Raw genomic sequence first — 142390 nt, 5'->3', positions numbered from 1 at the left:
TCTTATGTTACCACTACACTACTACACCATCTGCTAATCTTTGGTTTCCTGTATTTACCAGAATGGCAAATGCACTCACATCTGCTCTCTTATACTACCTTCCAGTATACTCCTGTCTAATGTCCAACAGTGTGATATCTACCCACATATGTCACCTACTCCTACATAATGTAGTAGTATGATCTGCTGTAGTACTGTAGTAGTATGATCTGCTGTAGTACTGTAGTAGTATGATCTGCTGTTGTACTGTAGTAGTATGATCTGCTGTAGTACTGTAGTAGTATGATCTGCTGTAGTACTGTAGTAGTATGATCTGCTGTAGTACTGTAGTAGTATGATCTGCTGTAGTACTGTAGTAGTATGATCTGCTGTAGTACTGTAGTAGTATGATCTGCTGTAGTACTGTAGTAGTATGATCTGCTGTAGTACTGTAGTAGTATGATCTGCTGTAGTACTGTAGTAGTATGATCTGCTGTAGTACTGTAGTAGTATGATCTGCTGTTGTACTGTAGTAGTATGATCTGCTGTAATAATGTAGTAGTGTGATCTGCTGTAGTACTGTAGTAGTATGATCTGCTGTAGTACTGTAGTAGTATGATCTGCTGTTGTACTGTAGTAGTATGATCTGCTGTAGTACTGTAGTAGTATGATCTGCTGTAGTACTGTAGTAGTATGATCTGCTGTTGTACTGTAGTAGTATGATCTGCTGTTGTACTGTAGTAGTATGATCTGCTGTTGTACTGTAGTAGTATGATCTGCTGTAGTACTGTAGTAGTATGATCTGCTGTAGTACTGTAGTAGTGTGATCTGCTGTAGTACTGTAGTAGTATGATCTGCTGTAGTACTGTAGTAGTATGATCTGCTGTAGTACTGTAGTAGTATGATCTGCTGTTGTACTGTAGTAGTATGATCTGCTGTAGTACTGTAGTAGTATGATCTGAATCAGGTGTTTCACAGCAGAGCGGGGACAATGATCTGCTGTAGTACTGTAGTAGTATGATCTGCTGTAGTACTGTAGTATATACAGTTATGGCCCTGATTCCAACCGGACTTGAATGTTATTCCCTTTTTATGCAATTTTCTCTTCATGCATATTCTGACCTTGAACGTAAACATGAGAACAGCATACTCTTTACACCGCTATTCCTTCAGGGTAGAGATCAAATAAATGAAGGTGTGGTGAAGGAGAATATTATGGACTACAGGAAAAGGAGGACTGAGCACGCCCCCATTCTCATCGACAGGGCTGTAGTGGAGCAGGTTGAGGTCCTTCTGCTAACTTGCTAGCCCCGGTCTGACCCATATGATCACATGGTTACGCATGCCTCTCTCTAATATCAATATGCCTTGTCAATTACTGTTCTGGTTAGTGATAACAGTCTTATTTCACTGTAGAGCCTCTAGCCCGGCTCAATATGCCTTAACCAACCATGTTGTTCCACCTCCTACATATGCGATGACATCACCTGGTTTAAACGTCTGTAGAGACTATATCTCTCTCATCATTACTCAATACCTAGGTTTACCTCCAATGTACTCAATTCCTACCTTACCTTTATCTGTACACTATGCCTTGAATCTATGCTGTCGTGCCCAGAAACCTGCTCCTTTTACTCTCTGTTCTGAACATGCTAGACGGCCAGTTCGTATAGCCTTTAGCCGTACCCTTATCCTACTTCTCCTCTGTTCCTCTGGTGATGTAGCGGTTAATCCAGGTCCTGCAGTGCCTAGCTCCACTCCCACTCCCCAGGTGCTCTCATTTGTTGACTTCTGTAACCGTAAAAGCCTTGGTTTCATGCATGTTAACATTAGAAGCAAAGGCAACCCGAAGTTTGTTTTATTCACTGCTTTAGCACACTCTGCCAACCCGGATGTCTTAGCCGTGTCTGAATCCTGGCTTAGGAAGTCCACCAAAAACCCTGAAATCTCCATCGTCAACTATAACATTTTCCGACAAGATAGAACTGCCAAAGGGGGCGGTGTTGCAATCTACTGCAGAGATAGCCTGCAGAGTTCTGTCTTACTATCCAGGTCTGTACACAAACAATTCGAGCTTCTACTTCTTCCAGAAACAAGTCTATCACCATTGCCGCTTGCTATAGACCACCTTCTGCCCCCAGCTGTGCCCTCGACACCATATATGAATTGATTGCCCCCCATCTATCTTCTGAGCTCATGCTACTGGGTGACCTAAACTGGGACATGCTTAACACCCCGGCCATCCTACAATCTAAGCTTGATGCCCTCAATCTCACACAAATTATCAATGAACCTACCAGGTACAACCCCAAATCCGTAAACACGGGCACCCTCATAGATATCATCCTAACTAACTCGCCCTCCGAATACACCTCTGCTGTTTTCAATCAAGATCTCAGCGATCACTGCCTCATTTCCTGCATCCGTAATGGGTCTGCGGTCAAACGACCATCCCTCATAGGTGTCAAACGCTCCTTAAAACACTTCAGCGAGCAGGCCTTTCTAATCGACCTGGCCCGGATATCCTGGAATGACAATGACCTCATCCCATCAATAGAGGATGCCTGGTTATTCTTTAAAAGTGCCTTCCTCACCATCTTAAATAAGCATGCTCCATTCAAAAAATGTAGAACTAGGAATAGATATAGCCCTTGGTTCACTCCAGACGTGACTGCCCTTGACCAGCACAAAAACATCCTGTGGCGTTCTGCATTAGCATCGAATAGCCCCCGTGATATGCACCTTTTCAGGGAAGTTAAGAACAAATATACACAGGCAGTTAAGAAAGCTAAGGCTAGCTTTTTCAAACAGAAATTTGCATTCTGTAGTACAAACTCAAAAAAGTTCTGGGACTGTCACAATCGTCGTATTGTGAAAGAGAGGAAGACCAACGCGCAGCGTGATAGCAATACATCTTCTTTATTTGAAGACGAAGACGAAACGAAATGAACACTATACAAACTAAACAAAACAACAAACCGACAAACGTGAAGCTATACAAACAAATAGTGCTGACACTAAACACTACACATAGACAATAACCCACAACCCACAATACAAAACAGACTACCTAAATATGGTTCCCAATCAGAGACAACACAAAACACCTGCCTCTGATTGAGAACCATGTCAGGCCAAACTAGAAAACCCCACATAGAAACAGACAACATAGAACTGCCCACCCCAACTCACGCTCACCATACTAACTAAAGACAAAACAAAGGAAAATAAAGGTCAGAACGTGACAGGGACACTGTAAAGTCCATAGAGAATAAGAGCACCTCCTCCCAGCTGCCCACTGCACTGAGGTTAGGAAACACTGTCACCACCGATAAATCCACTTAATTGAGAATTTCAATAAACATTTCTCTACGGCTGGCCATGCTTTCCACCTGGCTACCCCTACCCCGGCCAACTGCCCGACACCCTCCACAGCAACCCGCCAAAGCCCCCACCATTTCTCTTTCACCCAAATCCAGATAGCTGATGTTCTGAAAGAGCTGCAAAATCTGGACCCCTACAAATCAGCCCGGCTAGACAATCTGAACCCTCTCTTTCTAAAATTATCCACCGAAATTGTTGCAACCCCTATTACTAGCCTGTTCAACCTCTCTTTCGTATCGTCTGAGATTCCCAAAGATTGGAAAGCTGCCGCGGTCATCCCCCTCTTCAAAGGGGGTGACACTCTAGACCCAAACTGCTACAGACCTATATCTATCCTACCCTGCCTTACTAAGGTCTTTGAAAGCCAAGTTAACAAACAGATCACCGACCATTTCGAATCCCACCGTACCTCCCCCGCTATGCAATCTGGTTTCAGAGCTGGTCATGGGTGCACCTCAGCCACGCTCAAGGTCCTAAACGATATCATAACCGCCATTGATAAGAGACATTACTGTGCAGCCGTATTCATCGACCTGGCCAAGGCTTTCGACTCTGTTGTCGTGTCTTTGGCTATGCCAGATTAATTGCTATGACATGCTATTCTATAAAATAATTTCTCCGTAATTAATATTACCTGATTGAACTAATCATGTAAATGTAATTAACTAGAGAGGGACACCACGAAATAATTTTTATAGAGCTGTTATCTTCCGAATAAACTCTTAAAGATGTAGTAATATTTTACATCCATAGCAGTCACATTAATCGTCATTTTATTCAGTCTCATCTGAAAGTTGTAAATCCTTGGTTATCTGCAAGAATCCTGGCTAACAAGTTGAATCAGCAATACAAAATTGGGTTTAATTATTTATTTACTAAATACCTAGCTAATCACACATACACAATTAAATCATAACTTGATCACAAATTGCCGTCATAAAGGAAAACGTCCCTAGCGGGCGGAATAGATATGACAGCTTGTTACACAAAGAAAAGGGGCGGGATTTTAGTGAAAGAGCGGGAGACTGGAACATAGGCGAGCTGTGCTATCGTAAATACAGTATCTTATGCATTCTAAATTACCGCCCATTTGAAAAAGGAAAATGCAATAAATATTTACTCTGAGCTGCGCTTCAGTAGGTTGGTGGTAGATGGAAGACCGTATCGCCAACCCGAGTCCTCTGTCCTTTGAAGAATGTCTCTGGTGGTCACTGGATATGTGGTAACGTCGTTGTGGAGTAGACGGGATACTCTGACTGTCCTTCCTAACCTGCGTTTGTAGCAGCTGTTGCTAACTCAACGGCTAGGAGGTATCACTTCTGTAGTGAATACGAGTTCAAAGTTCATACCATTTACAACCAAAGTCCATGCTGATGTTGGCTTAGTTCTGTAGTTATTATCTGAACCATTCTGACATCGGATCGTCATCCTAATGTACCCGGAACAGGAAGTTATATTTTTGTCAATGGCTTATATAGTGGAGGGAGAGGCGTGTGTCTGAAAAGTTTATAACCCATGTCTCTTCACAGGGGCGGGCCCCTGGTTGAGCAGAAGCCCAAACTTATGAAAACCCAAATCTCTCATTTGGAAGCTAAAATTACATTTAATCTCTTCACAAATAATGCTGCTGTTCCCTGGGGCTGTGGGGGGGGGGGGGTCTGGTGGGGTGGCCATCCGGCTGTCTGTGGATACTGCTACTGTCCCCTGGGGCTGTGGGGGGTCTGGTGGGGTGGCCACCCGGTTGTCTGTGAATACTGCTACTGTCCCCTGAGGCTGTGGGGGGTCTGGTGGGGTGGCCATCCGGCTGTCTGTGGATACTTCTACTGTCCCCTGAGGCTGTGGGGGGTCTGGTGGGGTGGCCATCCGGCTGTCTGTGGACACTGCTACTGTCCCCTGGGGCTGTGGGGGGTCTGGTGGGGTGGCCATCCGGCTGTCTGTGGATACTGCTACTGTCCCCTGGGGCTGTGGGGGGTCTGGTGGGGTGGCCATCCGGCTGTCTGTGGATACTGCTACTGTCCCCTGGGGCTGTGGGGGGTCTGGTGGGGTGGCCATCCGGCTGTCTGTGGATACTGCTACTGTCCCCTGGTGCTGTGGGGGGTCTGGTAGGGTCGCCATCCGGCTGTCTGTGGATACTGCTACTGTCCCCTGGGGCTGTGGGGGGTCTGGTGGGGTGGCCATCCGGCTGTCTGTGGGGCAACCTCTCCTGTTGAAACAGAAACATAACACTGCTCAGGATAGTTATATTTAAGCCCCTGTTCAAATGAATGGACTGCCTTATGAAGTCTTCCTTAGTAAGTGACATTTTGACATAGTAATAGTATGGTAATAAATAAAATCATCAAATTCAATAGAGAATAGTTCAGTTCAGTAGAGAATAGTTCAGTAGAGAATAGTTCAGTAGATAATAGTTCAGTAGATAATAGTTCAGTTCAGTAGAGAATAGTTCAGTAGAGAATAGTTCAGTAGATAATAGTTCAGTAGAGAATAGTTCAGCAGAGAATAGTTCAGCAGAGAATAGTTTTAAAGTTCAACCAGCCTGATTCAAATGATCAACTCATCATCAAGCTTCAAGTGGTATTCATGTATTCATTTGTGATGCCATCCTTGATATGATCCTGTTATTGTCACATGCTATACATTTACATGTGTGTACACATGCATCTATCAATCCAATGTTATCATGATTTGTTATCAGGGATATTATACTTTAGTAATCCACAATGACCTGGTGATGTAAAAGTCTAATAATTACAATGTCTTCCATATTCCTACAGATACCTTGTAACTGGAGATTCCTTTAAAACGATTGCCTACAGTTACCGTGTAAGGTTGGGTGACCAGGGTCATCTGGGACTGCCTCCTGGAGGAATTCAGGTGTGTGAAGGCTACCTGTGTCCTGCGTAACTTCATGACGATGGGGACCAGGAGGGGATCTGCAGCTTGCCGCCGCCGTGTGCCAGAGGAAGAGTCTGCTGCTCTGCAGGATGTTTCAAGGATGGGGTCCAACAACGCAGCAAGAGAGGAAATCCGTGTTCGGGAGATCTTCACCTCCTACTTCTTCAAAGAGGGTACTGTTCCCTGGCAACACCATAGACTACACTATGCACAACCAAAGGCTCTTTGGATAACTGCAGTTATTCAATTCAGTTTCTCTCCCTTTCATATCTACTTATCAGGTGAGGGTGCTGTTTAGGTAAGGGTTTGATGTCTGTACAAAAACAAAACAGGCTATTTTAAGTCACCCATATTGAAAAAGTTTAGAACAATTAGACACCCTAAACCCACACCTACACACTCATGTATCAATCTGATTGATGGGTGTTGTGCAGTAAGCAGGTTCAGGTGTATAACTGTTGCTCCTTCCACCTTCAAAGAATAGGCAAGAGGGCCAACCATGGAGAATAGTAAGACACTTCATTATTTATATAACTACGCTATATTGTTTGTCCCTGTGTGTCCATGTTTTTCAGCATAAAGTACTCTGCAGCCACTTAGTGTGGTGGACACCAGGTGAGGCCACACAGATTTCTGTTGAACTCTCTTTAACTGCCTTATTTTCTCAATAACAGTCTCTCTCCTTCACTTCATCCGCCTCTCCTCGTCTCCCTAAATCCTCTAGGTTATATCAGCTGTGTCAGTGAACCCCTCCCGCATCTGAACTAGCTACATGGAGGGCACAGCATGATCAGAGGTGAGAGGTCACTTGGTCATGTCAACAGGAAGTATTATTAAAGATATGATTTACATTGAAATACAGACAGATATGTAGTAATCCCAGAGTTAATGATCCAAGGTCAGTTTTGCATTTCACCTCCTGATGATTATGATGACTGAGCGTGTTAGAATAATAAAAACAAGGCTTAATCATGCTCTCTCTCTATCCATCTGTCTCTCGTCTGCAGGTATGTTTTGATGTGAGAGAGGATGCCAGTTCCGTCATTGCCACCTCATTCGCTCTTAATAAGATAACCTTCGGGCCGACTAGACACTATTATGTAATTGTGATGAACTGAGAGAATATTTGGGTAGCACTGTGATTCATTAATCATATGCTGTCTGCCTCTGTTCTTACCTATTTCCCTTTCTGTATTTAACACCTCTCCTGCCACCTTTCTTCCTGTTTTTATAATGAACAGATGTGCATTGAAGTACAGATTGAACTTATTTATAATATTACAATTATTTACAATAAGGCATATATTGTGTATTTATAACACTTGGATAATGAACTTTCAATAAAGCGTTTTACATTCTCTACTGGTTGAAATTAAGTCTCTCATTTGTTGAAATACTCCACCTATCCTGTGTTTATCAGATCAATGCAGATGAAGGCCATTAGCTGTTGAGATTAACTGGTTTTAGAGTATTTACATGATGCATAGGAAGTGCAGTGTACTGTTTAAATTACAAATCAGCCTTTTACTAGTTAAATCCTGTTTCTAGTCTATTAGTTACAATGTGTAACCATTGATGTCCCAGGACCAAGATTGGTAAACACTGTTGAAGTGTAGAATTGTAATACATACATACAGACACAGCATCATTCAAAGACTGGAATTTGATACTCCTGGTATTGGATATGACTGAAGAATAACCTCAAAGACATTCATACCTGAACTGTACCTTTATTTGCCAAGGAAGAGATCACATGATCAGTGAATATATTAAAATGTACAGGCCACAATGCATGGTAATAACTACATGTATATATGACTTGCATCCTTGGCACAAAGTTATATTATATTCTACTCAATCCATAGGCTTCATTAATGTCATTCAGACTGTTTTGAAGTTGATACAACTGGCTATGATAGCTGAGGTTCTGAACTAATATGTATACCAAACATTTGGGTCCATACACAGATCGGCTAGATAGCTAGCTACACATCCATAGGCATACAGGTATTTGTATCCTCCACTGCACAATAAGCAAGACCAAAGATAGTTACTTTATTTCAATAGTTACATTATTTCATCTATGCAGTGCATGGCAAATATCAGCAAGACAAGCTTACAAAATGGTACATTCAATTAGCAGTAAATGCTTTAGCTAGCTAGATTCTTTACATTCACTGTTTCCCAAGATGACAGCCTGGTTATCTGGTTGTTTCAGGAGTCCCTAAAACATTAAACAACACGAATTACAATTTCATACTCATGTCACAACACCCATAAAGCTAGCCAGCTAGCTTGTAAAATAGCGATTTTTGTAAATTAACTTTATGATTTAAATACATTAACCAACAAATTCCTGTCAACTGTTTTGCGTGATTCGTTATGACGTTATCACTTACATTTGCTTCCATCCTAGCATTTTTTTGAAGAGAGGAAAGAGAGGAATTAGGCAAGGTTGTCCTATCTCTCCGTATCTGTTTTTATTAATCATCCAACTTCTTACAAATTCTTTAAATAATAGTCCTGTACAAGGTATTTCCTAGTAAAGAAATTAATATAAGCCAGCTGGCTGTTGATACTACACTTTTTCTGAAAGATGCTGGTCAGATTCCCATATCGATCAATGTGATACAATCCTTTTCCAAAGCGTCTGGTCTATATCTTAACATTAATAAATGTGAACTCATGGCTGTCAAAGATTGTGTGACACCTTCATATTATGGTATTCCAGTAAAAGAAGAACGTACATATTTAAGCATAACCATTACTAAGGATCAGAAGTCTAGAGGCTTACTAAATGTTAACCCTCTTATTAAAAACCCCAGAAGAAGCCAATTCAATGGCTACAGAGGGACTTATCTTTAAAAGGTAGAGTCCTAATAACCAAGGCCGAAGGTATCTCTAGACTAACATATGGTGCTCTATCTATATATCTTGACGGTAAAATAAGCAAGGAGATAGAGCAGATGCTTTTCAACTTTCTGTGGAGAAACCGTACCCATTACATTAAGAAAACTGTTGTCATGAACACTTATGAGAATGGTGGGCTGAATTTTCTGGACTTTACTACCTCAGATAATACTTTTAAGATCAATTGGATAAAACAATTCCTAAGAAGACCCACTTCTATGTGGAATTTTATTCCTTTATTCTTCTCTACTTTCGGTGGCCTTAACTTCATGTTGGTTTGCAATTATAATATTGACAAAGTTCCAGTGAAACTTTCTGCTTTTCATCGGCAGGTTCTCGTCATGGTCCTTAATTTATAAACATAATTTCTCCACACAGATATTATATATGGAATAATTGGGGCATATTGTATAAAAATACTTCTTTGTTTTTAGAATATTGGTTCCAAAATAATATCCTATTGGTGAGCCAACTGGTAAATGCAGAGGGTCTTTTACTCAGTTATAAGGAATTCTTATCACTTTACAAGGTCCCTGTAACACCTAATGATTTTGCAATTGTCTTAGATGCCATTCCCTCAGGTGTTGCTTTATTATTCAGGAACTTGTCAAGACCCTCTGAGTCTACCTTCCATTAACCCTGTTGACTCATCAGTAGGAATGATTTGTTTCTCTTTTGGTCCATTCAACAACAATAGAGCTGTAGGAGCCTTGTTTCAGCAGGACGTTGCTCATCAAACTTGGGACCAACACTTTACATGTTGCGTATATATTTTCCTGTATATTTTGGATGAGGTTTAACGCTGAGAAATCGCAGAATGGTGAATTTACTAAATGACTGAAGAGTTTGACTGTGTGATATTAGGTTTCTTCTTGTGTAAATATTTTCCGTCTGGATTTTAATGAATTGTGCCTTTAATTATGACGTTGGCCTGTGGGTAAGGTTTATGGCCCCCCCCCCCATAAATACCTTTCTCCCTTCCCTCTCTCTTGACTCTAACAAAGGCTATTCAAGAGTCCCTCTGTAAACATAGAGAGTCTGGGAACTTCAAACAAGTGGAGGGAAAGGAACCATATTTCAGTAATAGAACCAGTTGAAAATATGCGTTGATACTTAATGAATATGATGTCAGTTCGGTTGTCATCTGAGACATTATGACTGATGACAGGACGACAAACTGTATTTGGGATAATCTACACATTATAGTTATCAGATTCACATGGAATTGTTGTGCAATTTAAATGTTTGAATATGAAACTATTTGTGAAAAGATTAAATGTAATTTTAGCTTCTAAATGAGAGAATTGGGTTTTCATAAGGTTAGAGCTCTGCTCAATCAGTGGCCCGCCCCTGTGAAGAGACATGGGTTATAAACTATGAAACACACCCTTCTCTCCCTCCACTATATAAGCCCTTGACGAAAATGTAACCTTATGTTCCGAGGACGACGATCCATACGTTGAAAAGGACTAACATGTCAACTACAGAACTAAGCCAACCTGAAAAGCATGAGTTTTGATTGTGAATGGTATGAACTTTGAACTCTTATTCACTAAAGAAGTGAGACATCCTAGCCGTTGAGTTAGCAGCGGCAGCTGTAAACGTGCGCTAGGAAAGGATGGACGACGTATCCAGTGTAACACACAACGATACTACGACGTATCCAATTTACCACCAGAGACATTCTTCCGAGGACAGGAAGATCTCTGTTGGCCAACACGGCCAGCATCTACAACCAACCTACCGAAGCGCAGCTCAGAGTAAAAATGTATTGCATTTTCCTTTTCCAAATGGGCGGTAATTTAGAATGCATAAGATACTGTATAGTAAATAAATAAATAAATAAACCCAATTTTGTATTGCTGATTCAACTTGTTAGCCAGGGTTCGTGAAGATAACCAAGAATTTACAAATTTCAGATGAGACTGAAATAAGGTGACGATTAATATTGACTGCTATTTTTGTGGGTAGTTGTCTGTGTTAGTGGCCTGTATAGCCCTAGTCAGCTTCACGTTCGGTTTTGGTATTTCTTGTTCTGTTGGCGACATTTATAACATTGAAAGAAATGTACGCTCACTACGCTGCACCTTGGTCCTGTCATTTCCACCCTGACGACGATCGTGACATTGTGTAATGTGATATTGTACCCCCTAGACCCGCCCCCAGTGACTCGGCCCACACGATGCATGATGGAAGCTGCCACCAGCCCGAGACAGACGCTGATCTCTGATCAGTTTGGCATTTTTCCCACCAAGGGTTAATGTTTGGCGTTGTTGAGAGTGAACTGATCCTAGAAAGGCAAACACTAAAGTTAAAGGAACATGTATGGCTCTAGTATCTACAGAACATTAGCGACATCTGCTGGACAATGGGCTTTCCTGCAACTAATGTCATGTGCATTGTTTGTGCATTATTTTCATACAGGAAGCTCTATCTGATCACTCCAAAATACTTCACTTCCCTCTTCTGTAAATAATATAACTCTGTATAGCCCTGACAGTACTCAACATGGGTGACCAACTATTCATTTTTAGTTGTCCAGTTAGGATCAACCTGGTCATAGGCATTTAGCCTAGTGGTTAGACTAGAGTGTTGGGCTGGTAACAGAAAAGGCATAGGCATATGTAACAGTACTCCTTTCATCGCCCCTACCTGGGCTCGAACCAGGGACCCTCTGCACACATCAACAGCCACCCTCGAAGCATCGTTACCCATCACTCCACAAAAGCCGCGGCCCTTGCAGAGCAAGGGGAACAACTACTTCAAGGTCTCAGAGCGAGTGACATCACCGATTGAAACGCTATTAGCGCGCACCCCACTAAAAAACTAGCCAGCCATTTCACATCGGTTACACATATAGCCTAGCGGTTAGACTAGAGTGTTGGGCTAGTAAACAGAAAAGTCACTCGTTTGAATCCCCGAGCCGACAAGGTGAAAAAAATCAGCCGATGTGCCCATGAGCAAAGCACTTAACCCAAACTGCTCCAAGATGGCCGTTGATAATGGCAGGCCCTGGCTGTGATCTCAAAATCAAATCTAACTTTATTGGTCACGTACACAGATTTGCAGATGAAATGCTTGTTTCTAACCCCAACAGCGTAGTAACAATACACACATAATCGAAAAAGTAAAAAGAAAGAAAATTGTCAGAGTCCGGAATATGAATATAGAGATATATATACACAGTTGAAGTCGGAAGTTTACATACACCTTAGCCAAATAGATTTTTTTATTTTTTGTTACAATTCCTGACACGTCCGGTGAACCCTGACCTGTACACCGGACGTGCTACCTGGCCCAGACCTGCTGTTTTCAACTCTCTAGAGACAGCAGGAGCGGTAGAGATACTCTGAATGATCGGCTATGAAAAGCCAACTGACATTTACTCCTGAGGTGCTGACCTGTTGCATCCTCGACAACCACTGATTATTATTATTTGACCATGCTGGTCATTTATGAACATCTTGGCCATGTTCTGTTATAATCTCCGGCACAGCCAGAAGAGGACTGGCCACCCCTCATAGCCTGGTTCCTCTCTAGGTTTCTTCCTAGGTTTTGGCCTTTCTAGCGAGTTTTTAGTTTTTCCTAGCCACCGTGCTTCTACACCTGCATTGCTTGTTGTTTGGGGTTTTAGGCTGGGTTTCTGTACAGCATTTTGAGATAGCAGTTGATCTAAGGGCTTTATGAAAAAATAACATTTAATCCTAGTAAAAGTTCCCTGTCTTAGGTCAGTTAGGATCACAACTTTATTTTAAGAATGTGAAATGTCAGAATAATAAGAGAATGATTTATTTCAGCTTTTATTTCTTTCATCACATTCCCAGTGGGTCAGAAGTTTACATACACTTGTAGCGGTATTTATTAGAGAGGGGTAAAGGAAGATTTTGTTCGGGTGCCAGGCAGGTATTACCCATGCCGAAAGGAAAAGAGTAGAATAGAGAGAGTACCACTACCAGACCCACACACATCAGCAGAAGAGACTGCCTAGAGTGTAGCCTGTTTACCAGATAGCCAGTGGAGAGAAGAGAGAATACACACCCTATAAAACCCACATCACAGCACAGGGGTAACCCCAACAAGAAAACCTCATACAATAATAATGGCAGAGCAATTGAACAGCAACTTCATTCAAGAAAGAACCCAGTCATCAACAGAGGATTGGCAATAATCTGTATTATCTTCCAGTGGAGGAGTGCAGAGGGTATGAATGTGGGGGGTGTTCATAGACACAACGGCCTTAAAAATGTCCACAATCTTCTCGGCCACATGCCCTTAGTACACCCCACCTCAATACAGTTCAAATAACAATACACAACTTTAACGCAACCTCCCTTTTAACTAAAATGTCCACCCAAATACTTCTGGCAGGGCAATAATAGTCCAGCTCCAATGAACTTCAATGGGAAGTGCATTAGGAAAATAGAGAGTCTGTTGCAGGGTAAAGCACTGGAACGATGGAGGGAAGAGAAAAAGAGAAAGGAAACCAGAGAGATCTTTGCTGTGGTCTTCAGGCGTGCCGGTGTCTGACTGTCCGATGGTTTGTTGGTTTGTAGGTTAAAGCTTCGCAACACTGTTGCTACTAATCCATGGATCCATAACCGTCGCGGTCCCAAACGAAAACAACCACGACATAGAGCGATCACACCGATGATTGAGTTAAATACTTTATAACTACACACGCTGAAAACAAACAAAACTTCTGCAGCATCGCCCACACAATCAAACTGTCGCGCCACCCAAGAGCCCCTCCCCAAAGAGCTGTCTTTATTTCCTCCTTCCTTACTGCTCATGCACACTTAAAGTGGCAGCGCACGGTGAAGGCTCCGTGCAGGATTTCGCCACACATTCAATTAGTATTTGGTAGCATTGCCTTTAAATTGTTCAACTTGGGTCGAACGTTTCGGGTAGCCTTCCACAAGCTTCCCACAATAAGTTGGGTGACTTTTGGCCCATTCCTCCGAGCAGAGCTGGTGTAACTGAGTCAGGTTTGTAGGCCTCCTTGCTCGCACACACTTCTTCAGTTCTGCCCACAAATTTTCTATAGGATTGAGGTCAGGGCTTTGTGATGGCCACTCCAATACCTTGACTTTGTTGTCCTTAAGCCATTTTGCCACAACTTTGGAAGTATGCTTGGGGTCATTGTCCATTTGCAACCAAGCTTTAACTTCCTGACTGATGTCTTGAGATGTTGCTTCAATATATACACATAGTTTTCCTGCCTCATGATGCCATCTATTTTGTGAAGTGCACTAGTCCCTCCTGCAGCAAAGCACCCCCACAACATGATGTGTCCCAACCCGTGATTCACGGTTGGGATGGTGTTCTTCGGCTTGCAAGCATCCCCCTTTTCCCTCCAAACATAACCATGGTCATTATGGCCAAACAGTAAAAATTTTGTTTCATCAGACCAGATGACATTTCTCTAAAAAGTATGATCTTTGTCCCCATGTGCGTTGCAAACCGTAGTCTGGCTTTTTTATGGCTGTTTTGGAGCAGTGGTTTCTTCCTTGCTGAGCGGCCTTTCAGGTTGTGTCGATATAGGACTTGTTTTTACTGTGGATATAGATACTTTTGTACCTGTTTCCTCCAGCATCTTCACAAGGTCCTTTGCTGCAGTTCTGGGATTGATTTGCACTTTTTGCACCAAAGTACGTTCATCTCTAGGAGACAGAATGCGTCTCCTTCCTAAGCGGTATGACTGCTGCGTGGTCCCATGGTGTTTATACTTGCATACTATTGTTTGTACAGATGAACGTGGTACCTTCAGGCGTTTGGAAATTGCTCCCAAGGATGAACCAGACTTGTGGAGGTCTACAATTATTTTTCTGAGGTCTTGGCTGATTTCTTTTGATTTTCCCATGATGTCAAGCAAAGAGGCACTGAGTTTGAAGGTAGGCCTTGAAATACATCCACAGGTACACCTCCAATTGACTCAAATGATGTCAATTAGCCTATCAGAAGCTTCTAAAGCCATGAAATACTTTTTTGAATTTTCCAAGCTGTTTAAAGGCACAGTCAACTTAGTGTATGTAAACTTCTGACCCACTGGAATTGTGATACAGTGAATTATAAGTGAAATAATCTGTCTGTAAACAATTGTTGGAAAAATGACGTGTCATGCACAAAGTAGATGTCCTAACCGACTTACCAAAACTATAGTTTGTTAACAAGAAATTTGTGGAGTTGTTGAAAAACAAGTTTTATTGACTCCAACTTAAGTGTATGTAAACTTCCGACTTCAACTATATATATATATATATATATATATAGTGCATATGGAAAAGTATTCAGACCCCTTGACGTTTCCCACATTTTATTACATTACAGACTTTTTCTAAAGACGAAAAGAATTACATAACAGAGTACAATTACATAACAATAACGAGGTTACCGAGTCAGTGTGCAGGGGGTACAGGTTAGTCAAGGTAATTTATACATGTAGGTACAGGTAAAGTGACTATGCATAGATGATAGATGATAAACAGCGAGTAGCAGAAGTGTAAAAACAAAGGGGGGGGGGGGGGGGGGGGTCAATGTAAATGGTCCTGGTGTTCATTTGATTAATTGTTCAGCAGTCTTATGGCTTGGTGGTAGAAGCTGTTAAGGAGCCTTTTGGACCTAGACTTGGTGCTCCTGTACAGCTTGCTGTGTGGTAGCAGATAGAACAGTCTATGACTTCGGTGACTGGAGTCTTTGACAATTTTTGGGGCCTTCCTTTGACACCACCTGGTATAGAGGTCCTGGATGGCAGGAAGCTTGGCCCCAGTGATGTACTGGGCCATACGCACTATCCTCTGTAGTGCTTTGCGGTCGGAGGGAGAGCAGTTACCATACCAGCCAGTGATGCAACCAGTCAGGATGCTCTCGGTGGTGCAGCTATAGAACCTTTTGAGGATCTGGGGATCCACGCCAAATCTTTTCAGTCTCCTAAGGGGAAATAGGTTTTGTTGTGCCCTCTTCACGACTGTCTTGGTGTGCTTGAACCATGTTAGTTTGTTGGTGATGTGGACACCAAGGAAGTTGAAGCTCTCAACCTGCTCCACTATGGCCCCGTCGATGAGAATAGGGGCGTGCTCGGTCCTCCTTTTCCTGTAGTCCACAACCATCTCCTTTGTCTTGATCACGTTGAGGGAGAGGTTGTTGTCCTGGCACCACAAGACCAGGTCTCTGACCTCCTCCCTATAGGCTGTCTCGTCGTTGTTGGTGATCAGTCCTACCACTGTTGTGTCATCGGCAAACTTGACGATGGTGTTGGAATTGTGCCTGGCCATGCAGTCATGAGTGAACAGGGAGTACAGGAGGGGACTGAGCACACACCCCTGATGTGCCCCCTGTGTTGAAGATCAGTGTGGCAGATGTGTTGTTCCCTACCCTTACCACCTGGGGGTGGCCCGTCAGGATGTCCAGGATCCTTAGCTTAGTGATGAGCTTTGAGGGCACTATGGTGTTGAAAGCAGAGCTGTAGTCAATGAATAGCATTCTCACGTAGGTGTTCCTTTTGTCCAGGTGGGAAAGGGCAGTGTGGAGTGTGATTGAGATTGCGTCATCTGTGGATCTGTTGGGGCGGTATGCAGATTGGAGTGGGTCTAGTGTTTCTGGGATAATGGTGTTAATGTGAGCCATTACAAGCCTTTCAAAGCACTTCATGGCTATGAATGTGAGTGCTACGGGTCTGTAGTCATTTAGGCAGGTTGCCTTAGTGTTCTTGGGCAAAGGGATTATGGTGGTCTGCTTGAAACATGTTGGTATTACAGACTCAATCAGGGACATGTTGAAAATGTCAGTGACCACATCTGCCAGTTGGTCAGCATATGCCCGGTGGACGTGACTATGACTAACAGTGACTATGTTCAGGGCAGGGTACTGGGCCGAGGCCAGCTGTTTCTCAGTCTCTCGGGCCCAGCTTTGATGCACTATGTTCAGGGCAGGGTACTGGTCCGAGGCCAGCTGTTTCTCAGTCTCTCGGTCCCTGCTTTGATGCACTATGTTCAGGGCAGGGTACTGGGTCGACGCTCGAGTGGCTGAGGTCCTTGATGACCTTCTTACCCCGTGGCTCGAGTGGCTGAGGTCCTTGGTGATCTTCTTGCCCCGTGGCTCGAGTGGCTGAGGTCCTTGGTGATCTTCTTGCCCCGTGGCTCGAGTGGCTGACGTCCTTGATGATCTTCTTGCCCCGTGGCTCGAGTGGCTGAGGTCCTTGGTGATCTTCTTGCCCCGTGGCTCGAGTGGCTGACGTCTTTGATGATCTTCTTGCCCCCGATGATGCATTGGGTTGACTGGAAACACCCTCTGGAGAGCCCTGAGGTTGCTCTCAATGGTGCATCTGCTATACGTCCGTGAGGGTCTTAGTGGCCTCCAAGGGTGTCTTATGGGAGAGTTGGGGGGGGGGGGAAACAAATTTCCAATTCACACATGATTATAATACACACGGGTAATAGGACAAATATAAGCATCCATCTAATTGTTATTGGGGAAAAAACTAAAGGCTGATCTGGGAGAACCATGAGGAACACTAGTAGAGAGATATAGGTGCCAGTGGATAGGGTTCAGCCACCACAGGTCTGTCCGGCAAGAACAAGTCCAAGATATCTTCAGACAGGTTTATTAATGATAAAGGTTCACCACAGCACACTCCTCTGTAATGATGGCTCCCAGTGAGAGTGAGAGAGAAGGAAATAATCACCATTACATGTGGGAGAGAACCAGGCACTCAAACTATTCATTATGACAGGTGTTAATGCAACAGGGCTGTAATAACTGAGGACAGCAGGACGGCTCTGATTGGGCACTGGGAATACGATGGATGATTTCCACTGAGCTGGTACAGTGTTCTCCCTCAGTGAGCGACAGCTCACAGAACACACCGACAGGATTTTTCAGAACATTGTTGTTGATGTTATCTGGGCCAATGACTTTGTTGACTGATATTAGTTTTAATAGCCTGTCAACATCTGCTTCCTCTATAACCAAATCAGCTTCACCTTGTGATAAAGATTACTTCCGGCGCCGACCGAGATGGCCGCCTCGCTTCGCGTTCCTAGGAAACTATGCAGTATTTTGTTGTTTTATGTGTTAATCCTTACATTGGTACCCCAGGTAATCTTAGGTTTCGTTACATACAGTCAGGAGGAACTACTGAATATAAGAGCAACGTCAACTCACCATCGTTACAACCAGGAATATGACTCTCCCGAAGCGGATCTGGTGTTTTGCCTTCCACCCAATACAATGGATCTGATCCCAGCCAGTGACCCTAAACAACGACGCCGAAAAAGGGGCAAACAAGGCGATCTCCTGGACAGGCTTCCGAGACGGGCACATCGCGCTCCACTCCCTAGCATACTACTCGCCAATGTCCAGTCTCTTGACAATAAGGTTGATGAAATCCGAGCACGGGTAACATTCCAGAGAGACATCAGGGATTGTAACGTTCTTTGCTTCACGGAAACATGGCTCACTCGAGAGACGCTAACGGAGTCGGTGCAGCCAGCTGGTTTCTTCACGCATCGCGCCGACAGAAACAAACATCTTTCTGGTAAGAAGAGGGGCGGAGGTGTATGCCTTATGATCAACGAGACGTGGTGTGATCATAACAACATACAGGAACTCAAGTCATTCTGTTCACCAGATTTAGAATTCCTCACAATCAAATGTCGACCGCATTATCTACCAAGGGAATTCTCTTCGATTATAATCACAGCCGTATATATTCCCCCCCAAGCAGACACATCGATGGCCCTGAACAAACTTTATCTGACTCTTTGTAAACTGGAAACCACACACCCTGAGGCTGCATTCATCGTAGCTGGGGATTTTAACAAGGCTAATCTGAAAACAAAACTCCCTAAATTCTATCAGCATATCGATTGTGCTACCAGGGCTGGTAAAACCTTGGATCATTGTTATACTAACTTCCGCGACGCATATAAGGTCCTCCCCCGCCCTCCTTTCGGGAAAAGCTGACCACGACTCCATTTTGTTGCTTCCAGCCTACAAACCGAAACTAAAACAGCAAGCTCCCGCGCTCAGGTCTGTTCAACGCTGGTCCGACCAATCTGATTCCACGCTTCAAGACTGCTTCGATCACGTGGATTGGGATATGTTCCGCATTGCGTCCAACAACAACATTGACGAATATGCTGATTCGGTGAGCGAGTTCATTAGAAAGTGCATTGACGATGTCGTACCCACAGCAACGATTAAAACATTCCCAAACCAGAAACCGTGGATTGATGGCAGCATTCGCGTGAAACTGAAAGCGCGAACCACTGCTTTTAACCAGGGCAAGGTGACCGGAAACATGACCGAATACAAACAGTGTAGCTATTCCCTCCGCAAGGCAATCAAACAAGCTAAGTATAGAGACAAAGTAGAGTCGCAATTCAACAGCTCAGACACAAGAGGTATGTGGCAGGGTCTACAGTCAATCACGGATTACAAAAAGAAAACCAGCCCCGTCGCGGACCAGGATGTCTTGCTCCCAGACAGACGAAATAACTTTTTTGCTCGCTTTGAGGACAATACAGTGCCACTGACACGGCCCGCTACCAAAACCTGCGGGCTCTCCTTCACTGCAGCCGAGGTGAGTAAAACATTTAAACGTGTTAACCCTCGCAAGGCTGCAGGCCCAGACGGCATTCCCAGCCGCGTCCTCAGAGCATGCGCAGACCAGCTGGCTGGTGTGTTTAAGGACATATTCAATCAATTCTTATCCCAGTCTGCTGTTCCCACATGCTTCAAGAGGGCCACCATTGTTCCTGTTCCCAAGGAAGCTAAGGTAACTGAGCTAAACGACTACCGCCCCGTAGCACTCACTTCCGTCATCATGAAGTGCTTTGAGAGACTAGTCAAGGACCATATCACCTCCACCCTACCTGACACCCTAGACCCACTCCAATTTGCTTACCGACCCAATAGGTCCACAGACGACGCAATCGCAACCACATTGCACACTGCCCTAACCCATCTGGACAAGAGGAATACCTATGTGAGAATGCTGTTCATCGACTACAGCTCAGCATTTAACACCATAGTACCCTCCAAACTCGTCATCAAGCTCGAGACCCTGGGTCTCGACCCCGCCCTGTGCAACTGGGTCCTGGACTTCCTGACGGGCCGCCCCCAGGTGGTGAGGGTAGGTAACAACATCTCCACCCCGCTGATCCTCAACACTGGGGCCCCACAAGGGTGCGTTCTGAGCCCTCTCCTGTACTCCCTGTTCACCCACGACTGCGTGGCCATGCACGCCTCCAACTCAATCATCAAGTTTGCGGACGACACTACAGTGCTAGGCTTGATTACCAACAACGACGAGACGGCCTACAGGGAGGAGGTGAGGGCCCTCGGAGTGTGGTGTCAGGAAAATAACCTCACACTCAACGTCAACAAAACAAAGGAGATGATTGTGGACTTCAGGAAACAGCAGAGGGAGCACCCCCCTATCCACATCGACGGGACAGTAGTGGAGAAGGTGGAAAGTTTTAAGTTCCTCGGTGTACACATCACGGACAAACTGAATTGGTCCACCCACACAGACAGCGTTGTGAAGAAGGCGCAGCAGCGCCTCTTCAACCTCAGGAGGCTGAAGAAATTCGGCTTGTCACCAAAAGCACTCACAAACTTCTACAGATGCACAATCGAGAGCATCCTGTCGGGCTGTATCACCGCCTGGTACGGCAACTGCTCCGCCCACAACCGTAAGGCTCTCCAGAGGGTAGTGAGGTCTGCACAACGCATCACCGGGGGCAAACTACCTGCCCTCCAGGACACCTACACCACCCGATGTCACAGGAAGGCCATAAAGATCATCAAGGACAACAACCACCCGAGCCACTGCCTGTTCACCCCGCTATCATCCAGAAGGCGAGGTCAGTACAGGTGCATCAAAGCAGGGACCGAGAGACTGAAAAAGAGCTTCTATCTCAAGGCCATCAGACTGTTAAACAGCCACCACTAACATTTAGTGGCTGCTGCCAACATACTGACTCAACTCCAGCCACTTTAATAATGGGAATTGATGGAAATTATGTAAAAATTTATCACTAGCCACTTTAAACAATGCCACTTAATATAATGTTTACATACCCTACATTACTCATCTCATATGTATATGTATATACTGTACTGTATATCATCCACTGCATCTTGCCATCTTTATGTAATACATGTATCACTAGCCACTTTAAACTATGCCACTTTATGTTTACATACCCTACATTACTCATCTCATATGTATAGACTGTACACTATACCATCTACTGCATCTTGCCTATGCCGTTCTGTACCATCACTCATTCATATATCTTTATGTACATATTCTTTATCCCTTTACACTTGTGTGTATAAGGTAGTAGTTGTGGAATTGTTAGGTTAGATTACTTGTTGGTTATTACTGCATTGTCGGAACTAGAAGCACAAGCATTTCGCTACACTCGCATTAACATCTGCTAACCATGTGTATGTGACAAATAAAACTTGATTTGATTTGATTTGAAGATAACAGTTCACACAAATCCTTACTAAAGTCCAGACTCTCATTTTTATATATTTGTTATTTCCCTCTATCTGGTTTAATGTTTATAAACATTGTTGGTATGTTTTACCCCTTTTTCTCCCCAATTTCGTGATATCCAATTGGTAGTTACAGTCCCATCGCTGCAACTCCTGTACAAACTCGGGAGAGGCAATGGTCGAGAGCTATGCGTCCTCCGAAAACACGACCCCGCCAAGCCGCACTGCTTCTTGACACACGGCTCGCTTAACCCGGAAGCCAGCCGCACCAAACACCGTACAGCTGGCAACCGAAGTCAGCGTGCATGCGCCCGATCCGCCACAAGGAGTCGCTAGAGAGCGATGGGACAAGGACATCCCAACCGGCCAAACCCTCCCATAACCCGGACGACGCTGGGCCATTTGGCGCTGCTTCATGGATCTCCCAGTTGCGGCCGGCTGCGACACAGCCTGTGACTGAACCCGGGTCTGTAGTGACGCCTCTAGCTCTGCAATGCAGTGCCTTAGACTCATCCAGAACGCCGCAGCCCGTCTGGTGTTCAACTTTCCCAAGTTCTCTCACGTCACCCCGCTCCTCCGCTCTCTCCACTGGTTCCAGTTGAAGCTCGCATCCGCTACAAGACCATGGTGCTTGCCTACGGAGCTGTGAGGGGAACGGCACCTCCGTACCTTCAGGCTCTGATCAGGCCCTACACCCAAACAAGGGCACTGCGTTCATCCACCTCTGGCCTGCTCGCCTCCCTACCTCTGAGGAAGTACAGTTCCCGCTCAGCCCAGTCAAAACTGTTCGCTGCTCTGGCACCCCAATGGTGGAACAAACTCCCTCACGACGCCAGGTCAGCGGAGTCAATCACCACCTTCCGGAGACACCTGAAACCCCACCTCTTTAAGGAATACCTAGGATAGGATAAAGTAATCCTTCTAACCCCCCCCCCTTAAAAGAGTTAGATGCACTATTGTAAAGTGGTTGTTCCACTGGATATCATAAGGTGAATGCACCAATTTGTAAGTCGCTCTGGATAAGAGCGTCTGCTAAATGACTTAAATGTAAATGTTAGACCACTGCACTACTCTGGAGGCCAGAATCTCAAATCTGCAATAAAAATAGTTCAGACTCTGCAAACTCAATGCATTTTATTTTGAATGGACATTGAGCTCAGTGTGGTTGGTTGCTAATCCAGAGTAGGTTTTTAGGCTTTCCAAGCATCCCTCATAATAGTGTGTCCTGGTTTTATAACATACTTTTAGTAGGACTACCTGAGGGGACAGGCCAGGCTCTGAGTGGGGAATACGTAGGCCTACCTGAGGGGACAGGATAGGCTCTGAGTGGGGAATATGTAGGCCTACCTGAGGGGACAGGCTCTGAGTGGGGAATACGTAGGCCTACCTGAGGGGACAGGACAGGCTCTGAGTGGGGAATACGTAGGTCCTACCTGAGGGGACAGGCCAGGCTCTGAGTGGGGAATACGTAGGACTACCTGAGGGGACAGGCCAGGCTCTGAGTGGGGAATACGTAGGCCTACCTGAGGGGACAGGCCAGGCTCTGAGTGGGGAATACGTAGGCCTACCTGAGGGGACAGGACAGGCTCTGAGTGGGGAATATGTTTGGCAGCGCAATAGACTAAAGTTAAGAGTCTAGCACAATAGAGTTTAGAAAGCAAGACAGAACAGAATGCAACTATGGAAGGCTCAGATTATCAGAGAAAATATTGGCATTTCCATGTGGCATTTCCATTGTAGAATGTGAATGAATCAAAAATAAAAACCAGAGCAAAGAGGTGGAACACAAAAACACTAAATTCTAAACCTATGGGAATGCTCAAAACGATTTGGCCAATCAGAAAGACATAATTCCCTGACTCAACAACCAATAGGATAGCAGATAGGATTTGGGCTAGATGCGCCATTTTAGTGCGTCTCAAGCCATCCGGTAAAATGGCGCCTTTGCTTTGTCTCCACTGAAAGGGTTGCTTCAATATTCTAAAAATTTTCTAAAATACAAATTACTGAGAATTATCAGTTTTGCATCTCCGGGACGACGTGCCAAGAACTACACGTGTCTCAGTCATTCGAGAAATGACAAAAGAGTACAGTAGGTATTAACTTTTCCTCAAAGCAGTGCCTAACGTTAGCAACTTTGCATTGATGCTCTGGGCTAGGCTAGTTAGATAGCTATGTACCGGTGTTACGCATCGCAGCCGGCACAGTTTCCCATGGTACCAACGTAGCTAGCTACAGTATGAAAAAGGCTACTGCTGTTATAATGGAGGATTTATAACCTAGCTAACTAACTCAACCACTATTACTAAGTGAGTCTTTTTTAAATGGTAAACGTTGTAGCACAAATCATTTCAGCGTGTGCGGTCGAATTCCACCTGTGTTTTGCCCGGGAATGTGTAAGCTAACTGCAGCTACCTAGCATGCTAACTAATGTGAGATCTGACATTTATTCTGGCGAGGGGGATAAACTGAACCATGCATTTCGTTGCACGCCTCTGAATGCACTGGACCATGCATGAAACGGTATTGCAGGGTTGCCCGGAAATCTGATGTCTGAAATATTGACATACTGCAGTGATGTTGGATTTTTGTATATACAGTTTGATCACACTGTTTTATATTGTGTTATTGACTTGTACGTTTGTTTATTCCATGTGTAACTCTGTTGTTGTATGTGTCGCACTGCTTAGTTTTATCTTGGCCAGGTCGCAGTTGTAAATGAGAATTTGTTCTCAACTAGCCTACCTGGTTAAATAAAGGTGAAATAAAACATGTTTGTTGACGTTGACTAACCTGTACCCCGCACATTGACTCGATACCGGTACACCATGTATATCGCCGCGTTCTTGTTATTTCATTGTTTAACTTTTTGGGGTGGTTTATTTAGTAAATCTTTTCTTAAGTCTTATTTAATTAAAACGGCATTGTTGGTTAAGGGTTCGTCAGTAAGCATTTCGCGGTAAGGGTCTAAACCAGGGGTGTCAAACTCATTTCGCATCGTGGGCCACATACGGCCTAGGGAGATGTCAAGTGGGCCGGACCATTAAAATTATACCATACTCTGCTATAAATAACCAAAATATCATGTCTTTCCTTTGTTTTGGTGTAAAGAAGCACAAGAACATTAGGAAAATATTGAAATTTAATGAACTATCCTTTTACAAAACATTTCATGTAACACCTCATATTTCCTTAGACAAATGTGCAATTTACTTTTATCATTCACAAATATGCATTGCAACTGATCCCACTGATTGTACAAAGGCACAAAACTTTAATTGGTACTGAAAAATATAGTAATGCACTTTAAGATTAAATGAGACTTTTAAAGAAAGGAATTTTTAAACCACTTACACATACGCATATAAAATCTAAATGTAATCCCTGCGTACACCTTACAAACTAAGGAGAGTGATTTTAAATGTGTAATGAAGAAAGTGTTCGCCTGTCCTGTAAATCTGTAAACTTCATACATGAAACATACATACACATACAATACATACTGAAAATTTATGGAGTTGTATGAACAGTAGAATTCCATCACACAACTTTTGTTTTGAAGCTGCTGACTAACATTAAAGTGCACATTTTTTAAATCACCACAGTAAGGATTCATCTTCACAGAGCTGTATTCTTTCAATGCAAACAGTATCTAAGGCAGCATTTTAAAGGTGTTAGTCTAGTCTGGACTTGTATTTTTCTTTGAAAATTCTACACTCCTTATCTACTTTTCTCCGTTTGGATAACGACATTTTGGCTAATGAGGGTGTAGCGGAGAGGTAGAGACCAAGGTATTAACAACGTCGTAACAAGCAGCAGATGGCGCATTGATACCGTCTGCTGTTTTCAGTCTGTCTCAGTGATGCGGCTTGTCTTCTACTCTGATGGAAAGAGTGCGCCCCTTAGCGGATAATCCATGAATTGCAGCGAATTAAAAATATTAATTCCATGTCTTTTATGCATTTTTTCCACTTTCAAATTATCCTGCGGGCCTGATCGAACCTCCTTGGGGGCCGGTTCCGGCCCGCGGGCCGTATGTTTGACACCCCTGGTCTAAACCGTTGTAATTCGGCGCATGTGACAAATAAAAGGTGGTTTTGATAGCTGTCAGGCTGACTTAGTGCACAGACAACCCGTTAGTTAGTTCGCCTTTGATGGGATGAGGCCCTGTTTTTGTATTACGTTTTTCTTCCAGCTCGCCTGATTTCTGTGTACTCTGTGCATGTCAGAAAACATCCATTGTAGCAGACACGGTCCATGTTAGTTAGTTTATTCGCGCCAGACAGGAAACCGATGCATTCTGGAGATGCTCAACATAATCACATCGCGCCTATGATGACGCAGAGTGTCAATAAACATTGCTAGATAATGGCTGGAGTTAAACCTTTAGGTAGCTCACACACGGGGCTTTTTTCTTTACGACGAGCTGTTGTAACTGCATTTTTAGCTCAAATAGTTACCTGACATTAGTTGGCTTTAGTAATAATACGAATAGTTTAAAAAATCACGTAGGCTACTGTTCATCAGTCACTTTATTGTTATGTTTTGGGATCCTGAGTGGTGCAGCGGTCTAACATGCGCTTCCGCCCGAGACACCGTCCGCATGTTGATGTTGTCCGCCCGAGACACCGTCCGCATGTTGATGTTGTCCATCCACACCAGAGGAGATCAGGACATGCAGGTTGAAATATCAAAACTTACTCTGAACCAAATATATTCATTTGGGGACAGGTCGAAAAGCATTAAACATTTATGGAAATGTAGCTAGCTAGCTTGCTGTTGCTAAGCTAATTTGTCCAGGGATATAAACATCGGGTTGTTATTTGACCTGAAATGCACAAGGTCCTCTACTCTGACAATGAATCCTCACATAAAAGGGTAAACCAAGTTAATTTCTAGTCATCTCTCCTCCATCAGGCTTCTTCTTTGAACTTTATATGGTGGTTGGCAACCAACTTTAAGGTGCTTTACCACTACCAGCTGGACTGGAGTGTGGACCTCAGTTCATCTTTCAATGCTCCCAAAAACCAATGAGGTGATGGGAGAGGCGGGATTTGCAGCACGTCATGCTTCACAAATAGAACCAAGTTCTATTTTAGCGCCCAACTACGCAGACACTTAATGACGCGCACGAGTAGTGTGGGTGCAATGATTGAATAACATGTAAATATATTCTGCACTACTCGCGTCGCATGGTCAGCATATAAGGCACTGCATCGCAGCGCTAGAGGCGTCACTACAGACCCATGTTCGATCCCGGGCTGTGATCAGGAGTCCCATAGGGCGGCGCACAATTAGCACAGCGTCGTCCGGGTTAGACCGTCATTGAAAATAAGAATTTGTTCTTAACTGACTTGTCTAGTTAAAGGTACAATATATATATATATATATATCTCTCAATTACCTGATACCCCTGCACATGGACTCGGAACTGGTCCCCTGTGTATATAGTCAGGTTACTCGTTGACTCAGTACTGGTACTCTGTGTATATAGTCAGGTTACTCATTGACTCAGTACTGGTACTCTGTGTATATAGTCAGGTTACTCATTGACTCAGTACTGGTACTATGTGTATATAGTCAGGTTACTCATTGAATCATTACTGGTACTATGTGACTCAGTACTGGTACTCTGTGTATATAGTCAGGTTACTCATTGACTCAGTACTGGTACTCTGTGTATATAGTCAGGTTACTCATGGACTCAGTACTGGTACTCTGTGTATATAGTCAGGTTACTCATTGACTCAGTACTGGTACTCTGTGTATATAGTCAGGTTACTCATTGACTCAGTACTGGTACTCTGTGTATATAGTCAGGTTACTCATTGACTCAGTACTGGTACTATGTGTATATAGTCAGGTTACTCATTGACTCAGTACTGGTACTATGTGTATATAGTCAGGTTACTCATTGAATCATTACTGGTACTATGTGACTCAGTACTGGTACTCTGTGTATATAGTCAGGTTACTCATTGACTCAGTACTGGTACTCTGTGTATATAGTCAGGTTACTCATTGACTCAGTACTGGTACTCTGTGTATATAGTCAGGTTACTCATGGACTCAGTACTGGTACTCTGTATATATCCAGGTTACTCATTGACTCAGTCCTCTGTGTATATAGTCAGGTTACTCATTGACTCAGTACTGGTACTCTGTGTATATAGTCAGGTTACTCATTGTGTATTTATTCTAACTTTTATTATTAATTGTTTTACTTTTCTATTATTTCTCTATTTTCTTTCTCTCTGTATTGTTGGGAAGGACCGTCAGTCAGCATTTCACTGTTAGTCTACACCTGTTGTTCTAGTGACAAATAACATTTGATTTGAACTATCTAGTTACTGGCTATGGTTGCTAATTTTGCATGTTCATAAAAACAATGGCGGAAGGCCGATTTTTATTTATATGTTGTTTTTTACAGTGGGCCTAGCTAATCTGGCTTATTTAGGTCCAATTTTAATAGAGCCATAGTTCCACTCAAACTCCCATTGGTGCTGCTGGGCTGCCCCATTGGTGCTGCTGGGCTGCCCCATTGGTGCTGCTGGGCTGCCCCATTGGTGCTGCTGGGCTGCCCCATTGGTGCTGCTGGGCTGCCCCATTGGTGCTGCTGGGCTGCCCCATTGGTGCTGCTGGGCTGCTTATTGAGTACAGTACTGAATACAGTTACAGTAGTTATAGTTTAGATTCTAGCCTTGCTGTTAGTGAACTTAGTTTCTAACAGCCAACATTATATCTAGTGTTGCATCTGAATTCGCACCCTATTCCCTAAATAGTGCACTACATTTGGCCAGGGCCCATAGGGAACAGGGTGCCATTTGGGACAAAGCCCTAGATCTTGATGAACCTTTCTAGGACACCCGTTCCGCTAGCGGAACCCCCCCCCCCCCCACAACATTCCGCTGAAAAGGCAGCGCGGGAAATTAAAAAAAATATATTTTTAAATATGTATCTTTCACACATTAACAAGTCCAATACAGCAAATGAAAGATAAACATCGTGTCCGATTAAAAAAAAAAAAAAAAAAAAAAAAAAAAAATGCTTTACAGCGAAAACACAACATATGATTACGTTAGATCACCACCAAGTTCAAAAAACACAGCCATTTTCCCAGCCAAAGATAGGAGTCACAAAAACAGAAATAGAGATAAAATTAATCACTAACCTTTGATCTTCATCAGATGACACTCATAGGACATCATGTTACACAATACATGTATTTTTTTGTTCGATAATGTGCATATTTATATAAAAAAATCTTAGTTTACATTGGCGCCATGTTCAGAAATTCCTCCAAAATATCCGGAGAAATTGCAGAGAGCCACATCTAATAACAGAAATACTCATCATACACTTTGATGAAAGATACATGTTTTACATAGAATTAAAGATACACTTGTTCTTAATGCAACCGCTGTGTCAGATTAAAAAAAAACTTTACGGAAAAAGCACCATGCAATAATCTGAGACGGCGCTCAAATATAAAGAACATTTCTCCATCATGTTGGAGTCAACAGAAATACAAAATTACATCATAAATATTCACTTTGATTATCTTCATCAGAATGCATTCCCAGGAATCCTAGTTCGACAATAAATTGTTGTTTTGTTCGATAATGTCAATTATTTGTCCAAATAGCTACTTTTGCTAGCGCGTTTAGTACACATCCAAAGGCTCGTACAAGGCATAACGTCAGAAAACTTCAAAAAGTTATATCACAGGTCGAATAAACTGGTTAAACTAAGTAGATAATCAATCTTCAGGATGTTATCATATATATCCAATAACGTTCCAACCGGAGCATTCCTTCGTGTCTGTAAAAGTTATGGAACGCAAGGCGATATCATGAGGAATGCGCGTGACCAGGAACTGGCAATCTGCCAGACCACTGACTGAAACACCTACCATCCGGTCCCACATCATAGTATAAACTTCATTCAACGTTCTACCGACTGTTGACATCCAGTGGAAGGTGAAGGAAGTGCAAACAAATCCATATCTTCCTGGGATTTGAGTAGGCGATGAGTAGAAAAACACCACCTCAGAATTCTCACTTCCTGTTTGGAAGTTCGCCTGCCATATGAGTTCTGTTATACTCACAGACATAATTCAAACAGTTTTAGAAACTTCAGAGTGTTTTCTATCCAATAGTAATAATAATATGCATATATTAGCATCTGGGACAGAGTAGGTGGCAGTTCAATTTGGGCACGCTATTCATCCAAAGTGAAAATGCTGCCCCCTATCCCTAAAAAGTTAAGATCAGGCTGTTTTGCTTCTGAGTTAACTTTTACTTACAAAAAGGAAAGAGCCTATAACTTGATGGTAATTTAGTCCACTCTAAACCCCCCCCCCCCCGTCCCGTCCTTTTTAATTGTATAATTTCCGACCTAATAGTGGGATTTGTTGTTGTTGGCAGGTAAAATGAGTAAGGCCTCAGCTGAATCTACAGACCAAATGATGGAGGAGGAAGTAGATCAACTTCCGATTACAGACCAGATGATGGAGGAGGAGGAAGTAGATCAACATCCGATTACAGACCAGATGATGGAGGAGGAGGAAGTAGGTCAACATCAGATTGTCTGTCTATTTACCTGCTCACTTTTTCAAATGTATCCACCTGAGAACAAACCATTAATGTCTTACCAGAGCTGGTTAAAAGTAGTGCACTAGATAGGGTGCCATTTGGTACACAGCCGGCCTGTAGCTTCTGTAGCAGATAACAGGACGATCACTCAGGGTCTATTCTGAGGTTTTTCATTAGACTCATGTTGACTGTTGTTAACTCCTCAGCCTGGGAGCTCAGCAGAGTCTGAGAGACCCTCCTCTTCTCACACCAAGAGGAAGCCTGCTGTCGCAGCCAAGCACACGGGAGGGAATAAGTCTGACGCCTCGGACGAGAGTGGACAGGAAGATGGAGCCTCTGACAACCCCTCAGATGGTAAGGTCTACCACGACCTGGGGCCAGCATGTGTTTTAATGCCTCTTCATATCATTGTGGAGCCAGAAGGTGCATTTACACGCTTTGTGGATAATATTTTTGCTGGTCTATTCTGAGTTGATGTTCAAGGTGGATAATGTTTTTGCTGGTCTATTCTGAGTTCATATTCAAGGTTTAAGTGGTGGTGAAAAAAGTAGTGCACTATATAGGGTGCCATAGGGCCCTGGTCAAAAGTAGTGCACTATATTAGGGAATAGGGTGCCATTTGGGATGCACGATAAGTGCTTGTCCTCTACTTCAGGCAAGTTGGTGGTACAGCCTCCCGCTGGGACTGACAACAAGGAGAGCAGAGGAGCCATGAAGCTCCGGGTGGACCTCTCAAGGAGAAAGACAGGTTCGTCTCTCTCACACACAGGCTCTAAAATCTGGCTTACCTACTTTGTACTTAAATTGAATTTTTAAAAGCGTACTCAATTTATACATTTCACATACTATAAAACTTGTTTAGCATACCCAAAATACCTACTATTTGGAACGCAATTACAAGTACTCAGATATGGCCCACACAGACACACCACACAGACACAAGCCCAGGGTGGGGACCCCCTCCAGGGGGGGCCCCTCAGTCAAAAACACAGGTTGGTCTCCTCACTGTGTATATCTTTCTACTACTAACCAGTGGATGATAAACACCTGCAAACTGTTTGACCTGGTCAAAAGTAGTGCACTATATAGGGAATAGGGTGCCATAGTCAGATAAACACATGCAAACGGTTTCATCTGTCTGTTTGAATGCTCCCATCGTTTTCTTAAACAGGTTTTTGAAAAGGAATGGGTCTTCCTACAGCCTAATATCCAGAACTGTTGTCAGTTTAATGAAATCAATCAGTTTGGGATTTCATATTGGATGTAAACGAAACATGTTTGTCTCCCGGTCTTCCTCTGTGTTTATCCAGATACCACTTTGCAGGAGAGAATAGACTGCACCGCCTGTGGACAGCAGGTCAACCACTTCCAGCGCCACTCAGTGTTTGAGCACCCCATGCTCCATGTGCTCCTCTGCAAGGTAGATACACCTGCAACACCCTCTCTGTCTGTCTTTCATCTGTCTCCTATCGGGCTAGATATCTTTCCATCTATCTGTCTGTCTCTCTATCAAAATTCTGTCTATCCGTCTGTGTCTGTCTTTCTCACATATCCTTTCCTCTCTTTTAGTCTGTGATTGTGGGATGATTGTCTCTGTCTGCCTGTCTTTCTCTCTGTCTGCCTGCCTGTCTTTCTCTCTGTCTGCCTGTCTTTCTCTCTGTCTGAGCACCACCATGCTCCTTTAGGGTTGGGCCATATATACACTGCTCAAAAAAATAAAGGGAACACTTAAACAACACAATGTAACTCCAAGTCAATCACACTTCTGTGAAATCAAACTGTCCACTTAGGAAGCAACACTGATTGACAATAAATTTCACATGCTGTTGTGCAAATGGAATAGACAACAGGTGGAAATTATAGGCAATTAGCAAGACACCCCCAATAAAGGAGTGGTTCTGCAGGTGGTGACCACAGACCACTTCTCAGTTCCTATGCTTCCTGGCTGATGTTTTGGTCACTTTTGAATGCTGGCGGTGCTCTCACTCTAGTGGTAGCATGAGACGGAGTCTACAACCCACACAAGTGGCTCAGGTAGTGCAGCTCATCCAGGATGGCACATCAATGCGAGCTGTGGCAAGAAGGTTTGCTGTGTCTGTCAGCGTAGTGTCCAGAGCATGGAGGCGCTACCAGGAAACAGGCCAGTACATCAGGAGACGTGGAGGAGGCCGTAGGAGGGCAACAACCCAGCAGCAGGACCGCTACCTCCGCCTTTGAGCAAGGAGGAGTAGGAGGAGCACTGCCAGAGCCCTGCAAAATGACCTCCAGCAGGCCACAAATGTGCATGTGTCTGCTCAAACGGTCAGAAACAGACTCCATGAAGGTGGTATGAGGGCCCGACGTCCACAGGTGGGGGTTGTGCTCACAGCCCAACACCGTGCAGGACGTTTGGCATTTGCCAGAGAACACCAAGAGTGGCAAATTTGCCACTGGCGCCCTGTGCTCTTCACAGATGAAAGCAGGTTCACACTGAGCACATGTGACAGACGTGACAGAGTCTGGAGACGCCGTGGAGAACGTTCTGCTGCCTGCAACATCCTCCAGCATGACCGGTTTGGCGGTGGGTCAGTCATGGTGTGGGGTGGCATTTCTTTGGGGGGCTGCACAGCCCTCCATGTGCTCGCCAGAGGTAGCCTGACTGCCATTAGGTACCGAGATGAGATCCTCAGACCCCTTGTGAGACCATATGCTGGTGCGGTTGGCCCTGGGTTCCTCCTAATGCAAGACAATGCTAGACCTCATGTGGCTGGAGTGTCAGCAGTTCCTGCAAGAGGAAGGCATTGATGCTATGGACTGGCCCGCCCGTTCCCCAGACCTGAATCCAATTGAGCACATCTGGGACATCATGTCTCGCTCCATCCACCAACAGACTGTCCAGGAGTTGGCGGATGCTTTAGTCCAGGTCTGGGAGGAGATCCCTCAGGAGACCATCTGCCACCTCATCAAGAGCATGCCCAGGCGTTGTAGGGAGGTCATACAGGCACGTGGAGGCCACACACACTACTGAGCCTCATTTTGACTTGTTTTAAGGACATTACATCAAAGTTGGATCAGCCTGTAGTGTGGTTTTCCACTTTAATTTTGAGTGTGACTCCAAATCCAGACCAAATCTAGACCTAAATTTGATTTCCATTGATCATTTTTGTGTGATTTTGTTGTCAGCACATTCAACTATGTAAGAAAAAGTATTTAATAAGAATATTTCATTCATTCAGATCTAGGATGTGTTATTTTAGTGTTCCCTTTATTTTTTTGAGCAGTGTATATATACAGTGGGGAGAAGTATTTGATACACTGCCGATTTTGCAGGTTTTCCTACTTACAAAGCATGTTGAGGTCTGTAATTTTTATCATAGGTACACTTCAACTGTGAGAGACGGAATCTAAAACAAAAATCCAGAAAATCGCATTGTATGATTTTTAAGTAATTCATTTGCATTTTATTGCATGACATAGGTCTATAAACGGAAATATCACATTTACATAAGTATTCAGACCCTTTACTCAGTATATTGTTGAAGCGATTGCAGCCTTGAGTCTTCTTGGGTATGACGCTACAAGCAGCAACACTGTCCATAGAGGTAGACCTGTAGTAGTTTAGGTCCCTGTAGTAGTTTAGATCCACCTGCAACACTGTCCATAGCTGTAGACCTGTAGTAGCTAAAAATGCCAACATCGGTATCTGACCGATGTCTAGTTTAACGCCGATGTGCTAAACCGATGTCAAAGCTGACGTGCGTACCTATATAACGTAGGTACATGACGTAATGACGCCACGTAAAATGTTGCGCTTCACGTGAAACACAGGATTTCTGAACTAGCCCACAATGTATGACGTGTGGATCAAGTCAACATTTCGAGCAGTCATTTGAAAGAGTAACAACTTAAAGGTCGAAATCCATAACGCCAAGATAATGGAATTCATTGCCCTTGACAATCAACCGTTCTCTGTCGTGGATGATGTTGGCTTTCGCCGACTGGTCGAGCACCGTTACACACTAGTGCGCTATTTTTTCAGATGTTGCCCTACCGGAGTTACACATTAATAGCGTCACTACTATTAGCTTCACGACATACATACTATGGAACGCCGTTTGGGTCTTTGCGTGTCAAAAAAGATACAGTAGCACTGTTAAAGCTGTACAACAAAAGTCTGCAAACAAGTAAACACCGGCCACGAACGGTGTGTTTTCAATCCCACATTGGCAATAAAGCATCATTTGTTCGACCGCAACTTCTGGGGTAGCTAGCTTTAGCTTGGTACCTAGCTAGCGCCAATACAACCAGCCTGAAAACAATGACCAGTAGAATCTCCAGTCATTTTCATTATTCTTAGCAATGATTTAGGAATCCTTGTAAGTATTGTTGTTCGCCTATTGAAATTGAACTTCAGTTTGTGAAAATATATCGCTAGCCAGCTACTTAACCCTGTTGCCCAAAGCTAACGTTATAAGCAGCTAGCTACTTAACCCTGCTGCCCAAAGCTAACGTTATAAGCAGCCAGCTACTTAACCCTGCTGCCCAAAGCTAACGTTATAAGCAGCCAGCTACTTAACCCTGCTGCCCAAAGCTAACGTTATAAGCAGCCAGCTACTTAACCCTGTTGCCCAAAGCTAACGTTATAAGCAGCCAGCTACTTAACCCTGTTGCCCAAAGCTAACGTTATAAGCAGCCAGCTAGCTTCATCTGGCTAGTGAGGCTCGACCGGACCGGGTTATGTGTTGTGAAGCTAGACACAATAAGGATTAGGCACAATAGTGGAATCTGTGGTTTGCCTTCAAAATAAAAGTATGTAATTGACAGTGATGCAAATGAATACAAATTGTAGAATTATGCCTTTTATTTTGAAGGCTAACTGCAAATTCCACTTGTGGCTACTCCTTATTGTGGCTAGCTTTACATAGATGGGTCCACCATTAATCCAAATAAATTTGGGTTATTTTAGATGACGCCTAGATTGTCGTGTTACTATGTTTTTGGGGGAGAACATTGTTTGCATCCATGAGTTAGCTAGCTTTTAATAACCAGCACTGTAGGTGCGCGAGACAACTTTACCAGCATCATAGCATTACGTATCGATGAATCGTTGTGAGACATGAGTGATAATCAATGTGTAGTAACTACGTAAATTTTTTTTAATGAACGTGTTAAATTATTATGTGACGGAGTCATATTCAGATCCTGATTGGTCAACAAGCTTATTTAACACGTCAAATAGTGTATGTTTTTTGACACGCAAAGACCCAAACGCCGTTCCATAGAAATCCTGGTTGAGAATGGAACGACTGAACAAATGAACAACGAAACAGCAAGTAAGTGAAAGAAACAGGTTTTGATTGTTTTACTGGTAATGGGGACATGCGTAAATGCCAACAAAATAACTTTTTGGTGTGTGTGTAACCTTTATTTAACTAGGCAAGTCAGTTAAGCACAAATTATTATTTACAAAGACGGCCTACCCCGGCCAACCCCGGACGACGCTGGGCCAATTGTGCACCGCTCTATGGACTCCAATCACGACCGGATGTGATACAGCCTGGATTCAAACCAGGGACTGTAGTGACGCCTCTTGCAGTGCCTTAGACCGCTGCGTCCAAACTATTTAACTGTACTAGAATGCTAAAAAGGCAACATTTTTAAATATCGGTTATCGGTATCGTTTTATTTAGGCAAGGACAATATCGGTATCAGCCAAAAATGTAACATCTGTGCATCACTATGTTCCTCCCTGGTTGTCTTCTCTTCCTCTAGTCGTGCTATAAGTATTACACCAGCGATGACATCAATAAAGACGAGGACGGCATGGACGAACAGTGCAGGTAGGTCACCTCAAACGGTCTCCGTTGTTCTAGCTGCCATAAGGTCTCTGTTCTACTGCTTGAGTGTCGCCACCTCTTGTACAATATTGGCTCTCGATTACGAGTACCTACATTCGAAGAGTCCCGGCACCTATTTTAGTCCACACCAAGGGCTACGTCCCACCTGGCACCCTATCCCCTATATAGTGCACTACTTTAGACCAGATGGCACCCTATCCCCTATATAGTGCACTACTTTAGACCAGATGGCGCCCTATCCCCTATATAGTGCACTACTTGTCATTTTTTAGAAGGATTCATTACTTCCCAACAACAGCTGCAAATCCCAATTTAAGATACGTCACGTTTTGAAGTTGACTTTCCTCGCTATCTTAACTCCGCCCCAAGGTGGTGTGCTGAAGGTGGCAACCTGATCTGCTGTGACTACTGCCACAACGCCTTCTGTAAGAAGTGCATCCTGCGTAACCTGGGGCGCAAGGAGCTGTCCATGATCACCGACGACGACAGTAAATGGTCCTGCTATATCTGCAGCCCTCAGCCCCTCTCAGACATCGCCTCCAACTGCTCCAACATCATGACCAAGCTGGAGAGCTTCTGGCGCACGGGACGCAAGAAAGAGAGGGAGGTGAAAGGGCACAGTAAGGGTAAAGGTCACCACCACCATGGTAAAGCTGTGGTGAACGGTAAGGAGCATTCAGACGGGTCAGGGACCCTCACCTTCTCCTATAAGACCCTGAAAGTCCCCAAGGAGCTGGTGAAGAGGACCAAGAAGCTGATTGAGACGACCACAGGGCTCAACAACACCTTCATCCATTTCATCCAGCAGGCTGAGGAGGAGCAGGGAGCAGGAGGCGGCGGCAGCGGGACCAGACACCTCAAGGCCTTCAGGTATCCTAACACATGTTAATATTATGACTGCTACAAAGTAAGTGAGGCAGCCCAATTCTCTTCTTCTGGCTAATCTGTCCATTCATCCATCTATCTATCTCTCTCTAGGTCTGTTTTGGCTGACCTGAAGAAGGCCCATGCTGCCCTAGAGGAGGACTTGGAGTCACAGTTCATTTCCCAGGACCAGGGGCTGCAGAACGGGGATGCTGTCTCCAACACCGACGGCCACGACCAGATTGACAACATGGTTGAGGATGGACAGGAGGCAGGAGAGGATAAAATGGCCGACACTGAGGATGGGGAGGAGCTAGAGGAGGATGGGGGCTTGTCAGAGGACGCAGAGATGGAGGGGAGCCCTGCGCCTCAGGACCACTCCGACACAGAGACAGACAGCCAGGCCAAAGACCAGACAGCAGTGAAAGTGGAGGAGGAGGAGGAAGAAGAAGAAGAAGAGGAGGAGGAGGAGGAGGATGGAGAGGAGGGTGACCGGGATAAAGACATTGTGTCCGTCGGGCCGTCCGTCCCTGACGAGCTCTTCCAAATGGTAGAGAGTCTGGCGGACTCCGCAGGGTTAACGCCCGGCAACGACGCCATGGAACCCACAGCTGCTAGCCAATCCGAGAGTCCCGCCGCCGGCTCAAACAGGAAGTCACTTGAAACCCATAAGGAGAAGGCCATGCCCAAGGTGAAGAACCTGATCGTGAAGCTGACGCCCGTTCCCGTGGTTACCACACGCACCTCCAGGTCTAAGAGCAAGGATAAGGATGGAGGGAAGGAGAGGAGTAAGGATGGAGGGAAGGAGAGGAGTAAGGATGGAGGGAAGGAGAGGAGTAAGGATGGAGGGAAGGAGAGGAGTAAGGATGGAGGGAAGGAGAAGGAGAGGAGTAAGGATGGAGGGAAGGAGAAGGAGAGGAGTAAGGATGGAGGGAAGGAGAGGAGTAAGGATGGAGGGAAGGAGAGGAGTAAGGATGGAGGGAAGGAGAGGAGTAAGGATGGAGGGAAGGAGAAGGAGAGGAGTAAGGATGGAGGGAAGGAGAGGAGTAAGGATGGAGGGAAGGAGAAGGAGAGGATTAAGGATGGAGGGAAGGAGAAGGAGAGGATTAAGGATGGAGGGAAGGAGAAGGAGAGGAGTAAGGATGGAGGGAAGGAGAAGGAGAGGAGTAAGGATGGAGGGAAGGAGAAGGAGAGGAGTAAGAATGGAGAGAAGGAGAGGAGTACGGATGGAGGGAAGGAGAGGAGTACGGATGGAGTTAAAGTGAAGAGTAAGGATGGAGGGAAGGAGGAGAGGAGTAAGGATGGAGGGAAGGAGAGGAGTAAGGATGGAGGGAAGGAGAGGAGTAAGGAGAGGAGTAAGGATGGAGGGAAGGAGAAGGAGAGGAGTAAGGATGGAGGGAAGGAGAAGGAGAGGAGTAAGGATGACGGGAAGGAGAAGGAGAGGGGTAAGGATGGAGAGAAGGAGAGGAGTAAGGATGGAGGGAAGGAGAGTGAGGTGGAAGAAGGTGGGGGCTCTGAGGAGGACAGCCGTCGCTCCAGCCGCACAAAGACCACACCCCTCAGGAAGTCACCGGACGGGAAGAACAAGATGGCCGAATCCTCTCAGGAGAACAGCGACTCAGAGGGCAAGAGTCCCAGCAGGCTGAAGAGTAGAACCAAAGGCAGCTCGGAGAAGGAACGTGAGGAGGAGGAGGAGCAGAGCAATGCCTCCTCCAAGGTGACCGCTGACCCTTCTAAACAAGAAGTGGACTCTGACTCTGACGAGGTTCCGGACATCCTGCTCCAGACTGCAGCGGCGGAACACAGCTCGGACGAGGATGCGCAGCAGGACGCCGATGGTAACGAGGGTAACAGGAGCTTCAAAAGATGCCAGTTCAAACTCAGCAAGAAAGACGGAGAGGAGGAGGAGAATGACAAGGTGAAGACTGAGAAGAAGCTGGCGGCCAAACGCAAACTGAAAGTCGACGATTCAGACAACTCGGAGTCCGACTCAGACGAAGACGCAAAGAAGAAGAAGAAGAAGTCCTCCACGGCTTCTGCCAAAAAGACATCCAAGAAGAAGAACTCGGACGGCTCCTCGAACTCCGACTCTGACCTGGAGAAGGAGATGAAGGGACTCAGCAAATTGGGGCCGGGGAAACGGAGGAGCAGCCGTGTGAAGAAAGAAAGAGAGGAGAAGGAGAACAAGGGCGGGGATCGGAGGCGGTCGTACGAACTGAAACGCAAAGCCAGAGGTAGAGGAGCCAAGCAACAAGATTCATCGTCTGATGACGTGGAGGAGGAGGGAGGAGGGTCTGGAGAGGAGAGTGGAGACCAGCAGAAGATTAAACCCATCGTGGAGGAGACGGTGGTAGCAGGGAGGGGAACCTTCCACCAGTCCTCAGGTCAGTAGAGCTGTTGTTTCTGAAAGCTGTATATTGGACTCTCCGTTTCTACAAAGCAGATGGTACACTGTGTTGTCAATACAACTTGACCTAAACTCCACTGAGTTAACCCCTGACCTCTGCAGTGTTTTCCACAAGTACATAGAGTAGCCATCCAAATGGAAAAAGTAGCCAGCCAGGCGCCCCCGGGGTCTGAGGCTGGGCCCCCGGGGTCTGAGGCTGGGCCCCCGGGGTCTGAGGCTGGGCCCCCGGGGTCTGAGGCTGGGCCCCCGGGGTCTGAGGCTGGGCCCCCGGGGTGGGTCTGAGGCTGGGCCCCCGGGGTGGGTCTGAGGCTGGACACCCAGGGTTGGCATTTTTGGCCAAAGGAACTCTAGAATGTACCAGATTCCATCCGAAATAGACAGTGAAATTATTTTACACTTTTTCTAGTTTACCTCCCAGATTGGAAGAATTAGTTGTGGTTTTGTGTAGAACAGGGCTCTCCAACCTTGATTCCTGGAGAGATACCCTCCTGTAGGTCGTAACTCGAACCTCAGCTGTAACCGAACATGATTCAGTTTATCAACCAGCTAATTATTAGTCAGGTGCGCTAGATTAGGGTTGGAGTGAAAACCTACAGGCTTGTAGCTCTCCAGGAACAGAGATAGAGAGCTCTGGTAAAGAAAGACTTTACAATTTAAATGACATTGTATGAATTCAGTGTATTGTTGTTTTGAATATGATCTGGGCCTATATGATCAGGATTATTTTCTAAATAAGACAACATTTAAACCTGTCTTCTCTTGAGTTTAGGTGTCTTTAAAGTTTTACTACAAGATATGAGCTAGCCCAATGATGTTTGTTCTTTAAATTATGTATTATATTAAAAATGAATTAAGTAGCCCACTTCATAAAAATTTAATTAAGGTTGCATTGAACAAATTACAAGGTTTTCAGTATTATCATTTTGATTTTACATATCCTAATTAATGTGAAATTATCATTAGTTAGGACCCTATAAAATTAGTTTTTTATTTTGTCTGATTCCATTTTCTTTCCCAAATTCCGTTTTCTCTTAGTTTTTCCAGGTTTCTGTTTTTTTTATATCGAAATCACACTTTTTAAAATACTTAAACAACTAATTGGATGTTCTAAGTCCACAACATTGCTTAAACTTCATCAGGAGACCGCTTTGATATCTGGGAAAAACCTGATCAATTAAAATGTTTGGGTGTAGTTGGCCTTCAATTCAATGGTGGGCCTGGCAAGAGGCTGTTTATGGTGGGCCTGGCAAGAGGCTGTTTATGGTGGGCCTGGCAAGAGGCTGTGTATGGTGAATCTGGCAAGAGGCTGTGTATGGTGAATCTGGCAAGAGGCTGTGTATGGTGAATCTGGCAAGAGGCTGTGTATGGTGAATCTGGCAAGAGGCTGTGTATGGTGAATCTGGCAAGAGGCTGTGTATGGTGAATCTGGCAAGAGGCTGTGTATGGTGAATCTGGCAAGAGGCTGTGTATGGTGAATCTGGCAAGAGGCTGTGTATGGTGAATCTGGCAAGAGGCTGTGTATGGTGAATCTGGCAAGAGGCTGTGTATGGTGAATCTGGCAAGAGGCTGTGTATGGTGAATCTGGCAAGAGGCTGTGTATGGTGAATCTGGCAAGAGGCTGTGTATGGTGAATCTGGCAAGAGGCTGTGTATGGTGTGCCTGGCAAGAGGCTGTGTATGGTGTGCCTGGCAAGAGGCTGTTTATGGCGTGCCTGGCAAGAGGCTGTTTATGGCGCGCCTGGCAAGAGGCTGTTTATGGCGCGCCTGGCAAGAGGCTGTTTATGGCGCGCCTGGCAGGAGGCTGTTTATGGCGCGCCTGGCAGGAGGCTGTTTATGGCGCGCCTGGCAAGAGGCTGTTTATGGCGCGCCTGGCAAGAGGCTGTTTATGGCGCGCCTGGCAAGAGGCTGTTTATGGCGCGCCTGGCAAGAGGCTGTTTGGCGGCGCGCCTGGCACCATAAACTCACTTTAGCATCACCGTCTGGCCAGCCCTGACATCCTAGGAAAGGAAACCTAGGAAATCCTTTGGTGTACTTGTCCCATTGCAATACCATGGACATATAACTTGTTGCATGATTTATAAACAGCAAAGGTGTATAGGAGATCAACTTTATTCAGTTCTACACCTTTTATAAAATAGTCAACACTTGCTTTTCAATTGTCAAAGCACAGTAAATAGCCTGCCGTGACTCCGCGTGGCTTGCTATGTGAAATAGGCCAAAGAAAATAAATGTGCCAGAAAACAATTAGGCCAAGTGGATTTTCACTCGTCATTACCATTTACATTACATTCTAATTCACCAGCATGCTCTGTAAGGAAATTAAACTGCAACCACAGTGTGCAGAAATTGTACCGGGGGGCGGGACAGATGGCAGAATGCGTTACCCTGTCATCTCTCGCTTTGTGACGGACAGGACTATCCTATCAATAGATGGCTAGTAGATGCATATTATTCATTATAGCAGGAGACGGTCTGACAGACTGGCAAACTAAGACTTTTAAATGAAAAGTATCCTAGTTTATCTGAAGTGTAAAATGTAGCTGATTAACTGACGTCCGTCTCTTATGGGAAAACACTGTCTCTAACCCCTGACCCTTCTCTGTGTGTCTGAAGGAGATGAAGGTAACCATGACGCTTCTCAGATGGCTGATGAGGAGGACGATGATGATCCAGAGAACAGGTATTAAAAAGTATTTTTCAAGACAAACCAAATATGTCCTGAACTGCATGCTTCTCTACCAGCTGACGAACATCCTTCAATCTTTTTTCTTATTTCCTTTCCTTTTCTTATTTCCTTTACTTACGGGATGGCTGCTGTTTTACAGGCTCCTAACCAATTGTGTTATTTTGTGTTTTTTCACATTGTAACTTATTTTGTACATAATGTTGCTGCTACTTTCTCTTATGATCGAAAAGAGCTTCTGGATATCAGAACAGCGATTACAGTCCTCGACTGGACAAAGACTTTTTAATGAGTCCGACGCAAAGGATGTACTGCTTCTCCGAGAACAGGTCCAAATCCTCGTAATTCGTGTTAAGAAAAGATGGAGGTACAGGGGGTGGAGATCTGGGTGCCTTGTGAGAATTTGTCTGCGAGTGGGTAATCCGCCTCTACCATCCGTTCTATTGGCCAACGTGTAATCACTGGAGAGTAAAGACCGCACTCAACCAGCTGTATAAGGCCATCAACCAGAGGAAAACAAACTCTAGACCACCTTTACTCCACATACAAAGCTCTCCCCCGCCCTCCATTTGGCAAATCTGACCATAATTCTATCCTCCTGATTCCTACTTACAAGCAAAAACTAAAGCAGGAAGTACCAGTGACTCAATACCGAAGTTGTCAGATGACGCGGATGCTACACTACAGGACTGTTTTGCCAGCACAGACTGGAATATGTTCCGGGATTCCTCCAATGGCATTGAGGAGTACACCAACTCAGTCATCGGCTTCATCAATAAGTGCATCGACGACGTCGTCCCCACAGTGACCGTACGTACATATCCCAACCAGAAGCCATGGATTACAGGCAACATCCGCACTGAGCTAAAGGCTGGAGCTGCCGCTTTCAAGGACACCTATAAGAAATCCCACTATGCCCTCAGACGAACCATCAAACAAGGACTAAGATTGAATCCAACTATACCTGCTCTGATGCTCGTCGGATGTTGCAGGGCTTGCAAACAATTACAACTACAATGGGGATCCCAGCCGCGATCTGCCCAGTGACGCAAGCCTACCAGATGGGCTTAATGCCTTTTTTGCTCGCTTCGAGGCAAGCAACACTGAAGCATGCATTAGAGCACCAGCTGTTCCGGATGACTGTGATCACGCTCTCCGTAGCCGATGTGAGCAAGACCTTTAAATGGGTCAACATTCACAAGGCCGCTGGGCCAGACGGATTTCCACAACGTGTACTCCGAGCACGCGCTGACCAACTGGCAAGTGTGTTCACTGACATTTTCAACTTTTCCCTGAAAAACTTTTCGCTGTAATATTTCCCCCCCCCCTGTTTTTTTTTTGAATATTATAACTTTTTCTTGAATTGCATTGTTTGTTAAGGGCTTGTAAGTAAGCATTTCACTAAGGTCTACTACACCTGTTGTGTTCGGAGAATGTGACAAATAACATTGATTTAAATGTCTTCCTCCTTAATAGAATTGCCAAGAAGATGCTGCTGGCCCAGATCAAGGCTAACTACTCTTCAGGAGCGGAGGAGAGCTCTGACGAGGACGGAGACGGAGAAGAGAAGGAACAGAAGAAGGGGAAGGAAGGAGAGGAGCAGGAGGAGGGTGAGCTACATTCACTTCTAAATTTTATACTCGTTGATACAGTGATTCTGCAGTGCCTCTTTCCACCACTAATGGTTTATGTCACTAGATGTAGAAACCATAAATAACTGCTTGTTCCACTCAACAGACGAAGACGATGATGATGATGATGATGAAGGGGGCTCTGGCTCTGACGTGGACGTGAAGAAGAGTGTGGGGCGTCGCCACCGGCTGCTCCGCCACAAACTGACGCTGCACGAAGTGGAGTCGGGAGAGAAGGAGAAACCAGCCAGCAAGGGGAAGAAGGAGACCAAGAGGAACAGACGGAAAGGTACAAGGGCTGTCTGGCTGTTTGGCACGGTCTGGCTGGCTGGCCTGGTCTCTCTAGCTGGCCTGGTCTGTCTAGGCCGGTGTATTAACACCTATGGAACAGAATGAAAGTCCTACTCTGCAAACTGATGACTGTTTTCAATCAACTCTACCTCCTGCCTCTCTCTATCCCCCTCTTTCTCCCTCTCCTCTCTCTCATTCTTTCTCTCACTCCCCTTAACCTCTCCCTGTCTTCTCCCCTCTTCTCTCTTCCTCCCTCCCCCTCTCCAGTGGGTAGTGATGACTCAGCAGACTCAGACTTTAAGGAGGCAGCTAGCAGCAGTGAGTCAGGAGTTAGTGAGGAGATCAGTGAGAAGGAATCGTCGTCAGAGGAGGAGTCGGAGTCTGAGAAGGAAGGCAGTAGCCACAGGAGGACCACGCGCTCCTCCAAGAAGAAGAAGAAGAAGAAGGAGGAGAGGAGCTACGCCCAGAAGAAGAAACGGCGCCGCATCAAGGTCCAGGATTCTTCATCTGACGACAAGGTATAGGGAAGGAGAGGACTTTCTCCTTACTCCTAAACAATTCTATATTTGTGAATTTGGTCTGGAATTCATTGATTGGTCACAATGTGTGATTAGATTGGGGGTTGAAGTTGAAAGGTCAGAGGTTAACCCTCATTCTCTCCTCCAGAGCGGGTCAGGAGAGGACGGCTCGGGGAAGGAGGATGGAGACACTCCTAAAGGACAGAGGAAGAAGATCAGAAAAATCCTCAAGGACGACAAGCTGAGGACGGAAACGAGGGATGCCCTGAAGGAGGAGGAGGAGAGGAGGAGACGCATCTCGGAGAGGGAGCAGCTCAGGGAGAAACTCAGAGAGGTAAAAAGTCAACTGTGTGTGAGCTGTTGTCATGGCATCCGCTAATGGGATGGAAATGAAGGTAGAATCAGTCTATCAATGAGTCAACTACTCCTTCTGCCCGATGGTACGCTAAGGAGCCAGATGGATGTGTGGTGCATTGTGGTTCAGATAAGAGCATGGTAGCAGCCATGTTTCCACAGTGAGTTTTAAATGTACTGAATGCGCTCTTTGAATAGAGTGGAAGATGCTGAGGATTTCCTTAGTAGGAAGGTTTGAATGCTTGTGGACTAGAAGATCAGCTGCCCTGTTCTCCTAGGAACATAACCTGTCCCAACCAGCAGAACAGTCTCCCAGCTGCCCTATACTCCTAGGAACATAACCTGTCCCAACCAGCAGAACAGTCTCCCAGCTGCCCTATACTCCTAGGAACATAACCTGTCCCAACCAGCAGTACAGTCTCCCAACTGCCCTATACTCCTAGGAACATAACCTGTCCCAACCAGCAGAACAGTCTCCCAGCTGCCCTATACTCCTAGGAACATAACCTGTCCCAACCAGCAGTACAGTCTCCCAGCTGCCCTGTTCTCCTAGGAACATAACCTGTCCCAACCGCCCTATACTCCTAGGAACATAACCTGTCCCAACCGCCCTGTACTAGGAACATAACCTGTCCCAACCAGCAGAACAGTCTCCCGGCTGCCCTATACTCCTAGGAACATAACCTGTCCCAACCTTCAGAACAGTCTCCCGGCTGCCCTATACTCCTAGGAACATAACCTGTCCCAACCGCCCTATACTCCTAGGAACATAACCTGTCCCAACCGCCCTATACTCCTAGGAACATAACCTGTCCCAACCGCCCTATACTCCTAGGAACATAACCTGTCCCAACCAGCAGAACAGTCTCCCGGCTGCCCTATACTCCTAGGAACATAACCTGTCCCAACCAGCAGAACAGTCTCCCAGCTGCCCTATACTCCTAGGAACATAACCTGTCCCAACCGCCCTATACTCCTAGGAACATAACCTGTCCCAACCAGCAGAACAGTCTCCCGGCTGCCCTATACTCCTAGGAACATAACCTGTCCCAACCAGCAGAACAGTCTCCCGGCTGCCCTGTTCTCCTAGGAACATAACCTGTCCCAACCGCCCTATACTCCTAGGAACATAACCTGTCCCAACCAGCAGAACAGTCTCCCGGCTGCCCTATACTCCTAGGAACATAACCTGTCCCAACCAGCAGAACAGTCTCCCAGCTGCCCTATACTCCTAGGAACATAACCTGTCCCAACCAGCAGAACAGTCTCCCAGCTGCCCTATACTCCTAGGAACATAACCTGTCCCAACCAGCAGAACAGTCTCCCGGCTGCCCTGTACTCCTAGGAACATAACCTGTCCCAACCAGCAGTACAGTCTCCCAGCTGCCCTATACTCCTAGGAACATAACCTGTCCCAACCAGCAGAACAGTCTCCCAGCTGCCCTATACTCCTAGGAACATAACCTGTCCCAACCAGCAGAACAGTCTCCCAGCTGCCCTATACTCCTAGGAACATAACCTGTCCCAACCAGCAGTACAGTCTCCCAACTGCCCTATACTCCTAGGAACATAACCTGTCCCAACCAGCAGAACAGTCTCCCAGCTGCCCTATACTCCTAGGAACACAACCTGTCCCAACCAGCAGTACAGTCTCCCAGCTGCCCTATACTCCTAGGAACATAACCTGTCCCAACCAGCAGAACAGTCTCCCAGCTGTCCTATACTCCTAGGAACATAACCTGTCCCAACCAGCAGTACAGTCTCCCAGCTGCCCTATACTCCTAGGACCACAACCTGTCCCAACCAGCAGAATAAAGTATGTATTTGTATGTACAGACTGTAATGCTTTTAGACTAGACTCTATATGTCCCTCCCGACCAGGTACTCGTGGTGGAGGAGGCGTCCGCCGTGGCTTGTCCAATCACAACCAAGCTGGTGCTGGATGTAGACGAGGAGACCAAGGAGCCCATGGTGCAGGTCCACCGCAATCTGGTCACTAAACTCAAACCACACCAGGTCGACGGTGAGAGACATATGTTGGTGTTATAGTAGAGCCCACGGTGTAGTAGCAGTAGTAGTAGCAGTAGCAGTAGTAGCAGTAGTAGTAGTAGTAGTAGTAGTAGTAGTAGTAACAGTAGTAGCAGTAGTAGTAGTAGTAGTAGGACTAGTAACAGTAGTAGTAACAGTAGTAACAGTAGTAGTAGCAGTAGCAGTAGTAGCAGTAGTAGTAGTAGCAGTAGTAGTAGTAGCAGTAGTAGTAGTAGCAGTAGTAGTAGTAGCAGTAGTAGTAGTAGTAGTAGTAACAGTAGTAGTAGTAGTAACAGTAGTAGTAGTAGGAGTAGTAGGAGTAGGAGTAGTAGGAGTAGGAGTAGTAGTAGTAGTAACAGTAGTAGTAGTAACCCCTAAGTGAGAGACATATGTTGTTAGCAACAGTAGTAGTAGTAACAGTAGTAGTAGTAACAGTAGTAGTAGTAACAGTAGTAGTAGTAACAGTAGCAGTAGTAGTAGCAGTAGTAGCAGTAGCAGTAGTAGTAGTAGCAGTAGTAGTAGTAGTAGTAGCAGTAGCATCAGTAGTAGTAGCAGTAGCATCAGTAGCAGTAGCATCATTAGTAGTAGCAGTAGCATCAGTAGTAGTAACAGTAGCATCAGTAGTAGTAACAGTAGCATCAGTAGTAGTAACAGTAGCATCAGTAGTAGTAACAGTAGCATCAGTAGTAGTAACAGTAGCATCAGTAGTAGTAACAGTAGCATCAGTAGTAGCATCAGTAGTAGTAACAGTAGTAGTAACAGTAGTAGTAACAGTAGTAGTAGTAACAGTAGTAGTAGTAGTAATAGTAGCAGCAACAGTAGTAGGAGTAGCAGCAGTATTAACAGTAGTAGCAGCAGCAGTAGTAACAGTAGTAGTAGCAGTAGTAGTAGTAGCAGCAGTAGTAGTAGTACCAGCAGTTGTAGCCATTGTAGTAACATCAGTAGTAGTTGTAGTAGTAGTAACAGTACTACTAGTAGTAGTAACAGTAGTAGTAGTAGTAGTAGTAACAGTACTACTAGTAGTAGTAACAGTAGTAGTAGTAACAGTAGTAGTAGCCGCAACAGCAGTAGTAGTAACAGCAGTAGTAGTAACAGTACTACTAGTAGTGGTAGTAGTAACAGTACTACTACTAGTAGTAGTGGTGGTAGTAGTAGTAGTAGTAGTAACAGTAGTAGTAGCCGTAACAGCAGCAGTAGTAGTAGTAGTAGCCGTAACAGCAGCAGTAGTAGTAGTAGTGGTAGTAGTAGTAGTAACAGTACTACTAGTAGTGGTAGTGGTAGTAGTAGTAGTAACAGTAGTAGTAACAGTAGTAGTAGTAGTAGTAGCAGTAACAGTAGTAGTAGTAGTAGTAGCCGTAACAGTAGTAGTAACAGCAGTAGTAGTAACAGCAGTAGTAGTAACAGTGGTAGTAGTAGCTAGTAGTAACAGCAGCAGCAGTAGTAGTAACAGTGGCAGTAGTAGTAGTAGTAGCCGTAACAGTAGTAGTAACAGCAGTAGTAGTAACAGTGGTAGTAGTAGTAGTAGTAGTAACAGCAGCAGCAGTAGTAGTAACAGTGGCAGTAGTAGTAGTAGTAGCCGTAACAGCAGTAGTAACAGTAGTAGTAACAGCAGCAGCAGCAGTAGTAACAGCAGCAGCAGCAGTAGTAACAGCAGCAGCAGTAGTAGTAACAGCAGCAGCAGTAGTAGTAACAGCAGCAGCAGCAGTAGTAGTAACAGCAGCAGCAGCAGTAGTAGTAACAGCAGCAGCAGCAGTAGTAGTAACAGCAGCAGCAGCAGTAGTAGTAACAGCAGCAGCAGCAGTAGTAGTAACAGCAGCAGCAGTAGTAGTAACAGCAGCAGCAGTAACAGCCGCAGCAGTAGTAGTAACAGCGGCAGTAGTAGTAGTAACAGCAGTAGTAGTAGCAGTAACAGTAGTAGTAGTAGTAGTAGTATTAGCGGTAGTAGTAGCAACAGTAGCAGCAGTAGTTGTAGTAGTAACAGTAGTAGTAGCAGCAGTAGTAGTAGCAGCAGTAGTAGTAGCAGCAGTAGTAGTAGCAGCAGTAGTAGTAGCAGTAGCAGCAGTAGCAGTAGTAGTAGTAGCAGTAGTAGTAGTAGCAGTAGTAGTAGTAGCAGTAGTAGTAGTAGCAGTAGTAGCAGTAGTAGTAGTAGCAGTAGTAGTAGTAGCAGTAGTAGTAGTAACAGTAGCATTAGTAGTGTCAATGTTTGCCTTTAATCATGTTGATTGTTTATGGTGAAAACGAGGGTGTCCGTCTTTCACTCACTTATCAAGTCAATGATGCTTCATGTGTTCAGTGCTGCCAACAATGGCAGGATTTCTGTGGTCTGAGCTTTGGGTGTTGAGTGAGATGTCTGTCTCTCTAGGGGTCCAGTTCATGTGGGACTGCTGTTGTGAGTCGGTGAAGAAAACCAGCAAGAACTCTGGTTCTGGATGTATCCTGGCTCACTGTATGGGCCTGGGAAAAACACTGCAGGTCTGTACCACTCATTCCTTTACCTGTTTCTCTGGCCGGTGGACTGCGGGGGTCTCTGGCCGGTGGACTGCGGGGGTCTCTGGCCGGTGGACTGCGGGGGTCTCTGGCCGGTGGACTGCGGGGGTCTCTGGCCGGTGGACTGCGGGGGTCTCTGGCCGGTGGACTGCGGGGGTCTCTGGCCGGTGGACTGCGGGGGTCTCTGGCCGGTGGACTGCGGGGGTCTCTGGCCGGTGGACTGCCGGGGTCTCTGGCCGGTGGACTGCGGGGGTCTCTGGCCGGTGGACTGCGGGGGTCTCTGGCAGGCGGACTGCCGGGGTCTCTGGCCGGCGGACTGCCGGGGTCTCTGGCCGGCGGACTGCCGGGGTCTCTGGCCGGCGGACTGCCGGGGTCTCTGGCCGGCGGACTGCGGGGGTCTCTGGCCGGCGGACTGCGGGGGTCTCTGGCCGGCGGACTGCGGGGGTCTCTGGCCGGTGGACTGCGGGGGTCTCTGGCCGGCGGACTGCGGGGGTCTCTGGCCGGCGGACTGCGGGGGTCTCTGGCAGGCGGACTGCCGGGGTCTCTGGCCGGCGGACTGCCGGGGTCTCTGGCCGGCGGACTGCCGGGGTCTCTGGCCGGCGGACTGCCGGGGTCTCTGGCCGGTGGACTGCCGGGGTCTCTGGCCGGTTGTCTTCCTATAGAACGGGATGTTTCTGGGTTGTGGGAGGAGCATAATGTCTACCTCCACTCCTAACCATTTATCTCATCTGACCCTCTCATTACATACTTTGACCACTAGGTGGTAACGTAACCCTACTCCACACTACTGCTGTGTGACAAGTTAGACCTCTCTCTCTATGTGTATATATCTATACTGTATCTAACCCTGTTTATACCACTAGGTGGTAACCCTACTCCACACACTACTGCTGTGTGAAAAGTTAGACCTCTCTCTCTATGTGTATATATCTATACTGTATCTAACCCTGTTTCTGCCACTAGGTGGTAACCCTACTCCACACACTACTGCTGTGTGAAAAGTTAGACTTCTCCACGGCTCTGATCGTCTGTCCTCTCAACACGGTTCTCAACTGGCTCAATGAGTTTGAGAAGTGGCAGTACGGCTTCAAGGATGAGGAGAGTTTAGAGGTACACACTTACTCTTATATACCTGTGTGTGTCTTTATGCTGTCTGTGTGTCTTTACGCTGTCTGTGTGTCTTTACGCTGTCTGTGTGTCTTTACGCTGTCTGTCACTAGGTGACGGAGCTGGCCACGGTGAAGCGACCTCAGGAGAGAGCGGCTGCTCTGCAGCAGTGGCAGGAGGATGGAGGGATCATGATCATTGGCTATGAGATGTACCGTAACCTCACACAGGGTAGAAACATCAAGAGCAAGAAACTCAAAGAGACCTTCCAGAAGACCCTGGTTGATCCAGGTAGGTAGAGGACACACACACACGGTTATTTCTTGTATCCAGTTTCTTTTAACTTCTCTGCGTTAGCGGGATCACTTTCCTAAACCGCTGAATTGCAGGGCGCCAAATTCAAAAATATTACTAAAATTATTTATAATCATGCAATCACAAGTGAAATATACCAAAACACAGCTTAGCTTGTTGTTAATCCACCTATCGTGTCAGATTTTGAAAATATGCTTTGCAGCAAAAGCAATCCAAGCTTTTGTGAGTTTATCAATCAATGCTAGAACAGTTAGCCTTATATTAGCTTGGTCAAGAAAGTCAGAAAAGCCATAAAATTAATCGCTTACCTTTGATAATCTTCGGATGTTTGCACTCACGAGACTCCCAGTTACACAACAAATGTTATTTTTGTTCGATAAATATTACTTTTATAACAAAAAAACGCCATTTGGGTTGCGCGTTATGTTCAGAAAACCAAAGCCTCGTTCCGTTCGACAAATTCCAAAAAGTATCCGTAATGTTCGTAGAAACATGTCAAATGTTTTTTATAATCAATCCTCAGGTTGTTTTTAACAAACATAATCGATAATATTTCGACCGTAACCTATTCAATAAGAGAGAAAAGGAAAATGGAGAGCTACCGCTCTCGCGCGCAGGAACTATTCGGAGGACACTTGACTAGTTTGGAAAAATCTTGCTCATTTTTCAAAATAAAAGCCTGAAACTATGTCTAAAGCCTGGTCACAGCCTGAGGAAGCCATTGGAAAAGGAATCTGGTTGATACCCCTTTAAATGGAAGAAAGACGGGCAATGAAACACAGGTTTTCGCCTGCAGAATCAGTTTTGTTATACTCACAGACAATATTTTGACAGTTTTGGAAACTTTGGAGTGTTTTCTATCCTAATCTGTAAATTATATGCATATTCTACGATCTGGACCTGAGAAATAGTCTGTTTACCTTGGGAATGTTATTTAAAAAAATAAAAAATCTGACCCCTAGCGTTAACCTCTCTGGAATCGCGGGACGCTTGCGTCCCAACAGCCTGTTAAAATGTAGAGCGCCAGATTAAAAAAAAAATCTATAAAATCAAACTTTATTAAATTACACATATAAGATACCAAATTAAAGCAACACTCGTTGTGAATCCAGCCAACATGTCAGATTTCAAAAAGGCTTTTCGGCGAAAGCATAAGATGCTATTATCTGATGATAGTCCAAAGGCTATACTCTCTTTGTTGACAATTTCAACCATGCCGGCGCTACTCAAAACGCAGAAATAAAATATAAAACATGCATTACCTTTGACGAGATTCTTTTGTTGGCACTCCAATATGTCCCATAAACATCACAAATGGTCCTTTAGTTCGATTAATTCCGTCCATATATATCCAAATTGTCCATTTATTTGGCTGCCCAGCCAGGAAAAACAGCGTTCAATTTGCGCAAAATCACGACAAAATATCTAAAAACTTTCCTCTAAACTTTGCCAAAACATTTCAAAGTACTTTTGTAATACAACTTAAGGTATTTGTAAACGTTAATAATCGATCAAATTGAAGACGGGTCAATCTGTTTTCAATACAGGATATCAACAAACTCACGGTACTTTTCAAGTCTTGCTCAACTCTCAAACATAAACACACGACGTCACTCCACTTCCGGGTCAATATCTTTCTCAGTTTACTAAGGAAAAACCTTAACCTTTTCCCATACAATGGCGACATCCAGTGGAAGCAGTAGAAACTGCGTGGATAGTGATTAGAATTCTGGTGTGCCCATGATAACCCATTGAACATACAGGAACTTAACAATAAAAAAGTTAGTCCTCAGGGTTTTGACTGCTATATAAGTTCTGTTATACTTACAGATATGATTCAAACAGTTTTAGAAACTTCAGAGTGTTTCCTATCCAAATCTACTAATAATATGCATATCTTATATTCTGGGGATGAGTAGCACGAAGTTGAAATTGCGCATGCTATTTTTCCCTAAGTGAAAACTCTGCACCCTATCCTCAAGAAGTTTTAAGAGGTTAACTCTCTCTGCTCTGTGTTCACTCCCTCCCCAGGCCCAGACTTTGTGATCTGTGATGAGGGCCACATCTTGAAGAACGAGGCGTCGGCCATCTCTAAAGCCATGAACTCCATCAAGACCCGCCGGAGAGTGGTGCTCACCGGTACACCGCTGCAGAACAACCTCATAGAGTGTATGTCCGTTACTTCCTGTTATATCCAGACCGCTAGCCTACAGGGCATTGGGAAAGTATTCTGACTCCGGGACTTTTAACACATTTTGTTACGTTACAGCCTTACTCAAATGGATTCCCCCCTCATCAATCTAGACATAATACCCATAATGACAATGCAAAAACAGGTTTAGAAATGTTTGCTAATTCATAAAAAATACACAACTGAAATCACATTTAGTATTCAAACCCTTTAATCAGTACTTTGTTGAAACACCTTTGGCAGCGATTACAGCCTCGAGTCTTGGGTATGACGCTTCAAGCTTGGCACACCTGTATTTGGGGAGTTTCTCCCATTCTTCTCTGCAGATCCTCTGGTTGGTGGGGGGCGCAAGCCCTCCCAGGTCCACCCATGACTGTGCCCCTGCCCAGCCAAGTGAAATCCATGGATTAGGGTCCAATTAATTAATTTAAATTGATGTTCTTTCTATGAACTGTATCTCAGTGAAATTGTTGCATGTTGATTTTGTTCAATATAGTAAGTTATATGGAAACTGTGTTAAATAGTAGGGGTTGACATAATTTTTTCCATGACTACCCCTTCCTCTGTCCCCCATACATACAGTTGAAGTTGGAAGTTTACATACACCTTAGCCAAATACATTTAAACTCATTTTTTTCACAATTCCTGATATTGAATCCCAGTAAAAAGTTCCCTGTCTTTGGTCAGTTAGGATCACCACTTTATTTTAAGAATGTGAAATGTCAGAATAATAAGAGAATGATTTGTTTCAGCTTTTATTTCTTTCATCACATTCCCAATGGGTCAGAAGTTTACATACACTCAATTAGTATTTGGTAGCATTACCTTTAAATTGTTTAACTTGGGTCAAATATTTTGGGTAGCCTTCCACAAGCTTCCCACAATAAGTTGGGGGACTTTTGGCCCATTCCTCCTGACAGCGCTGGTGTAACTGAGTCAGGTTTGTAGGCCTCCTTGCTCGCACACTCTTCTTCAGTTCTGCCCCAATAAATTTTCTAGAGGATTGAGGTCAGGGCTTTGTGATGGCCACTCCAATACCTTGACTTTGTTGTCCTTAAGCTATTTTGCCACAACATTGGAAGTATGCTTCGGGTCATTGTCCATTTGGAAGACCCATTTGTGACCAAGCTTTAACTTCCTGACTGATGTCTTGAGATGTTGCTTCAATATATCCACATAATTGTCATTTTTCATGATGCCATCTATTTTGTGAAGTGCACTAGTCCCTCCTGCAGCAAAGCACCCCCACAACATGATGCTGCCACCCCCGTGCTTCACGATTGGGATGGTGTTCTTCGGCTTGCAAGCCTCCCCCTTTTTCCTCCAAACATAACGATGGTCATTATGGGCAAACCGTTCAATTTTTGTTTCATCAGACCAGAGGACATTTCTCTAAAATGTACGATCTTTGTCCCCATGTGCGTTGCAAACCGTAGTCTGGCTTTTTTATGGCTGTTTTGGAGCAGTGGCTTCTTCCTTGCTGAGCGGCCTTTCAGGTTATGTCAATATAGGACTTGTTTTTACTGTGGATATAGATACTTTTGTACCTGTTTCCTCCAGCATCTTCACAAGGTCCTTTGCTGCTGTTCTGGGATTGATTTGCACTTTTTGCACCAAAGTACGTTCATCTCTAGGAGACAGAATGCGTCTCCTTCCTAAGCGGTATGACTGCTGCGTGGTCCCATGGTGTTTATACTTGCATACTATTGTTTGTACAGATGAACGTGGTACCTTCAGGCGTTTGGAAATTGCTCCCAAGGATGAACCAGACTTGTGGAGGTCTACAATTATTTGTGGAGGTCTTGGCTGATTTCTTTTGATTTTCCCATGATGTCAAGCAAAGAGGCACTGAGTTTGAAGGTAGGCCTTGAAATACATCCACAGGTACACCTCCAATTGACTCAAATGATGTCAATTAGCCTACCAGAAGCTTCTAAAGCCATGACATCATTTTCTGGTATTTTCCAAGATGTTTGAAGGCACAGTCAACTTAGTGTATGTAAACTTCTGACCCACTGGAATTGTGATACAGTGAAATAATCTATCTGTAAACAATTGTTGGAAAAATGACGTGTCATGCACAAAGTAGATGTCCTAACCGACTTGCCAAAACTATAGTTTGTTTACAAGAGATTTGTGGAGTGGTTGAAAAACGAGTTTTAATGACTTCAACCTAAGTGTATGTGAACTTCCGACTTTAACTGTACATCTATAATTCACATAGAATTTTGAGTTCTAGATATGTCACTGAAAGCAAGTCTAAGCAGATCTGTTCTACGCCTTCGTTAAGTTAGATTTTTTTCTACCTTTTTACAATTTATTTTTTTACACCAGATTCAAACCGCTGAAAAATACAATATTTACGTTATAGTTATATTTGGTTTTATTTTACAACAGTTTAGATGGTACAGTGATTCTCTGCGCAATGACTTTTTGTGCAGAGAATTTTGAAAAGATGAATGGGAAAATACTGTATTTTACAATCCAGGTGTGCAAAGCTCTTATGAGAGTTAACCAAGACGACTCCCAGCTGGAATCGCTGCCAAATATGATTCTAACATGTATTGACTCGGGTGAATACTTATATAATCAAGATATATTACAGTTTCATTTCTCATTTTTATTTTTTATTTTAGGGATATAATTCTACTTTGGCATTACCAAGATTGTTGACAAAAAATGACAGTGGAATCAACTTTAATCACCACTTCGTAACACAACAAAATGTGAAGAAATCTGAGGGGGTGAATACTTATGTTGTGTGTTTTCCCTGTCCAGACCACTGCATGGTGAACTTCATCAAGGAGAACCTGCTGGGGTCAGTGAAGGAGTTCAGGAACCGCTTCGTCAACCCCATCCAGAACGGGCAGGCAGCAGACTCCACGGACCAGGATGTACGGATCATGAAGAAGAGGGCTCACATCCTCTACGAGATGCTCAATGGATGTGTACAGGTAACACTGTGGTGTACGCCTCATGAAGGAGAGCTCACATCCTCTACAACATGGATGTGTAGCTGGCGGCCCACAGCCTCCCTTTTCTAGGCGGATCCTGACCCCCAGGGGGCTCCCCATTTTGATTTTGTTAGTCGCTCACGCTGATATCGTATTTACGTGACAAAATTGATAGAATTACAGGAAATTGGCTGTTAAACTGTCCCTCTCCACAGAGAAGCGACAATTGTGTTAACCTCTCTTTCTCTGCTCTCTCTCGCTCTCTCGCTCTGCTCTGCTCTGCTCTGCTCTCTCTCTCTCTCTCTCTCTCCTCTTTCTCCAGAGAAGAGACTACTCTGCCCTGACCAAGTTCCTGCCTCCTAAACATGAGTACGTTGTGTCTGTCAGAGTCACGCCCATCCAGTGTACTCTCTACAGACACTACCTGGAGCACTTAACAGGTACACACTAACCCCTACCTTATCTAGTGTACACTACAGATCCTATCTGGAGCATTGTACTTCTGTGTGTTTCAAGAGAGAGAGGAGGAGGTTAGCAGAGGTCTGGCCTCTAGTCTAAACGGTTCAATATGACCCAAATTACCAGAGGTCTGGTCTCTAGTCTAAACGGTTCAATATGACCCAGAGGTCTGGTCTCTAGTCTAAATGGTTCAATATGACCCATATTACCAGAGGTCTGGTCTCTAGTCTAAACGGTTCAATATGACCCATATTACCAGAGGTCTGGTCTCTAGTCTAAACGGTTCAATATGACCCAGAGGTCTGGTCTCTAGTCTAAATGGTTCAATATGACCCATATTACCAGAGGTCTGGTCTCTAGTCTAAACAGTTCAATATGTTCCCAAAGCATGATGCTGCCACCACCATGCTTCACCGTAGGGATGGTGCCAGGTTTCGTCCTGACGTGATGCTTGGCATTCAGGCCAAAGAGCTCGATCTTGGATTCAACAGACCAGAGAATCCTCTTTTTCATGTTCTGAGAGTCCTTTCGGTGCCTTTTGGCAAATTCCAAGCGGGCTGTCATGTGCCTTTTACTGAGGAGTGGCTTCCGTCTGGCCACTCTACCATAAAGGCCTGATTGGTGGAGTGCTGCAGAGATGGTTGTCCTTCTGGAAGGTTCTCCCATGTCCACAGAGGAACTCTGGAGCTCTGTCAGAGTGACCTTTGGGTTCTTGGTCACCTCCCTGACCAAGGCCTTGTCCCCCAATTGCTCAGTTTGGCCGGGCGACCAGCTCTAGGAAGAGTCTTGGTGGCTCCAAACTTCTTCCATTTAAGAATGATGGAGGCCGCTGTGTTCTTGGGGACCTTCAAGGCTGCAGACCATTTTGGTACCTTTCCCCAGATCTGTCTCGGAGCTCTACGGACAATTTCTATATATATATATATATGACCGGTGTGTGTGCCTTTCCAAATCATGTCCAATCAAGTGAATTTACCACAGGTGGACTCCAATGAAGTTGTAGAAACATCTCAAGGATGATCAATGGAAACAGGATGCACCTGAGCTCAATTTTGAGTGTCATAGTGAAGGGTCTGAATAGTTATGTAAATAAGGTATTTCTGTTTGTTATTTGTAATTTGCATAACATTTTAAACCTGTTTTTGTCATTAGTGTAGATTGAGGAAAACATTTAATTTCATCCATTTTAGAATAAGACGAACGTTTAACAAAATGTGTTACAAGTCCATGTTTCTGAATGCACGGTATATTTTAGTTGTTGAGTTGTTACGTCTCTTACGTTGTTCTGGTGTTGATGTGAGGGAGTGGTACCTTATTCAGCGGTGGTGGGTTTGACACACGTTCTCCCCCTCCTCTCTCTCTTCTCTCTCCCTCTCTCCTCTTTCTCCTCTCTCCTCTCTTTCTCCTTTCTCCTCTCTCTCTCCTTTCTCCTCTCTCTTTCTCCTCTCTCCCTCTCTTTCTCCTTTCTCCTCTCTCTCTCCTTTCTCCTCTCTCTTTCTCCTCTCTCCCTCTCTTTCTCCTCTCTCCCTCTCTTTCTCCTCTCTCCCTCTCTTTCTCCTCTCTTTCTCCTCTCTCTCTCCCTCTCTTTCTCCTCTCTCTCTCTCTCTCTCTCTCTCTCCCTCTCTTTCTCCTCTCTTTCTCCTCTCTCCTCTCTCTCTTTCTCCTCTCTCCCTCTCTTTCTCCTCTCTCCCTCTCTTTCTCCTCTCTCCCTCTCTTTCTCCTCTCTCCCTCTCTTTCTCCTCTCTCCCTCTCTTTCTCCTCTCTCCCTCTCTTTCTCCTCTCTCCCTCTCTTTCTCCTCTCTCCCTCTCTTTCTCCTCTCTCCCTCTCTTTCTCCTCTCTCCCTCTCTTTCTCCTCTCTCCCTCTCTTTCTCCTCTCTCCCTCTCTTTCTCCTCTCTCCCTCTCTTTCTCCTCTCTCCCTCTCTTTCTCCTCTCTCCCTCTCTTTCTCCTCTCTCCCTCTCTTTCTCCTCTCTTTCTCCTCTCTCTCTCTCTCTTTCTCCTCTCTCTCTCTCTTTCTCCTCTCTCCCTCTCTTTCTCCTCTCTCCCTCTCTCCTCTCTCCCTCTCTTTCTCCTCTCTCCCTCTCTTTCTCCTCTCTTTCTCCTCTCTCTCTCTCTCTCTTTCTCCTCTCTCCCTCTCTTTCTCCTCTCTCCCTCTCTTTCTCCTCTCTCCCTCTCTTTCTCCTCTCTTTCTCCTCTCTCCTCTCTCTCTCTCTCTCTCTCTCTCTGTGTGTGTGGGGCAGGTGCGGGGAACGTGGTGGAGGGGGGTCGGGGTCGAGCCGGGACCAAACTGTTCCAGGACTTCCAGATGCTCAGCAGAATCTGGACCCATCCCTGGTGCCTGCAGCTGGACTACATCAGCAAGGAGAACAAGGTACGCAGACGGACTCACACACTCATCAGCTAAGAAAACAGGGTGAGGGGAACGGGTCTGCATCAGCTGCACCCCCCCCCCCACCAACACACACGCTTCGCTGAACCCCAGGAGAACATGCTAACACACGCTTCGCTGAACCCCAGGAGAACATGCTAACACACGCTTCGCTGAACCCCAGGAGAACATGCTAACACACGCTTCGCTGAACCCCAGGAGAACATGCTAACACACGCTTCGCTGAACCCCAGGAGAACATGCTAACACACGCTTCATTGAACCCCAGGAGAACATGCTAACACACGCTTCACTGAACCCCAGGAGAACATGCTAACACACGCTTCACTGAACCCCAGGAGAACATGCTAACACACGCTTCGCTGAACCCCAGGAGAACATGCTAACACACGCTTCACTGAACCCCAGGAGAACATGCTAACACACGCTTCACTGAACCCCAGGAGAACATGCTAACACACGCTTCACTGAACCCCAGGAGAACATGCTAACACACGCTTCACGGAACCCCAGGAGAACATGCTAACACACGCTTCACTGAACCCCAGGAGAACATGCTAACACACGCTTCGCTGAACCCCAGGAGAACATGCTAACACACGCTTCGCTGAACCCCAGGAGAACATGCTAACACACGCTTCGCTGAACCCCAGGAGAACATGCTAACACACGCTTCACTGAACCCCAGGAGAACATGCTAACACACGCTTCACTGAACCCCAGGAGAACATGCTAACACACGCTTCACTGAACCCCAGGAGAACATGCTAACACACGCTTCACTGAACCCCAGGAGAACATGCTAACACACGCTTCACTGAACCCCAGGAGAACATGCTAACACACGCTTCACTGAACCCCAGGAGAACATGCTAGCACACGCTTCACTAAACCCCAGGAGTTCCTATTGGTTGCTTGTAACTTTGTCTTTGTCCTGGAAAATAATCTGAAATTAACTCTTTATTAACCCATGTTGTCTTAGGGGGGGCTGACTGTGTCTTGTTGGGGGGTGGGGGGCCTGACTGTGTCTTGGGGGGGGGGCTGACTGTGTATTGGGGGGGGGGGGGGGCCTGACTGTCTTGGGGGGGGGGGCTGACTGTGTATTGGGGGGGGGGCCTGACTGTCTTGGGGGGGGGGGGGGCCTGACTGTCTTGGGGGGGGGGCTGACTGTGTCTTGGGGGGGGGGCGCTGACTGTGTCTTGGGGGGGGCTGACTGTGTCTTAGGGGGGGGGCTGACTGTCTTGGGGTGGGGGGCTGACTGCGTCTAAGGGGGGGGGGCCTGACTGTCTTGGGGGGGGGCTGACTGTGTCTTGGGGGGGGGGGGGCGCTGACTGTGTCTTGGGGGGGGGGGGCGCTGACTGTGTCTTGGGGGGGGGCGCTGACTGTGTCTTGGGGGGGGGGCTGACTGTGTCTTAGGGGGGCTGACTGTCTTAGGGGGGCTGACTGTCTTGGGGTGGGGGGCTGACTGTCTTGGGGTGGGGGGCTGACTGTCTTGGGGTGGGGGGCTGACTGCGTCTAAGGGGGGGCTGGGGGGGGCTGACTGCGTCTTGGGGGGGGGCTGACTGCGTGTGTTGTGTTTTAGGGGTTCTGACTGCGTGTCTTGTGTTTTAGGGGTTCTGACTGCGTGTCTTGTGTTTTAGGGGTTCTGACTGCGTGTCTTGTGTTTTAGGGGTTCTGACTGCGTGTCTTGTGTTTTAGGGGTTCTGACTGCGTGTCTTGTGTTTTAGGGGTTCTGACTGCGTGTCTTGTGTTTTTAGGGGTTCTGACTGCGTGTCTTGTGTTTTTAGGGGTTCTGACTGCGTGTCTTGTGTTTTAGGGGTTCTGACTGCGTGTCTTGTGTTTTAGGGGTTCTGACTGCGTGTCTTGTGTTTTAGGGGTTCTGACTGCGTGTCTTGTGTTTTAGGGGTTCTGACTGCGTGTCTTGTGTTTTAGGGGTTCTGACTGCGTGTCTTGTGTTTTAGGGGTTCTGACTGCGTGTCTTGTGTTTTTAGGGGTTCTGACTGCGTGTCTTGTGTTTTTAGGGGTTCTGACTGCGTGTCTTGTGTTTTAGGGGTTCTGACTGCGTGTCTTGTGTTTTAGGGGTTCTGACTGCGTGTCTTGTGTTTTAGGGGTTCTGACTGCGTGTCTTGTGTTTTTAGGGGTTCTGACTGCGTGTCTTTTGTTTTAGGGGTTCTGACTGCGTGTCTTGTGTTTTTAGGGGTTCTGACTGCGTGTCTTGTGTTTTTAGGGGTTCTGACTGCGTGTCTTGTGTTTTTAGGGGTTCTGACTGCGTGTCTTGTGTTTTTAGGGGTTCTGACTGCGTGTCTTGTGTTTTTAGGGGTTCTGACTGCGTGTCTTGTGTTTTTAGGGGTTCTGACTGCGTGTCTTGTGTTTTTAGGGGTTCTGACTGCGTGTCTTGTGTTTTTAGGGGTTCTGACTGCGTGTCTTGTGTTTTTAGGGGTTCTGACTGCGTGTCTTGTGTTTTTAGGGGTTCTGACTGCGTGTCTTGTGTTTTTAGGGGTTCTGACTGCGTGTCTTGTGTTTTTAGGGGTTCTGACTGCGTGTCTTGTGTTTTTAGGGGTTCTGACTGCGTGTCTTGTGTTTTTAGGGGTTCTGACTGCGTGTCTTGTGTTTTTAGGGGTACTTTGATGAGGACAGCATGGATGAGTTCATCGCCTCGGAGACCGAGGAATCTTCTTTAAGCATGACCTCTGAAGACGAGAAACAGAAAAAGTAACCCCACATTATTTACAGGGACACAAACCTGTCACTTTTCGCCATCGTGTTCAAATAACGGAGTGTATCACCCATTGAGCTATAACAGAGGGCCCAGAGTGTATCACCCATTGAGCTATAACAGAGGGCCCAGCGTGTATCACCCATTGAGCTATAACAGAGGGCCCAGAGTGTATCACCCATTGAGCTATAACAGAGTGGGCCCTCTGTTATAGCTCAATGGGTGATACACTCTGGGCCCTCTGTTATGTGTATCACCCATTGAGCTATAACAGAGGCCCAGAGTGTATCACCCATTGAGCTATAACAGAGGGCCCAGAGTGTATCACCCATTGAGCTATAACAGAGGCCCAGAGTGTATCACCCACTGAGCTATAACAGAGGCCCAGAGTGTATCACCCACTGAGCTATAACAGAGGCCCAGAGTGTATCACCCACTGAGCTATAACAGAGGCCCAGAGTGTATCACCCACTGAGCTATAACAGAGGGCCCAGAGTGTATCACCCATTGAGCTATAACAGAGGGCCCAGAGTGTATCACCCATTGAGCTATAACAGAGGCCCAGAGTGTATCACCCATTGAGCTATAACAGAGGGCCCAGAGTGTATCACCCATTGAGCTATAACAGAGGCCCAGAGTGTATCACCCATTGAGCTATAACAGAGGGCCCAGAGTGTATCACCCACTGAGCTATAACAGAGGCCCAGAGTGTATCACCCACTGAGCTATAACAGAGGCCCAGAGTATCACCCACTGAGCTATAACAGAGGCCCAGAGTGTATCACCCACTGAGCTATAACAGAGGCCCAGAGTGTATCACCCATTGAGCTATAACAGAGGGCCCAGAGTGTATCACCCATTGAGCTATAACAGAGGCCCAGAGTGTATCACCCATTGAGCTATAACAGAGGGCCCAGAGTGTATCACCCATTGAGCTATAACAGAGGGCCCAGAGTGTATCACCCACTGAGCTATAACAGAGGCCCAGAGTGTATCACCCACTGAGCTATAACAGAGGCCCAGAGTATCACCCACTGAGCTATAACAGAGGCCCAGAGTGTATCACCCATTGAGCTATAACAGAGGGCCCAGAGTGTATCACCCATTGAGCTATAACAGAGGCCCAGAGTGTATCACCCATTGAGCTATAACAGAGGGCCCAGAGTGTATGAAGAGGCTAAAATGGTTTCATATAGGCCTGGTTTGTTTTCCTCGTACTGCCACAATGAAAATACAGATCACTATGCATTTACTGAGCATACAAAACATTAAGAACGCCTGCTCTATCCGTTACAGACTGTTAAAGAAGGATTTTTAAGCTTGGAGACAATTGAGACATGGTTTGTGTATGTGTGTCATTCGGAGGGTGAACGGGCAACAACATATTTAAGTGCCTTTGAACAGGGTATGGGTAGTAGGTGCCAGGAGCACCGGTTTGTGTCAAGAACTGCAAACGCTGCTGGGTTTTTCAACACTCAACAGTTTCTTGTGTGTATCAAGAATGGTCCACCACCCAAAGGACATTCAGCCAATTTGACACAACTGTGGGAAGCATTGGAGTCAAAATGGACCAGCATCCCTGTGGAACACTTTCAACACCCTGTAGAGTCCATGCCCTCGACGAATGGAGGCTGTTCTGATTGCAAAATGGCGTGCAACTCAATATTAGGAAGGTGTTCTTAATGTTTTGTACACTGTATATTCCTTACTACATTCATCCTGCCCAATCACAGGTAGGCATTTGGATATGAGCAAAGCATCAGTTTTCTGCAGTAGCCTTTTTGTCTTTTACTGTGAAGTGTGAAGTTGAGTGTGTCGTATTGAGTAGAGGTGTGAAGATCAGGGCTTTGTGCAGTGCACGGGCAGAACCAATAGGAAACGGGGACAGGCATCTTGTGGGGGCGGGGCCAACTCCGCGGTATCACCATATTACTCTGTATCGTGATACTTGGTCTGACATCACTTTGTTGGTTGGAAAATAGGCACATTTTGTAGCAGTTTACAGTTTATTTTTTTTTGCGTTTCTGTCTGACATTTGTCACCTTTTTTAGGTCCCTCACCAGTTTCGCATCTCTGATTTAACGTTACGGTATCGATCATAATGTAGTATACGGCCTTTCTCTGTTGACTGTCTTATCATACTGCAATATACAACCTTGCACCGCTCTGCCCCCCCCCCCCCCCCCCCTGTAGGAAGAAGAAGCGGGGGAAAGCCAGGAAGAAGGACAGCGACTCAGACAGTGATGCTCTGGAGGTGATAAAGGAATGGAACACCAGCTCCCGAGGAGGAGACCCCTCCAGCCGCAACCGGGCGGAGCCAGAGGAGGAAGGTATAGAAATACAATTATAGAACCTGTAGATTGTTACCGGACTAGAAATGTACAGTTATAATGTTACGGTGTTTATTTATTTATTTATATATATATATATATATATATAGATATATTTATTTTATAGATATATTTATTTTATAGATATATTTTATTTTTTAAAGGTTAATACATATTAAATAACTAAAATAGTAATTGCATAAGTATTCAGCTCTCTGAGTCAATACATGTTAGAAACACCTTTAGTAGCGATTTCAGCTGGGAGTCTTCTTGGGTAAGTCTCATAAGAGCTTTGCACACCTGGATTGTACAATATTTTGTATTTGCCCATTTTTTGTCTTTTCAAAATTCTCCAAGCTCTGTCAAATTAGTTGTTGATCATTGCTAGGCAACCATTTTTAGGTCTTGCCATAGATTTTCAACTAGATGTAAGTAAAAACTGCCACTCAGGAACAGTCACTGTCTTCTTGGTAAGCAACTCCAGTGTAGAATTGGCCTGTCATGCTGAAAGGTGAATTCATCTCCCATGTGTCTGGTGGAAGCAGGTTTTCCTCGAGGATTTTGCCTGTGCTTAGCACCATCCCGTTTCTTTTTTGTCCTAAAAAAAACTCCCCAGTGTTTGCCACTTACAAGCATACCCATAACATGATGCAGCCACCACGCTTGAATACTTAGGTAAATGTGATATTTTAGTGATTTTTTAAAATAAATTAGCAAAAAATGCATAAACTAGTTTTTTCTTTGTCATTATGGGATATTGTTTGTGTATTGATGAGGAAGAAAAACGATTTAATGCATTTTAGAAAAAGGCTGTAACCTTAAACGTGATGGTCTGAATACTTTCTGAATATATTGATCACATCTTTACTAATACTGTAGAACTTTGTTCTGAGGCTGTATCCGTCCCCATTGGAAGCTGTGATTACAATATAGTGGCTATATCCAGGAAAGACAACGTTCCAACAGCTGGAACTAAAATAGTGTATGAGATCATACAAAAGATTTCGCTGGATCATATTAAACATCTATTTGTTGGTCTGATGTGATTGATAAGGAACATCCAGACGCTGCACTTGATGAATTCATGAATTTGCATCCAATTAGTAATAAACATGAAACTGACTGTTAGAACTGTTAAGGCTCCATGGATTGATGAGGAATTGAAAAACTATGGTTGAAAGAGACGGGGGAAAAGGAAGTGGATAATAACTCTGGCTGCACATCTGACTGGCTTAAATGATGTCTAAACTATTACAAAAAGAAGAAACTGTATTATGAAGCCAAGATCAATGATATAAAGAATGATGGGGGGAAAACACTTTGGAGTACTTTAAGTTAAATGATGGGCAGAAAGACTAATTCAAATCCATCTTTCATCGAATCAGATGGCTTATTCATCACACAACCATTTGATGTTGCCAGTTATTTTAATGATTACTTCATTAGGCAGGGAAAAATGCCAACAACGAACAGTGAGGCATCGTATTCATTAATTTAAAAAACTAATAATGAAAGAAAACCATTACAAGTTTGAATTTTGTAAAGTTAGTGTGGGAGAGGTGGAAAACTATTGTTACCGATCAATAATGACAAACCTCCTGGCATTGTCAATGTAGGAGTGGCTATAGAGTCAGCTACCATCCTCAGTAGCTTTCCATCTATCTGCCATATCTTTAATCTGAGCCTAGAGCAAAATCTTTGTCCTGGAGGGAAGCCACGGTAATTCTTCTACCCGACCTGGCTTGCTGCCAGCTCGTAGCAAACTGTTGGACTTTTTTTGGGACCAAATATAATGCTATATCTCTAAGCAATTTAACAGACTTTCAGCGTTCTTATAGAGAAGGGCACTCAACATGTCCTGCACTGGCACAAATGACTGATGATTGGTTGAAAGGAATTGATAATAAGAAGATTGTGGGAGCTGTACTGTTAGATTTTAGTTCAGCCTTTGATATTATTGACCAGAACCTGTTGTTGAAAAAAAACGTATGTGTTATAGCTTTTCAACCTCTGCCATATTGTGGATTCAGAGCTATCTATCTAATAGAACTCAAAGGGTTTTCTTTAATGGAAGCTTCTCTATTGTCAAACGTTAAGTGTGGTGTACCGCAGGGCAGCTCTCTAGGCCCTCTACTCTTTTCTATTTTTAACAAATGACCTGCCACTGGCATTAAACAAAGCATGTGTGTCCATGTATGCTGATGATTCAACCATATACACATCAGCAACCACAGTTAATGATGTAACTGAAACCCTTAACAAAGAGTTGCAGTCTGTTTTGGAATGGGTGGCCAGTAATAAACTGGTCCTGAACATCTCTAAAACTAAGAGCATTGTATTTGGTACAAATCATTCCTTAATGTTTAGACCTCAGCTGAATCTGGTAATGAATGGTGTGGCTGTTGAACAAGTTGAGAGGACTAAATTACTTGGCGTAACCTTAGATTGTAAAGTGTCATGGTCAAAACATGTAGATTCAATGGTTTGTAAAGATGGGGAGAGGTCTGTCCGTAATAAAGAGATGCTCTGCATTTTTGACACCCCACTCCAAAAAGCAAGTCCTGCAGGCTCTAGTTTGATCTAATCTTGATTATTTTCCAGTCATATGGTCCAGTGCTGCAAGGAAAGACCTAGTTAAACTGCAGCTGGCCCAGAACAGAGCTGCACGTCTTGCTCTTCATTGTAACTAGAAAGTTAATATAAATACTATGCATGTCAGGGTCTTGGCTGAGAGTTGAAGAAAGAAAGACTGACTGAGTGTCACTACTTGTTATAATAAACATGGTTGGAAATTCCAAATTGTTTGCGTAATCAACTTACACACAGCACTGACACACACATTTACCCCACCAGACATGCCACCAGGAGTCTTTTCCAGAACAAATTCTCTGAAACATTATTATACAGAGTATTATACAGAGCTGTGATTGAACTCCCTTCCATCAAGTGAACAGCAAACCTGGTTTCAAAAAAACAGATGAAGCAACACCCCACAACACAACTCCTCTCCCCCGTGTGATCTACTTGTTGTGTTTCTGTACTGACATGTATGTGGAACTGATAGATGCACACACACACACACACACGTTAATGATTTAAAATGTATGTAAATTAAGTATTTTGTCAAATTTCTTTGTTATGTGTCGGACCCTAGTAAGACTAGCTGTCACTAATGGGGATCCTAATAAAAAAAAATATAAATTCTTACCCTCTGCCCCCCCCAGTGCCTCCAGCCTCCAGCCCTGGCACCAGGAGTCCTGACTGGCACAAAGAGTTTGTTACGGAGGCTGACTCTGAGATCCTGGAGCATTCTGGGAAAATGGTGCTGCTGTTTGAGATCCTCCGCATGGCCGAGGAGGTGGAGGACAAAGTGTAAGTAACTATAATCTACATTTGAGGTAGAGGAAGAACCCGAAACCCACCAATTCAGACAAACAAAGAGATGAAATGTTGCATTAATCTTCATTATTACATATTTTTTTTCTTCCCCCCACTGCATCAGGGATACGTACACAGATTTTTCGGCTTTACAGCCTTCAGTGTGTACAATTTTATTTAAATTCAAAACAATGTTTGTAAATAACAACCTATGAGCACCAGGTGCTAGTCTGTCACCAGCTTCATCAATAAGTTTATCGATGATGTCGTCTCCACAGTGACTGTACGTACATATCCCAACCAGAAGCTATGGTTAACAGGCAACATCCTCACCGAGCTAAAGGCTAGAGCTGCCGTTTTCAAGGAGCAGGACACTAATCCGGACGCTTGTAAGAAATCCCGCTATGCCCTCAGACGAACCATCAAACGGGCAAAGCATCAATACAGGATTAAGATCGAATCCTACTACACCGGCTCTGACGCTCATCGGATGTGGCAGGGCTTGCAAACTATTACGGACTTCAAAGGGAAACTTGCCGTGAGATGCCCAGTGACGCGAGCCTACCAGATGCCCTTTTTTGCTCGCTTTGAGCAAAGCAATACAGAAGCATGCATGAGAGCACAAGCTGTTCCGGACGACTGTGTGATCACGTTCTCCGTAGCCGATGTGAGCCAGACGTTTAAACAGCTCAACATTCACAAAGCCGCGGGGCCAGACGGATTACCAGGACGTGTACTCAGAGCATGTGCGGACCAACTGGAAAGTGTCTTCACTGACATTTTCAGCCTCTTCCTGACTGAGTCTGTAATACTTAAGTTTCATAGACCACCATTGTCCCTGTGCCCAAGAATGCGAAGGTAACCTGCCTAAATGACTACTGCCCAGTAGCACTCACGTTGGTAACCATGAAGTGCTTTGAAAGGCTGGTCATGGCTCACATCAACATCATTATCCCAGAAACACGAGACCCACTCCTATTTGCATACCGCCCCAACAGATCCACAGATGACGCAATCTCTACTGCACTCCACACTGCCCTTTCCCACCTGGACAAAAGGAACGCCTATGTGAGAATGCTGTTCATTGACTACAGCTCAGCTTTCAACACCATAGTACCCTCATCACTAAGCTAAGGACCCTGGGACTAAACACCTCCCTCTGTAACTGGATCCTGGACTTCCTGACGGGCCGCCCCCAGGTGGTAAGGGTAGGCAACATCACGTCTGCCACGCTGATCCTCAACACTGGAGCCCCCCAGGGGTTTGTACTCAGTCCCCTCCTGTACTCCCTGTTCACTCACGACTGCGTGGCTAGGCACGACTCCAACACCATTAAGTTTGCTGACGACACCGAGGTTAGGCCTGATCACGAACAACGATGAGACAGCCTATAGGGAGGAGGTCAGATACCTGGCCGTGTGGTGCCAGGACAACAACCTCTCCCTCAACGTGATCAAGACAAAGGAGCTGATTGTGGACTACAGGAAAAGGAGGGCCGAACACGCCTCCATTCACATCGATAGGGCTTTTGTGGAGTGGGTCAAAATTTTTAAGTTCCTTGGCGTCCACATCACCAACAAACTAACATAGTCCAAGCACACCAAGACAGTCGTGAAGAGGGCATGACAAAACCTATTCCCGCTCAGGAGAATGAAAAGATTTGGCATGGGTCCCCACATCTTCAAAAAGCTAGACAGCTGCACCATCGAGAGCATCCTGACCGGTTGCATCACCGCCTGGTATGGCAACTGCTCGGCCTCCAACCGCAAGGCGCCACAGAGGGTAGTGCGTACGGCCCAGTAGATCACTGGGGCCAAGCTTCCTGCCATCCAGGACCTCTATACCAGGCGGTGTCAGAGGAAAGCCCTAAAAATTGTCTAAGACTCCAGTCACCCTAGTCATAGACTGTTCTCTCTGAAACTGCACGGCAAGCGGTACCGGAGCACCAAGTCTAGGTCCAAAAGGCTTCTTAACAGCTTCTACCCCCAAGCCATAAGACTCCTGAACAATTAATCAAATTGCCACCTGGACTATATGCATTGAATGTGACAAATAAGATTTGATTTGCTTCTAATCTGCCAATCATGAATGGGGTTTTAGTCACAAAGAAATACTGAATGACACGAAGGAGAACTCTCAAGTCAACTGCACCAGGTGTCCGCTCACCTAAATACGTCATATCAATTCATGAGAGAGCCCACCACAAAGGAGGAGGTGGAGGACAAATTGTAAGGAGCCAAGTTCTGAGAACATGCTACACTTTGAGACAAGAAGTGCTGAATTGGATCAATGCTAAGTGCTTGAATGAAACATGTTTTCAAATGTTCTGTTAACATGACAGACTGTCCAGTGATGATGTGATGTTGACGTGTCTTCTATCCCCTCATCAGTCTGGTGTTCAGTCAGTCTCTGATCTCTCTGGACCTGATCGAAGACTTCCTGGAGCTGGCTGGCCGAGCCAAAGAGGAGGAGAAACCCTCTCCCTACAAAGGTACTGTACTGCCCTACACCCTAACCCCTCTAACATAACCCCTACCCCCTAGCAGAGAGGGACAACCCTCTCATTACAGAGGTAGTCCCTGGACACACTGTCCACTAACAACTCCTAGCCTAGTGTTACCCAACCTTGTCCGTTATGTACACCACCTGCTCATTGGACCAATACACAATAACATGCTGACCACACTGCTCGTGTCGCGGGTGTTGTAAAATAAATGTACACATACATGTTATTCCGTCACACTGATCTCCCACATCAATGACTGTCTGCGTAGCCAGTCTCTAAAATAGGACTTGGTTCTTTTTAGTGATGCTTGATGCACTGCAAATCCCGCCTCTCCCATCTCCTCATTGATTTTTGGGAGCATTGAAAGATGAACTGAGGTCCACACTCCAGTCCAGCTGGTAGTGGTAAAGCACCTTAAAGTTGGTTGCCAACCACCATATAAAGTTCAAAGAAGAAGCCTGATGGAGGAGAGATGACTAGAAATTAACTTGGTTTACCCTTTTATCCGGTACCAGCACACCCCGGTCTCCTCCGGTACCAGCACACCCCGGTCTCTTCCGGTACCAGCACACCCCGGTCTCTTCCGGTACCAGCACACCCCGGTCTCTTCCGGTACCAGCACACCCCGGTCTCTTCCGGTACCAGCACACCCCGGTCTCTTCCGGTACCAGCACACCCCGGTCTCTTCCGGTACCAGCACACCCCGGTCTCCTCCGGTACCAGCACACCCCGGTCTCCTCCGGTACCAGCACACCCCGGTCTCCTCCGGTACCAGCACACCCCGGTCTCCTCCGGTACCAGCACACCCCGGTCTCCTCCGGTACCAGCACACCCCGGTCTCCTCCGGTACCAGCACACCCCGGTCTCCTCCGGTACCAGCACACCCCGGTCTCCTCCGGTACCAGCACACCCCGGTCTCCTCCGGTACCAGCACACCCCGGTCTCCTCCGGTACCAGCACACCCCGGTCTCCTCCGGTACCAGCACACCCCGGTCTCCTCCGGTACCAGCACACCCCGGTCTCCTCCGGTACCAGCACACCCCGGTCTCCTCCGGTACCAGCATGTGTTACCACCGGAGGAGACCGGGGTGTGTTACCACCGGAGGAGACCGGGGTGTGTTACCACCGGAGGAGACCGGGGTGTGTTACCACCGGAGGAGACCGGGGTGTGGTGGTACCGGAGGAGACCGGGGTGTGGTGGTACCGGAGGAGACCGGGGTGTGTTACCACCGGAGGAGACCGGGGTGTCTTGGTACCGGAGGAGACCGGGGTGTGCTGGTACCGGAGGAGACCGGGGTGTGCTGGTACCGGTGGAGACCGGGGTGTCTTGGTACCGGTGGAGACCGGGGTGTCTTGGTACCGGAGGAGACCGGGGTGTGCTGGTACCGGAAGAGACCGGGGTGTGCTGGTACCGGAGGAGACCGGGGTGTCTTGGTACCGGTGGAGACCGGGGTGTGGTGGGGTCGTAATGAGAGAAAACAACACACTCTGAAGACATGCAACGTGTGTACTGGTACATGCACACAGTATTTCTCTCTGCCCTTCTCAACAAACACACAGCCTCTGGCGTTAGGTCATCTCTCTGCCCTTCTCAACAAACACACAGCCTCTGGCGTTAGGTCATCTTCTTAATTAAGCCTTGGCATCTGGTTTTGCTTACGTTTTGAAAATGATTAGACCTTGACTCTTTAAAAAAAAATATATATTACACAAAAAAATGTTTGCTTAAGGGTTAGCAATTTGTAATGAAAAGATCAGTGAAGTAATTGGAACCATACTGAATGTTAGTTGTGAAGCAGGAGGCATATGCATCTGTTTATCAGGCTATATTAAAAGGCTGAACACTTGTGGCCTGAGAGGCCTCGTTTGGCCTGGCCTCCACTACCGCTGTTCTCTCAGTACTTTAGTTTACATCTCTCAAATCAATTTCAATTCAAGGGCTTTATTGGCATGGGAAAACATATGTTAACATTTGCCAAAGCAAGTGAAATAGATAATAAACAAAAGTGAAATAAACAAGAAAAATGAACAGTAAACATTACACTCACAAAAGTTCCAAAAGAATAAAGACATTTCAAATGTCATATTATGTCTATATACAGTGTTGTAACGATGTGCAAATAATTAAAGTACAAAAGGGAATTTACAATGGTGTTTGTTCTTCATTGGTCACAAATCTTGCTTCTGTGAGTTGATCAACATTTAATTGGTTTTCTAATTCTTTGTGGATCTGTGTAATCAGAGAGAAATATGTGTCTCTACTATGGTCATACATTTGGCAGGTTAGGAAGTGCAGCTCAGTTTCCACCTCATTTTGTGGGCAGTGTGCACATAGACAGACCTGGCTCTCAAGAGAAGACAGGCTATGTCGGCCTTTCTCAATAGCAAGGCTATGCTCACAGTCTTCTCTCACTCTCTCAGTACTTTTAACATCTCTCCTCTCTTCGTTCTCCTCTCTCCGTTCTCCTCTCTTCCCTCCTCTCTCAGCACTTACATCTCCATATGGTGTCATGCTCAGTTTGATCTACTCCAGGAAGTGATGTTACTGATTTTCTCAGTGCCGCCTTCTCTCATTGAGTACACTACATGACCAAAAGTATGTGGACTGCTCGTCCAACATCTCCTACACCTTTGCTGCTATAACAGCCTCCACTCCTCTGGGAAGGCTTTCCACTAGATGTTGGAACATTTCTGCAGGGGACTTGGTTCCATTCAGCCACGAGAGAATTAGTGAGGTCGGGCACTGATGTTAGTGAGGCCTGGCTCGCAGTCGGCGTTCCCATTCATCCCAAAAGTGTACGATGGGTTTGAGGTCAAGGCTCTGTCCATTTCTGTATGGACCTCGCTTTGTGCATGGGGCCATTGTCATGCTGAAATAGGAAAGAGCCTTGGAAGCACAGAATTGTCTAGAATGTCATTGTCTGCTGTAGCATTAAGATTTCCCTTCACTGGAACTAAGGGGCCCGAACCTTGAAAAACAGCCCCAGACCATTATTCCTTCACCACCAAACTTTACAGTTGGCAGTTGGGGCAGGTAGCGTTCTCCTGGCATCTGCCAAACCCAGGTTCGTCCGTCGGACAGCCAGATAATGAAGCGTGATTCATCACTCGAGAGAACGTGTTTCCACTGCTCAAGAGTCCAATGGCGGCGAGCTTTACACCACTCCAGCCGACGCTTGGCATTGGCATGGTGATCTTAGGCTTGTGTGTGGCTGCTCAGCCATGGAAACCCATTTCATGAAACTCCCGACGAGCAGTTCTTGTGCTGACGTTGCTTCCAGAGGCAGTTAGAAACTCGGTAGTGAGTGTTGCAACTGAGTACAGATGATTTTTACGCGCTTCAGCACTTGGCGGTCCCGTTCTGTGAGCTTGTGTGACCTACCACTCTGCGTCTGAGCCATTGTTGATCCTAGACGTTTTCACGTCACAGTAACCAGCCCTTACAGTTGACCGGGGCAGCTCTAGCAGGGAAGACATTTGACCCCTGACTTGTTGGAAAGGTGGCATCCCATTAGCCACTAAATGGCGCTCATGACATCATCAGGACATCTGGTGTAATAGAAGTGTCTTATTTACAGGAAGATCACCAGTTTCCCTTCCGCTTTAATGGGGATCCTGTTTACTACAAATAATGCCTGCAGTACCGTGGTTGTCCTTTGAACTTCGTGGCTTCAGTGAGGGGGCAGTCATTCTCCCCTGGCCATTTTGAGTGATTCGTTTTGGACCTAGGCCTGTCTAGGGATTGTTTTGGACCTAGGCCTGTCTAGGGATTGGTTTGGACGTAGGCCTGTCTAGGGATTGGTTTGGACCTGGGCCTGTCTAGGGATTGGTTTGGAACTGGGCCTGTCTAGGGATTGGTTTGGACCTGGGCCTGTCTAGGGATTGGTTTGGACCTGGGCCTGTCTAGGGATTGGTTTGGACCTAGGCCTGTCTAGGGATTGGTTTGGACCTGGGCCTGTCTAGGGATTGGTTTGGACCTGGGCCTGTCTAGGGATTGGTTTGGACCTGGGCCTGTCTAGGGATTGGTTTGGACCTGGGCCTGTCTAGGGATTGGTTTGGACCTGGGCCTGTCTAGGGATTGGTTTGGACCTGGGCCTGTCTAGGGATTGGTTTGAACCTGGGCCTGTCTAGGGATTGGTTTGAACCTGGGCCTGTCTAGGGATTGGTTTGAACCTGGGCTTGTCTAGGGATTGGTTTGAACCTGGGCCTGTCTAGGGATTGGTTTGGACCTGGGCCTGTTTAGGGATTGGTTTGGACCTGGGCCTGTCTAGGGATTGGTTTGGACCTGGGCCTGTCTAGGGATTGGTTTGGACCTGGGCCTGTCTAGGGATTGATTTGGAACTGGGCCTGCCTATTGGCTACCTAAACTGAAGCTGACAGGAGAATAAGGTCTCCCGAGTGGTACTAGAGGCGTCACTACAGACACCCTGGTTCCAATCCAGGCTGTATCAACCGGCCGTGATTGGGAGTCCCATAAGGCGGTGCACAATTGGCTCAGCGCCGTCCGGCTTAGGGTTTGGCCGGTGTAGGTCGTCTTTTTAAATAAGCGTTTGTTCTTAACTTTAAGAAAGCCAAACTGTATGATGACAACTTTTTGAAGACTGTCGTCTAACTACACGATGTGTTTACCTGTGCAGGTGACGGGAAGTGGTTCCGGAACATAGACTACTACCGTTTGGACGGCTCCACCAACGCCCTGAACCGGAAGAAGTGGGCAGAGGAGTTCAATGACTACAGCAACGTCCGGTAAACTATACCCCGCTCTCCACACCTCTGCTACGCCCCGCTCTCCTCACCTCTACTACGCCCCGCTCTCCTCACCTCTACTACGCCCCGCTCTCCTCACCTCTACTACGCCCCGCTCTCCTCACCTCTGCTACGCCCCGCTCTCCTCACCTCTGCTACGCCCCGCTCTCCACACCTCTACTACGCCCCGCTCTCCACACCTCTGCTACGCCCCGCTCTCCACACCTCTGCTACGCCCGCTCTCCACACCTCTACTACGCCCCGCTCTCCTCACCTCTGCTACGCCCCGCTCTCCTCACCTCTGCTACGCCCCGCTCTCCACACCTCTACTACGCCCCGCTCTCCTCACCTCTACTACGCCCCGCTCTCCACACCTCTACTACGCCCCGCTCTCCACACCTCTACTACGCCCCGCTCTCCACACCTCTACTACGCCCTGCTCTCCTCACCTCTACTACGCCCCGCTCTCCTCACCTCTGCTACGCCCCGCTCTCCACACCTCTGCTACGCCCCGCTCTCCACACTTTTGCTACGCCCCGCTCTCCACACCTCTGCTACGCCCCGCTCTCCACACCTCTGCTACGCCCCGCTCTCCACACCTCTGCTACGCCCCGCTCTCCACACCTCTGCTACGCCCCGCTCTCCACACCTCTGCTACGCCCCGCTCTCCACACCTCTGCTACGCCCCGCTCTCCACACCTCTGCTACGCCCCGCTCTCCACACCTCTGCTACGCCCCGCTCTCCACACCTCTGCTACGCCCCGCTCTCCACACCTGTGCTACGCCCCGCTCTCCTCACCTCTGCTACGCCCCGCTCTCCTCACCTCTGCTACGCCCCGCTCTCCTCACCTCTGCTACGCCCCGCTCTCCACACCTCTGCTACGCCCCGCTCTCCACACCTCTGCTACGCCCCGCTCTCCACACCTCTGCTACGCCCCGCTCTCCTCACCTCTGCTACGCCCCGCTCTCCTCACCTCTGCTACGCCCCGCTCTCCTCACCTCTGCTACGCCCCGCTCTCCACACCTCTGCTACGCCCCGCTCTCCTCACCTCTGCTACGCCCCGCTCTCCTCACCTCTGCTACGCCCCGCTCTCCACACCTCTGCTACGCCCCGCTCTCCACACCTCTGCTACGCCCCGCTCTCCACACCTCTACTACGCCCTGCTCTCCACACCTCTACTACGCCCCCGCTCTCCACACCTGTACTACGCCCCGCTCTCCTCACCTCTGCTACGCCCCGCTCTCCACACCTCTACTACGCCCCCGCTCTCCACACCTCTGCTACGCCCCGCTCTCCACACCTCTACTACGCCCCGCTCTCCACACCTCTACTACGCCCCCGCTCTCCACACCTGTACTACGCCCCGCTCTCCACACCTCTGCTACGCCCCGCTCTCCACTAAACTTTTACAGTCAAAGTAGTTTTTAATTGAAACCCCCCCAGACCCTGATATCACGTAACTTTGGTAGTCCTGTACCTTGATATTGGAGCTTAGACATGTTCCATCGCCCCTCTAACTCTCCCTCTAACTCTCCCTCTAACTCTCCCTCTAACTCTCCCTCTAACTCTCCCTCTAACTCTCCCTCTAACTCTCCCTCTAACTCTCCCTCTAACTCTCCCTCTAACTCTCCCTCTAACTCTCCCTCTAACTCTCCCTCTAACTCTCCCTCTAACTCTCCCTCTAACTCTCCCTCTATAGAGGTCGGTTGTTCCTGATCTCGACCAGGGCTGGTTCTCTGGGCATCAACCTGATAGGAGCTAACCGGGTCATCATCTTTGACGCGTCCTGGAACCCGTCGTACGACATCCAGAGTATCTTCAGGCTCTACCGCTTCGGACAGCTCAAAACCTGCTACGTCTACCGATTCCTTGCTCAGGTAACCAGCCCAGGTGATCAATTCAGTCAGTCAGCCAGCCAGCCAGTCACGTAATACCCAGCAGAGTTCAGACAATATCCAGGACAACAAAGTAGGAACTCCATAGTATGAAAATGTGTATTGTAGCTGGACAGGTAGTGATGTAGTGGCGTGTTTAGCTGGACAGGTAGTGACGTAGTGGCGTGTTTAGCTGGACAGGTAGTGACGTAGTGGCGTGTTTAGCTGGACAGGTAGTGACGTAGTGGCGTGTTTAGCTGGACAGGTAGTGACGTCGTGGCGTGTTTAGCTGGACAGGTAGTGACGTAGTGGCGTGTTTAGCTGGACAGTTAGTGACGTAGTGGCGTGTTTAGCTGGACAGGTAGTGACGTAGTGGCGTGTTTAGCTGGACAGGTAGTGACGTCGTGGCGTGTTTAGCTGGACAGGTAGTGACGTAGTGGCGTGTTTAGCTGGACAGGTAGTGACGTAGTGGCGTGTTTAGCTGGACAGTTAGTGACGTAGTGGCGTGTTTAGCTGGACAGGTAGTGACGTAGTGGCGTGTTTAGCTGGACAGGTAGTGACGTCGTGGCGTGTTTAGCTGGACAGGTAGTGACGTAGTGGCGTGTAGCTGGACAGGTAGTGACGTAGTGGCGTGTTTAGCTGGACAGTTAGTGACGTAGTGGCGTGTTTAGCTGGACAGTTAGAAACCTGTCCTCTGACCTGTCCTCTTCTCCTCTCAGGGTACTATAGATATAAACCTGTCCTCTTCTCCTCTCAGGGTACTATAGATATAAACCTGTCCTCTTCTCCTCTCAGGGTACTATAGATATAAACCTGTCCTCTGACCTGTCCTCTTCTCCTCTCAGGGTACTATAGATATAAACCTGTCCTCTTCTCCTCTCAGGGTACTATAGATATAAACCTGTCCTCTTCTCCTCTCAGGGTACTATAGATATAAACCTGTCCTCTTCTCCTCTCAGGGTACTATAGATATAAACCTGTCCTCTTCTCCTCTCAGGGTACTATAGATATAAACCTGTCCTCTTCTCCTCTCAGGGTACTATAGATATAAACCTGTCCTCTTCTCCTCTCAGGGTACTATAGATATAAACCTGTCCTCTTCTCCTCTCAGGGTACTATAGATATAAACCTGTCCTCTTCTCCTCTCAGGGTACTATAGATATAAACCTGTCCTCTTCTCCTCTCAGGGTACTATAGATATAAACCTGTCCTCTTCTCCTCTCAGGGTACTATAGATATAAACCTGTCCTCTTCTCCTCTCAGGGTACTATAGATATAAACCTGTCCTCTTCTCCTCTCAGGGTACTATGGATATAAACCTGTCCTCTGACCTGTCCTCTTCTCCTCTCAGGGTACTATAGATATAAACCTGTCCTCTTCTACTCTCAGGGTACTATAGATATAAACCTGTCCTCTTCTCCTCTCAGGGTACTATAGATATAAACCTGTCCTCTTCTACTCTCAGGGTACTATAGATATAAACCTGTCCTCTTCTCTCAGGGTACTATGGATATAAACCTGTCCTCTTCTCCTCTCAGGGTACTATAGATATAAACCTGTCCTCTTCTCCTCTCAGGGTACTATAGATATAAACCTGTCCTCTTCTCCTCTCAGGGTACTATAGATATAAACCTGTCCTCTTCTCCTCTCAGGGTACTATAGATATAAACCTGTCCTCTTCTCCTCTCAGGGTACTATAGATATAAACCTGTCCTCTTCTCCTCTCAGGGTACTATAGATATAAACCTGTCCTCTTCTCCTCTCAGGGTACTATAGATATAAACCTGTCCTCTTCTCCTCTCAGGGTACTATAGATATAAACCTGTCCTCTTCTCCTCTCAGGGTACTATGGATATAAACCTGTCCTCTTCTCCTCTCAGGGTACTATAGATATAAACCTGTCCTCTTCTCCTCTCAGGGTACTATAGATATAAACCTGTCCTCTTCTCCTCTCAGGGTACTATAGATATAAACCTGTCCTCTTCTCCTCTCAGGGTACTATGGATATAAACCTGTCCTCTTCTCCTCTCAGGGTACTATGGATATAAACCTGTCCTCTTCTCCTCTCAGGGTACTATAGATATAAACCTGTCCTCTTCTCCTCTCAGGGTACTATAGATATAAACCTGTCCTCTTCTCCTCTCAGGGTACTATAGATATAAACCTGTCCTCTTCTCCTCTCAGGGTACTATAGATATAAACCTGTCCTCTTCTCCTCTCAGGGTACTATAGATATAAACCTGTCCTCTTCTCCTCTCAGGGTACTATAGATATAAACCTGTCCTCTTCTCCTCTCAGGGTACTATAGATATAAACCTGTCCTCTTCTCCTCTCAGGGTACTATAGATATAAACCTGTCCTCCCTCTCAGGGTACTATAGATATAAACCTGCCTCCTCCTCTCAGGGTACTATAGATATAAACCTGTCCTCTTCTCCTCTCAGGGTACTATAGATATAAACCTGTCCTCTTCTCCTCTCAGGGTACTATAGATATAAACCTGTCCTCTTCTCCTCTCAGGGTACTATAGATATAAACCTGTCCTCTTCTCCTCTCAGGGTACTATAGATATAAACCTGTCCTCTTCTCCTCTCAGGGTACTATAGATATAAACCTGTCCTCCTCTCAGGGTACTATAGATATAAACCTGTCCTCTTCTCCTCTCAGGGTACTATGGAAGAGAAGATCTATGACCGGCAGGTGGCTAAACAGTCTCTGTCCTTCCGAGTGGTGGATCAACAGCAGATCGAGAGACATTTCACCATGAATGAGCTGACCGAGCTCTACGCCTTTGAACCTGACCTTCTGGATGATCCCACTGGCAAGAAGAGCAAGAGGACCACTCCTATGCTGCCAAAGGTACCGAGGCTGGATGGGATGGCTGGATGGGATGGCTGGGGGGGTATAATCCCTCTTGGACAGGCGTCGGTAACATAGATGTGTGTAACTTCTGTTCATGGACTATGGGATGTGACTACGGTAATAACGATGGGATGTGACTAATAACGAGGAACAATTGTCACTGCTTATTTGGACAAATCATGATTTTGTGTGTGCATGCTCTCAGAAATGGTGTAGTGGAGGGAACATGCTGGCCCCCTGCTCACTGAGCCCCTGCAGAGGAACGGGTCCAACCCTCGTTACTGTGTTTAAACCCTCTCATTATAGACACACCGCAATATCCTTCACTGGAACAACGATGAACCAAATAACCTTTAAATGCCAAGATGCTCTCTGTTAACCTGCTCCCTCCGTGCATATGAACGCTGGAATACATTAGTGTGTGTGTGTGTGTGTGTGTGTATAACAGGTTAGTGTGCAGCCAGCTGCCTTTGAACTTTAGGGCTGTCATAAACCCTGTTGTTTACCCCTCCCTCGGTCTGTCCGGCCTGCGTCCCCCCTCCAGCTCTCTCTCTCTCGTTCCATTATTTCCTCCCATGGGTGCAGGTGCTGTGTGACAGGCTGGTTTGGCCCCTGAGCCCCCCCCCTGCCGTTTAATGATCTCAGCACAGCCTTTAGAGAGGCTATCTAACAGCACAGCTGCACCGTCATTACTCTGTTTACTGCCTTTTACCAAGTAGATGGATGAGTCTGTTGGAGAGATGGATGAGTCTGTTGGAGAGATGGATGAGTCTGTTGGAGAGATGGATGAGTCTGTTGGAGAGATGGATGAGTCTGTTGGAGAGATGGATGAGTCTGTTGGAGAGGAGAGATGGATGAGTCTGTTGGAGAGACGGATGAGTCTGTTGGAGAGACGGATGAGTCTGTTGGAGAGATGGATGAGTCTGTTGGAGAGGAGAGATGGATGAGTCTATTGGAGAGATGGATGAGTCTATTGGAGAGATGGATGAGTCTATTGGAGAGATGGATGAGTCTATTGGAGAGATGGATGAATCTGTTGGAGAGGAGAGATGGATGAGTCTATTGGAGAGGAGAGATGGATGAGTCTGTTGGAGAGGAGAGATGGATGAATCTGTTGGAGAGGAGAGATGGATGAGTCTATTGGAGAGGAGAGATGGATGAGTCTGTTGGAGAGGAGAGATGGATGAGTCTATTGGAGAGGAGAGATGGATGAGTCTATTGGAGAGGAGAGATGGATGAGTCTATTGGAGAGGAGAGATGGATGAGTCTATTGGAGAGGAGAGATGGATGAGTCTATTGGAGAGGAGAGATGGATGAGTCTATTGGAGAGGAGAGATGGATGAGTCTATTGGAGAGGAGAGATGGATGAGTCTATTGGAGAGGAGAGATGGATGAGTCTATTGGAGAGGAGAGATGGATGAGTCTATTGGAGAGGAGAGATGGATGAGTCTATTGGAGAGGAGAGATGGATGAGTCTGTTGGAGAGGAGAGATGGATGAGTCTATTGGAGAGGAGAGATGGATGAGTCTGTTGGAGAGATGGATGAGTCTGTTGGAGAGGAGAGATGGATGAGTCTGTTGGAGAGGAGAGATGGATGAGTCTGTTGGAGAGGAGAGATGGATGAGTCTGTTGGAGAGGAGAGATGGATGAGTCTGTTGGAGAGGAGAGATGGATGAGTCTGTTGGAGAGGAGAGATGGATGAGTCTGTTGGAGAGGAGAGATGGATGAGTCTATTGGAGAGGAGAGATGGATGAGTCTATTGGAGAGGAGAGATGGATGAGTCTATTGGAGAGGAGAGATGGATGAGTCTATTGGAGAGGAGAGATGGATGAGTCTATTGGAGAGGAGAGATGGATGAGTCTGTTGGAGAGGAGAGATGGATGAGTCTATTGGAGAGGAGAGATGGATGAGTCTGTTGGAGAGATGGATGAGTCTGTTGGAGAGGAGAGATGGATGAGTCTGTTGGAGAGGAGAGATGGATGAGTCTGTTGGAGAGATGGATGAGTCTGTTGGAGAGGAGAGATGGATGAGTCTGTTGGAGAGGAGAGATGGATGAGTCTGTTGGAGAGGAGAGATGGATGAGTCTGTTGGAGAGGAGAGATGGATGAGTCTGTTGGAGAGGAGAGATGGATGAGTCTGTTGGAGAGGAGAGATGGATGAGTCTGTTGGAGAGGAGAGATGGATGAGTCTGTTGGAGAGGAGAGATGGATGAGTCTGTTGGAGAGGAGAGATGGATGAGTCTGTTGGAGAGGAGAGATGGATGAGTCTGTTGGAGAGATGGATGAGTCTGTTGGAGAGATGGATGAGTCTGTTGGAGAGATGGATGAGTCTGTTGGAGAGATGGATGAATCTGTTGGAGAGGAGAGATGGATGAATCTATTGGAGAGATGGATGAATCTTTTGGAGAGATGGATGAGTCTGTTGGAGAGATGGATGAGTCTGTTGGAGAGGAGAGATGGATGAATCTGTTGGAGAGGAGAGATGGATGAGTCTGTTGGAGAGGAGAGATGGATGAGTCTGTCGGAGAGGAGAGATGGATGAATCTGTCGGAGAGATGGATGAGTCTGTTGGAAAGGAGAGATGGATGAGTCTGTTGGAAAGGAGAGATGGATGAGTCTGTCGGAGAGATGGATGAGTCTGTCGGAGAGATGGATGAGTCTGTCGGAGAGATGGATGAGTCTGTCGGAGAGGAGAGATGGATGAGTCTGTCGGAGAGGAGAGATGGATGAGTCTGTCGGAGAGGAGAGATGGATGAGTCTGTCGGAGAGGAGAGATGGAAGTGTTGGTTGGAGAGGAGAGAGTGAGATGTGTATTGATGTTTAACTAGCCAACTAAACCCAGTGATGTTTATATGACAGGGTTTTACTGCCCTCTTAAAGATGTGTAGCTGACGGCCTCTTAAACCAGATGACCGGCTCTGTTCTGGCCAGAGACTAGTACAGCTGTTAGTTCTGCTGGGTTCTGGTACAGCTGTTAGTTCTGCTAGGTTCTGGTACAGCTGTTAGTTCTGCTGGGTTCAGGTACAGCTGTTAGTTCTGCTGGGTTCAGGTACAGCTGTTAGTTCTGCTGGGTTCTGGTACAGCTGTTAGTTCTGCTGGGTTCTGGTACAGCTGTTAGTTCTGCTGGGTTCGGGTACAGCTGTTAGTTCTGCTGGGTTCTGGTACAGCTGTTAGTTCTGCTGGGTTCGGGTACAGCTGTTAGTTCTGCTGGGTTCTGGTACAGCTGTTAGTTCTGCTGGGTTCTGGTGCAGCTGTTAGTTCTGCTGGGTTCTGGTGCAGCTGTTAGTTCTGCTGGGTTCAGGTGCAGCTGTTAGTTCTGCTGTGTTCTGGTACAGCTGTTAGTTCTGCTGGGTTCTGGTACAGCTGTTAGTTCTGCTGGGTTCTGGTACAGCTGTTAGTTCTGCTGGGTTCGGGTACAGCTGTTAGTTCTGCTGGGTTCTGGTACAGCTGTTAGTTCTGCTGGGTTCTGGTACAGCTGTTAGTTCTGCTGGGTTCAGGTACAGCTGTTAGTTCTGCTGGGTTCGGGTACAGCTGTTAGTTCTGCTGGGTTCGGGTACAGCTGTTAGTTCTGCTGGGTTCTGGTACAGCTGTTAGTTCTGCTGGGTTCGGGTACAGCTGTTAGTTCTGCTGGGTTCGGGTACAGCTGTTAGTTCTGCTGGGTTCGGGTACAGCTGTTAGTTCTGCTGGGTTCTGGTACAGCTGCAGTACTATGGAAGGCATTACCTCCTGCTGTAATGATCAGGGATGAGTCAGATGAGTCTCCCAACCTGTCAGACTCGATGCTGCTGAAGACTTGACCCTGTTTCCACACAGAGAAGTGTCCTGTTTAGTACAGCTATCATCTCTGTGGTTTTGTAGTGAGGTGTCCAGGATCAAAGACACTAACAACACACAACCTGTTTTACAACAAATGAGCTACCTCTCCCCTCACCCTCTCTTCTCCTCACCCTCTCTTCTCCTCACCCTCTCTTCTCCTCACCCTCTCTTCTCCTCACCCTCTCTTCTCCTCACCCTCTCTCCTCCTCGCCCTCTCTTCTCCTCACCCTCTCTTCTCCTCACCCTCTCTTCTCCTCACCCTCTCTTCTCCTCACCCTCTCTTCTCCTCACCCTCTCTCCTCCTCGCCCTCTCTTCTCCTCGCCCTCACTTCTCCTCACCCTCTCTCCTCCTCGCCCTCTTCTCCTCGCCCTCACTTCTCCTCGCCCTCTCTTCTCCTCACCCTCTCTTCTCCTCACCCTCTCTTCTCCTCACCCTCTCTTCTCCTCACCCTCTCTTCTCCTCGCCCTCTCTTCTCCTCGCCCTCACTTCTCCTCCTCGCCCCCCGAGTAGTTTTTCTTGTCTACCTGATGGTGTCATTACTCCATCCCTCTCTTTAAGATTCTCATTGCATGTGTCCCAAATGGCACCCTATTCACTATTTAGGGCACTTCTTTTGACCAGAGCCCTTTGGGCCAAGGAAGCAGCTTGTTTCCTCTTGACAGAGGGAGCAGCCATGGGCCCCACTAACCCCGGACACAGGAGAAGCCCCAACACACACACACACACACAGAAAGAGGCAGTTACATAAGGGGCCCTGCAGGCCCAGGTGTGTTCCCAGCTCTCAGCAGGTGATATAATAGTATTTAGCTGCTGTACGGGACTGACGGGCCGGGCTCTACTGTCTAACTGGAGCTGTACGGGACTGACGGGCCGGGCTCTACTGTCTGACTGGGACTGACGGGCCGGGCTCTACTGTCTAACTGGAGCTGTACGGGACTGACGGGCCGGGCTCTACTGTCTGACTGGAGCTGTACGGGACTGACGGGCCAGGCTCTACTGTCTGACTGGAGCTGTACGGGACTGACGGGCCGGGCTCTACTGTCTGACTGGAGCTGTACGGGACTGACGGGCCGGGCTCTACTGTCTGACTGGAGCTGTACGGGACTGACGGGCCAGGCTCTACTGTCTGACTGGAGCTGTACGGGACTGACGGGCCGGGCTCTACTGTCTGACTGGGGCTGTACGGGACTGACGGGCCGGGCTCTACTGTCTGACTGGAGCTGTACGGGACTGACGGGCCGGGCTCTACTGTCTGACTGGAGCTGTACGGGACTGACGGCCCGGGCTCTACTGTCTGACTGGGGCTGTATGGGACTGACGGGCCGGGCTCTACTGTCTGACTGGAGCTGTACGGGACTGACGGGCCGGGCTCTACTGTCTGACTGGAGCTGTACGGGACTGACGGGCCGGGCTCTACTGTCTGACTGGAGCTGTACGGGACTGACGGGCCGGGCTCTACTGTCTGACTGGAGCTGTACGGGACTGACGGGCCGGGCTCTACTGTCTGACTGGAGCTGTACGGGACTGACGGGCCGGGCTCTACTGTCTGACTGCAGCTGTCACGGGACTGACGGGCCGGGCTCTACTGTCTGACTGCAGCTGTACGGGACTGACGGGCCGGGCTCTACTGTCTGACTGCAGCTGTACGGGACTGACGGGCCGGGCTCTACTGTCTGACTGGAGCTGTACGGGACTGACGGGCCGGGCTCTACTGTCTGGGAGATTTAAATCATGTCTGTGTGACTGGAGCTTGTCGTTTTTACTCAGGTATTGTTTTCAATAACAGTGTTGCCACGGAAACCGAAGAGTCTCATGAACGCCCCTGAACATGTCCACTTCTGACCCCCCCCCCCACCCCCCTCCAGCTGTCTGCTGTTCCACTCTGGAGAACACTCAGACCAGCTGTTGGATTTTATTTGTCATCTCTGATTATATTAACAGATTTTATTTTTCCCACTTTTAGGGTTTTGATTGGTGTAAAAAAAAAAAAAAAAGAGCTGGGGTTGTGGTTTCATTGTGTGTGTGTGTGTGTGTGTGTGTGTGTGTGTGTGTGTGTGTGTGTGTGTGTGTCCTAGCTGACTGCTCCATCTCTTCTGTAGGACCACAGCAATAAGGGACAGATTGTGGGCTATCATGAACATGACTCCCTAACCTTAACCTGACCTTAACCTAACCGTGCTGTAACTTCTCTCCTGTAGGACCCCTTCCTAGCTGAGCTGCTCCACAGCAATAAGGAGCAGATTGTGGGCTATCATGAACACGACTCCCTGCTGGATCACAAGGAAGAGGAGGCTCTCAGCGAAGAGGACCGCAAAGCAGCCTGGGCCGAGTACGAGGCGGAGAAAAAGGTACATACACAGTCAGACCTTGAAGCTTTTAACCTCCACTGCGGCACCGTCGATGTGGATAGGGGCGTGCTCCCACTGCGGTCCCGTGGATGTGGATAGGGGCGTGCTCCCACTGCGGTCCCGTGGATGTGGATAGGGGCGTGCTCCCACTGCGGTCCCGTGGATGTGGATAGGGGCGTGCTCCCTCTGCGGTCCCGTCGATGTGGATAGGGGCGTGCTCCCTCTGCGGTCCCGTCGATGTGGATAGGGGCGTGCTCCCTCTGCGGTCCCGTCGATGTGGATAGGGGCGTGCTCCTCCCACTGCGGTCCCGTCGATGTGGATAGGGGCGTGCTCCCACTGCGGTCCCGTCGATGTGGATAGGGGCGTGCTCCCTCTGCGGTCCCGTCGATGTGGATAGGGGCGTGCTCCCACTGCGGTCCCGTCGATGTGGATAGGGGCGTGCTCCCACTGCGGTCCCGTCGATGTGGATAGGGGCGTGCTCCCACTGCGGTCCCGTCGATGTGGATAGGGGCGTGCTCCCACTGCGGTCCCTGTGGATAGGGGCGTGCTCCCACTGCGGTCCCGTCGATGTGGATAGGGGCGTGCTCCCACTGCGGTCCCGTGGATAGGGGCGTGCTCCCACTGCGCTCCCGTCGATGTGGATAGGGGCGTGCTCCTCCCACTGCGGTCCCGTCGATGTGGATAGGGGCGTGCTCCTCCCACTGCGGTCCCGTCGATGTGGATAGGGGCGTGCTCCTCCCACTGCGGTCCCGTCGATGTGGATAGGGGCGTGCTCCTCCCACTGCGGTCCCGTCGATGTGGATAGGGGCGTGCTCCTCCCACTGCGGTCCCGTCGATGTGGATAGGGGCGTGCTCCCACTGCGGTCCCGTCGATGTGGATAGGGGCGTGCTCCTCCCACTGCGGTCCCGTCGATGTGGATAGGGGCGTGCTCCTCCCACTGCGGTCCCGTCGATGTGGATAGGGGCGTGCTCCTCCCACTGCGGTCCCGTCGATGTGGATAGGGGCGTGCTCCTCCCACTGCGGTCCCGTCGATGTGGATAGGGGCGTGCTCCTCCCACTGCGGTCCCGTCGATGTGGATAGGGGCGTGCTCCCACTGCGGTCCCGTCGATGTGGATAGGGGCGTGCTCCCACTGCGGTCCCGTCGATGTGGATAGGGGCGTGCTCCCACTGCGGTCCCGTCGATGTGGATAGGGGCGTGCTCCCACTGCGGTCCCGTCGATGTGGATAGGGGCGTGCTCCTCCCACTGCGGTCCCGTCGATGTGGATAGGGGCGTGCTCCTCCCACTGCGGTCCCGTCGATGTGGATAGGGGCGTGCTCCCACTGCGGTCCCGTCGATGTGGATAGGGGCGTGCTCCCTCTGCTGTCTCCTGAGTCCATGATCAGCTCCTTTTGTGTTGTTGACTTTGAAGGAGGAGGTTATTTTCCTGACACCACGCCAAGTTCCTCACCTCCTCCCTGTAGACTCTCGTCATTGTTGGTAATCAGGCCTACTACTGTTGTGTCGTCTGCAAACTTGATGATTTGAGTTGGAGGTGAGTGGGTCATGGGCGAAATCATGGGTGAACAAGGAGTACAGGAGGGGGCTGAGCACGCACCCTTGTCGGGCCCCTGTGTTGAGGATCAGTGGGGTGGAGATGTTGTTTCCTACCTTTACCACCTGGGGGGGGCGGCCCATCAGGAAGTCCAGGACCCAGTTGCACAGGGCGGGGTTGAGACCCAGGGACTCAAGCTTAATGATGAGTTTGGAGGGTACTATGGTGTTGAATGCTCAGCTGTAGTCAATGAACAGCATTCTTACATAGGTATTCCTATTATAAAGATGGGTTAGGGCAGTGTGCAGTGTGATGACGATTGCGTCGTCTGTTGATCTATTGGGGCAGTATGCAAATTAGAGTGGGTCTAGGGTGACAGGTAGGGTGGAGGTGATAGGCTCCTTGACTAGTCTCTCAAAGCACTTCATGATGACAGAAGTGAGTGCTATGGGGCGATAGTCATTTAGTTCAGTTACCTTAGCTTTCTTGGGAACAGGAACAATGGTGGACATCTTGAAGCATGTGGGGACAGCAGACTGGGACAGGAAGGAAGATTGAATATGTCCGTAAACACACCAGCCAGCTGGTCTGCGCATGCTCTGAGGACGCGGCTAGGGACGCCGTCTGGGCCGGCAGCCTTGCGAGGGTAAACACGTTTAAATGTCTTACTCACGTCGACCACGGAGGACGAGAGCCCACAGTCCTCGGGAGCTGGCCGCGTCGGTGGCACCTTGTTATCCTCAAAGCAGGCGAAGAAGGTGTCCAGCGTGCCCGGTAGCAAGACGTCGGAGTCCGCGACGTGGCCGGTTTCCCCTTTGTCATCCGTGATTGTCTGAAGTCCCTGCCACAATACGTCTCGTGTCTGAGCCGTTGAATTGCGTCTCTGTACTGATGTTTCTCCTGTTTGATTACGGAGGGAATAACTACACTGTGTTCAACAACCAGTCACCTTGCCAGGGTTAAACGCGGTGGTTCGCCCTTTCAGTTTTGTGCGAATTCTGCCATCTTTCCACAGTTTCTGGTTTTGGGTTTTAATAGTCGCAGTGGAAACACCATCCCTTATACACTTCCTGATTTAACACGGTCACTCTGCAACTCCCGTACGGACTCGGCATACGTTGCCCCCGGGCCCCACGTCGTCTGGCGTCGACCGGTCGCTCTCTCGCTCTGTCCCAGGGTCTGTCCCAGGGTCTGTCTCTGTCCCAGGGTCTGTCTCTGTCCCAGGGTCTGTCTCTGTCCCAGGGTCTGTCTCTGTCCCAGGGTCTGTCTCTGTCCCAGGGTCTGTCTCTGTCCCAGGGTCTGTCTCTGTCCCAGGGTCTGTCTCTGTCCCAGGGTCGGTCTCTGTCCCAGGGTCGGTCTCTGTCCCAGGGTCTGTCTCTGCGTGTATCTATAACTCTCTGTCTCTGTCCCAGGGTCTGTCTATGCGTGTGAACCATGGAGCGTACGGAGGACAGATGGACATGGGAGGAGCTAACAGCTACTTCCCCTTCAACGTTGCCGCACTGGCCTCTATGTCCAACCCCCAGCTGGAGGTACCTGACACACATACACACACACTGCCCTGTCACACGTACACACACACTGCCCTGTCACACACGATATAGTTAACCCAGTCCTCTAAGTAGTGGTTCTATGTAGTTAACCCAGTCCTCTAAGTAGGGGTTCTATGTAGTTAACCCAGTCCTCTAAGTAGTGGTTCTATGTAGTTAACCCAGTCCTCTAAGTAGTGGTTCTATGTAGTTAACCCAGTTCTCTAAGTAGTGGTTCTATGTAGTTAACCCAGTCCTCTAAGTAGTGGTTCTATGTAGTTAACCCAGTCCTCTAAGTAGTGGTTCTATGTAGTTAACCCAGTCCTCTAAGTAGGGGTTCTATGTAGTTAACCCAGTCCTCTAAGTAGTGGTTCTATGTAGTTAACCCAGTCCTCTAAGTAGGGGTTCTATGTAGTTAACCCAGTCCTCCAAGTAGTGGTTCTATGTAGTTAACCCAGTCCTCTAAGTAGGGGTTCTATGTAGTTAACCCATCTATATAGTTAACCCAGTCCTCTAAGTAGTGGTTCTATATAGTTAACCCAGTCCTCTATGTAGTGGTTCTATGTAGTTAACCCAGTCCTCTAAGTAGTGGTTCTATGTAGTTAACCCAGTTCTCTAAGTAGTGGTTCTATGTAGTTAACCCAGTCCTCTAAGTAGGGGTTCTATATAGTTAACCCAGTCCTCTAAGTAGTGGTTCTATGTAGTTAACCCAGTCCTCTAAGTAGGGGTTCTATGTAGTTAACCCAGTCCTCTAAGTAGTGGTTCTATATAGTTAACCCAGTCCTCTAAGTAGTGGTTCTATGTAGTTAACCCAGTCCTCTAAGTAGTGGTTCTATGTAGTTAACCCAGTTCTCTAAGTAGTGGTTCTATATAGTTAACCCAGTCCTCTAAGTAGTGGTTCTATGTAGTTAACCCAGTCCTCTAAGTAGGGGTTCTATGTAGTTAACCCAGTCCTCTATGTAGTGGTTCTATGTAGTTAACCCAGTCCTCTAAGTAGGGGTTCTATATATTTAGAGGGTTAAATAGGGCCGGACCACTGGAATGTGTGTTTTGATGTTTACATTGGATCTGGTTTTAATTGTGGATTTCCCAGCATCCCTTGAGATAGGCTGGGGTAGAAATGTTACTTGTCCACCCTTTCCTATGTCTGTAGGAGTTGATCAACCAGGGCCGTCAAAAGGTGATGGAGGCCACCAACTCTCTCAAGTTCCTCCCCAGAGAATCTCTAGAGGACACCATCGGGAGAGTGGTGAGTGGAGGGAGGGAGGGAGGGAGGGAGAGGGATGGAGAGAGAGAGAGGGAGGGGTAGGGAGAGGGAGGGGGGGGGGGAGGGAGGGAGGGAGGGAGGGAGGGAGGGAGGGAGGGTGAGGGAGGGATGGAGAGAGGGAGGGGGAGAGAGAGAGAGGGAGGGGGGGGGAGGGAGGGATGGAGGGAGAGGGAGGGGTAGGGAGAGGGAGCGGGGGGGGGAGGGAGGGAGGGAGGGAGGGAGGGAGGGAGGGAGGGAGGGTGAGGGAGGGATGGAGAGAGGGAGGGGGAGAGAGAGAGAGGGAGGGGGGGGGGAGGGAGGGATGGAGGGAGAGGGAGGGGTAGGGAGAGAGAGGGATGGAGGGGTAGGGAGAGAGAGGGATGGAGAGGGAGGGAGGGATGATGGAGGGAGGGAGGGAATGTCATATTTTGTATCGCTGCTGGAGTCCTACTCACCATCACTTCAGCTGTCTATTCTCCCCCTAAGAACCTGTGTTGAAGACTTCAGGTGTGAAGATGTTTAATGATTTGTTAGGACTGTGTGTTGTCCGTGCTGTGACCAGTCTCCTCTCCCCCTCCCCACTCTCCTCTCTTCTCCAGTGGAAGGAGAACCCAGCCCTAACGGAGTCCCAGGTCCACGCCATGGCTCTGGGGAGACAGGCCAGTGTAGAGATGGAGCTCAAACATAGAGAAGCGGTCTACAGAGACGTCCTCAATAAGCAACAGACTGTAAGATCACAACTTCTGACCTGACGCGACACAACTTTAAACGTTTCCTTTCCACCTGCCATCTTAATCTCTCCTGCTTCTTTTTCTAGTGTTCAGGCTGATCACCACCTAGGTGCCTCTACCCTCCCTTCATCTGTCTCTCTCTGATGGAACTTCAGAAGTCCTAACCCCTTCTCTCTCGTCCTCCCCTTCACAGCTGATGATGTACGTTCAGAAGGTGATCACCAACAGGAAGGTGAGAGAGCAGCAGATCGCCATGGCCAACCAGGCTCAGCTGATGAGCCAGATGAACGGCATGCTGGGAGCTGGAGGGATGAGCCAGATGGAACTCTTGGGGTTGTACCAACAGCTGGGGGCGCTACAGGGTCATCCCACCCACCCCTCCATGGGCGGCAAGAACCCTGGCCCCTCCAAGGGCAACCTGTAAGGGGAGGTGGACCCAGGGCGTGCCCTATATAGTGCACTATCCCCTACATAGTGCACTTTCCCCTACATAGTGCACTATCCACTATCCATATTGGCTGAGTGCGCAACGTTAGACCAATGTAGCGAATATGGTTCCATTTGTGACCCAGACTGCCCCCTTCGATGTCTCAGTAGGCTGCTCCCTAATGCTGCTCCGTCTCCTACGTAGTGCACTAGATGGAGCCCGGGAGCCCTAGGGTTTTTGGTTAGAAGTAGTGCACTACGTAGGGGATGTAGGGGTGTGATCTGGGAACGTAGCCGCTGCCTACTTACAACCCTTCTTCACTGGGGAGGGACGACACCAGAGAGAAGGAGCCCCTCACCACTCTCTCCTGTCTCCTGAAGGAGGAGAGCAGGGAATTAAATGACTTGTATATGAAGGGGTTTTAGCAATTTCATTTTAAATTCTGTATATACCGCCTTAATGTTATCCCATGTTTCTTCTATAGTTCACATGTATTTAAAGGAAAAACGTAAAACATTGCGTTATTCTTTCCACTTAAAAGGAGGGTTTGTTTAAGTAATTGATTATTCTGTAAGTTGTGTTTTTGATACAGTTTTAATGAATGCCTGTCTAAATAATCCCCAGAGGGTGACCATAGTGCTGACTAACGGGTGACAGGACTATTTTAGGATATTAAACAGCTACAAGATTGGATCCCCCTATAGAACCCTCCCTCCACCAAGACACGCAGGCTAGCTAGCAGACACGCAGGCTAGCTAGCAGACACGCAGGCTAGCTAGCAGACACGCAGGCTAGCTAGCAGACACGCAGGCTAGCTAGCAGACACGCAGGCTGGCTAGCAGACACGCAGGCTGGCTAGCAGACACGCAGGCTGGCTAGCAGACACGCAGGCTGGCTAGCAGACACGCAGGCTGGCTAGCAGACACGCAGGCTGGCTAGCAGACACGCAGGCTGGCTAGCAGACACGCAGGCTAGCTAGCAGACACGCAGGCTAGCTAGCAGACACGCAGGCTAGCTAGCAGACACGCAGGCTAGCTAGCAGACACGCAGGCTGGCTAGCAGACACGCAGGCTGGCTAGCAGACACGCAGGCTGGCTAGCAGACACGCAGGCTGGCTAGCAGACACGCAGGCTGGCTAGCAGACACGCAGGCTGGCTAGCAGACACGCAGGCTGGCTAGCAGACACGCAGGCTGGCTAGCAGACACGCAGGCTGGCTAGCAGACACGCAGGCTAGCTAGCAGACACGCAGGCTAGCTAGCAGACACGCAGGCTAGCTAGCAGACACGCAGGCTAGCTAGCAGACACGCAGGCTGGCTAGCAGACACGCAGGCTGGCTAGCAGACACGCAGGCTAGCTAGCAGACACGCAGGCTAGCAGGGCCTTCCATTTCCTAAAGTTTTGTGTAAATGAGATTTGAGAATGATTTTCTATCTGCTTGTAGCTCTTAATATGTCGACTGTTTATCTCTGATCATGGTTATTATAATAGTAATATGGAATGCTCTTGTGTCGTTTAAAACAAACTGTCTCCCCCCCTCTCTCGCTCGCCCCTCACTCACTTCCCGGGACTCTCTCTCTCTCTTTGTAAAGCTCATGCTCTTGTTGTCAAGTTGTTGCCTCGCGTAGCTCCATATCCCAGGGTGCTCTTCATCGTTTTCTTTCTGTTCCGCTTGTTGCATCCTAATCCATCCCTGGTGGAGGACTGGGTAGAGGAGGGGAAAGGTTGGCGTGGTTCACCAAGCAAGGTCATGTCCAGCTCTTTTTTTTTCATTATGGGTGGGCCCAGCGGGAATCAAACTCACCATCTTGACATTGCAAGTGCCAGGATCAACTGAGCCACAAAGGACTGACGTTTGACACCGTGTAGCTTTTAAATCAGCATCCTTTCAAAATGTTTTGGAGATTCCAGTGAGCCATTCCTTATCCAGACCTGGGTTAGCTTGGCTAGCAGCACCAGACCTGGGTTAGCTGGCTAGCAGCACCAGACCTGGGTTAGCTGGCTAGCAGCACCAGACCTGGGTTAGCTTGGCTAGCAGCACCAGACCTGGGTTAGCTTGGCTAGCAGCACCAGACCTGGGTTAGCTTGGCTAGCAGCACCGACCTGGGTTAGCTTGGCTAGCAGCACCAGACCTGGGTTAGCAGCACCAGACCTGGGTTAGCTTGGCTAGCAGCACCAGACCTGGGTTAGCTTGGCTAGCAGCACCAGACCTGGGTTAGCTTGGCTAGCAGCACCAGACCTGGGTTAGCTTGCCTAGCAGCACCAGACCTGGGTTAGCTTGGCTAGCAGCACCAGACCTGGGTTAGCTTGGCTAGCAGCACCAGACCTGGGTTAGCTTGGCTAGCAGCACCAGACCTGGGTTAGCTTGGCTAGCAGCACCAGACCTGGGTTAGCTTGGCTAGCAGCACCAGACCTGGGTTAGCTTGGCTAGCAGTGATTGATGACGTGTTTGATGAGCTGGGAAACACTCTTCACACCGCTTCGATACTGAAATTACTTTTCGTAGACTGAGGTTAAGGCTGAGGTTAAGGTTGGGAAAAATGATCTCCTAACCTGCTATGAGGACAGGGTTGTGTTCTTTAGGCACCACATGGAGGATAACTGACCAACACGGAGGGATTTACCTGAACTTGCCCCATCTGCTGTTTTTACTTGTCCGTTGCTTTAATGAACACGACCCAGGCCTATCCTAGGTCTTCACCCAGGCTACCGGTTCTCTACAATAGTAGACACCCAGGCTACCGGTCCTCTACTATAGTAGACACCCAGGCTACCGGTCCTCTACTATAGTAGACACCCAGGCTACCGGTTCTCTACTATAGTAGACACCCAGGCTACCGGTTCTCTACTATAGTAGACACCCAGGCTACCGGTTCTCTACTATAATAGACACCCAGGCTACCGGTTCTCTACTATAGTAGACACCCAGGCTACCGGTTCTCTACTATAGTAGACACCCAGGCTACCTGTCCTCTACTATAGTAGACACCCAGGCTACCGGTTCTCTACTATAGTAGACCCCCAGGCTACCGGTTCTCTACTATAGTAGACACCCAGGCTACCGGTTCTCTACTATAGTAGACACCCAGGCTACCGGTTCTCTACTATAGTAGACACCCAGGCTACCGGTTCTCTACTATAGTAGACACCCAGGTTACCTGTCCTCTACTATAGTAGACACCCAGGCTACCTGTCCTCTACAATAGTAGACACCCAGGCTACCGGTTCTCTACTATAGTAGACACCCAGGCTACCGGTTCTCTACTATAGTAGACACCCAGGCTACCGGTTCTCTACTATAGTAGACACCCAGGCTACCGGTTCTCTACTATAGTAGACACCCAGGCTACCGGTTCTCTACTATAGTAGACACCCAGGCTACCGGTCCTCTACTATAGTAGACACCCAGGCTACCGGTCCTCTACTATAGTAGACACCCAGGCTACCGGTTCTCTACTATAGTAGACACCCAGGCTACCGGTCCTCTACTATAGTAGACACCCAGGCTACCGGTTCTCTACTATAGTGGACACCCAGGCTACCGGTTCTCTACTATAGTAGACACCCAGGCTACCGGTTCTCTACTATAGTAGACACCCAGGCTACCGGTCCTCTACTATAGTAGACACCCAGGCTACCTGTCCTCTACTATAGTAGACACCCAGGCTACCGGTTCTCTACTATAGTAGACACCCAGGCTACCGGTCCTCTACTATAGTAGACACCCAGGCTACCGGTTCTCTACTATAGTGGACACCCAGGCTACCGGTTCTCTACTATAGTAGACACCCAGGCTACCGGTTCTCTACTATAGTAGACACCCAGGCTACCGGTTCTCTACTATAGTAGACACCCAGGCTACCGGTTCTCTACTATAGTGGACACCCAGGCTACCGGTTCTCTACTATAGTAGACACCCAGGCTACCGGTTCTCTACTATAGTAGACACCCAGGCTACCGGTTCTCTACTATAGTAGACACCCAGGCTACCGGTTCTCTACTATAATAGACACCCAGGCTACCGGTTCTCTACTATAGTAGACACCCAGGCTACCGGTTCTCTACTATAGTAGACACCCAGGCTACCTGTCCTCTACTATAGTAGACACCCAGGCTACCGGTCCTCTACTATAGTAGACACCCAGGCTACCGGTTCTCTACTATAGTAGACACCCAGGCTACCGGTTCTCTACTATAGTAGACACCCAGGCTACCGGTTCTCTACTATAGTGGACACCCAGGCTACCGGTTCTCTACTATAGTAGACACCCAGGCTACCGGTTCTCTACTATAGTAGACACCCAGGCTACCGGTTCTCTACTATAGTAGACACCCAGGCTACCGGTTCTCTACTATAATAGACACCCAGGCTACCGGTTCTCTACTATAGTAGACACCCAGGCTACCGGTTCTCTACTATAGTAGACACCCAGGCTACCGGTCCTCTACTAAGGCACATGTTTCTGTTCCTAAATAAGTCAGTGTTGTCGATGTTAAGAGGAGGAAGTGATGACTCTCTGACCTGAGACGGAGTTCCCCCGTTTGCACAATAAGGTGTATTTCTGAAATGTAGCCTGTCCCCCCCCCCCCCACTCTACTCTACCAAGAATGTTCTTCTCATGTTTAGCAAATACCCCAACTTGTTTTTGTTGCCATTCATTGATTAATCTGAACAGCTACTATCTTGAAAAGTATTTAAAATAACATTTAATAAAGTGACCAAAAGGATTACCACCTCTTTTGTTTTTGTGGTTTTTCTTTCATTGATTACACCGCAGGGAATACTGACTACACCACCGGGAATACTGACTACACCGCAGGGAATACTGACTGCACCGCAGGGAATACTGACTACACCGCAGGGAATACTGACTGCACCGCAGGGAATACTGACTGCACCGCAGTGAATACTGATTACACCGCAGGGAATACTGACTACACCACCGGGAATACTGACTACACCGCAGGGAATACTGACTGCACCGCAGGGAATACTGACTACACCGCAGTGAATACTGACTACACCGCAGTGAATACTGACTACACCGCAGTGAATACTGACTACACCGCAGGGAATACTGATTACACCGCAGGGAATACTGATTACACCGCAGGGAATACTGATTACACCGCAGGGAATACTGACTACACCACCGGGAATACTGACTACACCGCAGTGAATACTGACTACACCGCAGGGAATACTGATTACACCGCAGGGAATACTGATTACACCGCAGGGAATACTGACTACACCACCGGGAATACTAACTACACCGCAGGGAATACTGACTGCACCGCAGGGAATACTGACTGCACCGCAGGGAATACTGACTGCACCGCAGGGAATACTGACTGCACCGCAGGGAATACTGACTACACCGCAGGGAATACTGACTGCACCGCAGGGAGTACTGACTATACCGCAGGGAATACTGACTGCACCGCAGGGAATACTGACTGCACCGCAGGGAATACTGACTGCACCGCAGGGAATACTGACTACACCACCGGGAATACTGACTACACCGCAGGGAATACTGACTACACCGCAGGGAATACTGACTACACCACCCGGAATACTGACTACACCACCGGGAATACTGACTACACCGCAGGGAATACTGACTACACCACCGGGAATACTGACTACACCACCGGGAATACTGACTACACCACCGGGAATACTGACTACACCGCAGGGAATCATCTGCGATCATCTGGGTACAGCTCCACTGTTATACCCAGGTGACCGCTCCGCTACTATACCCAGGTGACCGCTCCGCTACAGTACCCAGGTGACCGCTCCGCTGCTACACCCAGGTGACCGCTCCGCTACAGTACCCAGGTGACCGCTCCGCTGCTACACCCAGGTGACCGCTCCGCTACAGTACCCAGGTAACCGCTCCGCTGCTATACCCAGGTGACCGCTCCGCTGCTACACCCAGGTGACCGCTCCACTATTATACCCAGGTGACCGCTCCGCTACAGTACCCAGGTGACCGCTCCGCTGCTACACCCAGGTGACCGCTCCGCTACAGTACCCAGGTAACCGCTCCGCTGCTACACCCAGGTGACCGCTCCGCTGCTATACCCAGGTGACCGCTCCGCTACAGTACCCAGGTGACCGCTCCACTATTATACCCAGGTGACCGCTCCGCTACAGTACCCAGGTAACCGCTCCGCTGCTACACCCAGGTGACCGCTCCGCTGCTACAGTACCCAGGTAACCGCTCCGCTGCTACACCCAGGTGACCGCTCCGCTGCTACACCCAGGTGACCGCTCCGCTACAGTACCCAGGTGACCGCTCCGCTACTGTACCCAGGTGACCGCTCCGCTACTATACCCAGGTGACCGCTCCGCTACAGTACCCAGGTAACCGCTCCGCTGCTACACCCAGGTGACCGCTCCGCTGCTACAGTACCCAGGTAACCGCTCCGCTGCTACACCCAGGTGACCGCTCCGCTGCTACACCCAGGTGACCGCTCCGCTACAGTACCCAGGTGACCGCTCCGCTACAGTACCCAGGTGACCGCTCCGCTACAGTACCCAGGTGACCGCTCCGCTGCTACACCCAGGTGACCGCTCCGCTACAGTACCCAGGTAACCGCTCCGCTACTGTACCCAGGTGACCGCTCCGCTGCTACACCCAGGTGACCGCTCCGCTGCTACACCCAGGTGACCGCTCCGCTGCTACACCCAGGTGACCGCTCCGCTGCTACACCCAGGTGACCGCTCCGCTACAGTACCCAGGTAACCGCTCCGCTACTGTACCCAGGTGACCGCTCCGCTACTGTACCCAGGTGACCGCTCCGCTACTGTACCCAGGTGACCGCTCCGCTACTATACCCAGGTGACCGCTCCGCTACTATACCCAGGTGACCGCTCCGCTACTATACCCAGGTGACCGCTCCGCTGCTATACCCAGGTGACCGCTCCGCTACTATACCCAGGTGACCGCTCCGCTACTATACCCAGGTGACCGCTCCGCTACTATACCCAGGTGACCGCTCCGCTACTATACCCAGGTGACCGCTCCGCTGCTACACCCACTATATACACACTCACTAGACTATATACACACTCACCAGACTACATATACACACTATATACACACTCACTAGACGATATACACACTCACCAGACTATATATACACACTATATACACACTCACCAGACTATATATACACACTATATACACACTATATACACACTCACCAGACTACATATACACACTATATACACACTCACTAGACTATATATTCACTCACTAGACTATATATTCACTCACTAGACTATATATTCACTCACTAGACTATATATACTCACTAGACTATATATACACAATCACCAGACTACATATACACACTATATACACACACTCACTAGACTATATATTCACTCACTAGACTATATTTTCACTCACTAGACTATATACACTCACTAGACTATATATTCACTCACGAGACTATATATTCACTCACTAGACTATATATTCACTCACTCACTAGACTATATATACTCACTAGACTATATATACACACTCACTAGACTATATATACACTATACATACACTCACTAGACTATATATACTCTCACTAGACTATATATACTCTCACTAGACTATATATACGCTCATTAGACTATATATACACTCACTAGACTATATATACACACTCACTAGACTATATATACACACTCACTAGACTATATATACACACTCACTAGACTATATATACACACTCACTAGACTATACACACACTATATACACACTCACTAGACTATATATACACTCACTAGACGATATACACACTATTTACACACTCACTAGACTATATATACACTCACTAGACTATATATTTACTCACTAGACTATACACACACTATATATACACTCACTAGACTATATATACACTCTCTAGACTATATATACACTCACTAGACTATACACACACTATATATACACTCACTAGACTATATATACACTCACTAGACTATTCACACACTATATACACACTGACTAGACTATATATACACTAACTAGACTATACACACACTATTTACACACTCACTAGACTATATATACACTCACTAGACTATACACACACTATTTACACACTCACTAGACTATATATACACTCACTAGACTATATATACACTCACTAGACTATATATACACTCACTAGACTATATATACACTCACTAGACTATATATACACTCACTAGACTATACACACACTATTTACACACTCACTAGACTATATATACACTCACTAGACTATGTATACACTCACTAGACTATATATACACTCACTAGACTATATTTACACTCACTAGACTATATATACACTCACTAGACTATACACACTATATATACACTCACTAGACTATATAGACACTCACTAGACTATACACACACTATATACACACTGACTAGACTATATATACACTCACTAGACTATATATACACTCACTAGACTATATATACACTATATATACACTCACTAGACTATATATACACTCACTAGACTATACACACACTATTTACACACTCACTAGACTATATATACACACACTATATATACACTCACTAGACTATATATACTCTCACTAGACTATATATACACTCACTAGACTATACACACACTGACTAGACTATATATACAGTCACTAGACTATATATACACTCACTAGACTATATATACACTATATATACACTCACTAGACTATATATACACTCACTAGACTATATATTCACTCACTAGACTATACACACACTATATATACACTCACTAGACTATACATACACTATTTACACACTCACTAGACTATATACACACTCACTAGACTATATATACACTCAGTAGACTATACACACACTATATAAACACTGACTAGACTATATATACACTCACTAGACTATATATTCACTCACTAGACTATACACACACTATATATACACTCACTAGACTATATATTCACTCACTAGACTATACACACACTATATACACATTCACAAGACTATATACATAATATATATACTCACTAGACTATAAACACACTATATATACACACTATATGCACACTCACTAGACTATATATACACACTATATACACACTCACTACATTTACATTTACATTTAAGTCATTTAGCAGACGCTCTTATCCAGAGCGACTTACAAATTGGAAAGTTCATACATATTCATCCTGGTCCCCCCGTGGGGAATGAACCCACAACCCTGGCGTTGCAAGCGCCATGCTTAACCAACTGAGCCACACGGGACCACTAGACTATATATACACTCACTAGACTATATACACACTATACATACACTCACTAGACTATATATACACTTACTAGACTATATATACACTCACTAGACTATTTACACACTATATACACACTCACAAGACTATATACATACTATATATACTCACTAGACTATATATACACTTACTAGACTATATACACACTATATATACATTCACTAGACTATTTACACACTACATACACACTCACTAGACTATATACACACTATACAAATACTCACTAGACTATATATACACTTACTAGACTATATACACACTATATATACACTCACTAGACTATTTACACACTATATACACACTCACTAGACTATATATACACTTACTAGACTATGTACACACTATATACACACTCACTAGACTATATATACACTTACTAGACTATATACACACTATATATACACTCACTAGACTATTTACACACTATATACACACTCACAAGACTATATACATACTATATACACTCACTAGACTAAATATACACTCACTAGACTAAATATACACTCACTAGACTATATATTCACTCACTAGACTATATATACACTCACTAGACTATACACACACTATATATACACTCATTAGACTATATATATACTCACTAGACTATATATACACTCACTAGACTATACACACACTATATATACACTCACTAGACTAAATATATTCACTCACTAGACTCTACACACACTATATATACACTCTCTAGACTATATATACACTCACTAGACTATATATTCACTCACTAGACTATATATACACACACTCACTAGACTATATATACACTCACTAGACAATATATACACTCACTAGACTATATATACACTCATTAGACTATACACACACTATATACACACTCACTAGACTATATACACACTCACTAGACTATATACACACTCACTAGACTATATATACATTCACTAGACTATATATACACTCACTAGACTATGTATTCACACACTAGACTATACACACACTATCTATACACTCACTAGACTATATATACACTCTCTAGACTATATATACACTCACTAGACTATACACACACTATATATACACTCACTAGACTATATATACACTCACTAGACTATATATACACTCACTAGACTATACACACACTATATACACACTGACTAGACTATATATACACTCACAAGACTATACACACACTATTTACACACTCACTAGACTATATATACACTCACTAGACTATGTATACACTCACTAGACTATATATACACTCACTAGACTATATATACACACTCACTAGACTATATACACACTCACTAGACTATATACACACTCACTAGACTATACACACACTATATATACACTCACTAGACTATATATACACTCACTAGACTATATATACACTCACTAGACTATACACACTATACACACACTGACTAGACTATATATACACTCACTAGACTATGTATACACTCACTAGACTATATATACACTCACTAGACTATATATACACTATATATACACTCACTAGACTATATATACACTCACTAGACTATATATTCACTCACTAGACTATACACACACTATATATACACTCAGTAGACTATATATACACTCACTAGACTATACACACACTATTTACACTCACTAGACTATACACACACTATATACACACTCACTAGACTATATATACACTCACTAGACTATACACACACTATAAACACACTGACTAGACTATATATACACTCACTAGACTATACACACACTATATATACACTCACTAGACTATATATTCACTCACTAGACTATACACACACTATATATACACTCACTAGACTATATATACACTCACTAGACTATATATTCACTCACTAGACTATACACACACTATATACACACTCACTAGACTATATATACACTCACTAGACTATATATTCACTCAGTAGACTATATATTCACTCACTAGACTATATATACACTCACTAGACTATATATACACTCACTAGACTATACACACACTATATACACACTCACTAGACTATATATACACTCACTAGACTATATATACACTCACTAGACTATATATACACTCACTAGACTATACACACACTATTTATACACTCACTAGACTATATATACACTCACTAGACTATATATACACTCACTAGACTATACACACACTATATACACACTCACTAGACTACTTACACACTCACTAGACTATATATACACTCACTAGACTATATATACACTCACTAGACTATATATACACTCACTAGACTATATATTCACTCACTAGACTATACACACACTATATATACACTCACTAGACTATATATACACTATTTACACACTCACTAGACTATACACACACTATTTACACACTCACTAGACTATATACACACTCACTAGACTATATACACACTCACTAGACTATATATACACTCACTAGACTATATATACACTCACTAGACTATATATACACTCACTAGACTATATATACACTCACTAGACTATACACACACTATATATACACTCACTAGACTATATATACACTCACTAGACTATATATACACTCACTAGACTATATATACACTCACTAGACTATATATACACTCACTAGACTATACACACACTATATACACACTGACTAGACTATATATACACTCACTAGACTATATATACACTCACTAGACTATATATACACTCACTAGACTAAATATACACTATATATACACTCACTAGACTATATATACACTCACTAGACTATATATTCACTCACTAGACTATACACACACTATATATACACTCACTAGACTATATATACACTATTTACACACTCACTAGACTATACACACACTATTTACACACTCACTAGACTATATACACACTCACTAGACTATATATACACTCACTAGACTATACACACACTATATACACACTGACTAGACTATATATACACTCACTAGACTATATATTCACTCACTAGACTATACACACACTCACTAGACTATATATACACTCACTAGACTATACACACACTATATACACACTGACTAGACTATATATACACTCACTAGACTATATATTCACTCACTAGACTATACACACACTATATATACACTCACTAGACTATATATTCACTCACTAGACTATACACACACTATATATACACTCACTAGACTATATATACACTCACTAGACTATATATTCACTCACTAGACTATACACACACTATATACACACTCACTAGACTATTTACACACTCACTAGACTATATATACACACTCACTAGACTATATATACACACTCACTAGACTATATATACACACTCACTAGACTATACACACACTATATACACACTCACTAGACTATATATACACTCACTAGACGATATACACACTATTTACACACTCACTAGACTATATATACACTCACTAGACTATATATTTACTCACTAGACTATACACACACTATATATACACTCACTAGACTATATATACACTCTCTAGACTATATATACACTCACTAGACTATACACACACTATATATACACTCACTAGACTATATATACACTCACTAGACTATTCACACACTATATACACACTGACTAGACTATATATACACTAACTAGACTATACACACACTATTTACACACTCACTAGACTATATATACACTCACTAGACTATACACACACTATTTACACACTCACTAGACTATATATACACTCATTAGACTATATACACACTCACTAGACTATATACACACTATTTACACACTCACTAGACTATATATACACTCACTAGACTATATATACACTCACTAGACTATATATACACTCACTAGACTATATATACACTCACTAGACTATATATACACTCACTAGACTATACACACACTATTTACACACTCACTAGACTATATATACACTCACTAGACTATGTATACACTCACTAGACTATATATACACTCACTAGACTATATTTACACTCACTAGACTATATATACACTCACTAGACTATACACACTATATATACACTCACTAGACTATATATACACTCACTAGACTATACACACACTATATACACACTGACTAGACTATATATACACTCACTAGACTATATATACACTCACTAGACTATATATACACTATATATACACTCACTAGACTATATATACACTCACTAGACTATACACACACTATTTACACACTCACTAGACTATATATACACACACTATATATACACTCACTAGACTATATATACTCTCACTAGACTATATATACACTCACTAGACTATACACACACTGACTAGACTATATATACAGTCACTAGACTATATATACACTCACTAGACTATATATACACTATATATACACTCACTAGACTATATATACACTCACTAGACTATATATTCACTCACTAGACTATACACACACTATATATACACTCACTAGACTATACATACACTATTTACACACTCACTAGACTATATACACACTCACTAGACTATATATACACTCAGTAGACTATACACACACTATATAAACACTGACTAGACTATATATACACTCACTAGACTATATATTCACTCACTAGACTATACACACACTATATATACACTCACTAGACTATATATTCACTCACTAGACTATACACACACTATATACACATTCACAAGACTATATACACACTATATACACACTCACTACATTTACATTTAAGTCATTTAGCAGACGCTCTTATCCAGAGCGACTTACAAATTGGAAAGTTCATACATATTCATCCTGGTCCCCCCGTGGGGAATGAACCCACAACCCTGGCGTTGCAAGCGCCATGCTCTACCAACTGAGCCACACGGGACCACTAGACTATATATACACTCACTAGACTATATACACACTCACTAGACTATATACACACTATACATACACTCACTAGACTATATATACACTTACTAGACTATATATACACTCACTAGACTATTTACACACTATATACACACTCACAAGACTATTATATACATACTATATATACTCACTAGACTATATATACACTTACTAGACTATATACACACTATATATACACTCACTAGACTATTTACACACTATATACACACTCACTAGACTATATATACACTTACTAGACTATGTACAAACTATATACACACTCACTAGACTATATATACACTTACTAGACTATATACACACTATATATACACTCACTAGACTATTTACACACTATATACACACTCACAAGACTATATACATACTATATACACTCACTAGACTAAATATACACTCACTAGACTAAATATACACTCACTAGACTATATATACACTCACTAGACTATACACACACTATATATACACTCATTAGACTATATATACACTCACTAGACTATACACACACTACATATTCACTCACTAGACTATACACACACTATATATACACTCAGTAGACTAAATATATTCACTCACTAGACTCTACACACACTATATATACACTCACTAGACTATATATACACTCACTAGACTATATATACACTCATTAGACTATACACACACTATATACACACTCACTAGACTATATATACACTCACTAGACTATATACACACTCACTAGACTATATATACATTCACTAGACTATATATACACTCACTAGACTATATATACACTCATTAGACTATACACACACTATATATACACTCACTAGACTATATATACACTCACTAGACTATATACACACTCACTAGACTATATCTACATTCACTAGACTATATATACACTCACTAGACTATATATTCACTCACTAGACTATACACACACTATCTATACACTCACTAGACTATATATACACTCACTAGACTATATATACACTCACTAGACTATACACACATTATTTACACACTCACTAGACTATATATACACTCACTAGACTATGTATACACTCACTAGACTATATATACACTCACTAGACTCTATATACACACTCACTAGACTATATATACACTCACTAGACTATATACACACTCACTAGACTATACACACACTATATATACACTCACTAGACTATATATACACTCACTAGACTATATATACACTCACTAGACTATACACACACTATATACACACTGACTAGACTATATATACACTCACTAGACTATGTATACACTCACTAGACTATATATTCACTCACTAGACTATATATACACTCACTAGACTATATATACACTGACTAGACTATATATACACTCACTAGACTATATATACACTCACTAGACTATATATACACTCACTAGACTATGTATACACTCACTAGACTATATATACACTCACTAGACTATATATACACTCACTAGACTATATATACACTGACTAGACTATATATACACTCACTAGACTATATATACACTCACTAGACTATATATACACTCACTAGACTATATATACACTCACTAGACTATATATACACTCACTAGACTATATATACACTGACTAGACTATATATACACTCACTAGACTATATATTCACTCACTAGACTATACACACACTAGGCTATATATACACTCACTAGACTATACACACACTATATACACACTGACTAGACTATATATACACTCACTAGACTATATATTCACTCACTAGACTATACACACACTATATATACACTCACTAGACTATATATTCACTCACTAGACTATACACACACTATATACACATTCACAAGACTATATACATACTATATATACTCACTAGACTATATATACACACTATATACACACTCACTACATTTACATTTAAGTCATTTAGCAGACGCTCTTATCCAGAGCGACTTACAAATTGGAAAGTTCATACATATTCATCCTGGTCCCCCCGTGGGGAATGAACCCACAACCCTGGCGTTGCAAGCGCCATGCTCTACCAACTGAGCCACACGGGACCACTAGACTATATATACACTCACTAGACTATATACACACTCACTAGACTATATACACACTATACATACACTCACTAGACTATATATACACTTACTAGACTATATATACACTCACTAGACTATTTACACACTATATACACACTCACAAGACTATATACATACTATATATACTCACTAGACTATATATACACTTACTAGACTATATACACACTATATATACATTCACTAGACTATTTACACACTACATACACACTCACTAGACTATATACACACTATACAAATACTCACTAGACTATATGTACACTTACTAGACTATATACACACTATATATACACTCACTAGACTATTTACACACTATATACACATTCACTAGACTATATATACACTTACTAGACTATGTACACACTCACTAGACTATATATACACTTACTAGACTATATACACACTATATATACACTCACTAGACTATTTACACACTATATACACACTCACAAGACTATATACATACTATATACACTCACTAGACTAAATATACACTCACTAGACTAAATATACACTCACTAGACTATATATTCACTCACTAGACTATATATACACTCACTAGACTATACACACACTATATATACACTCATTAGACTATATATACACTCACTAGACTATACACACACTACATATTCACTCACTAGACTATACACACACTATATATACACTCACTAGACTAAATATATTCACTCACTAGACTCTACACACACTATATATACACTCACTAGACTATATATACACTCACTAGACTATATATACACTCACTAGACTATATATACACTCATTAGACTATACACACACTATATACACACTCACTAGACTATATATACACTCACTAGACTATATACACACTCACTAGACTATATATACATTCACTAGACTATATATACACTCACTAGACTATATATTCACTCACTAGACTATACACACACTATCTATACACTCACTAGACTATATATACACTCACTAGACTATATATACACTCAGTAGACTATACACACACTATATACACACTGACTAGACTATATATACACTCACTAGACTATACACACATTATTTACACACTCACTAGACTATATATACACTCACTAGACTATATATACACTCACTAGACTATATATACACTCACTAGACTATATACACACTCACTAGACTATACACACACTATATATACACTCACTAGACTATATATACACTCACTAGACTATACACACACTATATACACACTGACTAGACTATATATACACTCACTAGACTATGTATACACTCACTAGACTATATATTCACTCACTAGACTATACACACACTATATATACACTTACTAGACTATATATACACTATTTACACTCACTAGACTATACACACACTATATACACACTCACTAGACTATATATACACTCACTAGACTATACACACACTATATACACACTGACTAGACTATATATACACTCACTAGACTATACACACACTATATATACACTCACTAGACTATATATTCACTCACTAGACTATACACACACTATATATACACTCACTAGACTATATATACACTCACTAGACTATATATACACTCACTAGACTATATACACACTCACTAGACTATATATACACTCACTAGACTATATATTCACTCAGTAGACTATATATTCACTCACTAGACTATATATACACTCACTAGACTATATATACACTCACTAGACTATACACACACTATATACACACTCACTAGACTATATATACACTCACTAGACTATATATACACTCACTAGACTATATATACACTCACTAGACTATACACACACTATTTATACACTCACTAGACTATATATACACTCACTAGACTATATATACACTCACTAGACTATACACACACTATATACACACTCACTAGACTACTTACACACTCACTAGACTATATATACACTCACTAGACTATATATACACTCACTAGACTATATATACACTCACTAGACTATACACACACTATATATACACTCACTAGACTATATATACACTATATACACACTCACTAGACTATATATACACTCACTAGACTATATATACACTCACTAGACTATATATACACTCACTAGACTATATATACACTCACTAGACTATATATACACTCACTAGACTATACACACACTATATACACACTCACTAGACTATATATACACTCACTAGACTATATATACACTCACTAGACTATATATACACTCACTAGACTATATATACACTCACTAGACTATATATACACTCACTAGACTATATATACACACACTATTTACACACTCACTAGACTATATACACACTCACTAGACTATATATACACTCACTAGACTATATATACACTCACTAGACTATATATACACTATATATACACTCACTAGACTATATATACACTCACTAGACTATATATTCACTCACTAGACTATACACACACTAGACTATATATACACTATTTACACACTCACTAGACTATACACACACTATTTACACACTCACTAGACTATTTACACACTCACTAGACTATATATACACTCACTAGACTATACACACACTATATACACACTGACTAGACTATATATACACTCACTAGACTATATATTCACTCACTAGTCTATACACACACTATATATACACTCACTAGACTATATATTCACTCACTAGACTATACACACACTATATATACACTCACTAGACTATATATACACTCACTAGACTATATATTCACTCACTAGACTATACACACACTATATACACACTCACTAGACTATATATACACTCACTAGACTATATATTCACTCAGTAGACTATATATACACTGACTAGACTATATATACACTCACTAGACTATACACACACTATATTCACACTGACTAGACTATATATACACTCACTAGACTATATATACACTCACTAGACTATATATACACTCACTAGACTATATATTCACTCACTAGACTATATATTCACTCACTAGACTATATATACACACTCACTAGACTCTATATACACTCACTAGACTCTATATACACTCACTAGACTATACACACACTATATATTCACTCACTAGACTATATATACACACTCACTAGACTATATTGGGGTGACAGGAAATGTCCTTGTTTTTAAAAGAATATAAAAAAAATTGTCCATTGAAATAACATCAAATTGATCAGACATACATTGTAGACATTGTTAATGTTGTAAATGACTATTGTAGCTGGAAGCGGCTGATTTTTAAAGGAATATCTACAGAGGCCCATTATCAGCAACCATCACTCCTGTGTTCCAATGGCACGTTGTGTTAGCTAATCCAAGTTTATCATTTTTTATTATTTTTTATTGATTAATTGACTATTATTATTTAAACATGTTTACCTTTATTTAACCAGGGAGGCCAGTTGAGAACAAGTTCTTATTTACAACTGCGACCTGGCCAAGATAAAGCAAAGCAGTGTGACACAAACAACAAACGTACAGTCAATAACACAATAGAAAAGTCTATATACAGTGTGTGCAAATGTAGTAAGATTAGGGAGGTAAGGCAATAAATAGGCCATAGTGGCGAAATAATTACAGTTTAGCATTTAAACACTGGAGTGATAGATGTGCAGAAGATGAATGTGCAAATAGAGATACTGGGGTGCCATAGAGAAGAGAAAAAATAACAATAGGGGGATGAGGTAGTTGGGTGGGCTATTTACAGATGGGCTGTGTACAGGTGCAATGATCGGTAAGCTGCTCTGACAGTTGATGCTTAATGTTAGCGAGGGAGATCTAAGACTCCAGGTTCAGTGATTTTTGCAATTCGTTCCAGTCATTGGCAGCAGAGAACTGGACAGAAAGGCGGCCAAAGGAGGAGTTGGCTTTGGGGATAACCATTGAAATATACCTGCTGAAGCGAGTGCTACGGGTGGGTGCTGCTATGGTGACCAGTGAGCTGAGATAGGGTGGGGCTTTACCTAGCAAAGACTTATAGATGACCTGGAGTCAGTGGGTTTGGCGACGAATTCAAGAGCAGTTGGAGGCCACGGAAGGAGTGTTGTATGGCATTGAAGGTCATCTGGAGATTAGTTAACACAGTGTCCAAAGAAGGGCCAGAGATATACAGAATGGTGTTGTCTGCGTAGAGGTGGATCAGAGAATCACCAGCAGCAAGAGTGACATCATTGATGAATACAGAGAAAAGAGTTGGCCCGAGAATTGAACCCTGTGGCACCCCCATAGAGAATGCCAGAGGTCTGGACAACAGGCCCTCCGATTTGACACACTGAGCTCTATCTGAGAAGTAGTTGGTGAACCAGGCGAGGCAGTCATTTGAGAAACCAAGGCTGTTGAATCTGCCCATAAGAATGCGGTGATTGACAGAGTTGAAAGCCTTGGCCAGGTCAATGAAGACGGCTGCACAGTATTGTCTTTTATCGATGGCGGTTATGATATTGTTTAGGACCTTGAGCGGGGCTGAGGTGCACCCATGACCAGCTCGGAAACCAGATTGCATAGCGGAGAAGGTACGATGGGATTCGTACCTTCTCTCTCATCCCCCTTTTGAAGAGGGGGATGACTGCGGCAGCTTTCCAATCTTTAGGGATCTCAGAGAATACGAAAGAGGGATTGAACAGGCTAGTAATAGGGGTTGCAACAATTTCGGTGGATAATTTTAGAAAGAGAGGGTCCAGATTGTCTAGCCCAGCTGATTCATAGGGGTCCAGATTTTGCAGCTCTTTCAGAACATCAGCTATCTGGATTTGGGTGAAGGAGAAGTGGGGGAGGCTTGGGCAAGTTGCTGTGGGGGGTGCAGAGCTGTTGACCGGGGTAGGGGTAGCCAGGTGGAAAGCATGGCCAGCTGTAGAAAAAGCTTTTTGAAATTCTCGATTATCGTAGATTTATCGGTGGTGACAGTGTTACCTAGCCTCAGTGCAGTGGGCAGCTGGGAGGAGGTGCTCTTATTCTCCATGGACTTTACAGTGCCCCAGAACCTTTTTGAGTTTGTGCTACAGGATGCAAATTTCTGTTTGAAAAAGCTAGCCTTTGCTTTCCTAACTGGCTGTGTATATTGGTTCCTAACATCCCTGAAAAGTTGCATATCGCAGGGGCTATTCGATGCTAATGCATTAGGCCACAGGATGTTTTTGTGCTGGTCAAGGGCAGTCAGGTCTGGAGTGAACCAAGGGCTATATCTGTTCTTAGTTCAACATGGGGCATGCTTATTTAAGATGGAGAGGAAAGCACTTTTAAAGAGCAACCAGGCATCCTCTACTGACGGAATGAGATCAATATCCTTCCAGGATACCCGGGCCAGGTCGATTAGAAAGGCCTGCTCGCTGAAGTGTTTTAGGGAGCGTTTGACTGTGATGAGGGGTAGTCGTTTGACCGCGGACTCATTACGGACGCAGGCAATGAGGCAGTGATCGCTGAGATCCTGGTTGAAGACAGCAGAGGTGAATTTAGAGGGCAAGTTGGTCAGGATGAGGGTGTCCGTGTTTACGGATTTAGGGTTGTACCTGGTAGGTTGCTTGATAATTTGTGTGAGATTGAGGGCATCTGGCTTCGATTGTAGGACGGCCGGGGTGTTAAGCATATCCCAGTTTAGGTCACCTAACAGTACGAACTCTGAAGATAAATGGTGGGCAATTAATTCACATATGGTGTCCAGGGCACAGCTGGGGGCTGAGGGGGGGTCTATAACAAGCGGCAACAGTGAGAGACTTATTTCTGGAAAGGTGGATTTTTAAAAGTAGAAGCTCAAACTGTTTGGGCACAGACCTGGATAGTATGACAGAACTCTGCAGGCTATCTCTGCAGTAGATTGCAACTCCACCCCCTTTGGCAGTTCTATCTTGGCAGAAAATGTTATAGTTAGGGATGTAAATTTCAGAATTTTTGGTGGCCTTCCTAAGCCAGGATTCAGACATGGCTAGGACATCAGGGTTGGCGGGGTGTGCTAAGGCAGTGAATAGAACACATTTAGGGAGGAGGCTTCTGATGTTAACATGCATGAAACCACGGCTTTTACTGTTACAGAAGTCAACAAATGAGAGCGCCTGGGGAATAGGAGTGGAACTGGGGGCTACAGGGCCTGGGTTAACCTCTACATCACCAAAGGAACAGAGGAGTAGGATAAGGGTATGGCTAAAGGCTATAAGAACTGGTTGTCTAGTGCGTTGGGGACAGAGAATAAAAGCAGCAGATTTCTGGGCGTGGTAGAATAGGTTCAGTGAATAATGTACAGACAATGGTATGGTAGGATGTGAGTACAGTGGAGGTAAACCTAGGCGTAGAGTGACAATGAGAGAGGTTTCGTCTCTGGAGGCACGAGTTAAGCCAGGTGAGTTCTCCGCATCTGTGTGGGGTGGGACAAAAGAGCTATCTAAGGCATTTGGAGCGGGACTGAGGGCTGTTAGTGTAACTTTAGTCCGTCCCCTCGCCCCGACCCGGGCGCGAACCAGGGACCCTCTGCCCACATCAAGAACTGACACCCACGAAGCATCGTTACCCATCGCTCCACAAAAGCCGCGGCCCTTGCAGAGCAAGGGGAACCACTACTTCAAGGTTTCAGAGCAAGTGACGTCACCGACTGAAAGGCTGCTAGCGCGCACCACCGCTACCTAGTTAGCCATTTCACATCGGTTACATTAGCATAGCTGAAAACTGTTGTTCTGATGAAAAAAGCAAGAAAACTGTCCTTCTTTAGACTTGTTGAGTATCTGGAGCATCAGCATTTGTGGGTTCGATTACAGGCTCAAAATGGCCAGAAACAAAGAACGTTCTTCTTAATTTATCACTCTATTCTTGTTCTGAGAAATGAAGGCTGTTCCATGCGAGAAATTGCCAAGAAACTGAAGATCTCGTACAACGCTATGTACGAGACGCTTTACATACTAAGATGAAATTATTTTTAAAAGGATGGATGGACAAAACTAAGTTTGTTAATTTGTGTTTTTTAAAAGTTTCTAGAAGCGAAGAAGCAGGGTGTTCCATGATGTCATATCCTGTGTTTAATCGATTGGTTGCTTACTGTGTAATCTGCATTGCCATTGGCTAGTTATGACTGGTTAATCACTTTGTTTTTGTCATGATTTGTAATTGTCAAAGGAGTCCCTTCACAGAACAGCTCTAACCAGAATAGAAAAAGGAGTGGGAGGCCCCGGTGCACAACCGAGCAAGAGGACAAGTACACTAGAGTGTCTAGTTTGAGAAACAGACGCCTCACAAGTTCTCAACTGGCAGCTTCATTAAATAGTACCCTCAAAACACTCCTCTCAACGTCAACAGTGAAGGGGGATGCTGGCCTTCTAGGCAGAGTTGAAAAGAAAAAGCCATAGCTCAGACTTGCCAATAAAAAGAAAAGATTAAGATGGGCAAAAGAACACAGACACTGGACAGATTGATGAAGGCTGTGATGTTCTATGGAATGTACTTGTCATTCCATCTTGTCATTCCATCTTGTCATTCCATCTTGTCATTCCATCTTGTCATTCCATCTTGTTATTCCATCTTGTCATTCCATCTTGTCATTCCATCTTGTCATTCCATCTTGTCATTCCATCTTGTTATTCCATCTTGTTATTCCATCTTGTATCTTGTAGTTCTTTTTTCTTTTATGTCCTTAGGGAACAATTGGAAATGAGACCCTGATCTCCATTGGCCTCCCCTGAATAAATATAAGTAAAAAATACATTAAAAAAAAAGCCTTGGATGGGGGTTTGCAGTTTTGCACCTCACAGGAGTAGAGACACACACCTCACAGGAGTAGAGAGACACCTCACAGGAGTAGAGAGACACCTCACAGGAGTAGAGACACACACCTCACAGGAGTAGAGACACACCTCACAGGAGTAGAGAGACACACCTCACAGGAGTAGAGAGACACCTCACAGGAGTAGAGAGACACCTCACAGGAGTAGAGAGACACCTCACAGGAGTAGAGAGACACACCTCACAGGAGTAGAGAGACACACCTCACAGGAGTAGAGAGACACACCTCACAGGAGTAGAGAGACACACCTCACAGGAGTAGAGAGACACACCTCACAGGAGTAGACACACCTCACAGGAGTAGAGACACACACCTCACAGGAGTAGAGACACACCTCACAGGAGTAGAGAGACACACCTCACAGGAGTAGAGAGACACACCTCACAGGAGTAGAGAGACACACCTCACAGGAGTAGAGAGACACACACCTCGCAGGAGTAGAGAGACACACACCTCGCAGGAGTAGAGAGACACACACCTCGCAGGAGTAGAGAGACACACACCTCGCAGGAGTAGAGAGACACACACCTCGCAGGAGTAGAGAGACACACACCTCGCAGGAGTAGAGAGACACACACCTCGCAGGAGTAGAGAGACACACACCTCGCAGGAGTAGAGGGACACACACCTCGCAGGAGTAGAGAGACACACACCTCGCAGGAGTAGAGAGACACACACCTCGCAGGAGTAGAGAGACACACACCTCGCAGGAGTAGAGAGACACACACCTCGCAGGAGTAGAGAGACACACACCTCGCAGGAGTAGAGAGACACACACCTCGCAGGAGTAGAGAGACACACACCTCGCAGGAGTAGAGAGAGACACACCTCGCAGGAGTAGAGAGACACACCTCAGACCATTAGGGAAAACCTGATCCTAGACCAGCACTCCAGGGCTCTGAGACATACAGGACATCCCATAAAGTACAAAGGAGTCTTTGAAGCGTCCTCTGAAGCCCCCTCCTGCTGTTCAAAGACCATCCCCGGCATTTTCTACAAGAAATCTGACTCCAGAAATAAAAGCTTCTCCCAAGTGGGTGTGACACCTCCTCTTGTTGCCTGCTGCACTGCTGCTTGGATTCCACCTGGTGATCTGTTCTCCGTCTGCCCTGGCCTGTCTCCCCCTGTTTGGTACAGGTACCTCCACCAAACTCACCCCCCCCTCTCTGTTCACTGTCTGCCCTGGCCTGTTTCCCCCGGTCTGGTACAGGTACCTCCACCACACTCACCCCTCTCTCCCGAGATGTCGCTCTCCTCCAGCACATATGCACTGTTGGGGTGGGTGACTCTGAACTTACAATAGCTAGCCCTAAGTTGTTATATATATATTTTTTCTTGTGCATTTTGCTATTTGCCTCATGACTCCTATATACTTTGTTGACTACAAACCTTCTTTACCCCACCGTGGGACAGACTATGTTTGTTCCCACATTCGGGACTCTGACTCTCTATTGGTTAAACTGACTTTTGGCCTCCCATCCTATTCTAACCACCTCTCGCTGGCTTTGTATTCATGTTACCTGATGAAATTGCTGTACAATATGATGTTGTTGCCATCTGATGCACATTCAGTTGTCATAAATCAGCACTGCAGAGCTCTCACTGTACTATGCCGTGCCCTGATTGTATTACTGCTGATGATATCTGGAAATGTGCATGTACACCCTGGCCCATCTACTGTTGCTAGCCCCAATTCTGTTTATCCTGTCATCAAAGTGTTGGAAAAACTTGTCAATAATCAACTGACTCGCTTTCTTGATGTCTATAGTATTCTCTCTGGTTTGCAATCTGGTTTCAGGTTATGGATGTGTCACTGCAACCTTAAAGGTCCTCAATGATGTCACCATTGCCCTTGATTCTAAGCAATGTTGTGCTGCTATTTTTATTGACTTGGACAAAGCTTTGATACGGTAGACCATTCCATTCTTGTGGTCCGGCTAAGGAGTCTTGGTGTCTCTGAGGGGTCTTTGGCCTGGTTTGCTAACTACCTCTCTCAAAGAGTGCAGTGTATAAAGGCAGAACATCTGCTGTTTCAGCCACTGCCTGTCACCAAGGGAGTACCACAAGGCTCGATCCTAGGCCCCACGCTCTTCTCAATTTACATCAACAACATAGCTCAGCAGTAGGAAGCACACTCATCCATTTATATGCAGATGATACAGTCTTATACTCAGCTGCCCCCTCCCAGGATTTTTTGTTAACTGCTCTACAAAGCTTTCTTGGTGTCCAACAAGCTTTCTCTACCCTTAACCTTGTTCTGAACACCTCCAAAACAAAGGACATGTGGTTTGGTAAGAAGAATGCCCCTCTTCCCACAGGTGTGATTACTACCTCTGAGGGTTTAGAGCTTGAGGTAGTCACCTCATACAAGTACTTGGGAGTATGGCTAGACGGTACACTGTCCTTCTCTCAACACATATCAAAGCTGCAGACTTAAGTTAAATCTAGACTTGGTTTCCTCTACCTGGGTCACTCCTCTTTTCAGTTCGCTGCAGCTAGCGACTGGAACGAGCTGCAACAAGCATCTCCATCTCTTCATTCAAAGACTCAATCATGGACACTCTTACTGACAGGTGTGGCTGCTTTGTGTGATGTATTGTTGTCTCTACCTTCTTGCCCTTTGTGCTGTTTTCTGTACCCAATAATGTTTGTACCATGTTTTGTGCTGCTACCATGTTGTGTTGTTGTCATGTTGTGTTGCTACCATGTTGTGTTGCTACCATGTTGTTGACATGTTGTGTTGCTACCATGTTGTTGACATGTTGTGCTGCTACCATATTGTGTTGCTACCATGTTGTTGTCATGTTGTGTTGCTACCATGTGTTGCTACCATGTTGTTGTCATGTTGTGTTGCTACCATGTTTTTGACATGTTGTGCTGCTACCATGTTGTGTTGCTACCATGTTGTTGACATGTTGTGTTGCTACCATGTTGTTGACATGTTGTGCTGCTACCATGTTGTGTTGCTACCATGTTGTTGACATGTTGTGTTGCTACCATGTGTTGCTACCATGTTGTTGTCATGTTGTGTTGCTACCATGTTGTTGTCATGTTGTGTTGCTACCATGCTGTGTTGTCATGTTGTGTTGCTACCATGTTGTGTTGCTACCATGTTGTTGTCATGTTGTGTTGCTACCATGTTGTTGTCATGTTGTGTTGCTACCATGCTGTGTTGTCATGTTGTGTTGCTACCATGTTGTTGTCATGTTGTGTTGCTACCATGTTGTGTTGCTACCATGTTGTTGTCATGTTGTGTTGCTACCATGTTGTTGTCATGTTGTGTTGCTACCATGCTGTGTTGTCATGTTGTGTTGCTACCATGCTGTGTTGTCATGTTGTGTTGCTACCATGCTGTGTTGTCATGTGTTGCTGCTTTGCTATGTTGTTGTCTTAGGTCTCTCTCTATGTAGTGCTGTGTCTCTCTTGGTGTGATGTAAAATAAATAAGATATGCATAACAATGGAGGAAGTTATTGAAGAACTCATCGATAGACTCTCATGGATTGGAAATATCTGATTTAAATCAGGACGGAACATCTTTATCCAAGCTCTCACAGTGAACACTCAACAGCAGGACAATTTTATTGCCAAATTCATTTAATAACAGTTTTCAGTAGAATCTACAGTTGTGATAACTTCAAGTTCATTACAAAATAGAGTCTTTGCAATAAATAAATAGAATATAGATTTATATTTATACTTTATATGTAATAAAATAAATATATAGTACATCTCATAAATAGGATCATTCATATGTCCATCTCAGCTGGTTGTATTTTAATAATGTTCCTTAGTACAGGCTGAACATTACAAGTCGCTCTCTCTCCCCGTCTGTCCGTTCCAAAGCTACAGCTCTCCCTCTATTCTACAGCTCTCCCTCTATTCTAAAGCTCTCCCTCTGTTCTACAGCTCTCCCTCCGTTCTACAGCTCTCCCTCTATTCTAAAGCTCTCCCTCTGTTCTAAAGCTCTCCCTCTGTTCTAAAGCTCTCCCTCCGTTCCAAAGCTCTCCCTCTATTCTAAAGCTCTCCCTCTATTCCAAAGCTCTCCCTCTATTCTAAAGCTCTCCCTCTATTCTAAAGCTCTCCCTCTATTCTAAAGCTCTCCCTCTATTCTAAAGCTCTCCCTCTATTCTAAAGCTCTCCCTCTATTCTAAAGCTCTCCCTCTATTCTAAAGCTCTCCCTCTGTTCTAAAGCTCTCCCTCTGTTCTAAAGCTCTCCTTCCGTTCCAAAGCTCTCCCTCGGTTCTAAAGCTCTCCCTCTATTCTAAAGCTCTCCCTCTATTCTAAAGCTCTCCCTCTATTCTAAAGCTCTCCCTCTATTCTAAAGCTCTCCCTCTATTCTAAAGCTCTCCCTCTGTTCTAAAGCTCTCCCTCTGTTCTAAAGCTCTCCGTCCGTTCTACAGCTCTCCCTCTGTTCTAAAGCTCTCCCTCTATTCTAAAGCTCTCCCTCTATTCTAAAGATGTGAGGTTAGTAGTGTATCCTCACTGTAGTGTAACCTCACTGTAGTCTGGTAGTGTAACCTCACTGTAGTCTGGTAGTGTAACCTCACTGTAGTCTAGTAGTGTAACCTCACTGTAGTCTAGTAGTGTAACCTCACTGTAGTCTAGTAGTGTAACCTCACTGTAGTCTGGTAGTGTAACCTCACTGTAGTCTGGTAGTGTAACCTCACTGTAGTCTGGTAGTGTAACCTCACTGTAGTCTGGTAGTGTAACCTCACTGTAGTCTAGTAGTGTAACCTCACTGTAGTCTGGTAGTGTAACCTCACTGTAGTCTGGTAGTGTAACCTCACTGTAGTCTAGTAGTGTATCCTCACTGTAGTCTGGTAGTGTATCCTCACTGTAGTCTGGTAGTGTAACCTCACTGTAGTCTGGTAGTGTAACCTCACTGTAGTCTGGTAGTGTAACCTCACTGTAGTCTGGTAGTGTAACCTCACTGTAGTCTGGTAGTGTAACCTCACTGTAGTCTGGTAGTGTAACCTCACTGTAGTCTGGTAGTGTAACCTCACTGTAGTCTAGTAGTGTATCCTCACTGTAGTCTGGTAGTGTAACCTCACTGTAGTCTGGTAGTGTAACCTCACTGTAGTCTGGTAGTGTAACCTCACTGTAGTCTGGTAGTGTAACCTCACTGTAGTCTGGTAGTGTAACCTCACTGTAGTCTGGTAGTGTAACCTCACTGTAGTCTGGTAGTGTAACCTCACTGTAGTCTGGTAGTGTAACCTCACTGTAGTCTGGTAGTGTAACCTCACTGTAGTCTAGTAGTGTAACCTCACTGTAGTCTGGTAGTGTAACCTCACTGTAGTCTGGTAGTGTAACCTCACTGTAGTCTAGTAGTGTAACCTCACTGTAGTCTGGTAGTGTAACCTCACTGTAGTCTGGTAGTGTAACCTCACTGTAGTCTGGTAGTGTAACCTCACTGTAGTCTGGTAGTGTAACCTCACTGTAGTCTGGTAGTGTAACCTCACTGTAGTCTGGTAGTGTAACCTCACTGTAGTCTAGTAGTGTAACCTCACTGTAGTCTGGTAGTGTAACCTCACTGTAGTCTGGTAGTGTAACCTCACTGTAGTCTGGTAGTGTAACCTCACTGTAGTCTGGTAGTGTAACCTCACTGTAGTCTGGTAGTGTATCCTCACTGTAGTCTGGTAGTGTAACCTCACTGTAGTCTGGTAGTGTATCCTCACTGTAGTCTGGTAGTGTAACCTCACTGTAGTCTGGTAGTGTAACCTCACTGTAGTCTGGTAGTGTAACCTCACTGTAGTCTGGTAGTGTATCCTCACTGTAGTCTGGTAGTGTAACCTCACTGTAGTCTGGTAGTGTAACCTCACTGTAGTCTAGTAGTGTAACCTCACTGTAGTCTAGTAGTGTAACCTCACTGTAGTCTGGTAGTGTAACCTCACTGTAGTCTAGTAGTGTATCCTCACTGTAGTCTAATAGTGTAACCTCACTGTAGTCTGGTAGTGTATCCTCACTGTAGTCTAATAGTGTAACCTCACTGTAGTCTGGTAGTGTAACCTCACTGTAGTCTGGTAGTGTAACCTCACTGTAGTCTGGTAGTGTAACCTCACTGTAGTCTGGTAGTGTAACCTCACTGTAGTCTGGTAGTGTAACCTCACTGTAGTCTGGTAGTGTAACCTCACTGTAGTCTAGTAGTGTAACCTCACTGTAGTCTGGTAGTGTAACCTCACTGTAGTCTGGTAGTGTAACCTCACTGTAGTCTGGTAGTGTAACCTCACTGTAGTCTGGTAGTGTATCCTCACTGTAGTCTGGTAGTGTAACCTCACTGTAGTCTGGTAGTGTATCCTCACTGTAGTCTGGTAGTGTAACCTCACTGTAGTCTGGTAGTGTAACCTCACTGTAGTCTGGTAGTGTAACCTCACTGTAGTCTGGTAGTGTAACCTCACTGTAGTGTAACCTCACTGTAGTCTGGTAGTGTAACCTCACTGTAGTCTGGTAGTGTAACCTCACTGTAGTCTGGTAGTGTAACCTCACTGTAGTCTGGTAGTGTAACCTCACTGTAGTCTGGTAGTGTAACCTCACTGTAGTCTAGTAGTGTAACCTCACTGTAGTCTGGTAGTGTAACCTCACTGTAGTCTAGTAGTGTAACCTCACTGTAGTCTGGTAGTGTAACCTCACTGTTGTCTAGTAGTGTAACCTCACTGTAGTCTGGTAGTGTAACCTCACTGTAGTCTGGTAGTGTATCCTCACTGTAGTCTGGTAGTGTATCCTCACTGTAGTCTGGTAGTGTAACCTCACTGTAGTCTAGTAGTGTAACCTCACTGTAGTCTGGTAGTGTAACCTCACTGTAGTCTGGTAGTGTAACCTCACTGTAGTCTGGTAGTGTAACCTCACTGTAGTCTGGTAGTGTAACCTCACTGTAGTCTGGTAGTGTAACCTCACTGTAGTCTAGTAGTGTAACCTCACTGTAGTCTGGTAGTGTAACCTCACTGTAGTCTGGTAGTGTAACCTCACTGTAGTCTGGTAGTGTAACCTCACTGTAGTCTGGTAGTGTAACCTCACTGTTGTCTAGTAGTGTAACCTCACTGTAGTCTGGTAGTGTAACCTCACTGTAGTCTAGTAGTGTAACCTCACTGTAGTCTGGTAGTGTAACCTCACTGTAGTCTGGTAGTGTAACCTCACTGTAGTCTGGTAGTGTAACCTCACTGTAGTCTACATACAGCATCTTCTAGTCTTTCTAGATTCCCCAACTTCTGCTACTATTATGAGTGTGAGGGTAATCTGTATCAGAGAGGAGAAGGCTGTTTGGTTGGCCTGCTAGGGGGGCAGTCAATTTGACTTTGTAGAGGCAAATAGTAAGTGCTCATCATCTTCCTATGTCTTACATTGTCAGATTTTTTCTCTTTGCCTGTTCCTAAAAGTTAGGAACTATCTTTAGTTTGTCTCAATACAAGCCTATTCTTTTCATGATTTCTCATTCATTGTCATAGGTATTTCATTGAAATGCAAGCTAGCTGCACCATCCATGTCCTTGACTGTCCTATTGTATTAATGTTTTACATTTATCACATAGGCAATAAGTTTTACATGTATCTCAGCTTATCACATCTCTTTACATTGATCATATAACTTATGTGCCAAGTTCTGCCAACCCTGTTTCACCTGGATACTCCCTCATGGCCAATCTGTCTCCTTCACATATACATACTAGGTAGTAGTGTACTCTCTCTCCAGCTCAGCCCTGACATCACAATGACTAGTCAGAAGATGAGTTCTCTACACGTTGATTTAGAACACTCTGACATCACAATGACTAGTCAGAAGATGAGTACTCTACACGTTGATTTAGAACACTCTGACATCACAATGACTAGTCAGAAGATGAGTTCTCTACACGTTGATTTAGAACACTCTGACATCACAATGACTAGTCAGAAGATGAGTTCTCTACACGTTGATTTAGAACACTCTGACATCACAATGACTAGTCAGAAGATGAGTTCTCTACACATTGATTTAGAACACTCTGACATCACAATGACTAGTCAGAAGATGAGTTCTCTACACGTTGATTTAGAACACTCTGACATCACAATGACTCGTCAGAAGATGAGTTCTCTACACGTTGATTTAGAACACTCTGACATCACAATGACTAGTCAGAAGATGAGTTCTCTACACATTGATTTAGAACACTCTGACATCACAATGACTAGTCAGAAGATGAGGTCTCTACATGTTGATTTGACATCACAATGACTAGTCAGAAGATGAGTTCTCTACACGTTGATTTGACATCACAATGACTAGTCAGAAGATGAGGTCTCTACATGTTGATTTGACATCACAATGACTAGTCAGAAGATGAGGTCTCTACATGTTGATTTGACATCACAATGACTAGTCAGAAGATTAGTTCTCTACACGTTGCTTTAGAACACTCTGACATCACAATGACTAGTCAGAAGATGAGTTCTCTACACGTTGATTTAGAACACTCTGACATCACAATGACTAGTCAGAAGATGAGTTCTCTACACGTTGATTTAGAACACTCTGACATCACAATGACTAGTCAGAAGATGAGTTCTCTACACGTTGATTTAGAACACTCTGACATCACAATGACTAGTCAGAAGATGAGTTCTCTACACGTTGATTTAGAACACTCTGACATCACAATGACTAGACAGAAGATGAGTTCTCTACACGTTGATTTAGAACACTCTGACATCACAATGACTAGTCAGAAGATGAGTTCTCTACATGTTGATTTGACATCACAATGACTAGTCAGAAGATGAGTTCTCTACACGTTGATTTAGAACACTCTGACATCACAATGACTAGTCAGAAGATGAGTTCTCTACACGTTGATTTAGAACACTCTGACATTCTCTCAACTTCCATTGGTCAATCCCTCCCTCGCTCCCTGGAGTTCTCTGGTTGCTGTGGTGAATGGCTTGGCTAGAGTAGTGTCCACTGGTCATCTCAGTTAGTCTGATCAACTTTCCATTACTTGTTCATGACTAATCCTCAGACCCCCTACTCCAACTGATGAGGACTAACCCCAAACCTTTTTTATATTTGCAGTGAATGCTGGTTAAGTATCTTATTATGTATAAAAGTGGTTCTCATCAGGAAAAGTCTTTGTCTTCTTCAGGTGGTTAGTGGTTCAGGTGGTTTTAACCTGCGGTTATCCCAGGGTGGGTTAGGCATTCATACAGGCCTGACGCCAGTCCAGTCTTTCTCCCTCTATCTCTCTCTCCTATCCGTTTAGTGAAGAGATTATCTCCTCCGCTCGACTCTGTGCTCTCCTCCAGAGTGAGGTCTTATGGACCTAATGACACCTCCCTGTAGTAGGACCCTCACCCCTCTCTCCTCAGTGGCTGGAGAGAAGAACGTCTCCACTGCTCTGCTCTGACCCCTCTGAGGTCAAACAGCCCTTTCAGAGAGTTAATGTCCAGCAACACAAGCTATGTTTATCTCTCTGGTCGTTGGTCCTCGGAGGAACGGGAGTTTTTTTTGGGGGGGCTGGAAGGGCAATACATAAACACCTTTGTAGGGGGTCGGGGCTGGAGACAGGGGAGCGAGGTCAGTGGGAGTACTGAGTCCTGTCCTTAGTGCCAAACATCCACCTCCTCATCCCTTTCCTCCTCCTCATCCCTTTCCTCCTCCTCCTCTCTTTCCTCCTCCTCATCCCTCTCTCCCAGGCTCAACCCTGGTCACCTGTATTGGAACAGATCTCTGTAAGCCTGGGGGATCTTCTCTATCTCCACAGGCCGAGGCAGGAAGTGCGTTAGTTTCTGGTGTTTCTTAGTCCTTCCCCCCTCCCGTGGCGAGCCGTCCTTGTTGAGCGCTACGTAGTAGAAGCGTCCGGTGTCGGTGTGTTTGTAGAGCGTAGAGGCGTATGTGTTGTACCAATTCTCCTCAAACTGCTCTCTGAACACACACTCCGCTGTTAACTTCTTCTGCGGAAGAGAGGGAGAGATGGTTGAGTGTGGTGTCCGTACAGCAGCTTAATTAGGATATCATTCATGGATTAGTTCATTTATATTTAATTCACATTTTGCCAACAGTTTGAGGAGCAAACTTCACAGCAACAAATTTACAACACAATAATCAACAACAAAGAACGTAAGATGGGGGTACTAAGGGAGAGAGAAGGTAGGAAGGGGGGACTAAGGGAGAGAGAAGGTAAGAAGGGGGATTAAGGGAGAGAGAAGGTAAGAAGGGGGACTAAGGGAGAGAGAAGGTAAGAAGGGGGACTAAGGGAGAGAGAAGGTAAGACGGGGGGACTAAGGGAGAGAGAAGGTAGGAAGGGGGACTAAGGGAGAGAGAAGGTAAGACGGGGGGACTAAGGGAGAGAAAGCCTGCCGAGGGGGAGAGAGAAGGTAAGAAAGGTGGGACTAAGGGAGAGAGAAGGTAAGACGGGGGGACTAAGGGAGAGAGAAGGTAAGACGGGGGGACTAAGGGAGAGAGAAGGTAAGAAGGGGGGACTAAGGGAGAGAGAAGGTAAGACGGGGGGACTAAGGGAGAGAGAAGGTAGGAAGGGGGACTAAGGGAGAGAGAAGGTAAGACGGGGGGACTAAGGGAGAGAAAGCCTGCCGAGGGGGAGAGAGAAGGTAAGAAAGGTGGGACTAAGGGAGAGAGAAGGTAGGAAGGGGGGACTAAGGGAGAGAGAAGGTAAGAAGGGGGGACTAAGGGAGAGAGAAGGTAAGACGGGGGGACTAAGGGAGAGAGAAGGTAGGAAGGGGGACTAAGGGAGAGAGAAGGTAAGACGGGGGGACTAAGGGAGAGAAAGCCTGCCGAGGGGGAGAGAGAAGGTAAGAAAGGTGGGATTAAGGGAGAGAGAAGGTAAGAAGGGGGGACTAAGGGAGAGAGAAGGTAGGAAGGGGGGACTAAGGGAGAGAGAAGGTAAGAAGGGGGGACTAAGGGAGAGAGAAGGTAAGACGGGGGGACTAAGGGAGAGAGAAGGTAAGAAGGGGGACTAAGGGAGAGAGAAGGTAAGACGGGGGGACTAAGGGAGAGAAAGCCTGCTGAGGGGGAGAGAGAAGGTAAGAAAGGTGGGACTAAGGGAGAGAGAAGGTAAGACGGGGGGACTAAGGGAGAGAAAGCCTGCTAAGAAGGGGGGACTAAGGGAGAGAGCCTGTTGAGAAGGTAAGAAAGGTGGGACTAAGGGAGAGAAAGCCTGCTGAGGGGGTGAGAGAAGGTAAGAAAGGTGGGACTAAGGGAGAGAGTGCCTGTTGAGAAGGTAAGAAAGGTGGGACTAAGGGAGAGAAAGCCTGCTGAGGGGGAGAGAGAAGGTAAGACGGGGGGACTAAGGGAGAGAAAGCCTGCTGAGGGGGAGAGAGAAGGTAAGAAAGGTGGGACTAAGGGAGAGAGTGCCTGTTGAGAAGGTAAGAAAGGTGGGACTAAGGGAGAGAAAGCCTGCTGAGGGGGTGAGAGAAGGTAAGAAAGGTGGGACTAAGGGAGAGAGTGCCTGTTGAGAAGGTAAGAAAGGTGGGACTAAGGGAGAGAAAGCCTGCTGAGGGGGAGAGAGAAGGTAAGACGGGGGGACTAAGGGAGAGAAAGCCTGCTGAGGGGGAGAGAGAAGGTAAGAAAGGTGGGACTAAGGGAGAGAGCCTGTAGTCTTGCGGTACGGTTCCTAGGTCTACCATCAGCTGAACTGAACCAATGGAAAGTGTTCCAGGCTCTGTGAGGCAGGTGCTGCTTATGACAGATCAGGCTGCATCCCTTTTTCTTTGCTTTGGGGAGGGTAGTGTGTTTCTATTGGTCACAGGGGAGGGTAGTGTGTTGTTATTGGTCACAGGCGAGGGTAGTGTTATTGGTCACAGGGGAGGGTAGTGTGTTTCTATTGGTCACAGGGGAGGGTAGTGTGTTGTTATTGGTCACAGGGGAGGGTAGTGTGTTGTTATTGGTCACAGGGGAGGGTAGTGTGTTGTTATTGGTCACAGGGGAGGGTAGTGTGTTATTGGACACAGGGGAGGGTAGTGTGTTGTTATTGGTCACGGGAGAGGGTAGTGTGTTGTTATTGGTCATTGCCTCTTCTGCAGGTTTTACTACATCGTCATGTCTTCCATGTCCTCATCTGCATGCTCCTCCCATGTCCTCATCTGCATGTTCCTCCCATGTCCTCATCTGCATGCTCCTCCCATGTCCTCATCTGCATGCTCCTCCCCTATCTCAAGGTGTTACTCAAGGCACGTCCCTTATGAACTATGCTTTTAATGTAACACAGGTCAATATAGTCTACCATTCGTCTATCCTGTCATCTATCCACTATTCATAGTGACAATATAGTTTACAAGTCTGTCTATCCACCATTCAAAGTGACAATATAGTTTACCAGTCTGAAAACACACCACAATGATCCTCTCTAGACTAGTCTACAACACAATGATCCTCCCTAGACTAGTCTACAACACAATGATCGTCCCTAGACTAGTCTACGATACAAAGATCCTCCCTAGACTAGTCTACAACACAATGATCCTCCCTAGACTAGTCTACAACACAATGATCCTCCCTAGACTAGTCTACAACACAATGATCCTCCCTAGACTAGTCTACAACACAATGATCCTCCCTAGACTAGTCTACAACACAATGATCCTCCCTAGACTAGTCTACAACACAATGATCCTCCCTAGACTAGTCTACAACACAATGATCCTCTCTAGACTAGTCTACAACACAATGATCCTCCCTAGACTAGTCTACAACACAATGATCCTCTCTAGACTAGTCTACAACACAATGATCCTCCCTAGACTAGTCTACAACACAATGATCCTCCCTAGACTAGTCTACAACACAATGATCCTCCCTAGACTAGTCTACAACACAATGATCCTCCCTAGACTAGTCTACAACACAATGATCCTCCCTAGACTAGTCTACGATACAAAGATCCTCCCTAGACTAGTCTACAACACAATGATCCTCTCTAGACTAGTCTACAACACAATGATCCTCTCTAGACTAGTCTACAACACAATGATCCTCTCTAGACTAGTCTACGACACAATGATCCTCTCTAGACTAGTCTACAACACAATGATCCTCCCTAGACTAGTCTACAACACAATGATCCTCTCTAGACTAGTCTACAACACAATGATCCTCCCTAGACTAGTCTACAACACAATGATCCTCTCTAGACTAGTCTACGACACAATGATCCTCTCTAGACTAGTCTACAACACAATGATCCTCCCTAGACTAGTCTACAACACAATGATCCTCCCTAGACTAGTCTACAACACAATGATCCTCCCTAGACTAGTCTACAACACAATGATCCTCCCTAGACTAGTCTACAACACAATGATCCTCCCTAGACTAGTCTACAACACAATGATCCTCTCTAGACTAGTCTACAACACAATGATCCTCCCTAGACTAGTCTACAACACAATGATCCTCCCTAGACTAGTCTACAACAATACAATGATCCTCCCTAGACTAGTCTACAACAATACAATGATCCTCTCTAGACTAGTCTACAACACAATGATCCTCTCTAGACTAGTCTACAACACAATGATCCTCTCTAGACTAGTCTACAACAATACAATGATCCTCTCTAGACTAGTCTACAACAATACAATGATCCTCTCTAGATTAGTCTACAACACAATGATCCTCCCTAGACTAGTCTACAACACAATGATCCTCCCTAGACTAGTCTACAACACAATGATCCTCTCTAGACTAGTCTACAACACAATGATCCTCTCTAGACTAGTCTACAACAATACAATGATCCTCTCTAGACTAGTCTACAACACAATGATCCTCTCTAGACTAGTCTACAACACAATGATCCTCTCTAGACTAGTCTACAACACAATGATCCTCCCTAGACTAGTCTACAACACAATGATCCTCCCTAGACTAGTCTACAACACCACAATAATGTATTCTTCATCAAACCATTTGTCATTGTTTTTCATTTTCTTAGGTTGTCTGCTTGACATGTTTAGATTTGATAGGGAAGATGAGGTCCAATATACTGTTACGATTTTCTACTGCCAAGTTTACACCTTCAAAATTACAGTGAAAGGTTTTGTCCAGGAAGTTGTCTGAAAGGGATTGAATATGTTGTTGCCTAATAGTTTTTTGGTAGGTTTCCACACTACTTTCCTTCCATCTATAGCATTTCTTAATATTATTCAGTTCTTTTGGTTTTGATGCCTCATGATTGAGTATTGCTCTGTTCAAGTAGACTGTGATTTTGCTGTGGTCTGATAGGGGTGTTAGTGGGCTGACTGTGAACGCTCTGACAGACTCTGGGTTGAGGTCAGGGATAAAGTAATCTACTGTACTACAGGATCATATCACTTCCACCCTACCTGACATCCTAGACCCACTCCAATTTGCTTACCGCCCCAATAGGTCCACAGACGACGCAATCACACTGTACAGGAGGACCGGCCCTGCAGAAGGCCTACTGGGAGGACCGGCCCTGTAGAAGGCCCACTTTGGGCTAGGGGGCAGTATTTTGACGTCCGGATGAAAAGCGTGCCCAAAGTAAACAGCCTGTTAGTCAGGCCCAGAAGCTAGGATATGCATGTCTAAAGTTTCTAAAACTGTTAAAATAATGTCTGTGAGTATAACAGAACTGATATGGCAGGCAAAACAACAAACCATCCCCCCAAAAAACAATTTCAGCCTACCACTGTTTTCAATGGCTGTCACTTTTATTATGAGGCGAAGTCCTCCCACACTGCAGTTCCTAGAGCTTCCACTAGATGTCAACAGTCTTTAGAAAGAGTTTCAGGCTGGTTTTTGGAAAAATGAGCTAGAAGTTGTAGTTTTTCTAAGTGGCTCCCATTTTGGCTGTAGTGTTTCCATGCGCTTGGGGGAAAGCGCGTTCTTTGTTATTTATCTCCGGTAATGAACATACTGTTCTCCGTCTTAAATTGTATTGTTTATTTACATATTAGGGGACCTGAGGTTTGATTCTAAACGTTGTTTGACTTGTTTGGATAAGTTTATTGGTAACGTTTGGGATTCATTTTGTATGCATTTTGAAGGAGGGAAACCGGTGGATTATTGACTGAAGCGCGCCAGCTATACTGAGTTTTTATGGATATAAAGAAGGACTTTATCGAACAAAAGGACCATTTGTGATGTAACTGGGACCTTTTGGAGTGCCAATAGAAGAAGATAATCAAAGGCATTTATCGCTATTTCTGACTTTCGAGGCGCACCTGCCTGGTTGAAAAATGTTTTTCATGCTTTTGTGTGCGGGGCGCTGTCCTCAGATAATAGCATGGTGTGCTTTCGTCGTAAAGCCTTTTTGAAATCGGACACAGCGGCTGGATTAACAAGAAGTTAAGCTTTATTTTGATGTATTAGACATGTATTTTCATGAATGTTAAATATTTATATTTCTGTAGTTTGAATTTCGCGCTCTGCAATTTCACCGGATGTTGACAAGGTGGGTCGCTAGCGGAACGCCTGCGCTAGAAAGGCTAACCTATCTTCAACTAAATATGGAGCACACCTTTAAAAAGACTGATCGAACTTCATTTAGCCAATGAAAATGTCTCAACAGAATGAAACAAAACACATTTAACATATTTAAAGAACTGGTTTAGATGAATAAATAACAATTATAACTATGATATACAATAATAATATAATAATAATGAGAGAACTAATGAGCCGATTTGATAAAAATAAAGTTCCAAAATGTCATCCTACCTGAATAGCGAGTTGCACTGAGTTCCACCTGCATGTATCAAAAAATAATTATTCTAATGTCTTCTATCATGTAAATGACGTGGAGTTGAAATGCGTTGCTAAAACAAACATCCCCACGTCTGTTTAACTGTTTGTCACCACGCAAATGTGATTATATACTGAACAAAAATATAAAACGCAACAATTTCAACGATTCTACTGAGTTACAATTCAAAGAAAGAAACCAGTCAATTGACATAAATTCATAAGACCCTAATCTATGGATTCCACACGGGCAGGGGCACAGCCATGGGTTGGCCTTGGAGGGAATAGGCCCACCCACTGAGCAGCCAGGCCCACCCACTGAGCAGCCAGGCCCACCCACTGAGGAGCCAGGCCCACCCACTGAGCAGCCAGGCCCACCCACTGAGCAGCCAGGCCCACCCACTGAGGAGCCAGGCCCACCCACTGAGGAGCCGGGCCCACCCACTGAGGAGCCGGGCCCACCCACTGAGGAGCCGGGCCCACCCACTGAGGAGCCGGGCCCACCCACTGAGGAGCCGGGCCCACCCACTGAGGAGCCGGGCCCACCCACTGAGGAGCCAGGCCCACCCACTGAGGAGCCAGGCCCACCCACTGAGGAGCCAGGCCCACCCACTGAGCAGCCAGGCCCACCCACTGAGCAGCCAGGCCCACCCACTGAGGAGCCAGGCCCACCCACTGAGCAGCCAGGCCCACCCACTGAGCAGCCAGGCCCACCCACTGAGGAGCCAGACCCACCCACTGAGGAGCCAGGCCCACCCACTGAGCAGCCAGGCCCACCCACTGAGGAGCCAGGCCCACCCACTGAGCAGCCAGGCCCACCCACTGAGCAGCCAGGCCCACCCACTGAGCAGCCAGGCCCACCCACTGAGGGAGCCGAGGCCCACCCACTGAGGAGCCGGGCCCACCCACTGAGGAGCCGGGCCCACCCACTGAGGAGCCGGGCCCACCCACTGAGGAGCCGGGCCCACCCACTGAGGAGCCAGGCCCACCCACTGAGGAGCCAGGCCCACCCACTGAGGAGCCAGGCCCACCCACTGAGGAGCCAGGCCAACCCACTAAGGAGCCAGGCCCACCCACTGAGCAGCCAGGCCCACTCACTGAGGAGCCAGGCCCACCCACTGAGCAGCCAGGCCCACCCACTGAGCAGCCAGGCCCACCCACTGAGGAGCCAGACCCACCCACTGAGCCGCCAGGCCAACCCACTGAGCCGCCAGGCCCACCCACTGAGCAGCCAGGCCCACCCACTGAGGAGCCAGGCCCACCCACTGAGCAGCCAGGCCCACCCACTGAGCAGATAGGCCCACCCACTGAGGAGCCAGGCCCACCCACTGAGGAGCCGGGCCCACCCACTGAGGAGCCGGGCCCACCCACTGAGGAGCCGGGCCCACCCACTGAGGAGCCGGGCCCACCCACTGAGGAGCCGGGCCCACCCACTGAGGAGCCGGGCCCACCCACTGAGGAGCCGGGCCCACCCACTGAGGAGCCAGGCCCACCCACTGAGCAGCCAGGCCCACCCACTGAGCAGCCAGGCCCACCCACTAAGGAGCCAGGCCCACCCACTGAGGAGCCAGGCCCACCCACTGAGGAGCCAGGCCCACCCACTGAGGAGCCAGGCCCACCCACTGAGCAGCCAGGCCCACCCACTGAGCAGCCAGGCCCACCCACTGAGGAGCCAGGCCCACCCACTGAGGAGCCAGGCCCACCCACTGAGGAGCCAGGCCCACCCACTGAGGAGCCAGGCCCACCCACTAAGGAGCCAGGCCCACCCACTGAGGAGCCAGGCCCACCCACTGAGGAGCCAGGCCCACCCACTGAGGAGCCAGGCCCACCCACTGAGGAGCCAGGCCCACCCACTAAGGAGCCAGGCCAACCCACTAAGGAGCCAGGCCCACCCACTGAGGAGCCAGGCCCACCCACTGAGGAGCCAGGCCCACCCACTGAGCAGCCAGGCCCACCCACTGAGGAGCCAGACCCACCCACTGAGCCGCCAGGCCAACCCACTGAGGAGCCAGGCCCACCCACTGAGCAGCCAGGCCCACCCACTGAGGAGCCAGGCCCACCCACTGAGCAGCCAGGCCCACCCACTGAGCAGATAGGCCCACCCACTGAGGAGCCGGGCCCACCCACTGAGGAGCCGGGCCCACCCACTGAGCAGCCGGGCCCACCCACTGAGCAGCCGGGCCCACCCACTGAGCAGCCGGGCCCACCCTCTGAGCAGCCGGGCCCACCCACTGAGCAGCCGGGCCCACCCACTGAGCAGCCGGGCCCACCCACTGAGCAGCCGGGCCCACCCACTGAGCAGCCGGGCCCACCCACTGAGCAGCCGGGCCCAACAAACCCCCCTCCACAGATGATCCCGCAGGTGAAGAAGCTGTGCTGTCCTTATCTGGACCTCCACCAGCCGAAGCTAAGTAGTAACATTAACATTATGCCTTCTAATTGCAGTCGCTGTACTCATAATATACAGGAGAACGATCGCCTTATGGTGAGGATAGCCGCGCTGCAAGCCCAGCTTCAGATGCAATCGTTAGGCAAGGGTGATTTAAGTGTAGGAAAGGATGAAACAGCGTCTGTGTCAACAGTAAGCTAGAAAGATGTGTCGGCATCGAGTAATCGTCTCCGGCCTCCTCACTGTTAGGGGGAGTGATGAACTATACAGCAGTGTCTCAGAACTCAATCGCTGGTTGAAAACTGTTTCCTGCCCCTCCCAAAAGATTTTCTGGGACTCACCCGCAAACAGGACCAAGCCTGGCCTGCTGAGGAGTGATGGACTCCATCCTAGCTGGAGGGGTGCTCTCATCTTATCTACCAACATAGATAGGGCTCTAACTCCTCTAGCTCCACAATGAGATAGGGTGCAGGCCAGGCAGCAGGCTGTTAGCCAGCCTGCCAACTTAGTGGAGTCTGCCACTAGCACAGTCAGTGTAGTCAGCTCAGCTATCCCCATTGCGACCATGTCTGTGCCTCGATCTAAGTTTGTCAAAACTAAACATGGCGGTGTTCGCCTTAACAATCTCACTGGAATAAAGACCTCCTCCATTCCTGTCATTATTGAAAGAGATTGTGATACCTCACATCTCAAAATAGGTTTACTTAATGTTAGATCCCTCACTTCCAAGGCAGTTATAGTCAATGAACTAATCACTGATCATAATCTTGATGTGATTGGCCTGACTGAAACATGGCTCAAGCCTGATGAATTTACTGTGTTAAATGAGGCCTCTCCTCCTGGTTACACTAGTGACCATATGCATCCCGCAAAGCGGAGGTGTTGCTAACATTTATGACAGCAAATTTCAATACATTTTTAAATGAAATCAGTCATGAAATCTATGCAGCCAACTCACTTTTTATAGCTACTGTTTACAGGCCTCCTGGGCCATATACAGCGTTTCTCACTGAGTTCACTGAATTCCTATCGGACCTTGAAGTCATGGCAGATAATAATCCATTTTTTTTGTGACTTTAATATTCACATGGAAAAGTCCACAGACCCACTCCAAAAGGCTTTCGGAGACATCATCGACTCAGTGGGTTTTGTCCGGACCTACTCACTGCCACAAGTCATACTCTGGACCTGATCTAGTAACCTGATCTAGTAACCTGATCTAGTATCCTGATCTAGTAACCTGATCTAGTATCTTGATCTAGTATCTTGATCTAGTAGCCTGACTAGTAACCTGATCTAAGATTTTGATCTAGTAGCCTGACTAGTAACCTGATCTAGTAGCCTGACTAGTAACCTGTTCTAGTAACCTGATCTAGTAACCTGATCTAGTATCCTGATCTAGTATCCTGATCTAGTAGCCTGATCTAGTAACCTGATCTAGTAATCTGATCTAGTATCCTGATCTAGTAATCTGATCTAGTATCCTGATCTAGTAACCTGATCTAGTAACCTGATCTAGTAACCTGACTAGTAACCTGACTAGTAACCTGACTAGTAACCTGATCTAGTAACCTGATCTAGTATCTTGATCTAGTAATCTGATCTAGTATCCTGACTAGTAACCTGATCTAGTTATCTGATCTAGTAACCTGATCTAGTATCTTCACTAGTAACCTGATCTAGTATCTTCACTAGTAACCTGATCTAGTATCTTGATCTAGTAGCCTGATCTAGTAACCTGATCTAGTAATCTGATCTAGTATCCTGATCTAGTAATCTGATCTAGTATCCTGATCTAGTAACCTGTTCTAGTAACCTGATCTAGTAACCTGATCTAGTATCCTGATCTAGTATCCTGATCTAGTAACCTGGTCTAGTATCCTGATCTAGTAATCTGATCTAGTATCCTGATCTAGTAATCTGATCTAGTATCCTGATCTAGTAACCTGATCTAGTAACCTGATCTAGTAACCTGACTAGTAACCTGACTAGTAACCTGACTAGTAACCTGATCTAGTAACCTGATCTAGTATCTTGATCTAGTAATCTGATCTAGTATCCTGACTAGTAACCTGATCTAGTTATCTGATCTAGTAACCTGATCTAGTATCTTCACTAGTAACCTGATCTAGTATCTTCACTAGTAACCTGATCTAGTATCTTGATCTAGTAACCTGATCTAGTATCTTGATCTAGTAACCTGATCTAGTATCTTGATCTAGTAACCTGATCTAGTAACCTGATCTAGTATCTTGATCTAGTAACCTGGTCTAGTAACCTGATCTAGTAACCTGATCTAGTATCTTCACTAGTAACCTGATCTAGTATCTTCACTAGTAACCTGATCTAGTAGCCTGACTAGTAACCTGATCTAGTATCCTGATCTAGTAACCTGATCTAGTATCTTCACTAGTAACCTGATCTAGTATCCTGATCTAGTAGCCTGACTAGTAACCTGATCTAGTAACCTGATCTAGTATCCTGATTTAGTAACCTGGTCTAGTAACCTGATCTAGTAACCTGATCTAGTAACCTGATCTAGTATCCTGATCTAGTATCCTGGTCTAGTAACCTGATCTAGTAACCTGATCTAGTATCCTGATCTAGTAACCTGATCTAGTATCTTCACTAGTAACCTGATCTAGTAACCTGATCTAGTATCTTGATCTAGTAACCTGGTCTAGTAATCTGATCTAGTAACCTGATCTAATATCTTCACTAGTAACCTGATCTAGTATCTTCACTAGTAACCGGATCTAGTAGCCTGACTAGTAACCTGATCTAGTATCCTGATCTAGTAACCTGATCTAGTATCTTCACTAGTAACCTGATCTAGTATCCTGATCTAGTATCCTGATATAGTAGCCTGACTAGTAACCTGATCTAGTATCCTGATCTAGTAACCTGATCTAGTATCTTCACTAGTAACCTGATCTAGTAGCCTGACTAGTATCCTGATCTAGTAACCTGGTCTAGTAACCTGATCTAGTAACCTGATCTAGTATCCTGATCTAGTATCCTGATCTAGTAACCTGATCTAGTATCCTGATTTAGTAACTTGGTCTAGTAACCTGATCTAGTAACCTGATCTAGTAACCTGATCTAGTAACCTGATCTAGTATCCTGATTTAGTAACCTGGTCTAGTAACCTGATCTAGTAACCTGATCTAGTAACCTGATCTAGTATCCTGATTTAGTAACTTGGTCTAGTAACCTGATCTAGTAACCTGATCTAGTATCTTGATCTAGTATCTTGATCTAGTAACCTGATCTAGTAACCTGATCTAGTAACCTGATCTAGTAACCTGATCTAGTATCTTGATCTAGTAACCTGGTCTAGTAACCTGGCCTAGTAACCTGATCTAGTAACCTGATCTAGTATCCTGATCTAGTAATCTGATCTAGTATCCTGATCTAGTATCTTCACTTGTAACCTGATCTAGTATCCTGATCTAGTAACCTGATCTAGTAACCTGATCTAGTAACCTGATCTAGTAACCTGATCTAGTAACCTGATCTAGTAACCTGATCTCGTATCTTCACTAGTAACCCGATCGAGTAACCTGATCTAGTATCTTGGTCTAGTAACCTGATCTAGTAACCTGATCTAGTAACCTGATCTAGTATCCTGATCTAGTATCCTGATCTAGTATCTTCACTAGTAACCTGATCTACTATCCTGATCTACTATCCTGATCTAGTATCCTGATCTAGTATCCTGATCTAGTAATCTGATCTAGTATCTTCACTAGTAACCTGATCTAGTAACCTGATCTAGTATCCTGATCTAGTAATCTGATCTAGTATCCTGATCTAGTATCTTCACGAGTAGCCTGATCTAGTATCCTGATCTAGTATCCTGATGTAGTAGCCTGATCTAGTAACCTGATTTAGGAACCTGATCTAGTAACCTGATCTAGTAATCTGATCTAGTATCCTGATCTAGTATCTTCACTAGTAGCCTGACTAGTAACCTGATCTAGTAACCTGATCTAGTAACCTGATCTCGTAACCTTGTCTAGTAACCTGATCTAGTAACCTGATCTAGTAACCTGATCTAGTAGCCTGATCTAGTAACCTGATCTAGTAACCTGGTCTAGTATCCTGATCTAGTAACCTGATCTAGTATCTTGATCTAGTAACCTGATCTAGTATCTTGATCTAGTAACCTGATCTAGTAACCTGATCTAGTAACCTGATCTAGTAACCTGATCTAGTAACCTGATCTAGTGTCCTGATCTAGTAACCTGGTTTAGTAACCTGGTTTAGTAACCTGATCTAGTGACCTGGTCTAGTATCTTGATCTAGTATCTTGATCTAGTATCTTGATCTAGTATCTTGATCTAGTAGCCTGACTAGTAACCTGATCTAAGGTCTTGATCTAGTAGCCTGACTAGTAACCTGATCTAGTAGCCTGACTAGTAACCTGTTCTAGTAACTTGATCTAGTAACCTGATCTAGTATCCTGATCTAGTAGCCTGATCTAGTAACAAGGTCTAGTAACCTGGTCTAGTATCCTGATCTAGTAACCTGATCTAGTATCCTGATCTAGTATCCTGATCTAGTAATCTGATCTAGTATCCGGATCTAGTATCCGGATCTAGTATCCTGATCTAGTAACCTGATCTAGTAACCTGATCTAGTAACCTGATCTAGTAACCCGATCTAGTAACCTGATCGAGTAACCTGATCTAGTATCTTGGTCTAGTAACCTGATCTAGTATCCTGATCTAGTATCCTGATCTAGTATCTTCACTAGTAACCTGATCTAGTATCCTGATCTACTATCCTGATCAAGTATCCTGATCTAGTATCCTGATCTAGTAATCTGATCTAGTATCTTCACTAGTAACCTGATCTAGTAACCTGATCTAGTAACCTGATCTAGTATCCTGATCTAGTATCCTGATCTAGTAATCTGATCTAGTATCCTGATCTAGTATCTTCACGAGTAGCCTGATCTAGTATCCTGATCTAGTATCCTGATGTAGTAGCCTGATCTAGTAACCTGATTTAGGAACCCGATCTAGTATCCTGATCTAGTATCTTCACTAGTAGCCTGATTGGTACCCTGATCTAGTATCTTGGTCTAGTAACCTGATCTAGTAACCTGATCTAGTATCCTGATCTAGTATCCTGATCTAGTATCTTCACTAGTAACCTGATCTAGTATCCTGATCTACTATCCTGATCAAGTATCCTGATCTAGTATCCTGATCTAGTAACCTGATCTAGTAACCTGATCTAGTAACCTGGTCTAGTATCCTGATCTAGTATCTTGATCTAGTAACCTGATCTAGTAACCTGATCTAGTAACCTGATCTAGTAACCTGGTCTAGTAACCTGATCTAGTGTCCTGATCTAGTAACCTGGTTTAGTAACCTGGTTTAGTAACCTGATCTGGTGACTTGGTCTAGTAACCTGATCTAAGATCTTGATCTAGTAGCCTGACTAGTAACCTGATCTAGTAGCCTGACTAGTAACCTGATCTAGTATCTTGATCTAGTAACCTGATCTAGTATCCTGATCTAGTATCCTGATCTAGTAGCCTGATCTAGTAACAAGGTCTAGTAACCTGGTCTAGTATCCTGATCTAGTAACCTGATCTAGTATCCCGATCTAGTATCCTGATCTAGTATCCTGATCTAGTATCCTGATCTAGTATCTTCACTAGTAACCTGATCTAGTAACCTGATCTACTATCCTGATCTAGTATCCTGATCTAGTATCCTGATCTACTATCCTGATCAAGTATCCTGATCTAGTATCCTGATCTAGTAATCTGATCTAGTATCTTCACTAGTAACCTGATCTAGTAACCTGATCTAGTAACCTGATCTAGTATCCTGATCTAGTATCCTGATCTAGTAATCTGATCTAGTATCCTGATCTAGTATCTTCACGAGTAGCCTGATCTAGTATCCTGATCTAGTATCCTGATGTAGTAGCCTGATCTAGTAACCTGATTTAGGAACCCGATCTAGTATCCTGATCTAGTATCTTCACTAGTAGCCTGATTGGTACCCTGATCTAGTATCTTGGTCTAGTAACCTGATCTAGTAACCTGATCTAGTATCCTGATCTAGTATCCTGATCTAGTATCTTCACTAGTAACCTGATCTAGTATCCTGATCTACTATCCTGATCAAGTATCCTGATCTAGTATCCTGATCTAGTAACCTGATCTAGTAACCTGATCTAGTAACCTGGTCTAGTATCCTGATCTAGTATCTTGATCTAGTAACCTGATCTAGTAACCTGATCTAGTAACCTGATCTAGTAACCTGATCTAGTAACCTGGTCTAGTAACCTGATCTAGTGTCCTGATCTAGTAACCTGGTTTAGTAACCTGGTTTAGTAACCTGATCTGGTGACTTGGTCTAGTAACCTGATCTAAGATCTTGATCTAGTAGCCTGACTAGTAACCTGATCTAGTAGCCTGACTAGTAACCTGATCTAGTATCTTGATCTAGTAACCTGATCTAGTATCCTGATCTAGTATCCTGATCTAGTAGCCTGATCTAGTAACAAGGTCTAGTAACCTGGTCTAGTATCCTGATCTAGTAACCTGATCTAGTATCCCGATCTAGTATCCTGATCTAGTATCCTGATCTAGTATCCTGATCTAGTATCTTCACTAGTAACCTGATCTAGTAACCTGATCTACTATCCTGATCTAGTATCCTGATCTAGTATCCTGATCTAGTAATCTGATCTAGTATCTTCACTAGTAACCTGATCTAGTAACCTGATCTAGTACCCTGATCTAGTATCCTGATCTAGTATCCTGATCTAGTATCTTCACTAGTAACCTGATCTAGTAACCTGATCTAGTATCCTGATCTAGTATCCTGATCTAGTAATCTGATCTAGTATCTTCACTAGTAACCTGATCTAGTAACCTGATCTAGTACCCTGATCTAGTAATCTGATCTAGTATCCTGATCTAGTATCTTCACGAGTAGACTGATCTAGTAGCCTGATCTAGTAGCCTGATCTAGTAGCCTGATCTAGTATCCTGATCTAGTAGCCTGATCTAGTAACCTGATCTAGTTACCTGATTTAGGAACCTGATCTAGAAACCTGATCTAGTAGCCTGACTAGTATCCTGATCTAGTATCTTGATCTAGTAACCTGATCTAGTAACCTGATCTCGTAGCCTGACTAGTAACCTGATCTAGTAACCTGATCTAGTAACCTGATCTAGTGACCAGGTCTAGTAACCTGATCTAGTAACCTGATCTAGTGACCAGGTCTAGTAACCTGACTAGTAACCTGATCTAGGATCTTGATCTAGTAGCCTGACTAGTAACCTGATCTAGTAGCCTGACTAGTAACCTGTTCTAGTAACCTGATCTAGTATCTTGATCTAGTAGCCTGACTAGTAACCTGATCTAGTAGCCTGATCTAGTATCTTGATCTAGTAACCTGATCTCGTAGCCTGACTAGTAACCTGATCTAGTAACCTGATCTAGTAACCTGATCTAGTGACCAGGTCTAGTAACCTGATCTAGTAACCTGATCTAGTGACCAGGTCTAGTAACCTGACTAGTAACCTGATCTAGGATCTTGATCTAGTAGCCTGACTAGTAACCTGATCTAGTAGCCTGACTAGTAACCTGTTCTAGTAACCTGATCTAGTATCTTGATCTAGTAGCCTGACTAGTAACCTGTTCTAGTAACCTGATCTAGTATCTTGATCTAGTAACCTGAATTAGTATCCTGATCTAGTATCCTGATCTAGTAGCCTGCCTAAAAACCTGATCTAGTAACAAGGTCTAGTAACCTGGTCTAGTATCCTGATCTAGTAACCTGATCTAGTATCCTGATCTAGTAATCTGATCTAGTATCCTGATCTAGTATCCTGATCTAGTATCCTGATCTAGTAACCTGATCTAGTAACCTGGTCTAGTAACCTGGTCTAGTAACCTGATCTAGTATCCTGATCTAGTATCCTGATCTAGTATCCTGATCAAGTAATCTGATCTAGTATCCTGATCTAGTAACCTGATCAAGTAACCTGATCTAGTAACCTGGTCTAGTAACCTGATCTAGTAACCTGGTCTAGTATCCTGATCTAGTAACCTAGTCTAGTATCTTGATCTAGTAACCTAGTCTAGTATCCTGATCTAGTAACCTGATCTAGTAACCTGATCTAGTAAACTGATCTAGTAACCTGATCTAGTAACCTGATCTAGTAACCTGATCTAGTAACCTGATCTAGTATCTTGATCTAGTAACCTGATCCAGTAACCTGATCTAGTATCCTGATCTAGTATCCTGACAAGTTTTCTGGTCTAGTATCCTGATCTAGTAACCTGATCTAGTAACCTGATCTAGTAACCTGATCTAGTAACCTGATCTCGTAACCTGGTCTAGTAACCTGATCTCGTAACCTGGTCTAGTAACCTGATCTAGTAACCTGATCTAGTAACCTGATCTAGTATCTTGATCCAGTAGCCTGACTAGTAACCTGATATAGTATCCTGATCGTGTAGCCTGACTAGTAACCTGATCTAGTAACCTGATCTAGTATCCTGATCTAGTAATCTGATCTAGTATCCTGATCTATTATCTTCACTAGTAGCCTGATCTAGTATCCTGATCTAGTATCCTGATTTAATATCCTGATTTAGTATCCTGATCTAGTATCCTGATCTAGTAATCTGATCTAGCATCTTCACTAGTAATCTGATATAGTAACCTGATCTAATAACCTGATATAGTAACCTGGTCTAGTAACCTGGTCTAGTAACCTGGTCTAGTAACCTGGTCTAGTATCCTGATCTAGTAACCTAGTCTAGTATCCTGATCTAGTAACCTGATCTAGTAGCCTGACTAGTATCCTGATCTAGTATCTTGATCTAGTAACCTGATCTAGTAACCTGATCTCGTAGCCTGACTAGTAACCTGATCTAGTAACCTGATCTAGTAACCTGATCTAGTGACCAGGTCTAGTAACCTGATCTAGTAACCTGATCTAGTGACCAGGTCTAGTAACCTGACTAGTAACCTGATCTAGGATCTTGATCTAGTAGCCTGACTAGTAACCTGATCTAGTAGCCTGACTAGTAACCTGTTCTAGTAACCTGATCTAGTATCTTGATCTAGTAGCCTGACTAGTAACCTGATCTAGTAGCCTGATCTAGTATCTTGATCTAGTAACCTGATCTCGTAGCCTGACTAGTAACCTGATCTAGTAACCTGATCTAGTAACCTGATCTAGTGACCAGGTCTAGTAACCTGATCTAGTAACCTGATCTAGTGACCAGGTCTAGTAACCTGACTAGTAACCTGATCTAGGATCTTGATCTAGTAGCCTGACTAGTAACCTGATCTAGTAGCCTGACTAGTAACCTGTTCTAGTAACCTGATCTAGTATCTTGATCTAGTAGCCTGACTAGTAACCTGTTCTAGTAACCTGATCTAGTATCTTGAT

At 45.5% G+C, this 142390-nt stretch overlaps 3 protein-coding genes across 7 annotated transcripts in view; 1 reads left to right on the top strand and 2 right to left on the bottom strand.

The window, feature by feature from the left end:
- Nucleotides 1-4136: 4136 nt before the first annotated feature.
- Nucleotides 4137-6306, bottom strand: LOC139581821 (proline-rich proteoglycan 2-like). Its single transcript, XM_071412021.1, has 2 exons — nt 6184-6306; nt 4137-5566 (listed from the first exon to the last, which is right to left on the bottom strand). Exons 1-2 carry the CDS (start codon nt 6271-6273, stop codon nt 4976-4978), a joined length of 681 nt encoding a protein of 226 aa, XP_071268122.1. The 5' UTR covers nt 6274-6306; the 3' UTR covers nt 4137-4975.
- Nucleotides 6307-23585: 17279 nt separating this feature from the next.
- On the top strand, nt 23586-95562 carry atrx (ATRX chromatin remodeler). 5 transcript variants are annotated; one of them, XM_071412017.1, is made up of 33 exons: nt 23586-23767; nt 30102-30244; nt 30476-30623; nt 30925-31017; nt 31580-31689; nt 36021-36088; nt 36476-36976; nt 37085-39354; nt 41990-42056; nt 43536-43669; nt 43797-43979; nt 44249-44499; nt 44648-44833; nt 46735-46876; nt 49244-49353; nt 50332-50478; nt 50589-50766; nt 52822-52959; nt 55760-55935; nt 56258-56375; nt 58635-58765; nt 61401-61495; nt 63693-63829; nt 67054-67201; nt 69598-69698; nt 74351-74459; nt 76160-76337; nt 79001-79192; nt 85210-85359; nt 88308-88427; nt 89578-89673; nt 90270-90398; nt 90595-95562. In XM_071412017.1, the coding sequence occupies exons 1-33, from the start codon at nt 23752-23754 to the stop codon at nt 90823-90825; spliced, it is 6996 nt and encodes a 2331-aa protein (XP_071268118.1). In that variant the 5' UTR covers nt 23586-23751; the 3' UTR covers nt 90826-95562. The 5 variants fall into 5 exon arrangements, with proteins under 5 accessions (XP_071268118.1, XP_071268116.1, XP_071268117.1 ...); XM_071412015.1 differs by having other exon boundaries at nt 46711-46876; XM_071412016.1 differs by having other exon boundaries at nt 23586-23771; nt 46711-46876.
- Nucleotides 95563-123611: 28049 nt separating this feature from the next.
- Nucleotides 123612-142390, bottom strand: part of LOC139581829 (fibroblast growth factor 16-like) — a 170467-nt gene continuing 151688 nt past the window's right edge. The window contains exon 3 of the mRNA XM_071412034.1: nt 123612-124795. Coding sequence (XP_071268135.1) covers nt 124550-124795 — 246 coding nt within the window. The 3' untranslated portion in view covers nt 123612-124549. The remainder of the gene's footprint in view (nt 124796-142390) is intronic.

The sequence above is a fragment of the Salvelinus alpinus genome, chromosome 7, assembly GCF_045679555.1.
Source record: "Salvelinus alpinus chromosome 7, SLU_Salpinus.1, whole genome shotgun sequence".
In the NCBI taxonomy this organism is placed as follows: Eukaryota; Metazoa; Chordata; class Actinopteri; order Salmoniformes; family Salmonidae; genus Salvelinus; species Salvelinus alpinus.
This window is presented reverse-complemented; position numbering and strand designations above follow the sequence as displayed.

Coding starts and splice junctions, on each gene's coding strand:
- LOC139581821 (XM_071412021.1), bottom strand. CDS start 6,273: ATGAAGTTACGCAGGACACAGGTAGCCTTCACACACCTGAATTCCTCC. Junction 5,567..6,183: donor TGGTCACCCAACCTTACACG/GTAACTGTAGGC, acceptor CTGTTTCAACAG/GAGAGGTTGCCCCACAGACA.
- atrx (XM_071412015.1), top strand. Junction 52,960..55,759: donor GCAGAACAACCTCATAGAGT/GTATGTCCGTTA, acceptor TTCCCTGTCCAG/ACCACTGCATGGTGAACTTC. Junction 89,674..90,269: donor AGGACACCATCGGGAGAGTG/GTGAGTGGAGGG, acceptor TCTCTTCTCCAG/TGGAAGGAGAACCCAGCCCT.